The following is a 143,205-nucleotide window of genomic DNA, read 5'->3' on the forward strand; positions in this document are numbered from 1 at the left end:
TCTGATGGGAAGCACTTGCTTTTTACAGTCCAGAGCAAAACTGCTTTTCCTGCATTAGATCCTAGACCAGGGTTTCTCAACCTGGGTTCCGCGGCACTCTCGGGTTCCGCAAGAGGTTGCTAGGGGTTCCCTGGGAGATCATGATTTATTCAAAAAGTTATTTCAAATTCGGGTAGCTTCGCATGAAAGAGGCACGTTTCATTCTTCATTTTCAGTTTAAGAACACGGTTAATGCATATCTACAGGCCTACCCCTGAAACGAATAGAATAATGCCTTGCAGAAGAATTTTTGGCTGCTCCCAGGACCCTCCTGTTTCTCCGTCCCTGGACCCACGTCAAACCCTCTTGCTGGAGGTGTCGGAACAATTACTCGATAACGAGGTCTATTTTTAGAGCAAGGATACAGCCAGGATTCTGACAATGGGGGGAAGGGGGCTGGGCTTCCCCCCAGGGGCCACTCGGTAGCAGTAAGGGCCGAAAGGTTTCCTCAATGACTTGGAGCCATACAATGCAAGGAAGATCGCGCAGAGAGAGACACGGACCCTGCAAGCCAAAGATTATCTGCTCATTTACCCAAAGCCGTGACCCCTGGCCAGGGCAGGGAAGCAGGCGCTGCCGTCAGACGGTGGGCGAGGCTCCTGGTCAAGCTGGAAAACAAGGTGAAAGCAAGCCATGGGACTCAGCTTTTCCACTGGGCCTCTCCAAGGTGGTTGGCTTGGGCCAAGCTTTTTGCTGCTCTGTTGTGTCCCATTCTTCCAATGCTACCTTCGTCTACGCCAGGAAGGACACTGGAGTCATTGGCATGACCTTCCTTAAAACATGCCCTATTGACTCCCTAGCCTATCCTTCTCCAGCTAGGAGGGTCCTTCCAAAGCAAGGTGCTGGGTTCCACCAACCGACCAGAGCCCATTTTCAGCTGGTATTCCCAATCCCATGCGGTAGGTTTCAGTGGCGAACTCACCCGCAGATCTGAATTTCTGCAGCTTCTGCGCGGTCCTGCAGTCCGTGTCCTTTCTTTGCCGTGGCCGACAGCAGCTTTTGATGAACGGCTGAGATGTTGGTCTCATCCTTGCAGTGCCTCGTTGGGGATTTGGGGGTGCGAATTGGAGGAGCCTTGTTGAGCCTGCCTTTTGAGGAAGAAAAGTCTAGGCAGGATGGGCCCCAGGGACTGGCATCAACCAGTCCTTTGCCGAACCTCACAATCCAGTGAGGGACTCCCTCACTCCCAATGGCAAGAGGTGGTTGTCTGTCCCACAGACCGGTGGGAAGAATTGGAGAATTTTAGTTGGCCCATGTTTGACAAAGATTTGTGAGCAAAAGAACAACTGGGTCCGGTGTGGGAGTTGGAAGTCACCTTATAACAGAAGAGTTTGGAAAAAGCAGTCAAGAGATGTCACGGTGCAGGAACATGTGGGTGCTGGTCATGAATGTTGTTCCCAGTGAGTCATCTAGTGAGCCATGGGTAGGTTGTGTGGTGCCTGCTGGTGCTAACTAGCATGCACCTGAGACCCACTGACTTCCAAAGAACCCAACTTTACAAGTGTGCGCTCTTGCAATCCTTGGTTTGCTGGACCTTGACACGTTAGTGTTAACACTCTTCGGGGCTCAGTGCAGAAGGAACTTGTTCAGATGAGGTCTGTCTGATGCTTCTTGAGGTTTTTATGCCCTCCCATTTGGGGCCTCCTCCGTCCTCTGTTTTGGTAGTAACAAATGAGCAAACTATGACAGGTGCAGCCATCCTTTTTCTAGACAGGAAACACTTTTTTATGCCTGTGTTAACATTTGGGTCATGGAGCAAAGTTGCCAAATGCATGGTACCGTATCCTGCACAGGGACTGCAGTTTTCTGCTTTTCTGTTTTTTCTAGAATGGTGGTGGTGGGGGGGGGTTCTTGGTCTAAGCTGTTATAAGCCTACCGTAGGGCTTATACTACACTACACTACACTTCTTAAATATTAAATGGTTCTTACCTCGGTATTGCAGGAAAATACTGCAGATATTCAACACACTGGGTTGAGAACTGCTTGTAGCCCTGTGGGGATGTGTCAGCCCTTTGAAGTAGTCCAGACAAAAAGCATAAACTATGAGTATTAACACTACTTTTACTGCAAGGTTGCAGCATCAGAATCTTGCAAGTCTGAAAGCCCTTCTCCCTTCCTTTCCTTTTACTCTCTAGAAAACTAGGGAGGGCCCCTTCTGAGAAGCTTCCCACGTCCCCTTTCCTTCTGTGGGTTGAGATGTCTTGATGGTTGTTCAGTCTGTGGCTCTTCCTCCTGTCTCCCAAGGTCATCCCGCATACCATTACCTCACGTTCCTCCCACGTTCAAAGCAATGGGGCAGGTTGAATCCAGAGCAGAATGTAAAGAAATGGGCAGTTAAGGCAATGAAAAGATGGAAGAGCTATTCCAGGCCCAGAGGGGTCCTAGGGTGAGGTCAAAAAAGTCAAGACGGCAGCCATGATGTTGTGGTCGAAACTCTGTCTGTTTTTTAGGAGAGACACATACAAAAAAACAGATGGAGCTTTGATCACAACATTGCAGCTGCCTTCTTGACTTTTTTGACCACACCCTGTGGACACCCCTGCCAGGAAGGGCTCCCCCTTCAAGAAACTCTGAAGCCAGCAGTGAAATAAGAACACAACCTGGTCTAGGATGCTAAGAAATGGTCTATTCATGCTAACTGTTCGGGTTACAGGTAGTCCTCGAATTACGACCACAACTGGGACCAGAATTTCCATTGTAAGTCATTGCAGTCATAAGTCGAGTCACCATGTGACTGGACCCAATTTTACAACCATTTTTGTGGTGGTCATTAAGTGAATCCAGCTTCCCCAATGGGCATTTTTTATCAGAAAATGGCAAAAAAACATCCAAAAACATGATTACGTGACCATGGGATGCTGCAACCGATCATAAATGTGACTCGGTTGCCAAGTGCCTCAAATGTGATCATGTGGGGATGATGTGACATTTTGCGATGCTCAGAAGTGCTTTACAGGCTGTAAAGCACCCATTCTGAGGCCGTTGTAACTTCGGACTGTTGTTAAACAAATGGTCTAAAGTCGGGGACTGCCCGTGCTATGAAGAAAATCATGTCTGTCAAAAGCCCGCTTATCCTTCATCTTGAAGCAAGTCGATCCAGCTTGCTACATGCCCATTCAGTTGCATGAAAACATGAGAACAAACACTTTTTCAGACTCCTGAGTCAGAATATAACTCTTGTCCAGGAGCCTCGGCATATACTGTATATGATTACCATATCCCAGGCTGGAACATTATAAATGCTGGTTTTTCCACCAAATCCCAGAATTGCAGGTTACATTGGGGAGTCAAAAACATATGCCAGAAGAAAGCCGGGGCATCCTGCTTCTGTAGAGTTCCCTAGAAAACCACATTAATGGAATTGTCCATTCAACTCAATTCAAGGGAGCCTTTAGCTTATTCCAAATCACCCATATTCTTGATGGCTTCATACAGCTCCAACATCACCCCCATTCAGGTCCATGCAGCCGAAGAGTGATTTTCTCATACAAAAAAAGTATTTCAGACCTTTCTGGAGCAGAGGTACATGTCTAAATATGTGTAGAGCAGTGTTTCTCAACCACAGCAACTTTGAGATGTATGGACTTCAATTCCAACAATGGAATTCTGGGAGTTGAAATCCACACATCTTAAAGTTGCTGAGGTTGAGAAACGCTAGAGTAGAGGAATGTAGAGATAATCTTGGAAAAGTTATGCAGGAACAGCTAGGGCTAAATAGGAGAAAACATGGTTCTGGGACAGGGGAAGGCATAGGAAAGGGACTTGGAATACTGTGACTCCACCTTGAGTTTAAGAAGAAAACTCTAGCAGGCTTTCAAAGCAGTATTCCTGCGATCCTTGCGGCATCTTTCCTGACCTGACCTACCCTGAAGGGCTGACAGTATATCAGTGGCTAAGTTATGGGTGGGGGACAGCTGAAGATGGCAATGATCTTTCCAGAAGCAACTGGCCGATCACTGTGTTACAATATTTGCATCCCTCCTTAAGTCCAAGAACATCTCATTGTCTCAGGAAAGGGTACCCTCCAGAGGTCTTGGACAACTCATAACTCCAAGAGAGAGAATTATGACTGGGGAGTCAAGAGTCTGAAAGCATCAAGGTTAGAGAGGGTTCATAATATGGATAGGAAAGTTATGGGTTTGCCTACCATGTACAGTCCCTCCAGATGCATAACCTACACTTTCCCCACCCAACATGGCCATGCAGAGTATTACATGAAGTCCACACATCTGGAGGCTGGGGAAAAGCTAAAATAGAGATTGACTCCATACACATGACCGTGTAATCTTCTTGGCAACATTATGGTATGCTGCCATTCTTGTTCTGGGATGGTTTTTCAGCTGCCTAGTATAACAACAACGGTGGGATTTGGTGATCTCCCATCTTTCTGCTTACCTTGCAACATCGGCCAGTATGGCCCAGTGCTGCCACCTCGCTGTGATGGAGGTTAAAGTTGGCTATGCTAAACCAGTGTTTCTCAACCTTGGCGACTTTAAGATGTGTGGACTTCAACTCCCAGAATTCCCCCAGCCAGCATTCAATTCTGGGAGTTGAAGTCCACACACCTTAAAGTCGCCAGGGTTGAGAAACACTGTGCTAAACCATGTCTTTGCTTGGATTCAGCTTAGTTCAATGTATGAACAAGGTCACTCAATCATCCCAGTGTTCCTTCGTAGACTTTAAAAAGACAGGCACGTTTAAGGAAGCTTTTGTGACCCAGAGCCCACTTAGTCCTAGCCTTCCAAAATTTATTTATTTATTTATTATTCAAATTTCTATCCCTGCCCATCTCCCCCCCAAAAGGGGGACTTTGGGCGGCTTACAATAAAATTATCCTTTTAAAAGCATCAACGTATCAAATTACGAAGTAAACAACCAAAATAATAAAATAATAAATATAAATATAAATATAAAATCCAAGCGGGGAAGATTACATTCGGTAGGGAGGACTCTACGCCACCAGCCACCCCCAGGAAGGGCTGTTGCCCTTACCCATCCCAGGTGAGGCGGCAGAACCAGGTCCTCAAACCCTTCCGGAAGGTCGGGAGCGAAGGGGCCTGCCCCACCTCCGGGGGCAGCATGTTCCAGAGGGCAGGGGCCACTGCAGGGAAGGCCCCCGCCAAGTGAAACTCCCTTGCTGACGGGATCCATAGCATGCCCTCTCTGCATGACCGGTGTTTAGTGCTTAAATATTTAAGCAGTGTTTAAATGGCCATAGGCATCTTTTGTGTTTCTGTTGCGTACTCCGAAAGAGCTGGAATGTCATTCTAGTAAGGGATTCGTACACATTCCTGCTTTGAATTGGCACACGTGCTTTGTCCCTAGGAGAAAGGCTGAGTTAACAGTTTTTCCAAATAAGGAGAGGACTCTCTTACCATGAAAACTGGACAGTCGCTTCAAAACTCAAAATTCAAATATATGCAATAGAACTTGGAATGTTTGCTTAACCGGTCCTAGCATTATATACCGAGGCAGCTCAAAACTATCTGATTCTCAGGTTACAGGAGCGCATGCTTTTCCAACAGAAATGCAGTTGTTTTGATCGGGTTTAAAGTGCCTACGTTTCCATAAAAAAGCACTCTTATTCAATATGAGAATTTGGAATCTGACGCGGGTTGTAGCATTTCATCAGGGATGGCTGAGAATGCAGCATGGATAGGAAGCGTGGGTAGAGTTAAAATGCCCTCTAGTGGAAACAACTGATTGGGTGGCTCACTCGACTTGCAAATGCTATCCTATTTTGCATGATTTGTGACTCAATATATTTAAGGTATAAGAGCGGGTTATTTAAGGTATGATATATTTAAGGTATCAGAGAGAGCCAGTTTGGTGTCGTGGTTAAGGCACCTGGCTGGAAACCGGGAGACTGGGAGTTCTAGTCCCGCCTTAGGCACAAAGCCAGCTGGGTGACCTTGGGCCAGTCCCTCTCTCTCAGCCCAAGAGCCAATCAGGCGTGGTATGAGAGTTCTAGTCCCGCCTTAGGCACAAAGCCGGCTGGGTGACCTTGGGCCGGTCCCTCTCTCTCTGCCTAAGAGCCAATCAGGCGTGGTAGGAGAGTTCTAGTCCCGCCTTAGGCATGAAAGCCAGCTGGGTGACCTTGGGCCGGTCCCTCCCTCTCAGCCCTGGGAAGGAGGCAAGGGCCAACCACTTCTGAAAAACCTGGCCAAGAAAACTGCAGGGACTTGTCCAGGCAGTGTCAGAGAATTGGACACAACTGAATGGGTTAAAAAATATTAAGGCACTGCTGTGCAAGCTGTTTTGAGCTGACTTCCATATATAGTGCACACACGGACGTGCACACACACACACACACACACACATAAATATAAATATATTGGAGGCTGGATAGCATAGTGGTTAGAGTGCTGCCTTTGGAGTCAGAGACCAGGACTCAAATCCTGGTTGGTACCTACCTTACCAGTAGGTAAGGCAGAGACCCCCTAATGCTTCACCTGCCTACTTCAAAAAATACGAGAGCAACATGAATATAAATATACAGCATACTGCATTTCATTTCCATCCAGCCCACTCTTTTTAGTTTTTGGTTGTTCATACCTAATGCATCTATTGATCTATGCCTCTGAAAATAACCTTTTATGCATCCCATGAAGTAGATGCAAGCTTATGGCTTTCCCCAGTGCATCTTCCAGAATTTCCAACCAACATTGGGAAGTGTGTTTAATAATAAAATACTGCTGGATTTTGCAAGTATTAATGATGCAATGTAGGCTTCTGTGTAACGTTCCTTTGATATATATTCCTCTGTTTTGTATTTTATAATCCATTTTCTATTTTATTCCCACCACTCCATCTTTTGCATCCACATGCCTCTAAAGCTTCATGCATCTGGAATTTTAAAAAAATTGGTCTTATAGGACTTAACAGGGCATAAATGGATGTCCCTTGAATTGTGCTGTTACACTAAAATCCTATGCATCCTTATGCTGTCTCCATAGATGATATTTTGCCAGGCTTTTTAAACATGGTTTATTGAACAAGTTATAATGGCCTGGTTTATATGCAATGCAAAGCTACAATGTTGTGCTAATCACTCACACACCCCACTCAATTGTGCCTTAACATAGTGTTGTGTTTCTCAACCTTGGTAAGTTTGTGTGGACTACAACTCCCAGAATTCCACAGCCAGCATGCTGGCGGGGGAATTCAGGGAGGTGAAGTCCACACATCTTAAAAGTTGCCAAGGTTGAGAAACACTAGTGGAAAATCAGTGTTCAGAATTCATTATTGCTAAGTTCTGAGTACACAAAAAACTGCTTGGTCTCTTTCCAGCTTCCACAGCCTGGCTTGGAATTCTGGGATCTGTAGTCCCAGCACAACTCCTGGGGAATGCTGGGGAATGCCAATGGCATGATAACGCCATCAATGGCTGGTTGATTTGCTATAGCACCTTCTTAAGCCTTTCTATCATTGGTGCTGAGTGTTGATTAGGACCCTGAGCTGAAAGCTCCCCATTCACATTTCTCTTTGGCTTGCTGGGGAAATTAATTTCTCAGCTTTGATCTTGAAGCTTAGATCTGATAGTCTAACCTAAGGCAGATGGGTATATATTTACAGATGCATGTCCAATTTTTCTTCCCATCTCCCCAGTGCAGGAAGGCTGGGCCTGTGAATGTCATCTACCGATGGAAACAGATGGTGACTGAAACATTTTGCAGTTAATATGGCAATGCAAATAGTATACAAATGTTAATCTACAAATATAGGACAAGCAATCACCTGCTTGTTTCTTCTTCCCAACAATCATATTCTCACCCGCTCCCTTTTCTTCTTTTGAAAGGCAATCTTCGCCAAAAGATTTCAGGAAAAAGGCTGCACCCAAATTGGGAGATGCAAGTTGATCGAAGGAAGGCATTACGGTATTTCTGTATGGATTTGGGTTTTCTTCATAATAAGAATTAATAATAATGGATTAAACTTGGACGCTGCCCGACTCGCAACGACTCTGGGTGGCTCACGGCAATCAAACAAAGACATTGCAATAAAACATAAAAAATAAAGATAAAAGATGGCCAGCGCAATGAAGTGAAGGTCACCCTCTCCCTCGCCAAAGGCCTGGGCAAAGAGCCCGGTCTTCATGGCTCTTTCAGACAACAGCAGGGTGGGGGCCAGATGCATCTCAGGAAGGGGAACCTTGTTCCAGGTGCTGCAACAGAGAAAGTGCACTTCAGGGGTCCCGACAGAGGGCACTGAAGGAACCCAGAGTGCGCCAACCCTGCAGGATCGAATTGGCCAGGCAGATGTTATGGGAGGCAGGTGGTCCCTCAAGTAACCAGGCCCTATGCCACGGGGGGCTTTATAGGTGGTGACCAGCACCTTGAATCACACCTGGAAGCAAACCAGCAACCAGTGCAGCTTATGAAGCAGAGCTGTTACTGGGCATACTGAGGCATGCCCATCACTGCCTGCGTTGCCACAGTCTGGACCAGTTGAAGCTCCTGGGTGGTTTTCAAGGGCAGTCAAGTAGAAGAGTGCATTGCAGTAGCCAAGCCACAAAGTGACTAGGGCATGAGTGGCTGTCTGAAGGCCCCCCCCCCATTTTTTTTCATGGTCAACACAACCTCCTATAGTCATTGGGAACTGGCAAGGATATACATTTTAATAATAACAACAACATCAACAACAAAAACAATTGTGGTTGCAGGAAGGAAGCTGAGAGAGTTCACAAGGATTCTCCTTTCAAAATCCTGATGCCTTTCCTTTGTGTTGATCACAGCTCCCATCATCCCCAGCCAGTCTGTCCAGATGTCACGAGATCATGGCACTTGCAGGAGCTGGTTGCAGATTATATACATACATACAATATATACAATATATATATATAGACACACACACACACATATATATACACTACTACCGCAACTACAACAACAACAACTAATAATAATAATAATGGGAGTGTGGCCTGTCCGCTTCAATCTTTACTAATCCCCGGGGCCCCCAAAGGCAGCCTCCGCCCCTCAACAAACTCCATCTCCCAGAATTCAGAGCGGACGGCGGGAGGCATAGAGACCGAGGGCGAGCGCGACCGTGGGAGGAGGAGAGCGAGCGCTTCCGCTTCCGGCCAGCCTCGCTTTGGGCCCTGCGGTGGCGGCCGAGCCTTGTGCGGCCGCCATATTGTCTGTGTGAGGCCGGTGAGGCGGGTGGACGGTCGGGCGGCCGGGGGCTGCTCAGGTAACGGCGAGGAGCGGGCGGGCGGAGGGGGCAGCTGGGCAGGAGGGACCCCTTCTGCAACCCAAATGGACCCTCCTTGGCTGAGGGGCGGCGGTGAATTGGGTGGCGGGCGCTTCGCCCCCTCCCCCGCGACTGTAGCCTCCAGGAAGGGAGGAGCGGGGGGGGCAGAGGTATGGAGGGAAAAGGGGGCCCCTTCCTGGGGGCGCTGCTCCTGCCCCCATTGAGGCGAGGCTCCTTTAGGGTGGGCCTTTCCTCCCCTCCCCCCTCTGGGTGGTCCTTCCCCAACCTGGCGCCCTCCAGATGCGCTAAATTAACTCCTCCCAGCCCGAGAGGACGGGGGGGGCGGTGGGTCCCTTGCAGGCGCGCTGGGGAGGGGGGGAGGGAGGGTCCCCCGCGGCGGGCGCTGAGGGACACACCCCTATCGCGAAGGAAGTGTGGTGGGGGCATTCTGGGCAGGGGGGAGCAAGGACCCCCCTTATAACATAGATAAACACTGGCGGGGCGAGTCTTGATCCGAATTCTGGTCCTTCCCTCCCGAAGGTGGGGGCGGGGAGGCCCGCCTGCCTGCTCCTCCATTCATTCCTTCCTTCCTTCCTTCCTCGGGGCTGATTCAGGGCCTTGGCTCCTGCAGCCACGTTGGGATCCTGGCATCTTGCTCGGGAGGACGGGGGGAAGCCCCTGCAACCCGCTGGCAGTGTTATTTTGTCGTGGTGGAAGCGGGGAGGGTGAAGGGAGGCTGCTGGTGAGGTCTGCAGTACGTCCTCCAAGCAGTCTTTTTTGGGGTGGGGGGGTTATAATAGTGGCTTCTGTGCCAAATGGAGGGGCTGTTATCCCAGAGGGGGAAATTGGGGGTTGGGTCTTGGTGGATGATGGGGTGCAGGGCACACGGCATGTGTCTTTCTGCTTCTGCCCAGGATCTCTGCCCCTTGGGCTCCGCTTTGAGGCATCTTTTCCTGTGTCAGAGAGGATGGATGCATTTTCCCTTAGGTTTTCTGGTAATCCAGCTCCGTGTTTTCTAAAGGAGCAGTGGGGCTCCAGTGTCTGGCAGCTAGAAATAATTAGGGGTGGTTTTAATAATGGATATTAATCTACAAGTAAGAAGACCTTTTGCTTGGGAGTAGTTTTTCCTAAGGTTGTTTTCTACTGTAAGTTTTTCCGGGTAGTGCAGTCAAGAAATAAATAAATTACAGTTGCCTCCTGTAATGCTTGGTGAGGACGGATTGCTGGTTCTTGTTCCCCTGTCCATAGTAGGGATATGAAAAAATGATCTTCCTGCACCACACTAAAGTGTTTAGTCAAACATCCTCTTTCCAACAGTGGACAGCTAGAAGCTTCTGGGAACCCTGAATGCAGCCCGTCTCACCTTGGCTGAGAACTTGCGTGGCTGAGTTATCCCCATCATTCTTACAGCTTCTCAGTCATTTGGATGGCCTTCTACCTTGTCGTGGCAGTAAAAAGTTCTTGACCATCTTCTAGGGAGGAAAATACGCCCTTTGTGCCATCCATCCAGATACAGAAGGCTTGTGTGCTTGAGAAGCTTTTTTCCTTTACTCCTGGCTGAATGTATTCAGGGGTTCTTTACTCCATCATGCAGTCATCAGTCTGCAAGAGCCAGCTAGTCATTACAAAGCAATTCTGTGGGTTTGAAATGGCTAAGTATAATAGTTTGGAAAGTATTACTGTACCTAAAACTTGTTGAGGCTTTTCAAATGGATTGTACCTGTTATTTAAGTAAAAATGTTGTGCTGCTTCTCATAATGAAGCTGTCACTTCCCGTAACAGGACATAACATTTGCCTCTCGTTCTTAATTTACCTTCATGTATAGTTTCTGCATGTCCTGAGGTGCTGTATCCTCCTCCCCAATCACTGTGGAGAAACATTCCTGGTTGTGAGGGACCACAGTGAGACCTGTACAGCCACATCCCACTGTTTTTCTAACACTAGTCCTTTATAGGGGTGGGGCAGCCTGTCAAAAACCATTGGTGCCACCTGTTCAGAGATCGTGTAGTTTTTTTCCCCTACAGTTCTGTATGGATATGTAGAAGTGCCTGTATTTGTTCTCCTTAAACTATATAGTAGAGGAGTAACAGTGGCAGACAGGAAGAGTTGCCACATGGTATGTGGTGTTTATGGAGATTTCTGAGGTGGGAGAATATAACCTTTTATAGTACAGTTATAAAACTCAATGCTTTTTATCTGTTTGTTTCTAGGTATGGCTTCCTCTTCCCCATCACTACGGTGGAGAGAGTGGTCCCTTCTCATATTTAGTTTTTGGTTCTTATAAAAGTGTGATCTCGCTGTCTTGGGAGACCTCTCCTTCCTAAACTGACAGTGATGTATAAGTCTCACATCCAGCTGCCTGTGCAAATGTCTGGTTCAGTGGCGTAATTCTCTATCAGGATTCTCCTAGTTTTTATGATCATCTTTGCCTTTCCTGTTGTCTGTCTGATCACGGACTTTATACTATGGCAAATTTTAATTATGAATCAGCTAGAAACCTGTTTGCTTTATTATGGAAGACATTTTTAACTAGTGAGGGCAAGTTTGGTTTAAGAATTCAGAGTATATTTGTTAATGTAATTCAGCCTTTCTCAACCTTTTGACCCTGGAGGAACCCTTGAAATGTTTTTCAGGCCTCCAGGAACCCCTGCGCATTCAGGCTCAAAGATAGGCTGGAAGTTGCATTTGTTTCATGGGTAGGCCTGCATATATGCATTAACAGTGTTCTTAAACTGAAAATGAAGAATGAAACCTACCTCTTTAATGTGAAGTTGCCTTAATTTGAAATAATTTTTTAAATGAATCGTGATCTCCCAGGGAACCCCTAGGGACCTCTCACAGAACCTGAGCGTGCCACGGAACCCTGGTTGAGAAACCCTGATGTAATTCTTTGGGTTATTTGGGATTTGTTCATTGTTGTAGTAGGGAAAGCAAAATAATTGGCCTTCTCTTTATTATTTATCAACTAATGGAACAAGGGTCCTACCTTTTCTGCTGCTTTTCCTTCTCAGATCCTTGGGGAAGAAGAAGGGGCTTTTCTCCATCTTCCTGTGGATTAAGTAGGATGAGGAAAACTGTTCATTGGCCTGCTTTACACTTCATAGTGTGATTTTTCGTTTGTTCTGGTTTAGTCCTGCCCATTATCTAGCATTTATGTGAACTAGAGCATTATGATTTGCTCCACAAACAATTTTTTAAAATCTTGGTTAACATTATATATGAGCACAGTCATTGCTTTTCCCTGCATCTGTCTCTTCCTTGGCTATTTTAGAGTAGAATCATATCTAGCATTCCAGCCCATCCCTTCTGAAAGAGATGGCAATATTAAGTCTTTAACTTGCCAGCATCTGGCACCTGTTTTTAAAAGACAAGAAAGCAATGTTGAGTCACATCTCAGCTGTCCATATTCCAGTTCAGATTAGAATCTGGGCCCTGTTAATATCTTGATTGAACATTCATTAACTAGGAAAATATAGTGCTTCAATTATCTGCCGCAAATATTTAAGAATCGTGCGCATTAAAGACATTACACATTTACAGGTCAGTTCATGTCAGATACGACTGCACTGATGAATTTTGTAGAAGTGTTGTCGTATTCTAGAAACCTTCAAACCGTCACGCAAATAGCAACAGCCGTGATCTTCTGCAGGCCCATTTCAAAGTAAGCGTAATGTTAATCTGCGCAGCCAAGCAAAGGGAAGTGCGGCCCATGGAATAATAGGTATTCAGCCTCTAATGTTATTTGTACAGAAGGAGGATAGGTCCCAAGCAACGCTTTCTGTTTTGTTGCAGATGGGAATGCCTACTCCGTTTTCTGGGTTGAATCCATTGTCCCACAGCGGAGCCCCCAAACAGTCTCAGATTTACAAAGTCCTTCTTTGTGGACCAGTTCAGGCTTGAGCTGCACGTAAACCCAGTTTGTAAGAAACGAGGGACGTTTTCTAAAATCTCTTGAACTCTTTTTCTGCTTCCTCAGTTTTTCCAAGAAGACTTGCTACTGGAGCAGGATTGGCATGGTGGTGCCAGCTAAATTAAGGAGAGAAGTTACCACTTGGCGTACATTGCCATTGAGAATGGCTTCTTTTAATGAGATGGTGAATATTGCACAGCTTATTTCATGTAGTTTACTATGCTTTGGAGCCCATGTGTTTTCTTTAAAAAACGAAACAAAAAAGGAGTACTTCAGTTAAAAAAAAAATGTTTGTGGCAAAAAATTGGAGGTTGGGTACCCAATAAGATAATAAAAAGCACAGTAATGAAATAGTAGTAAACACTGAATGTCTGAGTGAAAATTGAAAGCCCGGCCTACAGGTTGCCTTCTGTGAATTAATCACACGTGAGGAATTGCTTTTCCCCGGTGAGTAGGTAATTGCAAGGCTGTGCTTGGGTCTGCTGCAAATCTAAATGTTTCCATTTTGGAGCTCCAGGATTTTTTATTATATTGTATGAATTAACTTTTCCTGAATTCCGGTTTTCTTCTAAAGACTTCAAATTTAGGAAAGAGATAATAGCAATATTGATCGGAATGGTTCACGGTGGCAATGGAAGTGGAGCAGAGGGGTTGGGGGAAGGTTTATGGGGGCTGTGACACTTGTTTACATTGAGGCTAGTCAGTCTGCAGTGGAATCATTAAGAGATCCCAAATTAAATTCTGCAAGAACAGAAACTAGGTTCGTGTGGGATACCTGGACTTGGCTTGAAGATTGGCGTTCGTTATGGTGTTTTTGTCCTGCTCCATTTGAGTTGTATTTGTTCTTGCATTTAAGTACAAATACGGCATGGTCTCACTAGGTGTGCCTCGATGATTTGTCACTGCTGATCATAAAGCGTGAAAAAATAGGGTGAGTGTGAAATTCCCTCGGAGATGGGTCAAGATAGTTGAGAGAGATGCTGTTCACACTAGGCAGAGAGGTGGAGAGATGACACAGCACCCTCTTTGCAACCACTCATTATAGTGCAAATTCAGAAAACTGCTTGTGGAGGTAGCACGATTGGAAGGAGAGTTTCTAGTTTATTTTTTTCAAATGGCTTTATATTTAGTTGGGTTTCTCGCTTCTTCCATTCCAAAGGTGGGAGGTGATGTATTAAAACATAAGTGTCAGATAAATTAGATACAAAAATATTTGTCTACTTCTGTTGAGACTTTGCATGGAAGGAGAGAAGGTAGTTAACAGCTTCTCCTTATTGCACCTCTACCTTTTTAGGAAAATCTAGGCCAGGCTTTCCTAGTCTTCACCTGACTGCTTCTAATGGGAGTTGTAGTTCCAACCATCTGAGGAATATAATTGGGTTATTGACCTTCAGTGGTGGTTAAGAACTGACAGATAGTTCACACCCTGATCTAAATTAAGGTTTATGGATGGCATTTGATCTATCTATCTATCTATCTATCTATCTATCTATCTATCTATCTATCTATCTATCTATCAAATTTAGGACTGCCCGTCTCCCCCCGAGGAGGGACTCCGGGTGGTTATCTGGGCATCACTGAGAACTGAATCAAAAGGGGAACCAAAACGTTCCAGAGCGTCAGTTATGATTGGAGTGCCATGAAAACCCAGTTTTTTTTAAAAAAAAAGCATGCCTAACTTTCTTCTGGTTGTGAAGGAGATGCAAGTTTATCTGATGCATTTTCTCAGCTCTCTACAGTAACCCCAAATGCCCTTGGATGACAGTTACAGTGTGGGTACCTTGTCCTCTTCCCTCACGTTACCTACACTTTTAAGAAATAGGTCGTGTATGGTGAAAAGTGTCGATCATGAATTGCAGTTCCAAAATGGTCACTGTGTGGATTTTAGGCCTCTCATTGAGCAAGAACAGCAGGCCTTAGGTATGATCAGTTCTGAGCTGAGTGGCATCTTTACATCAGTCATCCTGGAAATCAAAATGCATTGGCCTGAAATTAAGAAGTAATGCTAAGATTGGTCTCAACGCCATGCTAAAATTGAAAGCTTTTTTGACATTTGGAGTTCTGTCAAGAATGAACATCACACACTAGTATTAGCCAGCAGTGGCAAATATTTGTACATTGGAACAATGGAAACCAAACATTTTCCTAGCCATTACCACTTCTAAAGTAGTGGGAGAAATAAGCATGATCATACAAGAGGGGGAAAATTTTCCTGGCTAAATACTTTTGTAGGAAGCATCCGTTTATTGTCTTAAGGAATTTTCTAGGCATGAATATCACTTTGTAAACATAGACTCCTAGGAAACTGCTTTTGTTGAAAGTTGAACCCTAAATATTTTAGGATATATTGATTAATTGGTATTTAGTGCTTTAGCCAAGGCAGCGTCCTTAAGATGGGTAGCAGTGATCTTTGAAGAAATACGTTCTTCTCCCTTAAATATCCTCTTGGCTTGACCGCCTTCAGTTTTTGGCAGGATTTAATCATCTTATGTGTCCTCTTGCTGCATCTGAGAGGGAAGCCAAGTGTTGGTGAACCTAGAATTACAAGGAAAACTAAAGCAACATACTCCACTGGGGAGTATTCCTGGGGAGAACAAAGATGGCACCCTGTAGACTTTTCTTGCTGGTGGGTCCTTTGGGAGAGGTGAGGTGGCTTGGGGCCCACTGGACATCCAGATCCGGTGCTGAGAATTGAGACGGGGCAGTCCACTACCTTGACCCTCACCCCAGACTCAGTTTTTCTAAACAGGGAGGTTGTTTTTACTCCTCTCCACTACTGTGAGCTAAGATCTAGAAAGAAGAACAGAGTTTGCCTTAATCTCAATCTGCCTTTGATGGCAAGAAATTTTTGGTTGGCAAATAATGCCAACCAAAAGTTGTTAGGGTGTGGTCTTAAGCATGTATATGTGAAACCAGCCAATCCATGCCAGCTGAGATCTGAAGAATTTTCTGCTCTTGCATCAGTCTGCTAGGGTCTGGAATTATTCTTATAATTCATTCTTCGGGAATCCATTCTGTCTTCACCGGAGGAAAGCGATAAGCTGGCTGGAGGGCCTTCTCATTGGCAGCATCGTGATTTCAGAGTATTTGCTTTCAGGACTATTGATTTGACATCTGGTTTTAGTTTTTTAAGCATCTCCTCAACATCTTTCTATTCTCCAAGGATTTAATCTTGAGTAAGCTGACTACTGCTATTTTAGAATTTAGTTTGGTGCCCTTGCTGCCTTAGTGTTATTGCTGAGGCACGTTCTTTACATTTAAATAATGTATTATCATATTCTTTTTCTTAGTTTAGATTTTGCTTGTAAGATACCACGAAAATATATGAAATTAAAATAATCGGGATTCTTTTCTACAGAAATGAACTTTAGTGTAGCTTTGAGGTCCAAGAGTACCTGTAACCTACTGTTATATTTAGCCACCTATCCAAGGATGGCTAAAGCTTATATCCAGGTAACTAATTTGCTAACTCCAGCCACCTTGTAAATATGGTCTGGTTAGTAAAGGACAGTAAACGGTTGGAAATTACTGCTTAGTAAATGTGTCCAGTTTCATAAAATAACCTTCCCCAATCCTTGATTTGTTTTGAATTAGCAACTTTCGTTACTTCCATGAGTGGGTATTGCTTGCATTCTAATATCTCCAAAAGTACCTTGGCCAGAGAAAGATAGCCTAAGACTTTTCTTGGTTTTGACAGAAATGGTAAATCAGATTCAAATGCCAGCCAAGAAACAGGTTGAAGCATTTCCTAACCAGCGGCTTGCAGACCTAGTCCCTGTGTTTCTTTATGATGGGTTGCATCTTGATACTTGCTGGCTCTGAGCTTGACTGCTGTAATGTGCTCCACTCTGGGCTGCCTTTGCATCCAGCTTGGATAAGTCAATTAACATAGCATTTTGCAGCCTGGTTTGGTTTTAGGAAAGAGCCTCATGTGGCGCAGAGTGGTAGGCGGCAGAATTGCAACCAAAACTCTCCCCATGGCTCGAGTTCAATCCCAGCGGAAGCCAGATTCTCAGGCAGCTGGCTCAGGTTGACTCAGCCTTCCATCCTTCCGAGGTCGGTAAAATGACCCAGCTTGCTGGGGAAGGAGACGGCTGGGGAAGGAACGGCAAACCACCCCGCTCTATAGTCTGCCGAGAAAACGTCGCGAAAGCGGCATCCCCCCAAAGGGTCAGACATGACTCGGTGCTTGCACAGGGGACCTTTCACCTTTTTTCACCTTGGTTTTGGGAAGGAGTCCAAAAGGTCATATCACACCATGTAGAAGACTTACATTGGTTGTCAGTTTTTCCCAGGGCTGACTAGAAAGTGCTGGCTATTAATGTTACAGGAGGGATTGACTTCTATTATATGGTTTCTCCTGCTCAACTCATTGATGTCCTCTATTCTGAAATTGTAGATGACTCAAAATTGACCATTTGATGTAGATGCTGCAGATAATTGGGGGGAAAAAAGTTAAAGACACAGGTACAGAATGGTGGATACCGGGCTTAGTAATGGTTTTTGTGGAAAAGATCTTGGAATAATAGTTGATTGCAGCTCCAAATGAGTAGCGGCCAGCAGTGTGATGCGGCTGAGAAGAAGACAAATGCAATTTGAGGCTGCATCAGCAGAAGTATAATTGTTCTACTTTATTCCACTTTGGCCAGGCCCTGCCTTGAATGTGTTTTTTTAAGGATTCAGGGAAACCGGAATGGTTTCAGAGAAGGATGGGGAAAATGATGGAGAAGTTTAAGTTCTATGAAGAGAGATTGAAAGAATGTTTAGGCTTTAGAAGAAAAGTTGGAGAGTGGATATGACAGCCTTCTTCAGCACATCTCGTAGCTGGTCAAGAACTGTTTTCTCATATTCTGGAATGCAGGACGTGGAATCATGTAGTTAAGTTATGAGAAAGAACATTTTGGCTAAATGCTAGACATGCAGCCAAGGGGTGGGCCCCCTTTCATTGGGTGGGTTCAGGTAGAAAGTAGAGAGCCATCTATCTGAGATACCTGCAGTGAGCAAGGTCCTTCCAATCCACTGAGTCTGTGGACATGCTCCCTGTTAAATGGACGGGACTGTTGGTTCAGTAAGTGTGTCTTTTTTGAACAAGTTTCTGATGGTTTACATTTTTATTTTAATAGCTTTGGTTAATTCTGGTTTTGTGTGTGTATTGCCAGCTGCTGCAGAACTCAGAAGTTGTAATGGTGTGTGGGAAAGACCCTGAGAGACCTGGCGAAGAGATGCTGCCTGGGGAATGGTCAGATAAGGGCAGCATAGCCTGGAGCTGCACAGTGGGCAGGGCAAGAGGCTCAGAAGGGACCCTCCCCAGTTTCTCAGGCTGTAAAGGAGACGGCGGTGGGAGATTTGCACTTTCAGACTTGCAAGATTCTGTCAATGTAACCTTACAATAAAGTAGAATTGGCTTCTCTGGTCATGTTTCCTGTCTGGTCTACCTGGGAAGGCTGATAAAAGTTGTCAGTAGAAAAAAGGTAAAACCAGCAGGCCAGCAAATAAATACCAGCATTGTTCTGGTCATAGAATGGATTCCACTCTGTCATCCTCACTGAGCAGCAAGAAGATTGACTGACTGACTGACTGACTGACTGACTGACTGACTGCCAGTTTCTTGGAGTGGGTGTTGGGGTTGGGGGGAGAGGCCAGGGTGATAAGTAAAAATGCTCCCTCTTTCTGGATCCCATGCCAGGCACCCAACAATCTCTCTCATTTGGTTGGATGGCTGTGATTTTTTTAATTTTTGAAGCAATTATAGATTAACTGCTGCTCTTTCGTTGTACTTCCCATTTCCTGTTCTCTGGCTTGAAACAGAGAGTGTCCAGCGGTAGCAGATGCTTTTTATTTCCAGGAGCTGCATGTTCCATCATCCATTATTCAGCCTGTCTGTCAAAGCAAATTCTGTTCTTGCCATCGCCAGGGCCTTTGTAGGTTTATGATGGTTGAGACTGTGACCAGAGGGGGCTTTAGCTTTTCATGCCATTCCCAGCAGCCAGGTTGCAAATGCCTAGTTTTCCATTATGGGAAACGAGAGAGCTGCAAGGCTACTGCTGGGGGGATGGTGGTGGAAAATGTTTCTGCCCAAAAAAATATGCACGAATCCTATGGTTTATAATCCATTTTCATACTTGGTTCTCATATAATCAAGTATTTTATATCTTGGTTAAAGTTATTTTGGTTAAATAACATATTGGGAAAGGAGAAAATACATGAGTAAAATGTGAGCAGCCTCTTTTAAATTATGTTAATTTATTTTAAATTAATGTTAAAATTGATTTAGTTGAATTCGCATGCTGCATCACAATAAGATACCTTGCAGTGTTAATACAATATGCTAATAGGATGGACCTTATGGCTTCGTGTGATGTGAAAGCCCAGCTCATATTATTTCTGCCAGTATTGAAAAAGAGGTGGTGGTCTAAGGCTTAACAAGGGTGGTGTGCCTCTTTGAGACACTGCTTCATTTGGGGGGCTTCAATTTCTAAGCTAGAACGCTTCATGGGCTCTAAATCAGGGCTACTGCTTGCCAGAACTGTAGCTGCACACGGAACAAGATGTTCCTTAGCTTCAGAAAATGTTCTTCAGAATGGTAGGGTTAGGCTTCAAGGTAAGGAACCGCATGGGCAGTTTTCAGGCTGAGATGGGCAAGGTGGAAGTCACGCAACATCATGTCATGCGTGGTTCTGACAGGCCCGTTGTACCTCAGACGGAATGGCCGGTTTGATGTCAGCTGGTCGAAGTGAAGGTGAAGAAGTGGGCAGTCCAGTTTGGTTGAAAAAGGGAGTGAATGTTTGGTGTGAGTGTTTAGGAATTCCAAGTATCTTTAGCCTTTTTATAGTCTTCGCTGCTCCGATTATTGGCTTGCCAGGGTAACGTGACATAGATTAGGATCCAAAGAATCCTAGACAGATTAAAGCATTTCTCTCTGCCTGAGCCCTTTTGACAAAGGAGAGCCTGACTCTCTGGGCCATTGGTCGTGCTGCAGACCCAAGTTTTTTCTAATGTCAAACTCTGCCTTTCTGTATCTTAGGCCCCAGTTCTGGGTCCTGTGCCTGCCATGCTAACTGGATGGGCTGCAGCTTTCCTTGGTGTGCCGTCCGTTCAGGCGCTTGCAAAATACTGTTCTGTGTCCCTTCCCCCCGTCTTTTCTCAAGGTTAAACGCTCCCATCATCTCTCTACTCTTCAGTCCCCTAAGTATCCTCAAGTATGGCACCTAGCACTCGATGCGCTGGGTGAGCTGGGCTTTGATCAACAGAGAGCATGATGTAACTTTCCTGTAGTTTAGGAATTATACCATTCGTGATGCAGCCAAAAATGGAATTGCTGTAGTCTTCTTTGCTGCCATGTGGCATGGCTGACTTACGCAGCCTGTGGTCACTAAGTTTTCTGATCCTTGTTATGCAGGCTGTCATTAAGTCAGCTATTCCCCCGTCTCCTAACTGGGACAAAAGAACTATTGTGTCTGGCTGGGAAATGCTCAGTGAAGCTACAGAGGAAGCTGGCATACACATGCCGCAAGTAAATATTAGTGTTCATTTTGTTTTGTTCAGCCCCTTTTTGGAACACAATCAGATCATTGTGATTTTCATTTCGACCTGGAATAATAGCCTTGCAGCCCAGTTTTCTGTCCTCCACCCATCTGATAAGCATTTCTTCCATCTCTTTGCCCAAGTCATTAGTAAACATGTTGAAGAGCTAGCAATTTAAGACTGAGCCTTTGGACATCCCGTTCAATATCTCCTTCCAGCGTGACCGAGCACACTTGGAATACAGTTTTCAAGCCAGCTGTGGAGCCACCTCATCACTCTGCCCTCCAGCCCACACGTAAAAGGAAAGGCTTTTCTGGGAAGTAAGGATAGTTCAGCGTCAAGGTTGGGCTGCCAAAGGCTTTCACAGTATTTAGCAGACAAAACCTTGCTTTTTTTTCCCCCTCAGAGTCCAGTCATGCGCTTAATTTTCAGAGAACAACATTTCATTGTCGTATTCAGTTGGTATACCTGCTTGACTCCCCCCGTGTAAAATGGTAGAGGATGTGGTGGGATAAGGGAAGTCAAGATGATGAACCAACATCCATAAAAGGATAGCTGCTTCATGCCTCTTGTTTTTGATCAAGCCACCGACTAATGTTGCTTTCCCCCAAATCAGCTTTCCCCGGGTCTCTCGTTCTTTGGATGTATCAGACTTTGCCCCCCGCCCCATAATTCCCAGCCATGGTAGCTGGTATTTTCTGTATGGGCACTGTAATCCAACACAGAAGATGTCAAACTGGCAAAGGTGGGCAAAATGAGACTACAATTTGCCAAGATTTCATCTCACAGTGGCCTCCTATCTCTGGCACCATGCTGAGTTTCAGAGGCTCGGTAGCAGCACTTTTAAAGCCATTCTTATCTTTCTGCTCGCTGGAGCTCCCCACGGTGGCACAAAACTTTAGAGTGATAAAATACATATGAGACAAAAGCATCAGAACCATGAAGGCATTTCTAAAGGAGCCATCCCAATAACAGTGACAAGCCAGCCGAGATATAATTAAAGTAGCATAAAAGATTAATGGATTTCCTCTCTTCTCAAACCTCCCAAATCTTGGCAAAATAAAAGATCCATGGGAATGAGTTCCAGTGCCGAATTTCAGAAGCAAAGGGTACATGAAGGAGTCCTGCTCCTGTTCAGGGGACGGACAAGAGAACAAACCGCTCTTGATTCCCTGCGACGGACGAGGGATGCCTCCCTCCCCATATGATGCCCGTTATTACGAGCCTGTGAGGAATGAATAAAAGGTAGAATGCTATTTTGGGTAAGGAAGTGGGACCGTGGGTGTAAAAATTAACAAAGATGTTACTGCTTTGCTTTATTTATTTCTCAATTTCCTTGTGATTGTACCAGTCTGCCGGTTTTGCAGGCCACTTAGAGCTAGTTAGATTGAAGCCGCGCAGGAGACGTGGAAATAAATCAATAAATAAAGTCTCTTTGCTAAAGCTGCTTTTGCTCTCAGGAGGATATAATCCACACGAGAGTAGCTGCCTCTGAGACAGTTTTAACCCACATGAGTATTTCATTATGAAGCCGTGCATGGGATGTCTAGACCAGGGAGCTCCAACCAGCTGTAATAACAACAACAACAGCAACAACAATAATTTATTTTTTTATTTTCTATCCCGCCTTTATCATTTGTATAAATAACTCAAGGCAGTGAACATACCTAATACTCCTTCTCCCTCCTATTTTCCCCACAACAACAACCCTGTGAGTTGGGTTGGGCTGAGAGAGAGGGACTGGCCCAAGGTCGTCCAGCCGGCTTTCGTGCCTAAGGTGGGACTAGAACTCTCAGTCTCCTGGTTTCTAGCCCAGCTCCTTACCCACTAGACCAAACTGGCTCTAAATAATAGAATTGCAGTACCTGGAGACAGCAGGATAGAAGAGAAAGAACAGGAGAAAATCACAGAATACGAAGACCTGCAAAGAGAAGCAGAACGCCTGTGGCAAGAGAAAGCAAAGGTAGTCCCAACAGTAACAGGCGCCTTGGGTGCAATCCCAGAACAGCTGGAGCACCCCTGGAACACCATCGGCAATGACAAAACCACCGCTGGTCAACTGCAAAAGGTGGCTTTATTGCAACAGCTTCCATCCTGCTATGATATCTTTAATATTATTCAACAACAGTATCTGCCTATCTTGGATCCTTGGGAAGGACTGGATAGGTGGGGGGAAATGCCAAATCCACTCTAAACATCTGACTGTCTGAATTTTTTAAATGAATTGTGATCTCCCAGGGAACCCCGAGGAATCTCTCGCGGAACCCGAGGGTGCCACAGAACCCTGGTTGAGAAACTGCTCCAAGCAATAACTGGAGGTCCATATTTGTCTTAGAATATGCTCAGAGTAAAACATTTAAAAAGGGGAAAAGAGAGTTGATGGAGCCAGTGGATTCCACCTTTAAAGCCCCGGAGGTGGAGTTATTGAAGTCAAGAAACAACTTGGGTCCCATGGAAGCATCTGTTGGCTGATTCTTGTTCTGCAGACCAGGCCCTCCCAGCTGCTTCTTTCCCACAGAAGGTTGGTGGTGCGCAGGGAGCCTTTATTTATTTATATTTGGAATTTCGTCACCGCCCATCATACTCGAAGAGCGCCTCTGGATGCGCTACCAGATTACAAGTCTTTGTCACTTCTCCACTGCAGACTGTGTGCACTCCTCCCTGTCTGCTGCAAACAGGCAGCCGCTTAAGGTACAGAAAGTGAAGGTGTTGGAAGAGGCATAGGGCAGTGCAGGGAAAGGGAATTGTTCATTTGCTTTCACCCATAGACTCTGAGCATTGCTGAGAAAGGTCACATTCCCCCCCACCCCCCAAAAAACCCCCTGAAGGTGTGGTTCCCAGATTAATGCCTTCTGAAAGCTGGGAGTTACTATCAGCTTTTTGGACCAATCTAGGTATCCATGATGGGTTGAGGGAGCTCAAAATCTTTTATGCCCTTCATTGGAACAATTTTTAAATGTTAAAACTATACTGTAGTGGTGTGGAATATTCCTTATTTCACGGAGATTTGCAAGGACAAGAACAAAAAGCACATGATTACAAAACGAAACCAGAGAAATCAAACACATGCTCCATAGTTTCTGCAATTCTGGACTGTTGTCTACAGCAATGGCTGAAAACACAGACAATGTTGGTTTCCTACTACCTTTGTCATAAAAGGCCTCTGAGCAAATAGAGAGTTAGCTTTTAATTTCCGTACCATATTACAAGTCTATTTCCAGACCCAGAAATGGGAATGTGGGGTATATAATAATGGAAGTTTCACATCGTATGTGTAATTTATAGGGGAATGTTCAAATGCTTATGCGAATGTCAGCCTCCCATGAAGAATTGGTTTTCAGGGAATTACCTTCTCTAGGAGATTGACCAGGTTCTTGCCTCCTCCCCATCTCCTAATCTGTTTTGCAGTGGCAAACGTTAGGCCTGATCTGTCCTTGATTTTGGCATCATAACTTAATGGATCCAGCCTGATACTCTGGGTTCCTCTTACCTGACTTGGAAACCGATGACTGGGGTCCGGGATGAGGAACAAAACTCCCTGTTTCCATTTCTTCAGCAAAATCTGTGCAATGCCCATTTTGAATTTACAAGACCACCAACAGTGTTTTAGGAAACCACCCACGGTTTGAAAATGGCAGAGCCCTCAAGCACTGCTAGCTGTTTCCTTGATGCCAAGGATGAAAAGGTCATTATTTTAGGAAGGAATTTAAAGATGCTGTTTTAATGTGTCATTAATCCTAGTAACTCCGGAGTTTAAATTGCATGGAGAATCCCCAGTGAAAGAAGAGGATCTCTGCTGTAGAGAATTGCCCCCTGGCCCTGGAGAAGGTGTGAATGGGTATTGACCTAGTCTGTGTATCCCTACTTTATATGTAGAACTTAATGTGCTTTAGAAATGACTGAAAAGCGTCTTGAGTGTTGCTGATGCTGAAGAAGTAGAGTCAGATTTGTAGGTTCTAGCAGCTTTTTCCTTAAACATGTTTTACTACTAATGGATAATTTCCTTTGGAGCTTCATTGATTGAGCAAATGAAGAAATCCAAGAGCATCTGGGCCACTCAGTTGCTAGGTCCAAAGTGCAGGTGAGGGGTGGGGTGGAACTGAGAGTGGCATGATTTAGAAACCATTCTGAGGCCGTGGTAATTCAGCATGGCCCTGTATAAAGCATGGGTAAATTCTCAAGGGGTGCAGGACCACTCACTGGATAAGAAAAAGGGAAGTGCATTTTGCATTTTATGTGTGCGCATAAGGACTCTTACAAACCTAAAGCAGAAATAGATTCATCTTTCTATCTTCCTTTTGAAGTGCTTTTATAACATTCATAGGAAATCTGTTTTTTATTTTGATCATTTGCAGCTGGCAGGCAAGTTGGAGTAGGAAAAAAACAGTTTTTAAATCAAGCTTATTTTTTCTTCTTTGAGAATATTTACTTAAGACAGCTGTCAACATAAACAGTAAATGGTATACTAAAACTCCAGGTTATGTATTGATGCTGCTTTCCACATAGTAATCTTGAAATCATATAGAAATGGCAAAATTAAAATGAACTAAAATGCAGGTGACCCGAGTGACCGTACCTCCTAGATGATGTGGTGCAGGCAACAGTTTATCGGCTGGCAAGGGAGTCTCTAGATTATAGATCCTAGCTTGCATAGAAAAGTGTGAGAATGTTCGTAGTAAAACTGGGCTTTGATTGCACTTGTTTTTATTGCGATAGTTTTATACCACCCTAACTTCTCACCATTCAGGGCAGTTAACAACAACAGTAGAACTATCAATAGAAATAAAAATGATATAAGCAGCCCAGTTCTGCCATCTGTGCCAAACACCCACAGTTTTCACAACTTTGTAAAATGCCAGCTTCTCTCCCTTTGGGTATTCCATAAAGACGCAGAAGAGTCTGTCTACAGTGAGGTGGGGGGTGGGGGTGCAGATTCTGCTCAAATGAACTGGTGCTGCAAGTAGACGCGTGTCAAACCATGTACGTTTTTGAGGGTTAAAACTAGCACATTGAATTGGACTCAGGAGAAGAATTTGCAGCAGCAAATTCAGCGTAGGTGCTAAATCTCTGTACCTACCGTCTCCCATCAGCAGTCAGGCAGTTTCATTTTGGACTAGTTGTACCTTCTGGGTTGTCTTCAAGGGCAGCTCCATCTAAAGTGCACTGCGGTAGGTGAAGTACAAGAGCTGAGGGCATGATTCACTGTGGCCATTAGCAGGGAATCCTGCATCAGGCATGTCTGCAACTAAGGTTGATAGCCCCACCTGCACCTTTTCTATCTTCCTAAAAAAGCTTTATGTGAAAGTCTCCGTTGACCCAGACTAGAGGTGGTCCACATCCATGGGCCCATCAGATGACAGTGGCATAAAATAAAAAGTAGATTTAGCTATTTTTCCTTCTCTTTTTAAATCACACGCTTTCACTTCCTTTGGATCATTATTCCTTATTTTCTTTCTGCACTATATGTAACGTTGCTTACCCTGAAAAGAAACAGCTTGATGCTATGGATGTATATACGTACCAAAATGCAATAACAACATTTCGGTAAATTAAAACACTCTTAAAACAAGGAAGGGAAAAGGGAAATGACACCAGGTACATGTGTCCATTGTCTTCACACAAGGAGAATTTGGGTGGTTTTGAGTAGGTACCAAAAGACATGATGGTGAACAGCTAACAGATATCAGGGAGGGGAGATACCACTGCAGAGAGCAGGTTGCCTTCCAGGGAGAACCTGCATGAAGAAGGAAAGTAACAAAAATAGAACACGAACAATCTTAGCAGCAGATAAAGCAGCCTTAAAATACAGACCAATAAAATTTCCCAAATATAAACCAACATACAGAAATTTTTGAATGGTGGTTAAAAAACAGAGTCATACACATTTCCTGGGGGTGGGGGGCAGAAAGCTGTGGTTTTTTGTAGATTCATTTGCTTCCATTGTGATTTATTCATTGAAAGGAACACATTAATATATGTTCTGCTCATATAGTGCATGGATGGATGGAAGCTCCTTGCCTGACAATAAGAGGGACTGTCTGGAGTTTTTGGTCCTAGCTTCCATATCTCATTGTTTTGGCAGGATCAGCCATCCTGGGGCATGGGCTTTCCGAGGCATCTGCTACCTCGTTTTTGCTGTTGGATGCCCAGAAAAAGTTCCATTTCTCAGGATCACTCATAAGTGCAGTTGGTTCTATTTTCATTGCAGTTGTCTAAATTCTGTGAGATTTCTGTGGGATTTTGAAAGCTCCTGTTTCCTTGAGCAGGAAAGCAGCTTTTGTGGATAAAAAACAAGTATGTTAAAGATCATTTAACAATATTGGCTCTTGTTCTCTCAGCCATTACTGTATACTCCTAAGGGGGACTCTGTAGTAGAATTGGGGGGGGGGAAGCTGTGGGGGTCCTGGCTAGTGGATGTCAACAGAGTGAGCAGGATCATGTTGTTCAGCTTGTTTTCTCAATTGAGGGGCGTTAGATTTTTTTTTTTAAAAACCTGATATGTGAATATTAAGCAGGCATGTACAAACCATCTTGATCTCAGGATAGATCATGCCATAGTGAGAATGAACCTTGTACAGCAGAGGAAGTGGGTCATTTGTTCCCAGGATTCTTTCATCCCACCCTCAAAGCACCCAGATCAGTGTGATTTGGAAGAAAAACAGAACATTTTGCACATCCCCAGTTAAGCTTCTGTAGGGTTTATAATGTCCCAGAAACAGAGTACGATGTGCTGCCAAAATTAACTTACACTACCACATTTTGGCAGAGCTCTGGGTATTGCCGAATGGGACTGAGGAGTCACATGCTGGCTGTGGGTAAGGATGAGTGAAGTGCTCAGCTTGTGGGGTCAAACCTCAAAGCATTACCAGCTGTCCCTTGATGCTGTCTGAGCAGTACACGTGTTGTTGCAGTCCCTGCATAGGGCAGGGGGTGTCAAACTTGGATGGTCACCATTGCTGGGAGATTGGGAAAAAAAAATCTGCAAACATCTATCTGTGTACCGTTGGTCTGCTCTGAGATGCATGGCATGAAGAAGGTTCTGCAGCAGACCTCCTGCTTCAGTTGTTCACTTCCTGATACAGAATGAAATCCTCCCCTTTAGAGACAAGCTTTAGGCGTGTTCCTTGATATTTAAGACTTCCAAGTGTTAAAAGCCAATCAGGATATAGAACCTGTTTTGTTCCCTACCTTGATTCTTGATTCTTTTCTTCAGCATCCTTGCACTTTGTATTCACAGTAAGAAAATTCAGAGTCCAACCTGAGGCAGTCCTGCGATTGATCGTGAAGTTGGAAGAGGTGCAAAGGCCAGCTCGGTAGCCTAGCTCAACCTGCCAATCTGTCCGACATGTCGGGACCTGTGCCAAGCAGGGCCAGAGTTTACACAGATGTAAATACACACAGACCACGGGAATACTGGGATTATGAGTCACATGTTGTAGAATGGGGGTAAGTGTTCCTGTTAGTTTCCTGGCCTGCGTGTGGCCGGATTTGCTTTTTGGTTACAAAGCTTTCATAACATTGGTAGGTTCTACGGTTACCCCATGTCATTTCCCACAAATGTTGAAATGACCCACCACAGGGTTAAAAGCGTTCACCCCTCTATTTCCAGGCCTCCTGGCTAAGATCGAGTGTGCAGTGGAGAATCTGGGGTCCTTCAAAGCAGTAAATCAAGAATTAAAATTTGTCAGAGAGTGACTTGGTGGCCGCTGAAGAATGAAAAAAGGGATTGAGTTCACTGCCTGTCCTCTCTATTAAAAGGAGGTCCTCATTTACACATTATTTGTTATGTGGATCTTCTCTTTCGACCAAGGCAACCTATTTAGCACTCCCACCTCCATTTTTATCACCTCCCCACAGCAGCGTGAAGTAGGTTAGGCTGAGAGGTGGTGACTGGCTCAAAGCCAGCTACTCAGCTTCCATGCCTGAAGGTGGCCTTACCCCTGGTCTCTTGGGTCCTAGTCCTGTGCTTTTGAAAAAATATTTATATATTAAATTTGTATGCTGCCCGACACGCTTAATGACTCGGTGCATTTACCTCTGCCTCGTGGAAAAGCTCTGCCTGTTGTCTCAGCCAATATTGGTCTAGGTTGGCCAGTGCCCATTTTCTGTGTTGGCTGATTATTGTGGTGTTAGTGCTGTGCTGCGAATGCTCATGCTGCTGTACCATAAGCGTAAAAGCTGGAGCTTTTGTCTAAATTTTGACGGCGGGGAGAGAACGTGGGAAGTGCAAGGACAACAAGGAATTAGAGGTGGGCCAAACTTGAAAGATGCTGACCTTTAAAGTCCCATTCTGACCTCAGAACGGGTGTTCCAAAGACTTTGAAAGTGTTCCAGTGTTGAAGCGGGCTGGTTTTGGTCTTGTTAAAAATGATCCAGGCTCAAAACTGGCAGTCCCAACCTCTGTATTGCATGGCCTGCTTTGAAGTTGGATGATTCCCATTAAAGTCAGAACCACCTGCTCGGGTGTGGAGACACTTCAGTGGTGTGGAACGATCAAGGTATTTTAAGGAGGCAAAGTTTGAACTTCAGTATGTTCTGCACGGCTTTAAAATAAGTGAAGTGTTCAGTTCCTCCTGCATGATTATCTCCAGAAACAACCAGAAAAGTTGGTCTTTGCTTTCTTTTTTATCAAAGCGATTATCCATGTCCTTTCAGAAGAAGGGCCAGACATTTTCTCACCATGTACTAATGGGTCCACCTTTGTAAATAGTCTGAACGGCCACATGAAAGTTTCTGCCTTCGAATAAGATGCAGAAAAGGTGCTGCCTCCTCCTGACTTTTTGCTCTCGCAGACTAACACAGCTCTCCTCCTGTGACGTTTGAATGGCTCCCTTTAGCACGGGAGCGCTTTTGGGCGGCGAAGAATTTGGTTCTTTTCCCCTTGCATAATGCCGCCTGTTGGCTTTGTCTTTACAGGAATCAGGACGACTATCAGCTAGTCCGGAAACTGGGCCGGGGCAAATATAGTGAAGTCTTTGAAGCCATCAACATCACAAATAATGAAAAAGTAGTTGTTAAAATTCTGAAGGTGAGACTGCGGTGCAAAGGGAAAGGTTTTTCAAAATTCATCCAAGTCATTTCAGCCATAGTCGTATTTTTATTCCTCCTTATAATTTAGAGTCACACACGAGAACATGTGCAGGTTGATGTTCTGGCTCTGTGGCATCCTTGGATTAATGAGAAGGAAAAGGGTTTTACTGTTAATTGTGTACTATGTTCTGAGAATGGGACCGTTGATGATATAAGCTAAACGTTACGAAGGTTGACAGCAGTGGAGCAGAGATGTGCATGTCATCCCCTTAGAAAGTTAAGGTGGAGCTTAAGCAGATTTAATTGAATTTATGACTCAGAAAAAGGAATTCAAGGAATTATTTTAAGGAGGATATGAATGTGCACACATGTGCAAAGGGGTTGTGCCAGAGTCAGGACAGACCTGACTGTAGGCAAGCGGCTAAAACAACTGGATGTGGCAGCACAAATATCAGCAAAGCTATCCTGGTGTACCTTTCAAAAAAGGCATTTTCTTTTGCCCATGCTCAAGGAGATGATGGAACGGATGGCCTGGCCTACTTTTCCTCCCAGGCTTAATAGCTGCCTGGCAAGAAGCTTTTACTTTTGCTACTTGGTTAGCTGAAACTTCATATCCTTATGATGTGAATCCATGTGCAGGTTTTTTTTTTAAATGGTTACTGTGGCCTGTTCTACTGGGAAAGGGGTCTAGGGAACAGTTCATAAACCATATTTGTACAGAAGAAAATAAATTCTTTGAGCTGTTGAATTGAGAAAAGGACTCTTATTTTGTACATCTTTCACTTCATTAATGAGGAATTATGCGATAATTAACTCCTAAGGGCCCAGCTCCAAAGAGCTCACGGAGGGTGCCATGACCAGTGGGGGTTTTCCTTGTTTTTCTCTCAAACAGCAGACTTCCAGGATACCGCAAACTGTTTTTGAATTTCCGCTCATTTCACAACTCTATTGCCATGGGAGGTACTGTTTTTGAGTGAAGGAGACCCGGAGCTCCGCAAAGTAAAATTCCTGACTTGTTTTACTGATACTTCTCAGCTCTTAATCTCAGAATTAACTGAAGCACAGCATAGTCCTGTCTGTATGCATGATTGATGATCATATACCATCAGGTCAGGGTCACCTCTTACCAACCTCAGAAACAGATTTTCTCCAGGGTGATCTGTCCCCAAGCTGATTCTGGAGATCTTCTGATGATGTACCCATCTGTGCTGTATGTGATTTCATCCACCTTGGTGGGGTGGGTGGGGTGTCTTTCTCTTCTCTTTCCTTCCGTCCACCTTTCCCAGCATTATAGATTTCTCCAAAGAGCTGAGTCTTTGCATAATGTGTCCGAAGTATGATAATTTGAGTGTGGTCATTTGTGCCTCTGGATCGATTTGTTTTATAAGCCATTTGTTTGCTTTCTTGGCTGTCCACAGTATTCTCAGGAATCTTCTCCAAAACCAAGGTTCAAAAGCATCAATACTCTTTCTGTCCAGCTTCTTCAAAGTCCAGCTTTTGCCTTCATAGGGTGTCACAGGCAGCCTTTCTCAACTTTTTGAGAAAGTTTTTGGAGGAACCCTTGAAATATTTTTAAGGCCTCGGGCAACCCCTGCACGTTCAGGTTCAAATATAGGCCAGAAGTTACACCATTATTATATTTGTTTCATTGGTAGGCCTGTATATATGCATTAACAGTGTCCTTAAAGTAGAAACAAAGAGTGAAACTTACCTCTTCAATGTGCAGTTGCCCAAATTTGAAATAATTTTTTAAATCGTGATCTCCCAGGGAACCCCTAGTGACCTCTCACGGAACCCTAGGGTGCCACGGAACCCTGGTTGAGAAACCCTGGTCACAGGGAAAACCATTGCCTTCAGGATTCTAATCTTATACCTACAAAGACATGTCACTGCCAATCTGTAGTGTTTTCTTGACTGCTGGTTCCTTTGCTGTTGATAGTTGATCCTAAAAGGCAGGAACTATCCATTATTTCAATATTTCACAGCTTAACATGGTTGACACAGATCCCTTTTATTCATGTGCCAATGGAGTACATGTTGACTTTTTGGTATTCTTTGCTTTCTCAATTATCCAGCTTGCATCAGCAATAATGTCTCTTGTTCTCTGGCCTTTTCTAAAACTAACTTGAACATCTGGCATCTCGCTTTCCATGTAGGCTCTAATCTGGGTTAGATGATCCTAAGCATTATTTTGCTAGCATGTGAAATTAATTGGACAGGAGTCTGCACACACTGTTAAATCTTCTTTCTTTGGTATAGGTATGTAGATCAACCTCTTCCAACCTGTTGGCCTCTGTGGTGTTCTCCAGATTTGTTGGCAGAGTTGCTTAGAACCTTTACAGATTCTTCTGTTGCTTGCCAAATTTCTGTAGATATTCCATCAATTCCTATAGCCTTCTGACTTGGTAATGGCTAGAGTGCTGATGTGATTTCACCTTCTAATTCCTGTAAGTGCGGAATACTTTCTAAGGTATCTTGGATATTGACATCTTTAACGTAACAGATTTTCAATATAATCCTTCCACCTTTGCTTGATCATCTTGGATTCAGTTGCTATCTGTACACTGGTGTCCTTTAGCATACCAATTTCAGGTTGGAACCTCCTGAGTTGGGAGATCTTTGGAAGTCTTTCCTGTTTTTCTGGGTCTGTTTCCACCTTTGTTATTGTTGCAGATGTCATTGTAACAGGTCTCTGAAATTCTTTGTTCAATTCCTTCCTGATCTTTTTGGCTTCGTTTTTTTTCTTCTTGGCCATTTCCGCCACTTGTTTTGACATCCAGTTGGCTTTCTTCTGTTTCTTGGTCTTTGGCATTCTCTTTTCACGTTCGTCCTTAACAAACTTTTTGATTTCATTGCACAATGATTGATTCCCTGTCAGTGAGGTTCAGGATTTCGAAGTAATTCCTGATGTTCTCCTTAAAAATGGTGGGAATATGGTCAGGATTCTATGGTGGAAACTGGTTAGCTTTCTTTTTTCCATTTTAGCTTGACGTGGAACTCGCACATGAGCAGTTCAGTCCCTGGCCCCATCTTTGGTGTTATCAGTGAGCTTTTCCGCTTCCTTGTGCTGATAATATAGTCAGCTTGATTTCCTTGTACTCCCATCTGGTGATGCCAATGTCCGTGTTATTTTGGTGGTTCGAAAACTGCTAGCGATGAAAAAAATAATTGGACTGACCGACATCGATAAGTCATTTTTTGTTTCCTAAGCTATACAGCCCAGCTGCATTTTTCCCCTTACTATTTCCAGCTTTGGCATTCCAGTCTCCACCCACAAGCAGTATCTCTGGCTTGTGTGTTCTGTCTGTTTCAAATTGAACTTGACAACAACCCGTATCAAGCTCCTTCCTCTTCTGTATCAGTGGCTGAAGTGCATATTTGGATAAGAGTCGTAGTACAATTGTCTGTGAAGTCTAATTGATATTATTTGGTGATGGGTTGTATTGTACTCAAGTACTGTCCTTGCTATATGTATCATTCCTGACTATCAAAGCAACACGATCCAGTCTGTTTTCCATGTTCTGCGTAGCAAACAGTATAATCTTCTGACGGAAAGTGTCCAACTCCAGTGCATTTAATCTGCTGATGCTTAAGAAGTCCGTGTAGAGCTGATTCATCTCGTCTTTCACTCTGTTGAGCTTTATCATGTTCATGATCCTTACATTCCACATTCCCACTAAATTCTGCCTTTACGGCTTCTGATTTTCTGCCCTGCCCTGTCCTTGAGAGTTGAAAGGTAGGACCCGCAAACGTCCTTATCGAAGAAGACTGAGTCAGAATACAACTTTTTGTATCTGCTAGCACTTTCCTGTCTCCGTTGAGGAGGAGGTATTTTTTATACTGTAAGAAGTCCTTTTTCCTTACTTTGTTTCCCATTCTGAACTTTAGCTTTCCTAATACCATTTGTACAGTTCTCGGTTAACCTGTCTGCGTTCTTTCTCGGCAATCTGGTCTTGTACGTACAGTAGGATGCCCATTGGGATGTTTCCTTTTGGGCAAGGAAGAGAGAAAGAAGCAAGAAATTATAAGTCAAAGACATTACGGGAGAATGGGGGATTCTGGGAGATGAAGTCCGCACATCTTAAAGTCGCCACGGGTGAGAAATGCTGCTGTAGAGACTACCTTGCAGCATGCCTGAGACCCCTGTTCCATCAGTGGGAGGCATATCCCTCACACACAAGGCATTTCTCTTTTCCTCTCCTTTTTATTTTCATGCTTGTGTGGTAGCACTGGCTTTTTCTGTGGCGCTCCATTTTGCCCATCAGTGGAATTGTTGGCAATTATGCTTTTAGTATCCTTTGTTTAACAACTCCACCCAGCTTCAGCTGCTTTTCCCCTTAGTTTCTCCTGCTACGGACTCCTGTTTATCTCTTTTCTGAGTTTATATACACATTTTTCCCCCAAAAGACACAATAGTTGGTTCCACAGACTTCCACAATGGCAGTCAGCAATTTCTGGTGGCAAAATTAAAAACTCTCCAACCTTTTTTTTTTTTTTTTTGAACCCAAATATACTCAGTAAGCAGAGCCAGTAAGAAGCACTGGTTGCAGCTGTAGTATTTTTCCTCTGCTGGAGCATTGCACGTCACGGCTAACTGGTATTTCCCTTTTGTCAGCCGGTGAAAAAGAAGAAAATCAAGCGAGAAATCAAAATCCTGGAGAACCTGCGAGGTGGCCCCAACATTATTACCCTTGCAGATATAGTGAAGGATCCTGTGGTGAGTAATTCTGGTGGGTGGCGTGTGGATGGGCCAAGTCAAACAGCCCCATGAATACATGATCCAAAGTGGCCACGGTTGGTATTTTGATTGCTCAGTGGAACCAAGATGGAGAATTCCTTCTCCAAGGAATCTCCCACTGAAGTCCAGATCCTGGAGGGAAACAGGTGGTAGAGACACTCACTTTCCTAATTTGGCTTGTCATTGATGGGATCTGAATTGTAGTACAAGTAGTCCTCGCTTAATGACCACAGTTGGGACTGGAATTTCAGTTGCTAAGCGAAGCGGTCATTAAGCAAATCTGACCCAATTTTACAACCTTTTTTGTGGTGGTGGTGGTTAAGCAAATCACTGCGAGTGTTAAGCGAACCACATGGTCGTTAAGCGAATCACACTGCTCCCCTTTGATTTTGCTTGCCAGAAGCCATCCGGGAAGGTTGGAAATGGCAATCATGTGAGCACAGGGACACTGCGATGGTCATAAGTGTGAGGACCAATCACAGGTCATTTTTTTCAGCACCGTCATAAGTCCAAACTGTCACTAAATGAATGGTCATTGCGCGAGGACTACCTGTATTGGGTTTTGGCTTGATCAGTGATTATGTTTTGCGGGAGCTGTGAGGGTAGAGGAAATTACACCAGAACAGGCATTTGTTTTGAGATCCAGAACAGGGCAGGATTTTTAAGGGTACGTCCAACATGCCTGTATCATAGATGGACTTCCATGTGTGAATGATGGCTTGGAAACTCTGCATCCAGACGGCGTGGCTCGCCATTTCTGACCACAGCGTTTGGAGAAAACATGGAAGGGGATAGCACTCCCCAGCATTGGTGGCTGAGATGCCACGCTCAGGAAGGATGCTTTCTGAAGTGCCAGACTGCTGTGTTTATGGGGGTGTGGCCATCACAGTCTTTTCCCATGAAAACAGTCTTGTGGTATCTGAAGGACTAGCCTGTTTACTGTCACATCAGCTTTTGTTTAACCACAATTTTGTAAACCATTTAGTTTATCAGATGCACGGAATATAGCTTGCGAGTTGCAAACCGCTCGCCCGTGGCCTGGATAGGCGAGCTGCACGTTCCGAGCTGGGGGTGGGGAGGATGGGCAGAGTTGTTTACAAACACCTGCTGCTTTTGTCATTTCAAATAATAACCGAACTGGAGAACCTCCAGAACTTCGTATTCAGCAGATAGCCTAGCATTTCAGGCATTTTGGGTCACAGGGTACTAAAATGGTAGGGTGCCATTTTATCTCCTGTTTCGCTTCTGTTTTTTTCCACCAAGCCTGTTCTGAGCTGCTTAATCAGATCAGGCCTTGGAATTAAATGAGCTTCTCTAGGAAGTGCAAACCCCCCCCCCCATTTTTTTTTCCTGGTAGTTGGTCTCTGAGCGGCCTTTCATGTGGCCTATAAATAATGCATTTGAAGAACCCCGGGTGACTGACCTTCTTTTTTCTGCTTTCTAGTCGCGGACCCCCGCCTTGGTGTTTGAACACGTGAACAACACAGATTTCAAGGTGCGGTTTTTCACCCATCGGAGAGTGCAGAGTTTTTAATTGCTTGGAAGCCTGCTTAAATGGTTGGGGTGGGGAGAGAGGAAGCTTTGATGTGGGCGTGGTGGTGATGATGAAGCTGGTAATCCATCAGAGATCTACTGTGGCTTTTTGGAGGACTCCCATGTTCTGGTTTTAGTTGTTGTGAATAGGTTGAGTAAAAATGTATGTTTAATGACAAAGGCGTAGGCACTTAAAACATTTATGATGCGGTGGGTCCCGTCCTGCTCAGCTACTTCCACTAGATACATTCCTTTTTTTTCAAATTGGTGAGAAGACCAACTTGTTAAACACACAAAAGGCCGCTTGGCAGCTTCTGTTTTATTTCTGTCATTGTCTTCCACCTCTGGTCTGTGAGGATGCTGCAGGTAGATGACATCAAAACCATTTTTGACAAATGCCCCAAACCTCTTCCTGCTTTGCCATCCTTGAGATTTTGGGCCAGAACACTAAAATTTCACAAGGCAAGACAGTCTCCGGTGACTTTTTTTCCCTTTAAGCTGTAATTTGGGGTTCTGTGGCTGCCACCAATCCTTTTTGCCTTACAGGCCCTCTAGTCTCCCACTAGGTGGCAGCATCCTTAGAGAAAACATGGAGCGCCCCCGACTTACATTGCCCATCCTCTGGTGGGGTTACAGACATTGTCTTCCTCTCCCCTCCCTTTTACCACCCCACAATCCCACATTGCAAGCTGAGAGATGTTGGGGAGTCTCCCAAGCGAAGCAGCCAGCAAGCTGGGGAGAGTTAACAAGGTGTACTTTTATCAAGAACAAATGATGCTCCTCAGACACTTCTCCAGAAAGAGAAAAGATACTGGGATAGAAATAAGAGGAAAACACACACAGTACAGTAAGCGTAGAGCAGTGTTTCTCAACCGTGGCCACTTTAAGATGTGTGGACTTCAACTCCCAGAATTTCCCAACCAGCATGTGCCTGACTAACATCTGTGGTGGCGCCAAAGACCGACTGCTACAGATGCTCTTCCCTGTGTAATGAAGTTTTAACTGCCCAGCTTGGGTCCTTGTTCTCTCCCAGACCATCTTCTTCCATGTAAGCTCTGCCCACCCTCCATAAACTAGCCAGGGCAGGATGCTGTGCGTGCCCAGTGCTCGCTCTGTAAGAAATCGGGCTGGGAGCCAAAGGTATTTGCACTGCGGCCCCCTCACTCCGAAAACTGGTGAAGACCGTCCTCTTCTACAGGGATTTGGACAGGAAGGTTTAAAATTAGGACAGTAACCAATTCATTGAATGCTTCTAACTCTGAAATCTGAAGCCGCCTAGAGCTGCACAAGGAAGGGGGATGCATACATACATACAACGAGATTAGGGGAGCCAGTCTTACCAGCTCTCAGTAACCTCCTTGTTAGATTAGAAATTGAGGGGTTGCAGCTTTCTTAATGGTGACCGTGTTGTGTTACTTTCCCACAGCAATTATATCAAACGTTAACAGACTATGACATTCGGTTCTACATGTATGAAATCTTGAAGGTGAGTTGACTTCTGTTAAACATTTGAGGTGGTCCGGAAGGTGGCTGAGAAACAGCTGCCAGCGATTTTGGAACCCGAAGGATTTCCTCCCTGATAAAGTCTTTATTCTTTGGCTGAGGAATTAAGCAGCTTTCTTCAAGTGAACACAGACCAGGGTAGATGGATCAAATCTCTGTTACTTCCAAACTGCCTTTTTTCTTTTTGTATGAACTGTTTAATTTAATTTAATTTAATTTAATTTAATTTAATTTAATTTAATTTAATTTAATTTAATTTAATTTAATTTAATTTAATTTAATTTAATTTAATTTAATTTAATTAATAGTATTGTAACCAGTAGAATCTAGGAGCAGCAGGATTGCCTTCTCTTAAGAGTTGCCACTATTTTAACTCCTTAATCCCACCCTTCTGACCCGTGTTCCTCAACCGTGGCAACTTTAAGATAACGTGGACTTCAACTCCCAGAATTCCCCATGCTGGCTGAGGAATTCTGGGAGTTGAAGTCCACACTGTTAAGGTTGAGAAACACTGCTTTCAGATTTTGTTCTCCTGTTCTCCCAGGCCCCGGGTTAGAATGGGAGTTGATCCCCTTAGGTTGGTTACTAGCTTTTTTGGCTTTTGATTCTGATTAGCTGTCTTTGTTTACTACCGCTCTCGATGCATTTTGTTTTCTTTTAATTTTTATCGATAAGCCCCCCAGAGTTGCTTTGGAGTTGGATGGCCTTGAAATTGAAATAATAAATAATAAAAAAATAAAGATAAATTTGCCATGTCTCTTCTGCTTGAAGACTTTGAAACAAGGCATTAAAAAAAGCCCAAGGATTGTATCACACCTTGTGAGGTCCCCACAGGACCTGCTTAATCCCTCCTCCCCACCCAAAATACATTATAGCTCCTTCTCTGCTAAATTATTCAGCCCTTCTCATCATTCCTTTAATATCTATGCTGTTATAGGTAGTCCTCTTTTAGGAACGGCCTCGTTTAGCAACTGTTCACGACTCATTCAGCCTACCTTCTGATCTGGTCTGAGAAGAACTTCATCTTTGGTTATCTTGTTGACTAGCTAGTTAATTTGTTCTCCTCTAGAGACACTTTTATAGTGAGGCGGGGGTATATAAGTTTAATAAATAAATTTGTTTGACGTGGTATGACGTTCATGTATGAAATCCCCTTTCTGATGTGCTCTGGCGGGTGCGGCTGGGGTGTCCTTCTCTGCTCCAGGCCCTGGACTATTGCCACAGTATGGGGATCATGCACAGAGATGTCAAACCTCACAACGTCATGATTGACCACGAGCATCGAAAGGTAAGGACCCTTCCCACCCTTTCCGCAAAGGGTCCTTCAGCAGGCTGCCACATTGTGCCACTTACGCTGTGGGCCAGGTCTTGCTAAACACAGATTGGGGGGGGGAAGAGAATAAAAGGGAAATTTGGTATATTTAATCAGTGCAAAAATGGTTTGGCTTTTGGACTTGGCAGATTATGAGCATCTTCTAGGTCCAGGCACCCTGGACATTCTGGGATTCTGGGGCAGATTCTGGAGTTTACATAGGCCTGGTGGACCTTGAGTGAGTGATGATGAAATGAGGGTAAAACTCAGAATATGCCCCTAATGGTGTCCTATTGTGGGGAAGATAATCTTTCAGGAAAACTCATTCCCCTTAATTTAAGAAGTACAGGTAATCCTCGCTTAACGACCACAATTGAGACTGGAATTTCCATTGCTAAGTGAAGTGATCATTAAGCGAATCTGACCTGGTTTTACAACCTTTGTATGGCGGCCATTAAGCGAATCACTGCAGGTGTTAAGCGAGCCACGTGGTCATTAAGCAAATCACACGGTTCCCCGTTGATTTTGCTTGCCAGAAGCTGGCCGGGAAGGTCGAAAATGGCGATCGCGTGACCATGGGACACTGCGACAGTTATAAATGCGAACCGGTTGCCAAGTGCCCAAATCATGATCACGTGACCGTGGGGACGCTGCAGTGGTCGTAAGTGTGAGGACTGGTCCTAAATCGGTTTTTTCCAGCACCGTCATAAGTCTGAACCATCACAAAATGAATGGTTGTTAAGTGAGGACTACCTGTATGTTTGGCTTTTGAGCTTAGCTACCCAAACTTCCACTTATCACAAAGACAGAACTTAAAATAACTTCTTTTATTCAGTAAACACGTATACCATTGATTTCAGCAAATTGGTTCATGGCACATGACAGCAAAAACATTGAACAGCTTGAGGGTGGGGTCAAGATGTAGGAGGGTGGGGGTGGGTTGTATTTCTCCGTTGTACTTTATTTGATTCTTGCAGCAGCCTGCTTGGCTTCTGCTACTCATCTGGGAGCTTTGAGGCAAAGCTATTAATTGCTTTTGATTTTTTTTTTTTTTATCAAGCAACATTGCTCTTCATAGTTTTGAACCTAGTTCCTGGTGTGAAACAAAAAATTATGCTCTCTTTACTCTCTGCAGTAATTCAGTTGTGCCTTTTAAGCATGGCTGCTTCCTATCTGGGCTGTCTTCAATTATTACGTGTTTCCGCTCAGTTGAATCTTACAGCTTTTCTTCATTTCCCTTACTTCCGGCTTTGTTGTCTCTTCCGACGTAAGATCTGCAGACTCCCTGAAAGTTGCCCACTGAGAAAAAGCGTTTTCCCCCTCCCTCCCCCTTAACCTCTCCTTTTCTTCGTAGCTGAGGCTAATAGACTGGGGTTTGGCTGAATTCTATCATCCTGGCCAGGAATACAACGTCCGGGTGGCGTCCAGATACTTCAAAGGGCCCGAGCTCCTCGTAGATTATCAGGTGATTGCGATCTTGGTGCGGAACAACCACAATTCCAGGGAAAAGGGGTGGCCTGAACCAACCACAGGGCTGCCCCGGTAGAGCTGGGGAGCACAAAGGAAGCAAAATAAAATGAAAAAAGAATGGTATCCTCAGTGGCATGGGAACCCTGCTATTTGATGCCCCAGGGGGCTGTTGGATACCTTTAGTTAGCTTCTCCCTCCCTTCTCATGGCCAATATCCAGAAAACAGACTTGCTTGGTATTCCCAAGGTGGGGAGAGGCAGTTTTTGGGCTTGTTTTTCTTCAAATGGCAGAGTTTCCCCTGTGATGGCTTGTTTACGAAGCTAGCCCAGTGTTTACCAGAGGGAGCTTTGGGCAGAAGGACACCCCGTAGGCGGGTCTGATGATGCTCTTTCCAACCCAGCCGCCATCTTTCATTTACTTTTTTCCTTCAATTATCTAAAGAGAAGGAACAGTTGGGCCTCATTGCTGGGTAGCGATGCACAGCTTTTATCAGACAAGGCATGGGGCAGGCTACACTGGAAAAGCAGACAGGACTCCCCAGCCCCCCTCCCAAAAGGGATTCCTAAAATCTATCTTGGCAGGTGCAGGATAGGACATTCACTGGAATGTCCACAGGCCCCCCCCAAAAGTCAAGATGGGCAGGGCTTTAAACACACAATGGTGGCCTCCATCGTGACCTTTTGGATGCTCCCCCACCCCACAGGTGGCCCTTTTCAGTTCACTGAAACCCTGCCATAAATATTGGACGTGATTTCTGCGTCCTTGCATCGGATTATATTCCTGAGTAAGTACAAGAATTACGGAGGCTTCTCACTGCGTGGTGCAGGCTGCCCCCTTCTCCATGAGAACAGAGCCCATCCTGGTTGGGTCTGCAAGCGAGCCAGGCTGATGGGCTTCCTTTCCTTTCCTACAGATGTACGACTACAGCCTGGACATGTGGAGTTTAGGGTGCATGCTCGCCAGCATGATCTTCCGGAAGGAGCCCTTTTTCCACGGCCATGATAATTACGATCAGGTGAGAGTGTGCAAGCGAAAATTTGTGGCTTGAACATCCAGCATGATGTCAGTCTTTGCAAGGGATGGGCAGACAGACAGACACCTAGACAGACACATGGAATGGCCTCCCATTGGGCTGCTGAATGGGTGTCTACAGGTCAGATACCTGTGGGTGAAAATGCTCATTTCCATGCACTGCTTTTTGGGTTCCTTCAGCACAATTCAGCTGCCGGCCATAGAAGCGATGAGAAGTAGCATAGTGGCCTGGCTCATGCAGAGGGGTATGTTGCAGTTTGTTTAGCTGTGGCTTATTGAGTAAACCTCAGTTGGCTGGGGTTTGCATAACAACCTAGAGCCAGTTTGGTGTAGTGGCTAAGGTGCTGGGCTAGAAACAGGAAGACTGTGAGTTTGAGCTCTCCCTTCGGCATGGAAACTGGCTGGGTGACTTTGGGCCAGCTACTCCCTCTCAGTCCAGCCCACTTCACAGGGCTGCTGTTACGGGAAAATAGGAGGTAGGAGCGTGATAAAGTTGAGATGTAAATCTAAGAAATAAATAGACGTGTTTCACAACAAACCATGAGTCACAACCACAGTGGCTGGACTGCACACCATTCTAAACCAACCCTGGAAAATATAAGGTTACTCTTGAACGGAGCTGGGCTCCTGGTGACTACAGGGATATATGCAGATGATATATTTAAGGTCAGGTGGTTCAATATCCACGTTTACACTTGAGAAAATCTTGCCCAAGGAGTAAGAGGTGAGGTTTCTACTCAAGGCTTCTGATTGCTGAACCTCTTGGCCACTGCACGCTGCCCACCGTCTCCCGTTGTCTGTTCACAGTTGGTGAGAATAGCCAAGGTGTTGGGAACAGAAGACCTATACGACTATATTGACAAATATAACATTGAGCTTGACCCCCGTTTCAACGATATCTTGGGCAGGTAGGATGAATTGGCAGAGTAAAACGAGGCCAGCCCATGTTCCACAAATTGCATGTGTGTGGGAGGAAGGGAGGGGAGTGGAAGTGGCACGGATATGTTATCGTTTGGGACATCTGTCTCTGTGTGGTTTTTAGTACCTTTGAAAATGCCAGGCTTTGTGGATAATACTTGAAGTAGGGTTGTAGGGACGCGGTGGCGCTGTGGGTTAAACCGCTGAGCTGTCGATCGGAAGGTCGGCGGTTCGAAACCGCGCGGCGGGGTGAGCTCCCGTTGTTAATCCCAGCTCCTGCTCACCTAGCAGTTCGAAAACATGCAAATGTGAGTAGATCAATAGGTACCGCTTCGGCGGGAAGGTAACGGCGTTCCGTGTCGTCATGCTGGCCACATGACCCGGAAGTGTCCTATGGACAACGCTGGCTCCAAGGCTTAGAAACGGAGATGAGCACCGCCCCCTAGAGTCGGACTCGACTGGACTTTACGTCAAGGGAAACCTTTACCTTTACCTTAGGGTTGTTTAAGGGATCAAAACTATACAGGTAGTCCTTGCTTAACCACCATAATTGGGACCAGAATTTCAGTTGCTAAGCAAGGTGATCATTAAGTAAATCTGACCCAATTTTACGACCTTTTTGCCGTGGTCGTTAAGCGAATCATGCGGTTCCCTGTTGATTTTGCTTGCCGGAAGCTGGCTGGGAAGGTAAAAAACGGTGATCACGTGACCGCAGTACGCCGCTACAGTCGTATGTGTGAGGACCAGTCACAAGTCCGGTTTTTCCAGCACCGTCGTAAGTCTGAACTATTGCTAAACGAGTGGTCATTAAGCGAGGACTGCCTGTAATTGCAAATTTTGGCAAATACTTGTGTCTTCCTTTGTGTGTGTTATCTGTTGTGGTGTTGCTTACATTTATTTGCATCAGTAAAGCAACTCTGGAGAAATTACTCTTTCTTGCATGGTAGCTTAAGTGTTATAGAAAACAGTAAGCTGGATATCTTGTTCTCCTTGCCGTACGCAAGGGTAACAGCTGAGGTGAAGAAACATTGGTGTGCCTATCAGAGGTGAAACACCATATATTTGGTTGCATTTGTTTCCTCTCTCGCAGGCACTCACGAAAACGATGGGAACGTTTTGTCCACAGCGAGAATCAGCACTTGGTCAGCCCTGAAGCCTTAGATTTCTTAGACAAGTTGTTGCGATACGATCACCAGTCCCGACTCACCGCAAGAGAAGCCATGGAACACCCTTACTTTTGTGAGTCTGACCCTCCCGGAGCCCAGCGAAGGGTCCTCTCGAGGGACAGAGATCTGGCAGAATGGGGAGAGGCGGGGAATATTACTTGATGTGTTTTCAGAATAATCCGTGAGCTGAAATTCCCAGGTGCTGCACCAGTCGACTTAATCCTTCTTACAATGACTGGGTTGTGTCCTTTTTTTATAACAAGTCAATGTTGGCCAAATCCTTAAAATCTGAAATCAGACCTGGAGTTAATAGCAGAGATAGGAAGAACTAAGCACATGGTGTGAGAGTCAATATAGAGCAGTGTTTCTCAACCTTGGGAACTTTAAGATGTGTGGACTTCAATTCCCAGAATTCCCATTACTCAGCCACACGCAGACACACCCAATCTCAAGGCCAGAAGCACATCTTTTGCAGCAAATGGAAGCCGGGATGCTTGAGTGGCTAAGCTACACTCTGCAGCGGGGGTGTATTTTGTGTCCACAGAAGGCCTTGGCTCTGAGAAGGGGGCGCCTTTCTGTCTCTTGTCTTCCTAGATCCGATTGTGAAGGACCAGGCTCGGATGAGCACAGCCAGCCTGCCAGGGAGCAGCACGCCCGTTAGCAGCACTGGCATGCTGTCAGGTGGGTCTCGCTCGGCTGACATCGGAAACGGGCTCGTTCTGCCGTGTGGTGTGGGCTCTCCAGCGCAGCAGGCGATGCTCAGCCCGGTGGAAAACCGGCCTCTCTGGATCACTGATTTTCCTCCTCTCTCCCCAGCAGGGATCTCTTCAGTGGCAACGTCTTCCCCCCTCGGACCTCTAGCAGGCTCCCCAGTGATTGCCGCTGCCAACCCGCTGGGGATGCCGGTGCCAGCTGCCGCAGGGGCTCAGCAGTAGAGGACGCCCCGTCTCCCAGATGCTGGACTGGAGCCACCGTGGGGCCGAGGGCCCTCCTCCACCCCCGCAGCCACTTGTAGCCAACTGGGGGGAGAAGGGAGGAGCTGCGTCTGAACTGTTGCTTGTGGGTTAATAGTCCTTCAGTCGTGTCGTCCATATGTATATCTCTCTCTCTCTCTGCGGACATATAGATGTGGACGAACCTTCTCATGCTGAATCCCCCCCCTGCCTTTTTTACTTGAACTTTTTGTAACTCAGAGGAATCCCTGATGAAATCCACCGACGGAGCATTTCGCGGACTGCTCCTGCCTGCCCTGCTCGCCTCTGCCCGTGTCGTCCTCTGCGATTGAAAGCGAGGGCGCCGGTCCTTCCTTATCTCTGCTTCTTGTCCCTTCGGCTAATTGATGCCCCGTGGAGGGGAACGTCAGCGTCGTGTTTCCATCGCCTGCCTGCCCGCCCACCCACCCACCCCTTTGGGACGCCGGCCCTGAAGTTCACGTCACCGTGTTCTGCAGCGGAGCTGAAGTTCCAGTTGCAGAAAAGAGGTGGAAATCCTAGCTCTCCTGTAGGAATCTGTTCTTGCGCTTCTCCTCCTAGTCAGGAGCCTCCAGGGTTCATCATCTGAAGACACCCAGTCCTTATCTCCACCAACGGTATCCGGCCCACCGCAAATTCCTCTGCAGCTCCTCACCCAGCTTGGGAATTCTGGAAAATAGGTTTTTTCACCAGGTCTTTCTTAAAAACATCTCAAACTTCTGATAGGTTGGATCTTGGGAAAAAAAAAGAAACAGATGCAGGGCATTCGCCTGTCCTGCCCGCTTACCCTTTTTTCTCCATGTGCCATGTGGTGAGAGATGCTGACATGTGTGTGTGTGTGTGTGTGTGTGTGTGTGTGTGTTACTTTACCTTAGAGGACGGTGGCGGAAAGTGCAAGAGGACTGCGACTGTTTCAAAGGGTGTGAAAAGAAACTTGTAAGAGCGTCATTGTGGACAGCGTCCTGTGTGTGCGTGTGTGCATTGTGTGCCTGTATACACACACCCCACAGACATGCACACACCAATATGTGTAAATCAGTCTCGCTCTTCCTCTGCTGAAATACCCCATGTCGGAATTCCTTGCTGTAAATAAACTTTTTTTTTTTTAAATTGATCAAGGGTTAGGTTTAAAGTTGCCTGCGCAGAGGCGCTCCCTGGGTTGGGGTCACACGTTTTATACCCCTTGCAGCCCTCTAACCCCAGAACTAGGGCTTGGGTCCCGGGGGGCGGAGGGGGCGCCCACAGCTGCTACTCTTTCCCTTTCAGCCCCTCACCCGGATTCGGTTGCGGTTGCGACCTGTGCTCAGAAGCCTTACAAGAAGCGTCTCAGAAGCCAAAGTGTCGCTGGAAGGGATCCTTGGCGTGCATTTTCCTTTCGCAGCACTGGGATTTCAGGATGTGGGGGCAGCGAAGCGCGGGACGGGAGGCCCTCCGAGCTGCCCAGGGCTGCAGTTTGCTGCCGGAGCCAGGCCTCGGGCAGAGCCCGGGTGCCCGTCGGCTCCTCCGGGATACCTCTGAGCACCACCGCAAGAGGCGTGTTCCTGCCTTGGGGAAGCCTGCCCCACTCATCTTGGGAGCCTTGATCACTTGAGTTCAATAATATATGCAGCTTTTGACGTTGGGATTCCTGCGGGCACGCTCCTTCCCACGTTCCGACAGCCTTCGCCCAGCGGGATTGGAGCTGGAAGTGACAGCGTGGGACCCGGGCAGTTTCCCCTCCCCCCCCGCCCTTGGAAAGGCTTGTTGCCGATGAGGAAGGACTTCCGGACCCCGCAGGCAGGAACGGAGTTGTGCCCTCGAGCCAGCGCAAAGCCGGGAAGGGCCGCGTGTGGAACAGGCATGTCTGGATTTGCACTAGGACAGCCCCTCTGTTGGGCTCTGGAGCAGGTGATCGACCCGTCCTTCGGCCTCATTCTGCAACCCTTGAATTTGGCGAGCAGGTGGGTGCCCTCAGCTGCTTCCCAGGATCGGAGGGTGCCGGGTGCAAGTTGGCGAGGATTGGAGGGTTGGGTGGGGGGCAGTATCCATCAAACCTTGTGCGAGAAGGCGAGATGGACACGTTTGGTTCAGGGAGCGATCTAAACCAGTGTTTCTCAACTTCAACTTAAAGATACATGGACTTCAACTCCCAGAATCCCCCAGCCAGCCATGCTGGCTGGGGGATTCTGGGAGTTGAAGTCCACGCATCTTTAAGTTGCTGAAGTCAAGAAACAGCGATCTAAACTTTCTTCCCGGTGCTTATCCTGGTCTTGCTGCCCAAAACAGGGAGGCACCAAGGAAAATCCTGCAGATTGTAACAACGTCTGTGTTGTAAATTACCTCATCTGTATACGTTGTATCAGAACACTTTTTTTAAATTTCTCAGCACTTCCTGGGGATTTTCTTTTCTTGGGGGGTTTTGCATTGTGTTAGATGGCAGGAAGAGGAAAAAATAAATATATGCCAGTATAAATAGTCCTATTTGCAAATTTAATTTTTTTTTTTAATCGTTTGAAGTGATCTTTTTTATTTTGTTTTGTTGAAATTTAGATTTGGGTTCCCCCCACCCCCTGGATTTACCTGGATGAAGTTGTAGTGTCACTGTTAAAACAAACCCTTAATTGTGCTGAGAAGTTGTGCCATGGAGGTCTTTAATTTTTTTAAAAATAAAATCATTGAAACAAAACTGCATCTCACCCTCTAGTCGGTTCGTACTCTTAAAAACCAGCCGGGCAGTAGATTTTGACTTCTAGGGCTGAAAACCTGTTTTTAGATGTCTTTCCTTGCTGGTTGCCGAGTGTGGTACTTTCCCTTTTTACAAATTTGGGAATAGATTAAAAAGGGAACGTCTGTGTTCCTATAGGACTTCAGGTCCAGGCTGGGGAGCAGGGGGCCCTACATTTTGGAAGAGGGACAGCATTATGAAAGTCTTAAAATCAACTTTCCCCAGCAGCTCTTCCATCCTGCTTACCGAATTGCTGATTTTTATTTTGTTTGCGTGATGGCTTTATCCCTATCTCATTCTGGAGGGGCTGGGAGAATAAAGAGAATTAAAGAGAATAAAGCAACAGTCATAACGTGCAGTAACAATCCTAATAGTTACTTTGGGTGAACGCTCAGAAGAGGTTTCGCAGTTACCTTAACATGGAGCCAAGCTCAGATGCTGGGTGGGGAGGGAAGGGTTTGAAAGCCCGCATCTTCAAGTGTCCTCTTGTGACAGGCCCAGAGGCCAACCTTCTGGCAATTATTTGGAAAAGGTTGAGAGAAAGAAAACTGCCTTTGCTGAAGGTGGGAGGTTTGTAATGCAATTCCTGTTTTTTCCGGGCCGCTGACCAGCTGCGTTGGTGCATCCCCCAACTTGGTGCCTTCCAGAAGTGTGGATTTCCATACCCAGAATTGTTGGCAGTGGCTGCTGCGCAGTGGTGAGAGCTGGGAGTCCACATGGCTGGAGGATGCCCTGGTGAAGGAAGGCTGGACGAGTCCCCAAGCCAAATGTCCGGCAGCTTAAGTTGAACGTTGTGCTGCAGATGCGCAAGGGCAAACACGGCTTCTGTGCACCCCAGCGTCTTGATGCTGTCCTCTGCCTTGAACCCGGGTTGTGGAAGGATAGAGAGACTTCCTTTAGTGAACCTGGAACTTGGGCTGGGATGACAGCCTGGGTGGGCTGCCCTGTTGAACGCACACTGCAAAGCTGTATACGCGCTGGAAGGACACAAGCATAGAGGCTGTCTGGTCCTTGTATGAAACCTTGTATGAAAATGGCCACTTGATATCCTGTAGATCAGTGTTTCTCTGCCTTGGCAGCTTTAAGATGTGTGGACTTCAACTCCCAGAGTTCCCCAGGCAGCCATGGGAACTCTGGGAGTTGAAGTCCACACATCTTAAAGCGGATGACTTTAAGCACTGCCCTACAGCAAGCTGAAAACTGGTGGTGCAAAGCAAAAAGAAAGGCACCGTATGTATAAGCTAGCAGTTTTTAGGGTTTCCTCCATTTCAGCCCGTGACTAGATTAAGGATTGTCGTGTGAGCTCTCCTGTACCTCAAAAGGGGTCGGGTTTTAGCTCCTGGGTTTCAGCTGTGATGCTGGCAAGCTTTCACAGTTGCGAAGAGGGAAGTTCTGACAACCAGCCACCTTGAAGATACCAAGTTTGCTAGGGTTTAAATTCAAGCTTTCGCTTTTTCGTTTCTACAGGGAACTTGTGTTAGGAGCGAAAACCTGCCCAATGTTTGCCAAGCTGGTGCCACCGAGATGTGTTGGGTCACACCTCGCTAAGCACAGGAGTGGAATGTGCTGGGAGATGCAGCCCAACGTATCGGGAGTGGGTTGGATTGGCCAAACCGCCCTTAGATCGATCGCAGGCAGCTTGGTATGCAGCTGATGTTTTGAATTAGTTTCCACAATTGGCTGTCACAACCCGTTCTACAGGCAGTCCTCGCTTGACAACCATTCGTTTAGTGACAGTTTGGACGGACGACAGTGCTGGAAAAACCGACTTGTGACAAGTCCTCACACTTAACAACCACTGCAGTGTCAGCACGGTCACGTGATCACAATTTTGGGCGCTGGGCAACCAGTTCGCATTTATGACCTTCGCAGCGTCCCGTGGTCACGTGATTGTCATTTTGGACCTTCCCAGCCAGCTTCTGGTAAACAAAATCAATGGGGGACCGCATGATTCACTTAATGACCAGGTGGTTCACTTAACGCCCACGGTGATTTGCTTAACAACTGCTGCAAAAAAGGTCGTAAAATCAGATTGGATTTGCTTAATGACCGCTTTGCTTAGCAACTGAAATGCCCAATTATAGTCATTGAGGGCTACCTGTACTTGGCTCAGATCTCTCGGTCAATGTTCATATAACGTGTGAAATCAGGTCAAGGAAAGGTTTAGCAACTGCATTCACCCCAAACGTACTAAGCATGCTCACTTTTTTCCTGCCTTTCCACGCTGAGTGAGTCCAGCTCTTTTTGTTAACTGCTTTGGCGTCTGCCTTGTCTCCTGGTGACCGCATGGACAAATACAGGCCATCTTGACCCATCTCTGATAATAACTGGAGCTCTTCCAAGAACACACCAGTAGCCTCTTCCGTTTGATCCCACCCCTCCACATCGTCCATTATCTTTCCTGCCTCCTTCCCAAGCTTCGTTTTTCCTAGTTCAACATCTTGTATCACGTGCCCGCAGCGTACGAGTTTTTGCTTGCTGAACTTGGCCTTCTGGCAGCAAAAAGGCAAGCCGTTCAACCAGCTGACATCTGTCAGAAGACTGCCCTTGTATTTCCAAAACATGCCAGGCTTCCTTAAAATCCTGGCACTTGAAATCCTTCCTCTATTTTCTGCCTTGCCAGCCGTCTTCCTCCAGTATTTGCTCATTCCTGATGGGAGCAGCCAACATCCTCTGATCCAGGGATGGTTACTTTTTTCTGATTCAGCGGACTCTGCAAGCCCAGAAACTGGGCATGAACCAAAGCAGCAATTTACAAAAACCACCAGCCCACCCATGTGTTGAATGTGCTGCAGAGGGGGGCCAGTGGCTACTCGGAATGGGACAGATTTACGGAAGGCTGGTCTCCATGCCCACATGTTCCTAACGTTGGCTGAAGGTCCAAGGTGCCTTGTGTTGAAGCAAAACGTGAAGGTGTCTGCTTGGCCATTTTTGAAACGGGAGTCAAAGCCAGAATTTCAGTCACTTGCAATCTAATAGCATGCTCAGAAATCTTTGGAATTTATGTGCGCTCATTAGGGTTTTCCCCCAACAGAGTGGAAACTACGTACAGGTAAACCTGTGGGAAGTCTGTAAGCCTTCCCAGATTTTGATTCAGGTCATGATGGCCCTAGAAATAACCTGATCTCAGAGAATTTCATAGTACAGGTAGTCCTCAATTAATGACCATTTGGTCAGTGACAGTTCGGAGTTACAGTGGTACTGGAAAAACTGACTTAACCTATCCTCGCACTTACAACCATCACAGCACACCCACAGTCAATTTGGGTACTTGGCAATGGGTTCGCATTTACAACTGCCACAGTATCCCATGGTAACATGACCACCGTTGTCAACCCTCCCACCTGGCTTCCAGCAAGCAAAATCAATGGGGAACTATGTGGTTCACTTAACAGCTGCTGCAAAAATGGTTGTAAAATCAGGTCAGATTCACTTAATGACTGCATCACACACTGACTGAAATTCTGGTTCCACTTGTGGTCATTGATGAGGACTACCTGTACGCATGTAACAGTTCACGAGAGCAGGCCATTTATAATGAATACAGAGAGTCCTCATTGAGTAACCATTTGCAGTTACGACCAATCCTTGCATTTATGACCTTTGCAGGTCTGTAAAGCAAAAGAAAACTGAAGTAAGACCCTAAACAGTTGCTGGTCCCAACTGTGGCTGCTAAACAAGGACTACCTGTAATACGTTTTGAAGCCCACAGTGTTGCCTGAAATTGCTGAACGGTGCCTGCTGCTGGGAAGGGTTCCACATCCCCACTTCCCACCCTGGAAGTAACATAACGGGAATGAGAAAAAGCAAAGAATGGCATGTTGACACATGCTTAACCAGGCCAGATAAAGACCCAGCAGATGCAATCCCACAGTACGTGAAGCTTGGCTAACATTTAGATTTTGTTGGCTTACCACGTTGTTGGGTCAGTTTATTAAATGGGTATATTTGCTAACTAGGCTTCGCATGCAATGTGAAGAACCCCACAGTTAGGCAACCTGTTCTACAATTAAAAGCCATATATGCCAAAATACGTATATGCATATTTCGCAGTAAATGTTTCACGTATAAATTCATGACATTCTCTCTATTTTAAATGTGCTTTTCTATCCATTTTGAGTGACGAAATGCATCAGAACATTTGATGTTTGGCCATGAGGCTGGAAACACTGTTTGAGAGCTTTTCCTTTCATAGATGGAAAATCGAATTACAGGTAGTCCTTCTTTAACAACCACAGTTGGGACCAGAATTTCAGTTGCTAAGTGAAGCAGTCATTAAGTGAATCTGACCCAATTTTATGACCTGTTTTGTGGTGGTTCTTAAGTGAACCATGTGGTCATTAAGTGAATCACGTGGTTCCCCATTGATTGTGCTTGCCAGAAGCTGGCCAGGAAGGTCAAAAATGGTGATCACGGGATGCTGCGACAGTCGTGTGAGAGCCGATCGTAAGTTGTTTTTTCAGCACCATCGTAAGTCCAAACCGTCACTAATCGAATGGTTGTTAAGCGAGGACTACCCGTATGATTTGATAACAGGAGAAAGTTTATGAGCCTCAGTTGCTCATGAAGGACAATGAGGGTTTTGACTCCCCTTGGAGTGTTTTGTCCTTTGCGATGACTGCTCCATCTTACAGGAGATAAAGCAAAACAGCCAACCTGACATTGCTTGAACTTACAAACTGGCAGAGAAACAATGAATTCTTTGCCCCCTGGATTGTGTGCCCAAAGGGCGGCTCTGTAAATCAACTAAATGATAATTCTTAATTAAATGATAGAATGAAAGTGAATATAGTTCAATAAAATAACAGTAAGTTTGTTCAATTTGTAGGCCACCTAACTGGGTGGTTCACAACTGCAACTTTGTTAAAAAGAAAAAAACACAGTAAGATAAGAGACAAAAAAATGAAAGAATAAAAGATGGCAAAAGATGGATAGGAACAAAAGAAAAATCCACTTCATCCAAAGGGGTCCTCACTCGCTAAAATACAAGTCCATAAAAGTAAAATATAAACCAGTAAAATTAAAACGTATCTCAACAAACATAAATCAATTAACATACAAGTCAATTAAATGAAAGAAGGAAAATAATAATACCGGCCTGATAAACGGTAAGACCCAAAAGTATCTACCGTGCACACAAATGGGAGTAAATAAGCTGCATCCGATAATGCAAATCCAGAAGAGAGAACCGCAGCAGGTGCAAAAACGAACCTTGTTGTGTTTTAAAATAAAAACCCCTTCCAGGCCGAGCCTTCGCCCACTTTCTGCCAGGCCCGCAGGTGCGGCTGCAGCTCCTGTTCTTTCCAGCAGGGGGCAGAGGCTGCACGAGGCAAGGGAGGTGAGAAGGGACCTTGGAGGTCATCTAGTCCAGCCCCCGCACAAATGGCGGTCCCGCTTCCCTGTTTGGCTCTCTCACCCCCAGCCGGCTTTCGTGCCTAAGGCGGGACTAGGACTCTCCTGCCACGCCTGATTGGCTCTTGGGCTGAGAGAGAGGGACTGGCCCAAAGCCACCCAGCCGGCTTTCGTGCCTAAGGCGGGACTAGGACTCTCCTGCCACGCCTGATTGGCTCTTGGGCTGAGAGAGAGGGACTGGCCCAAAGCCACCCAGCCGGCTTTCGTGCCTAAGGCGGGACTAGGACTCTCCTGCCACGCCTGATTGGCTCTTGGGCTGAGAGAGAGGGACTGGCCCAAAGCCACCCAGCCGGCTTTTGTGCCTAAGGCGGGACTAGAACTCTCCTACCACGCCTGATTGGCTCTTGGGCCGAGAGAGAGGGACTGGCCCAAAGCCACCCAGCCGGCTTTCGTGCCTAAGGCGGGACTAGGACTCTCCTGCCACGCCTGATTGGCTCTTGGGTTGAGAGAGAGGGACTGGCCCAAGGGCACCCAGCCGGCTTTCGTGCCTCAGGCGGGACTAGGACTCACAGCCTCCTGGTTCCTAGCCCAGCACCCCAGCCACTAGGCCAAACTGGCTCTCGATTCAAGGTTATGACGCGCACCAACATAGCACCCACCACAGATTTGGAAACTGAATGAGAAAATGGCGGCTCCTGGCTATATATACGGTCCCGCAAGGCCCGCCCCTAGAGCGGTAGCCTAGCAACGCGCTACGAACTCCGAATCGCGGATTGGCCCTCTGTCTGCATGGGCGGGGAAAAGACCACTGTTGTTGTTTATTCGTTCAGTCGTTCTGAATCTTCCGGTTGAGAAAACGGAGGAGTTGCACGTCCATCCTATATCGACTCCCACTAATGCTGAGGTAACGAGCCAGCCCAACAGAGCGTAGCTGCATTCAGGGAAGAGGATAGGGAAGAGATAAGAATCTGGCTCTTACTACCCCCTCATTCATTGTGCTTCTTTTCGGCCCTTCGTTGGGCAGTCGGAAATGGAAGACTGGTCATCCTGCCTCTGAGGAGTGAACTGCACCGCCATTAAGAAAGATGGCGTCGAAGGGGTTTCCGGCTACTCCCCTTTGGCCGGCCGAATGAGAAGGCAAGACGCTTTCCGGTTGAGGAGGAAATGACGTTTCAAACGTCACGGCCGTTTCCGGCTCTTCGGAGAGCGGGGAGAGCGTGGCGGGCAGAGCAGCATGGCGGTCGCGGGAGGGGACGAGCCTGGCGGAGGCCCGAAGGCGGAGGAGTTGAAGACGTTTTGGCGACGGGAAGGGGCAGCGGAAGCCCCGGTAGGCGCGGGGCTGGGCGGGGCCGCCGATTGGGTTGGGGTCGCCCCTGGGGCCCGCGCGCGGGCGTGGACTTCATCTCCCACAATTCCTTGCCGTTGGCTCTGCCGGAGGGCGATGATGGGGGATGAAGTCTGCCGGCCGGATGCCCCCCGTTCGGCCTCGGCGACGGGGCCGGCCGCCTCCGCCCTTGCCAAGGCGGGTTCGCCCAGCGCTGAGGGTCGCCGGCAGCCCGCTGGCGAAAAGGGACTCGGTGGAGGGGGGCCAAATGCCTCCCACAGGAACACCCCCCCCCCCCGCCATGCTCTGTAAGTGCTCCAGCAGGTTAGACTCGTAGCGTGGGAAGGGACCTCAGAGGCCATCAAGTCCAGCCCCCTGCCGGACTGGGGTGCCACGGAGCCCTGGTTGAGAAACCCTGGTCTGGGAAGATGTCCGCGGTAGGGTTCTGCCGCTGTCAGTACAGAGTTGGAAGCATTCCTGATTTCCTTGCAGTTGATCTTTAAATGCCTGTCTTCTAGCGTTCTACCCTGAGGCCAGAGCAGGTCCCTAAGCAGGAGGCTGCAGAGCCGCTTGGGACGGAGGCGGAAGCTGAGAAGAACACGACGCCGCCGTCCGACAGAGAGAGGTAAAGCAAATGTAACAAGGGAGCTTTCTCGCTTCAGAATCCCTTTCCACCCTGCTCTCTCAGCAGCGAGTGGATTTGTCTGGGGAAGGTCTCTGCAGTTGTGTCAAATTCATTGGCCACCTTTTCATGGTGGGCATTGGTCCAAACAGCTGCCAAAGTGATATCTGTAGTTCATGGGCCTCGGAATTCTTTGTGGGTTCTGGGGATAGTTTTTCTGCAGACATTTGTATCCGCCCTTCTGTTCCTCTGCGTGTGCGCCATTGCACAGACAGGGAGGAAAGTCTCCAGCGGGATCCTGTTGGATTAGACGGAATGAGCCCACTGTGGGCCCGGCTTGCTACTTACTTACGGGCAATTCACAGAAATAACTATGAAATAAATGGTGATTAAAAACAAAGATGGCGGAAACCGGACAACAGAGAGCCAGTTTGGTCTAGTGGTTAAGGCAGTGGGCTAGAAACCCGGAGACTGCAAGTTCTAGTCCCGCCTTAGGCCTGAAAGCCGGCTGGGTGACCTTGGGCCAGTCCCTCTCTCTCAGCCGAAGAGCCAATCAGGCGTGGCAGGAGAGTCCTAGTCCCGCCTTAGGCACGAAAGCCGGCTGGGTGCCCTTGGGCCAGTCCCTCTCTCTCAGCCCAAGAGCCAATCAGGCGTGGCAGGAGAGTTCTAGTCCCGCCTTAGGCACGAAAGCCGGCTGGGTGCCCTTGGGCCAGTCCCTCTCTCTCAGCCCAAGAGCCAATCAGGTGTGGCAGGAGAGTTCTAGTCCCGCCTTAGGCACGAAAGCCGGCTGGGTGCCCTTGGGCCAGTCGCTCTCTCTCAGCCCAAGAGCCAATCAGGTGTAGTAGGAGAGTTGTAGTCCCACCTTAGGCCTGCAAGCTGGCTGGGTGACCTTGGGCCAGTCCCTCTCTCTCAGCCCAACTCACCTCACAGGGTTGTTGTTGAGGGGGAAATAGGAGGGGGAAGGAGTATTAGGTATATTCCCTACCTTGAGTTTTTTATAAATTAATAAAGACGGGGGAAAAAATCTAAAAAAAAAAAGGCAGCCAAAGCAAACCCACATCACCCAGAAGGGGGCTTCCATCACTCACCAAAGATCTGGGCAAAGAGCCAGGTCTTCAAGGCTCTTTTAAACACCAGCAGGGCGAAGGCCATCCGGATCTCTGGGGGAGCCTTGTTCCAGGGAGCGGGTACTATGGCAGAGAGGGCGCACTTTGGAGTGTGCCAATCCTGCAAAATTGGCTGGGCAGGTACTATAGGAGATAGGCAACCAGCTCTGTTCTGTTTGTCTAGCCAGTTTTTCTTTTCCTGTATCCTCTATCTTGGATACTGTCTTGACAATAGTTTCTCATCTGCCATAAGTCCCTAGTGTTAGAAAAGTAAAAATCAGCATACTTGGAGCCTCTGTAGCTCAACATAATACTAACCAAATATCTGTGCAATGTAGTGTGAATAAAATTCTCCATCATGCCACTTTAGCTGCTTATTTTTCAATAGTTAAGCTTGTATCTGCATTTCTTGCCAAAACTGCTGTACAGTGGCTCCATTTGCATAACACACATGATGTAGTTACGGAATGACCATTTTCTGCATTGCATGGTACACTGTCACCATATACTGACTGAATGGACTGGGTTTGCACATCACTCTACCCCCAGTTTCTAGCCTTTACCTGCCTGACTCATAAAAGTTAAAAGTCTTTTTGAAAGACAAAGGAGAGCCCTTAGAGGGTCGGTAAGGCTCAAGCACATAGGAATTAGTATTCCTCAGATCAAACTGTGTTGCTACCTTTATTTAGAATCAAATATGAGTTGCACACTGTTGCCGTCGTAGGCTTTGTTGTTTATTCATTTAGTCGCTTCCGACTCTTCGTGACTTCATGGACCAGCCCACCCCAGAGCTTCCTGTCGGTCGTCAACATCCCCAGCTCCCCCAGGGACGAGTCCGTCACCTCTAGAATATCATCCATCCATCTTGCCCTTGGTCGGCCCCTCTTCCTTTTGCCCTCCACTCTCCCCAGCACCAGCATCTTCTCCAGGGTGTCCTGTCTTCTCATTATGTGGCCAAAGTATTTCAGTTTTGCCTTTAAGATCATTCCCTCAAGTGAGCAGTCTGGCTTGATTTCCTGGAGGATCGACTGGTTTGATCTTGCAGTCCAAGGCACTCTCAGGATTTTCCTCCAACACCACAGTTCAAAAGCATCGATCTTCCTTCTCTCAGCCTTCCTTATGGTCCAGCTCTTGCAGCCATATGTTACTACAGGGAACACCATTGCTTTAACTATGCAGACCTTTGTTGTCAGTGTGATGTCTCTGCTCTTAACTATTTTATCGAGATTGGTCATTGCTCTTCTCCCAAGGATTCAGCGTCTTCTGATTTCCTGACTGCAGTCAGCATCTGCAGTCATCTTCGCACCTAGAAATACAAAGTCTTTCACTGCCTCTAAATTTTCTCCCTCTATTTGCCAGTTATCAATCAAGCTGGTTGCCATAATCTTGGTTTTTTTGAGGTTTAGCTACAAGCCAGCTTTTGCACTTTCTTCTTTCACCTTCATCATAAGGCTCCTCAGTTCCTCTTCGCTTTCAGCCATCAAAGTGGTATCATCTGCATCTCTGAGATTGTTAATGTTTCTTCCAGTGATTTTAACTCCAGCCTTGGATTCCTCAAGCCCAGCACGTTGCATTATGTGTTCTGCATACAAGTTGAATAGGTAGGGTGAGAGTATACAGCCCTGCCGTACTCCTTTCCCAATCTTAAACCAGTCCGTTGTTCCGTGGTCTGTTCTTACTGTTGCTACTTGGTCATTATACAGATTCTTCAGGAGGCAGACAAGATGACTTGGTATCCCCATACCACTAAGAACTTGCCACAATTTGTTATGGTCCACACAGTCAAAGGCTTTAGAATAGTCAATAAAACAGAAATAGATGTTTTTCTGAAACTCCCTGGCTTTTTCCATTATCCAGCGGATATTGGCAATTTGGTCCCTAGTTCCTCTGCCTTTTCTAAACCCAGCTTGTACATCTGGCAGTTCTCGCTCCATGAACTGCTGAAGTCTACCTTGCAGGATCTGGAGCATTACCTTACTGGCATGTGAAATGAGTGCCGCTGTTCAATAGTTTGAACATTCTTTAGTGTTTCCCTTTTTTGGTATGGGGATATAAGTTGATTTTTTCCAATCGGATGGCCATTCTTGTGTTTTCCAAATTTGCTGGCATATAGCATGCATTACCTTGACAGCATCATCTTGCAAGATTTTGAACAGTTCAGCTGGGATGCCGTCGTCTCCTGCTGCCTTGTTATTAGCGATGCTTCTTAAGGCCCATTCAACCTCACTCTTCAGGATGTCTGGCTCTAGCTCCCTGACCACACCATCAAAGCTATCCCCGATACTGTTATCCTTCATATACAGGTCTTCTGTATATTTTTCCCACCTTTTCTTGATCTCTTCTTCTTCTGTTAGGTCCTTGCCATCTTTGTTTTTGATCGTACCCATTTTGGCCTGGAATTTACCTCCAATGTTTCTAATTTTCTGGAAGAGATCTCTTGTCCTTCCTATTCTATTGCCTTCTTCCACTTCCACGCATTGTTTATTTAAAAATAATTCCTTATCTGTTCTGGCTAACCTCTGGAATTTTGCATTTAATTGGGCATATCTCCCCCTATCACAGTTGCCTTTTGCTTTCCTTCTTTCTTGGGCTACTTCTAGTGTCTCAGCAGACAGCCATTTTGCCTTCTTGGTTTTCTCTTTCTTTGGGATGTATTTTGTTGCCGCCTCCTGAACAATGTTGTGACGTTCTGTCCATAGTTCTTCCGGGACCCTGTCTACTAAGTCCAGTCCCTTAAATCTATTCTACGCCTCCACTGCATATTCCTTAGGGATATTAGTGAGCTCATATCTAGCTGATCTGTGGGTCTTCCCTAATCTCTTTAGTCTGATCCTAAATTGTGCAAGAAGAAGTTCGTGATCGGAACTACAGTCAGCTCCAGGTCTTGTTTTTACCGACTGTACAGAAGTCCGCCACCTTTGGCTGCAAAGGATGTAGTCAATCTGATTTCGGTGTTGTCCATCTGGGGAAGTCCATGTATAAAGCCGTCTCTTAGGTTGTTGGAAGAGGGTGTTTGTTATGCAGAGTGAGTTGTCTTGGCAAAATTCTATCAGCCTATGTCCTGCTTCGTTTTGTTCTCCCAGGCCATGCTTACCTGTAATTCCAGGTGTCAACTGACTGCCCACCTTAGCATTCCAGTCTCCCGTGATGAAAATAACATCTCTTTTAGGCGTGTTGTCCAGTAGGTGCTGCAGATCCTCATAGAACTGCTCTACTTCAGCTTCTTCAGCATCTGTGGTTGGGGCGTATATTTGGATCACTGTGATGTTAGATGGCTTGCCCTGAATTCGAATTGAGATTGTTCTATTGTTTTTTTGGATTGTATCCATGCACTGCTTTAGCCACTTTACTATTAATTATGAAGGCTACTCCATTTCTTCTGTGGTCCTCTTGTCCGCAGTAGTAGATCTGGTGGTCATTTGATGTGAAGTGGCCCATTCCAGTCCATTTCAGTTCACTGACGCCCAGAATGTCTATCTTTAATCTTGACATCTCACCAATAACCACATCCAATTTGCCCTGGCTCATAGATCTTACATTCCAGGTTCCAATGGTGTGTTGATCCTTAGAACATCGGATTCGCCATTCACCACCAGCACCGTCGGCCGCTAGCCGTCCTTTCGGCTTTGAGCTAGCTGCGTCATCACGTCTGGGGCTAGTTGAGCTCATCCTCTGTTCCTCCCCAGTAGCATTTTGACCATCTTCCGACCTGGGGGTCTCATCTTCCGATGGTATACCAACATATCTCTGGTTGTACTGATCCATTGAGTTTTCACGGCAAGAATACTGGGGTGGGTTGCCATGACCTTCCCCAGGGATCGCATTTAGTCTAACCTCTCTGTGATGACCTTCCCGTCTTGGGTGGCCCTCCACGGTTTAGCTCATGGCATCATTGAGGTGCTCAAGCTCCAGCACCACGACAAGGTAACGATCCTTTCGTAGGCTACTGGCAATCTAAAACAGAGAGGCTGGGGAAGGGTTGATGACGTTAAAAATCAGACATGGATCAGGATTCGATGAATGAACTTTAGGGAATACAGTTGGTATTGATGCAGTAGAAGTCCTTGTTCTGATGCAAAATGGCCTGGCAGAAAAGGGTGTGAGATTTCTCAAGGCAGACCAGGCAGCTTGGTGGCATCCGAGCATGAGGTTGTGGTACCTTCAAGACCAGTGGTAACAAACACAAGGTAAGCAGTTAATGTGAAGAGTACAGTCATGATGAAGATTTACAGATAAATGCTGGTTTATGGAACTGAACTGACAAAAAATGGAATGAGCATCAATTAAGGAAAGAATACTTTTTTACATTTTCCCACCATCTTTTTCTCTAAAGGAAGCTGAATTTCCTCCTATTGCAGAAGACTTCAGATTAAGATGGCTGATGTCATGCACATCACTTGATGGCTAGGTGGCACCAGCTGCCTTTTTAAAATCTCTGTACAGGTGAGTAGCAAGGAAGTAAGGAAACCCTTGGTCTTGAACAATTGCCTGTAAGATTATGGGGTTTGGGGTCAATTTTGATGTCTGTCACAATGAATTAGAAAGCGTTGAAGTATCTCCTCTGCCATCTTTCAGGGATTATCCCTGAATGCTACTTCCAGTGCATGAAACAAGGAAGGCTAATGTGTTGACAGAAAATCAGAACTAGGTGACCATAAGTTCTAGTCCTGCCTTGGGCACAAAACCAGCTGGGTGGGTAGCATTAGGCCAGTCCCTCTCGGCCCCAGGGCCAAGGCCAGGGCAAACCGCTTCTGAAACTCTTGCCTAGAAAACTACAGGGACTTTTCCAAGCAGTCGTCAGCAGTCAAGACTGACTTGAAGGCATGCATGCAGGCACAAGTGTTAATGAGCCCATTTAAGGGTGTGTTATATTTCAGAACATGCCCTCCTGAGGGTAAGTTCTACTCTCTGAGGCTCCAGTTGCTAGGCCAAAATTGTCACCTCTGCAGCTGCTTTCCTTTGTCTTAGAAGTGCAGCCATGTCAAATTCGGTCCCTGCCTGCTCCATGGTGGGGGCCGGCCCTGCGGCTGCCACATCAGACTTGTAGTCCATGGGCCCGTGGTCCATGTTGTTGGACCTGGGGATAAAAATATGCTACAGACACGTGTAATGTCTGGATCAGTGAGGTTGGCATTTCTCTGCCCATTCTGTAGCTTCAGTGGTTTCTCCAAATCAGCTGAGAGGTTGTGTTTGGCCATTTTCATTTATTTTTAACCCATTTTGCTTTGAACAGGCACCACGGTTATGTATCTAGGACAGCCTTTCTCAACCTTTTGACCTTGGAGGAACCCTTGAAATATTTTCCAGGCCTCAGGGAACCCCTGCACATTCAGGCTCAAATAGAGGCCACAAGTTACAAAATTATTGAATTTATTTCACGTGTAGGCCTTTATCTATGCATCAATAGTGTTTGTAAAATAAAAATAAAGAATGAAACTTGCCTCTTTCATGTGAAGTTGCCCGAATCTGAAATAATTTTTTAAATAAATCGTGATCTCCCAGGGAGCCCCTAATGACCTCTCACAGAACCCGAGGGTGCCACGGAGCCCTGGTTGAGAAACCCTGATCTAGGAAAATGTCCGTAGTAGGGTTTTGCCATTGTCAATATAGAGTTGGAAGCATTCCTAATTTCCTTACAATTATTGCCCATGGTGTGTTTTCCTGGTACTTACTTTGAGTAGACATGCACAGGACTGGGTTAGAAACAAGGCTCACCCACCATGCCTCGCAAGTGAGCTTGTTTGGTGTTCTTCGCCCTTCGTGATCCTCTGCATGCAGAGTTTTGCCAAAGCCCCGTATTGTCATTAAACTAATACCATCTTTCCACCAAGCTCTGAGGAAATCAAGATCAGCAAGAATGTAAGAACCCTGTTATTTTTTTTTTAATTTGCATCCACCCAGTTTTTTTTTTTTTTAGCACAAATGCCCAAATCTTGCCTGCACAAAGGTGCCTTCACTTCCTGATGGAAGTCCAGTAGAGTTGGAACTAGCCTCACTCCCTTGACAAGGAAGTCCCGTTGAGAGGGCCTGAGCACCAAACGTACCTCAGAGGGTGGAGTAGCAGGGCCTTTCCTGAGCATCTAAAATCTTGGACAGGAGAGAATGAAGCCTCTTGGATAACAAAGTCTCATGTCAGAGGTCGAACCTAGAGAACAGTCTGAGTTGCGACTGTACACTAATCCAGAAAAAAATCAAGGTTAAAGCTCACCCGGCTTCACATGAGTGAATACAGATATAACCTTGGAAGATGATGTGGTCTGGTCACCTGTAGATGTCTGCTTCCTGTGACCCAGTCAGGGTGTTGTGTGAACGGGGTCGCTGAGTGTGTTCACCCTATGGAGGAAGATCCCTTCAGTGGCAAAGGGGATCAGGCCAGCCAGTTGTCCCTGGCCTGCACAGCCCTGGGATCAAGATGTTGTTTCATCTGGAGCGGGTCCCATTCCCCACTAGCAGAACTGCTCCAGTTCGGATGCAAAGAGATGAGCTGTTGGAAAATCTGGGGTTGTGCCTTCTGGGGCAGAAGGGAGGATTCTGGCACATCTAGTCCCTCTCATCACCGAATGGCTTTGTTCGTTGCCCAGATGCTCGTGTCACAGAGGTATAACATGGGCAAACCTGGGAACACCCAGCGCTGTGTTTTGGACCAGTCGTCGCTTCTGAGTGGTCTTCAAGGGCAGGCCCATATAAAGTGCACTGCAGTAATCCAAACCGGAGGTGACTGAGGCGTGAGTGACTGTGCACAAGGCGCCTCAGTCCAGGAAAGGGCGCAGTTGGTGCGCAAGACAAATCTGTGCAAAGGCCTCCCAGCTACAGCTGCCGCCTGCTCATCAAGCAGGAGCCGTGAGTCCAGAGGACCCCCAAATTGCACACTGGCTCGGTCTGGCGGAGCACAACCCCGCCCAGGTCAAAGATGACAGATTACCAGACCCTGGGGCCAAAACCCCAAAGCCCCTCCATCTTGCTGGGGTTGAGTCAAAGTCAGTTCCTCCCCATCCAGACCCTCACAGCCTTCAGGCGCTCAGTCAGCAGTGCAGCAGCAGCATCTGCCCAGCCAGGGGTGGAGATGTGTAGCTGGGTATCATTGGTGCATTGATGATTCTGCACCCCGTACTGTTGAATGCGCTCACCCAGTGGTTTCATGTAGATGTTAGAGGGGAGAGATCCGAGTCCAGAGGAGCCCCACACTGCAGGGACCTGGGGCTCGACCGCTGCCCACCCCCCTGACCAGCACTGACTGGAACTGGCTACGGAGAAAGGATGAGAACCACCGCAAAAAAATGAATTGAATTAATTAAATTAATTAAATAAAACAGTGCCTCCCAATCTCCAAAGCTGGTCCAGAAGGATACCATGGTCGATGGTATCGAAGGCCACTGAGAGGTCCAGGAGAACCAGAACACTCTTGGTAGATCATGTAACTTAATTTTTTTTTTAATTTTATGCATTAGAAGGAACTAAGATTGATAGTAATTCAGCTCTTTCTTTTTTCTTTTTTTTTAAGTATTTAAAGATTGATTCATTTTACTTTGGAGTCCTGGGTATGACAAAAAGATGGGGAGTTGATTTTTCTCAGTGTTGGTTTTATTCATTTATAAATGACGGTTTTTGCAGAAAGAAGCCTTCTACAGTTTTTAAAAATAACTTTATTATTGATTCCCCAGCCAGGTCCTTTCTCATCCTGAAAGTGGTCAGGAATAGGAGTTCTTAAGTCGAACTTTCAGCCTGTCTCACTTCCTGGGAAGATCCGGAAAAATGTCTGGCAATGCTGCATCCACGCTCCTTTATTTGGAAAAGGCCGAGGAGGAAAGCAGCCATTGCTACTTTGTTCAGGAAAAGCCCCATCCAGAGGCCAAGGGTGGACTGTCGCTGTGAGCCTGTGAAGAAAAGAGAGTGGATGGTTTTGATTTATTTGTAATGAAGCTTAAAGATTCTGTTAGTATTGTAGCTTCCTGTCCTGATGGAAAAATGCTGCCTTTTTAAATACATTTACTTGTTCTAGGCTTTCACCATTTATGTATACAGGTAGTCCTCGACTTATGACCACAATAGGGACCAGAACTTCTGTTGCTAAGCAAGGCGGTCTTTAAGTGAGTCATGCCCAATGTTACGACCTTTTGCCATGGTTGGTAAGTGAATCATGTGGTTGTTAAGTGAATCCAGCTTCCCCCATTGACTTTGCCTGTCAGAAGCCAGCTGGGAAAGTCGCAAATTATGATCATGTGACTCCGGGATGCTGCGACTGTCCTAAATACATGCCAGTTGCCAAGTGCCTGAAGTTTGATCATGTGATGGGGGAAAATGCTGTGATGGTTGTAAGTGTGAGGACCGGTCATAAGCCAATTTCTCAGCACTGTCATAACAGTCACTAAATGAATGGTCGTAAGCTGAGGACTACCTGACCTTGCAATGGTTTACTTCATTTTCCCTGTCATACCCAGCTGTCTTGATCTTAGATTAATTAACAGATCCATGATCTCCATTGCATCATACAATGCCTTTAACCTTTGCTCCAAATTGGGATTCTCTGGGAACAAAGCAGCATCATTTTCACACGCGTGGCCTTCTGAGGAGCAAAAATCTGGTTTGCCCACCCTTTTGCCCACCATAAAGCTGCTCTGCAAAGCTCTTCTCCAATTATGTCACCTCTTAGTCCTTTTTGGTCAGAATTCTTCCAAAGAATTCTGCTGCCCATCTTGTACCCAAGAGTGGTTGGGTACAAGATGGGCGGCAGAGAAATCTGATAAATAAATAAAAACAAAAACCTAGAGCCTTACCGTTTTTCAGCATCCATGACTGACCTTATCTTATTTTTTTTCTTGACCACTGTTACCAGTAAAGCTTAGTTCTGAGGCTGGCCCTTTCCATGATTGCTTCCTCTTTCTTTATTTTCAGATGTCAGAATCTAATTTCTGAAGGCCTGAAGCTTGGGACATAGTGTCCACTGGTGCATTTGTGTTTCAGGAATCCCTGCGGGGATCCAAGGTGTACTTTTTTTCTTTCTTTTTTAAACTCAAGGAAATTTAGTGAATAAAATAATGGGAAAACAAAACTCCAGCATTGCTGATCTGAATAAACTGATAGCAGAAGGGATTTTAAATCACTGACTGCAACCAACACCACAGAAGGACTGTTTCTAGAGATTTTTTGAAGAAGTGGTGCCGCTGAAACTCCATGCCTCTGTTATCCAAAAGGTTGTCTACCGCTGAAAAAATGACAATTCATTTATAGAATAAGCAGTGCAGTCAAAAGTCCTCTGTTTTCCTCAGTGAAATCCATGCACCTTTAAAGTGCTTAATGCTATCATGCCCACAGTTGGAGCCACCATTTAATGTTGGAGCCAAGAGTTTTAATACAGGAGAATGGTTACATTGTCCCTCGACTATTAGAAACTGATCCATGCAGGGATCTTCATGGTCTTCAACACCACAAATGGTCTTCAAGAAATGTCACACCTCTCTCATTTTTATGGTTCTGACACAAGTCCAGAATGGCTTTAAAGACCTGGACAGTTGGCAGACCAGCATCTGCAGTACAGCACATCAGCAGGACTTTGGATGAAGAATGAAGAGTAAAATACAATAGAAAATCCAAAATGTGTGAAACATTTGACTCTGGGAAGGGGCTGTATATCCAGCAAGATGTTCTTTATTAAGAACCTGTACCATAAAACATTAGGTTAAGTCTGTCAAGTTTAGTAAGGAAATTTAAACAATCATATATTGAGGGCGACTACCTTGTTTATATAGCTTCTCCTTAACACTAAAGAAAATACTGTCTCAAGATCAAGTCGCCTTTAAGTGTGCAGACCCTCGTGACTCAAGTGGGAACTGTTCATCAGAGCAGGGTTTCTCAACCTTGGCAAGTTTAAGATGGGTGGACTTCAGCTCCCAGAATTCCCCAGTCAGGGTTGAGAAACACTGCGTTAGAGCAATGTGACTTATGTCCATTACTTGCTGTGCACAGAAGTCAACAACAATTAGGAAGGATCAAGATGGGGAGGAAGGAGGATTCTGAAGGCCCACACTTACTTTTTCCAAGTTGTGTCCTAATGAACATTGTTGCTGTTGCCTTGATTGCTGGTCGCGAATTATGTTTGACCAGGCACGTGAACAGTGATGAGTTCCTATCTTTGGTGGCCACCACCATCATGTAACTCTTGAGGGAGGACGTCCCATCTGAATTCAAGGTTGCAGAGTCAGTCTTTCCTTTTCCGCTGGGATTCTTGGTAAACAGGTCCACTTTGGCGTCTTCTGGATAAAATTTTTCTGCACTGCAAATGACATTCACGGTGGCGTTCAGCTGGATGGGGGAAGGTGGGCTGATGACAAGGCTCACTTTGGGGGGAACTGAGAAAACAGAGATCAGTCAAAAGAGCTTCAAACTCATGGCTCTTGCATGCAGAAGGGGCTGGAAGACCAGCTGGGCCTGGTTTTGGATTGCAGCATCAACTCATCTTTCTCATCTTTATAGCATGGGTCAAAGCCCATGGCCACAAATGTCCTCAAGAACATATGACAAGCCCACAGCAGTATGTTTTCCATTTATTCCTCCACCTGCCTTCATCATGATCTTCATAACCTCCATATTTCTAGGCAGAATAATTAAAGCTTCCCCAATCAGACCTCCTCCAGATCTACCTATTTGAAGGGTCCCCAAGTTGTCTGGGGAAGCTGAATGTGGCCACTTTGACTTTCCAAGTTTGAAAGTGAGGCCACATCATTCTGCTTGGATAAAGGATACTGCCCTGGTAGAATTTTTGCCTGCTCCAGAAAACTCTGGTTCTGGAGGAGCACTGGCAAAAAAATTTTAGCACCTGCCTTCTGGGTGCTAAACCATTTTTCACCCCTCTCTTCCTTCAGGCATCAAGCATTAACATCCTAAAGCCATGTTAGGGGTTGTACCCATTCTCTTTCTCTTTTTCTCCCTCTCCCAAACCAAGATGAAAGGGACAGATAGCTCCCATCAAACTGATTTCTACTCATTAAAATGAGTCCAAGGGTTGGAGGTGGCCTCAGAGGAGACACTGGTGACCTGTCTCCCTAGCTAAGCTGCTCTGGAGGGGATGGTCCCCTGTCTGTGGCTTCCGAGGACTAAGCCAGTGGGCCAAGTAGCTCTTATCTCTAAGGTACAAAGCACTGCACTTTCAGTTGAAGTTGAGGTCATCTATGGAGTTCCACCAACTTAAGAGCTTCTCAAACCCAGGCAGCTAAAGAAATTGTACAAAGGGAGGGGAGCATGAATCTGCCCCCACTTCTTACTGTTTCCTTGCCCCTCCCCCTTGCCCCAGCTTCCTTATGCCTTTGGTGAGATGCACAGGGAGTCCAGGCCAGCTTCATCTGGACAGTTGCAGAACATCAGCTGATAAATATGCAAGACTTCCAACTGCATGGAGCAGAAGGCTTTAGCTGCAGCCCTTCCAGCTGGAGCCCTGTCTCTTTCCATCCGGACATAGGGTTATTTTTCCCCCAAAGCCATAAAAATATCCATTAGAAGTATCCAACCTGGTGGAAAGACCATTGTTGTTGTTCAGTCGTTAAGTCATGTCCATCTCTTCGTGACCCCATGGGCCACAGCATGCCAGGCCTTCCTGTCCTCTGCTGTCTCCCGGAGTTTACTCAGATTCATGTTAATTGCAGTGGTGATGCTATCTAACCATCTCATCCTCTGCCGTCCCCTTCTCCTTTTGCCTCCAGTCTTTCCCAGCATCCAGGCCCTTTCCAGTGAGTCTTCCCTTCACATTAGGTGGCCAGAGTATTTGAGCTTCGGCTTCAGTGTCTGTCCTTCCAATGAAGAGTCAACAGGGTTGATTTCCTGTAGGATTGACTGGTTTGACCTCCTTGCAGTCCAAGGGACTCTCAAGAGTCTTCTCCGGCACCACAGTTCGGAAGCATCAATTCTTCCACGCTCAGCCTTCCTTACGGTCCAACCCTCACAGCCATACATCACCACTGGGAAAACCATAGCTTTGATTATACGGACCTTTGTCGGCAAGGTGACATCTCTGCTTTTTAATACGCTGTCTAGATTTGCCGTAGCTTTCCTCCCAAGGAGCAGGCGCCTTTTAATTTCATGGCTGCAGTCACTGTCTGCAGTGATCTTGGAGCCCAAGAAAATACAATCTGTCGCTGCTTCCATTTCTTCCCCTTCTATTTGCCAGGAAGTGATGGGGCCAGGTGCCATGATCTTAATTTTTTTAATGTTGAGTTTCAAGCCAGCGTTTGCACTCTCCTCTTTCACCCTCATCAAGAGGCTCTTTAGTTCCTCTTTCTGCCAGTCGGGTGGTTTCATCCGCAGATCAGAGGTTGTTGATATTTCTCCCAGCAATCTTAATTCCGGCTTGTGATTCATCCAGCCCGGCATTTCTCATGATGTACTCTGCATATAAGTTCAATAATCAGGGTGACAAAATACAGCCTTGTCCTACTCCTTTCCCAATTTTGAACCAGTCGGTTGTTCCATGTCTGGTTCTAACTGTTGCTTCCTGACCCGCATACAGGTTTCTCAGCTGAGGTGGTCTGGTACTCCCATCTCTTTAAGAATTTGCCACAGTTTGTTGTGATCCACACAGTCAAAGGCTTTAGAATAGTCAATGAAGCAGAAGTAGATGTTTTTCTGAAACTCCCTGGCTTTTTCCATGATCCAGCGGATATTGGCAATTCGATCTCTCGTTCCTCTGCCTCTTCGAAACCCAGCTTGTGCTTCTGGTAGTTCTCAGTTCGCATACCGCTGAAGCCTGGCTTGTAGGATTTTGAGCACAGCCTTGGTAGCATGTGAAATGAGCGCAATTGTGTGGTAGTTTGAGCATTCTTTGGCATTGCCCTTCTTTGGAATTGGGACGTAAACTGCCCTTTTCCAATCCTGTGGCCACTGTTGAGTTTTCCAAATTTGTTGGCCTATTGAGTGCAGCACTTTAACAGCTTAATCTTTTAGGATTTTAAATAGCTCAGCTGGAATACTGTCATCTCCGCTGGCTTTGTTGTTAGCAATGCTTCCTAAGGCCCACTTGACTTCACTCTCTAGGATGTCCAGCTCAAGGTCAGTGACCACACCATCGTGGTTATCAGGGGCATTAAGATCTTTCTTGTACAGTTCTTCTGTGTCTTCTTGCCACCTCTTCTTAATCTCTTCTGTTTCTGTTAGGTCCCTGCCTTTTTTGTCCTTTATCATGCCCATCATTGCATAAAATGTTCCCTTGATATCTCCAATTTTCTTCAAGAGATCTCTAGTCTTCCCCATTCTATTGTTTTCCTTGATTTCTTTGCATTGTTCATCTAAGAAGGCCTTCTTATCTCTCCTTGCTGTTCTCTAGAAAGCTGCATTCAGTTGGTTATACCTTTCCCTTTCTCCCTTGCTTTTCACTTTCCTTCTTTCCTCAGCTATTTGTAAAGCCTCATCAGACAGCCACTTTGCTTTCTTGCATTTCTTTTTCTTTGGGATGGTTTTAGTTGCTGCCTCCCGTACAGTGTTATGAACCTCTGTCCATAGTTCTTCAGGCACTCTGTCTACAGATCTAATCTCTTAAATCTATTCATCACCTCCACTGTATATTCAGAAGGGATATGATTTAGGTCATACCTGAATGATCAAGTGGTTTTCCCTGCGTTCTTCAATTTAAGCCTAAATTTTGCAATAAGAAGCTCATGATCTGAGCCACAGTCAGCTCCTGGTCTTGTTTTTACTGAGCTTCTCCATCTTTGGCTGCAAAGTACATAATCTGATTTCGGTATTGATCATCTGGTGATGTCCATGTGTAGAGTCGCCTCTTGTGTTGTTGGAAATGAGTGTTTGCTATGACCAGTGTGTTCTCCTGACAAAATTCTATTTGCATTTGCCCTACTTCATTTGGTACTCCAAGGCCAAACTTGCCTGTTATTCCAGTTATTTCTTGACCATTATTTCCCCTCAAATCTGGGATGACCAACCAGTTGCCTCAGTCCTTTGTTTCTGCAGCTCTGGGAATCCTTTTTGACCGGCTACATTCTCACAACACCCTTACCCTTTCGGGGTTCAGACAACACCTGCACCGGAAACTGATGAAAAGGGGCCGGGTTCACATATCCCATCAAAAGCAAAGAAGCCGACAGAAGTGATTGAGGTTAACAGTTACCGAGGTCAGCTTGTTGAGTGAATGCAACTGTTGGATCGTCAGCTGACCAGATAAGTGTGTTCTGTGAACGCACCCATTGTGTTTGTGAAACCCAGGGCTTGGTTTTCCACTTTTTTGTGGCAGAAAACACAGGATTTGAACTTAATGCAATTAAAAAGACAAAGGAATTAGGAACCCCATCCAAACTTCAGCAGACGTCAGCTCTGCCCTGTTTTGTTCATTTATTCATTTTCAGGGTGGTTCTGTTGGGTTTCTATCCTGACATTCATTCAAAGCAGCATGCAAAGCATGCCCCCACCATTGTTTCCCACAGCCACAGCCCTGTGAGGTAGCTGGGGCTGAGAAAGAGTGGCTGGTCTAAATGGACTTCCATGGCTGGGGTGGGGGATAGAACCTGGGTCTGCCTGGTGCCATTTCCTCTGCCATCAGGGGCCCTTGGCCACGTCCAGACTCCGTGGCCTCATCCTTCTCTGCCACCCAGAGCTCACCTACCTCTCAGGATGGCACCAAGCGGAAAGTCCTGCTGGAGAGGCGCCTCCAAGGAGCTGTGCTTGATCCGGCAGGTCAGCTGTGACTTCACGTCTCCGCGCCCGAGCAGCACCTCCACGGTGCTCTCCACTCGGTAGGAGATGCTCTGCCTTCCACCAGAATCCAGAATCTTGGTCTGGGCATCCCCTACTTCTCTCCCATCCTTTAACCAGAGGACTGTGATCTCTCGGGGGGAGAATCCCTCTGCAGAGCAGTTGAAAGAGGCCCGAGACCCTGCCGTGATTCTTCCCGGGGGGCCACGAAGCGAAGGCTGGGATGGACTGGCTGAGAAAGCAGGAGACATCAAGTGACATTCACTCCTACCAAGATTCAGGAACTCCAAATCCCATGGAGAATTATTCTTATACAACAAATCTCCCAGAGACAGGGGGAACTGGTTATTTTTTCCCCAATTCCTTAATTTTGAGAGCTAAACTTTAAACACATAGGGCGAGGTTCAGCCTCTTCCAGCTGTGGTGGACTACAAGTCACATCCCCTTGAGAAGGGCCGGTGATGAATGTTGTAGATCAAAATAGCAAAAGGGAGTCATATCAAAGACGGCTGATCTTGCCTTTTAAGGTACTCAGTGCCACGACTGAACCCTGAAGGAGCAAAGAGATTTTGAGTGGGAACCCATTGGAAGATCACAGCTAATCCCCTTTTTCTTCTCTGCTACTCGCAATGTCAGCCTTGGCAACTTTAAGACGTGTAGACTTCAACTCCCAGAATTCCCCAGCCAGCCTGGCTGGCTGGGGAATTCTGGGAGTTGGAGTCCACACGTCTTAAAGTTGCCAAGGTTGAGAAAAGTGTGAGTTCGTGGCATTGATTTTGGTTACTTTTGGTTAGTGACATTGAGCTTCCTCAACTGGAGTTGCGTGGAACGTGGGACTCATTCCCAAATGTCTCAGTTGACTGGGGTGGATCTCCCTTCCATCCCAAGTGGCACCTACCAATCACAGAGACCGTAATCACTTTCTTTATAGGTGTTCCTCCCTTTTGGTACAGTTCCCTGGTGCTTGAGCAGTAGTAGGTCCCGCCATCTTCAGGGCGGACGTTGCTGATGCGGATGCTGAAGTCAGTTGTTGATCCTGGAATGACCCTCACCCCACGAGAAGAAGATTCCTTATCTTTTTTGTAAATTAGTTTCCCCTCGTCTTTGGACCATTCAGCTGCTCCTGGTAGATCCATCTGAGTCAGGGTACAGCTGAGAGTGAGGGTGCTGCCTGCTAAGACCTGCACGTGGCTTGACACAGACTCCTGAGCCTGCACGTCCAGTTTCCGGCCTCCAGCACCTGAAAGGAAAATACTTCCGCTTATTCTGGACAGCCAAAATCGTTGTAGTTTGAGTGAGGAAATGCACGGCAGGATTATTTCAATCACCCTTTTTTGTGCTGCTCCATCTTACTTTAACACTAGCCCTTCTCTAAGGCACACCCAGGCCAACGGATGACATCCCAGCGTAGCCATTATTCCAGATACAGACCTGCTCAGGCTGTGTTCATATTCTTTCAGAATTGCTCTTGGTAATTTGGCCTTTTAAAAAAAAATCTAGCTTAATCTTATATTTCTATTTTCTTGACTTTCGGGATTCTACTTTTTGAAGCGAATATTTGTAGCTCAGGGTTGAACTGTGGAGTCCTTGGTGCTCTCTGAGCCTTGTTGTTTTCTTCTTGCAGACGTTTCGTTGCCAGACTAGGCAACCTCTTCAGTGCGAGGAGGGAGTGGGCCTTGCTCTCGGTTTATATGCCGTGGCGTGCCCTGCTTGTCCTGGTGGGGGTGTTGTTCTCTCCTTGGGAGTTCCTTGATTGGGCTGTGGTTTGCTGCTTGGTTCATTGCCTGAGTTAGTAGTTCCTTGATTAGGGTGTCTTGTGCTGTTTGATGGTTCATCTGGTGTTAATCCTAGTGTTGATTTTTGCCTATCTGGGTGTTGGTTGCTGGCAAGGGAGTGTCCTGGTCTTTTGGCTTTTCTGTTGTCTCTTTTGAATGGTATGTAGATGTTGTTTCCCTCTAAGTGTCTGTTGATGGCTGCTTTGTCTGAGTGCCAGGAACTCTCTGGCGTTTTTGGACTTGGCTTGGTTTAGGATGCTCACCATTTCCCAGTTGAAACTATGGTTGAGTCTGTCCATGTGTTGTGAGATTAAGACACGATGAGAACTCCTTCATCTCACAACACATGGACAGACTCAACCATAGTTTCAACTGGGAAATGGTGAGCATCCTAAACCAAGCCAAATCCAAAAATGCCAGAGAATTCCTGGAAGCTGGGCACTCAGACAAAGCAGCCACCAACAGACATATAGAGGTAAACAACATTTACATACCATTCAGAAGAGACAAGAGAAAAGCCAGAAGACCAGGACACTCCCTTGCCAGCAATCAACACCCAGATATGCAATAATCAACACTAGGATTAACACCAGACGAACCATCAAACAGCACAATACACCCTAATCAAGGAACTACTAACTCAGTCAGTCAACCAAGCAGCAAACAACAGCCCAACCAAAGAACTCCCAAGGAGAGAACAACACCTCCACCAACACAAACAGGGCAAGCCACAGTATATAAAGTGAGAGCAAGGCCCACTCCCTCTTTGCACTGAAGATGTTGCCTAGCCTGGCAACGAAACGTCTGCAAGAAGAAAAGAAGGCTCAGAGAACACCAAGGACTTCACAATTCTACTTTTTCTTGGGAAGGTCAGGAAGCCATACAAAAGAGCCCAGTATCTTCACAGCTTCCCGAGGACACAGGGCGCATCTTCAGGAAAAGCCACTGAGTCCTCCAAGCCATCTTTCCAGAAGCTGAGCTCCAGCAGCAGCAGCAGCAGCAGCACCTCGGTGTAAGTACACCTGTGTCTGTGTATGTTCTTGTGCCTGGGTATCCTCACGTCTGCTGCCTTGTGTCGGTGCGTCTTGGTGTCTGTGTCCTAGTTTGGAATGGAAGATGAAAGGGGACACGAGGGAGGTGTAGAAGATCATGGAAGACATGCAAATTGAGAAGAGAGAGAAGCTGTTTTTCTCTTCCACGCAATGATTGTGCAAGTTTAACACTCATCTAGCATTTCCACTCGTCACTTGTGGTAGGATGACTTACCAAGCTGGAGCAAAGCCACTGGGTCTGTGCCAAGGCCACAGATTGTTTTGTTAGAGAAGGCAGATGACTCAGCACAAGATCAAAATCATGTACTGTAGGCAGAAAACAGGAAAAAATGCTAGAATTCGCTGCATAGTGGCCTGTGCGTGACTTAGATACAGAAGATAGAAAGAGAGAGGAAAAGTGTGTAGGGGGGTTATATTTCAGATGCTGCAGGACATGCTTCTGGAGAGGACATCAACTGGTTGGAGTGGGTGAAGACACCCAGCCTGCCATATCTGGAGATTTCAGACCTTTCGTTTGTAGGATGAAGCAAACGCTGAACAATGGGAGTTTGTGCCAGCCCTTTAAGGTAGGCCAGACTAGGAAACCAAAATCATGTAGGCCAAGACTACTTCTATTTATAAGGTTATGGCAACAGAATCTGGCAAGTCTGAATGTGCTTCCCCCCTCCTTCCATTCTAGTCATGTAACACCATTGTTACGGGTACCTTGCTGGTGCCCATTTGATGCCCGGTGCAATTTAAGGGGCTGATTATTACCGATAAGGCCATGTAGGGTTGGGACCTGGGTAATATCAGGAAGATCTCTTCAGGAAAATACTGATACTCAGTGTATGAAAGAACAGGGTGCCTGCTGGGCGCCCCTCCTTCTCCCACCACTGTCAGGAAAACTAATGTGTGGGTACTCAGACAGGCATTCTTGGGGGGGGGGCTCTCCTAGGCAACAATCTCCCCCAAGAAACACAAAAGCCCCCTTCCCATGGTGGTTATTCAGACGGCCTTTGGAGACCACTGAATGAATGCTAATATATGATTATTATATTGTATTATTTTGATTATGTTATATTAGGACGATCACCATGTTGTTTTAGACTTTGGATTTTTATGCTGCGTGATTTTGAATGGAAAACCACTTAGAGTTGTCTCTGATTGCACAGAAACAAGCTGTAGAGACCACTGGCTAAATGTGAGCTCAGCCCCAGAGAACACAACAGCGTGAGAAAGAAACTCAAGATGCTCTGCTTTGATTCTCTTTGGTACAAGAGGAAGGGATGGGGAAACACTCTCAGGCTTTCAAGATTCTGTTATTGCAGCCTGGACTAGACTTTTTCAATCTTTTGACACTGGAGGAACCCTTGAAATATTTTTCAGGCCTCCGGGAACCCCTGTCCATTCAGGCTCAAATATCAGCCAGAAGTTACAACATTATTATATTTGTTTCATGGGTGGGCCTGTCTATATGCATTAACCGTGCTCTTAAACTAAAAATCAAGAATGAAACTTACCTCTTTCATGTGAAGTTGCCCAAATTTGAAATAATTTTTTAAATAAATTGTGATCTCCCAGGGAACCTCTAGTGACTTCTCATGGAAACCTGGTTGAGAAACCCTGGCTTAGATCAATCAAACAGAGTTCTGGTGTTTTGGCGGTGTCTGTTGCCCAATCTGCCCAACCGCAAGATTGGACTGAGGTGATGTAGAGCGACAGAGCTAACCACTTCCTGCCCTCGTTATTGCAGCAAAGATGGCTTGTCCATCAGAGAGTAGCAGATTCATGCAGCCTTGAGGAAGAACCTCAAAGTGAGGAGTGAGAATCCTTCTGATGGCTTTTCCCGCAGTTCAGTTGAAGCACTTCCCACTCATTCAGAACTGGCAGAAAACTGTATGGGCGTGAAATTTTTTATCCACCTTGCCAGCCTCTGACCTACCTCATTTGCCTCTGTTCCCTGTCCTTGAATCCTGTAACATCCCACCAAGGGAATAGGACGAACAACAACCAGCAGATTTTACCCACCTTGATGTTGCCCTTAGATGGAATAAGAGAGGAAATGCTATGTGAACACTGAGACAGCCAAGGGAGGTTGAAGCCTGCCTCGTTCCTGGGTTGGGGATGAGGTGAAGGCAACCTCAAAGGGAGATGGTGAAGAAGAAGATCAAGCCAGAGTGAGGTCCAAGGCAGCCCTTCAACAAAGCGTCACCAGAAGCACTGAAGCTGCTATCCAAAGTGCAAGGAGCAAGTGTCCACAGGTTCTTTTCCCTGATGCACCCCAAGGCCCACACCAAGCCAGGGACCCTGTTGGCCCCCCCAAACCTCAGCGCTCTGATGCTCTTCCTGGCTGTTCCTGCTTGCTCAACTGGCCACTCAAGGAGGGGCCAAGGGAAGAAGCCTTTGCCCCACGGGACCCAAAATCCGGGGCTGGCCCTTGCTGGGGTATCTGCAGCACGTCTTTCCATAATACAATACAATGCTTTATTGGCCAAGTATGATCAAACATACAAGGAATTTGACTTCGGTGCAAGAGCTCTCAACATCAAACACAACGTCAAAAATAAACAATAATAAAGCAACCATGTTATTTACTAAAACCACGCCATCAAGAAAGAAAGAAAAATGGAAGGAAATAACACTACAGCTATCAACCAACGCACGCTCATATTTAAAAGGAGAATTAAGGGACAGCATCCTGCATCTGTTGTCCAACATATGTTCACATCCAACAGAGCATTACCGGTCACATCCCAGCAGTCATGTCTTACCATACTTACCATACCATACATACATTAATACCCATCTTCCAGCAAGAAATCTGAGCAATAACACTAGCCTGATTTCAGATGTGGACACTCACTCAGGTCCTGCAGAAGCAGGAGCAGCAGCAGCTGAAGGGGACCAGGGATCCCCAAGCAGGACCTCAGGGCAGCCATGCCGACTGCAGCGGGAGAGACATCTGGGCTACTTCATCTCTTGCCCCTCCCAAGGCATTTCCTTTTGAGAAGGAGCAAAAGAGGAACTCATGTTTCCTGCTTCTCAACCTGAATCAATTACCAAGTTTTGGACTGTTGCTATATAGGAGAGTGACTAAGGAAGAATATACAGAGTGTGTCTGGAATTCTAAATTTACAGTAATGTCCAAAAGTCGAAGATACAGATGGAGATCGTTCAAGAAGGAGCTGGAATCAACCAAGAAGGAGACCTCAGCAGTGATTTCTGTGTTTGCTTCACCTCTGTCCACTCAATCTTTCCTCCTGCAGAAGGAGTGAAAGAGGAATTCTCACTTCATCTTCCAAGGTGGGGCCAAGAGTCTTCCTTGCAGTTCTACATCTCTGTGACTTGTGAAATGCCTTCCCAGGTATCCCAACAGAGCGCCCTTTCCTTCTCTAATCCCATATTGACTTTTTAAAGGGTGCGAAGTTTATTGCAGATTATCAGCCCAAGCTTTCCCTTCCTTGTGGTTCTCATAAGGAGGACTATTCTTTTCATTAGAAACTTCCACATCTGAAATTCACTTCCTTTAGGCAGGGAAATGGGGAGATGATAACTTCCAGGATGTTCCTGAAAGCTGATAGGTCTCCTTTATTGATAGCTCCTGGTAGCTATCTTTTATTATTACTAGATTTATATCCTGCTTTTACTTTTGGTCTGCTCAAGATGGGGTACATAGTTAATGCTCCCACCTCCTCTTTTTCCCACAACAACCCCCCTGTGAGGTGGGTTGGGCTGAGAGAGGGGGACTGGCCCAAAGTCACCCAACCAGCTTTCATGGCAAAAGGAGGCACAGAACTCAATCTCCTGGTTTTTAGTCCAACACCGTAACCATTACACCAAACAGGCTCTCTTTAGAATCAATTAATTCCCTTGCTAGTTTTTCCTTATTCTATGGGGTTCAAATCCTCTACCAGGAATCCAATTCGCAGATCCTTGCACTTCAGATGACTATATTTAGTGCATCAACTGTAGGTGCTATCTAGGACCTGGTGTTCAATGGTTGAAGGAAGAGATCTATAGATTCTATAGAATGGACAGATTGGTGGCAGGGTGGGGGGGTGGCAGATGTCATGTAATACACTGTACGTGGAGGTTTGTTGTTTATTTGTTCAGTCGCTTCCGACTCTTCGTGACTTCATGGACCAGCCCATGCCAGAGCTTCCTGTCGGTCGTCAACACCCCCAGCTCCCCCAGGGACGAATCCATCACCTCTAGAATATCATCTATCCATCTTGCCCTTGGTCGGCCCCTCTTCCTTTTGCCCTCCACTCTCCCCAGCACCAGCACCTTCTCCAGGCTGTCCTGTCTTCTCATTGTGTGGCCAAAGTATTTCAGTTTTGCCTTTAATATCATTCCCTCAAGCGAGCAGTCTGGCTTTATTTCCTGGAGGATGGACTGGTTTGATCTTCTGGCAGTCCAAGGCACTCTCAGGATTTTCCTCCAACACCACAGTTCAAAAGCATCGATCTTCCTTCGCTCGGCCTTCCTTATGGTCCAGCTCTCGCAGCCATATGTTACTACGGGGAACACCATGGCTTTAACTATGCGGACCTTTGTTGTTAGTGTGATGTCTCTGCTCTTCACTATTTTATCGAGATTTGTCATTGCTGTACATGGACGTACAACATCAGTACCTGAGAGCTTAAGGGAAGGTGGACCTTTTACACCACTCTGATAGACTGTGAATTTGTTGTAGCTTCTAATTCTGCATGCTTTTCATTTTGGTAAAAAGAGAGAGAGGAATCATCTCTAAAGCAGAAGTTTACAGTCTTTGGTTGGTCTTCAAAAATTGAGGACCCCAGTCCACCTGCAAGGTTTTCCTGAGAGGAGAAGGGGGTCTCTATGTGTGAGTGCATGAAGATGTGTTTTGGGAGCAAACATCTCGGAAAAGGCCAGATGGAATTTAGGAAAAATTCTGGCCCGTCAAAACACACTGAATTACACCAAACAGCCGTCCAGACCAGCATATGCACTATTGACTTGGAAGATCGTGTGGTCCAGCCATCTGTAGGTGCCCAGCTCTTGTGATCCACTGAAGGGAGCATGTCAGCAGGCCTGCCTGGTTCATCAAACAGACCATAATCCCCACCCCACCTCACCTGTTAACCTTCTCTGAGATTTCCCAAGAGAGAAGTGAAGGTCATGAGTGTCTGCAGATGCAGTCTTGGGTGCTGCCACTACCCAAACGTGCCTTTGAGAAGCCAGGTCCTGAGAGGTAAACCCTAGAAAACAGTCTGGGTTCTCACAACACGTTAAGCCAGAAAAAAATTAATCAAGGCCAGGCATCACCCAGTTTCACTTGTTGAGGGAGTAGAGCTATAACCTTGGAAGATCGTGTGGTTCGGCCACCTGTCGATGCCCACCTCCTGTGACCCGGCCAGTTTGTTGTGCGAACGGGGCCGCCAAATGTGTTCACCCTATAGGTGGGCCAGGATCTCCCCTTATCTGCACAGCCCTCAGATTCAAAAGGTCTCCTGATCCAGAGTGGATCCCGTTCCCCACCAGCAGAATTGCTCCAGTTTAGATTCAGAAGAGATGCAAAGCTGTAGGAAAATCTCTCTCCCCACTGAATGGCTTTGTTCGTTGTGCAAATGCCGCTTTAAAACCAAAAGATGGTGAAAGGGGCTCTGGGCTCAGTTCTTTTAGCGATTTGTGTTCATTTTGTCCAGACACAGAAAGCAGCACAACGTAGACGGTTAATACAATTAATTAAGTACAGCGAAGTACCTGAAAACTACACCATATCTTTCTTTATACCCATTACATAAATTATAAAGTGACATAATTCCTGGTAAACCACCTGTCTATACAAAGACAGGTGGTCCTCACTTAGCAACCACAATTGGGACCAGAATTTTGGTTGCTAAGCGAAGCAGTCATTAAGCAAATCCAACCAGATTTTATTACCTTTTTTGCGGTGGCCATTAAGTGAACCACATGGTTGTTAAGTGAATCATGCGGTTCCTCATTGATTTTGCTTGCCTGAAACTGGCCAGGAAAGTCGAAGCCGGTGATCATGTGACCACGGGACGCTGTGATGGTCATAAATGCGAACTGGTCGCCAAGCACCCAAATTGTGATCATGTGACCACGGGGACACTGCAAGTGTGAGGACCGATCATTAGGTGGTTTCTTCAGCATTGTCGTTAGTCCGAACCATCACTAAATGAATGGTTGTTAAGCGAGGACTACCTGTAGTATAGACACAAGTATTGAACGTGGACATTTAACATTTCATATCGCTTCTTAATATTTCAAAAGCATAATTATATGATTTTTGTATTTGCTCACTGACAACTTCTGTAAGCAAATGCTTTTTATTTTTATTTTTTCCTAATCATTTAAGGACACATCAAAAGAACAATTACTTCAGTTTTCTTTGTTGGTTTTTTTTTAAATAAAGTATCAGTATTTACATTTTAATGTAGATTCATCTGAGTTACAGATATGGCGACACAAGGTGAGGTTGATTTTATATCTCAGTGTTGGTTTTATATGGTTATAATATTATATGGTCAGGAGAATGAAGCATTATACGAGCATTTTAATAACATTATCATTAATTCCCTGGCCAGATCCTTTTCCCTCCTGAAAATTGTCAGGAATAGGAGTTCCTAAATTCAACTTTCAGCCTGTCTCACTTCCTGGGAAGATCTGGAAAAATGTCTGGCAATGCTGCATCCACGGTCCTTTATTTGGAAAAGGCAAAAGAGGAAAACAGCCATTGCTACTTTGTTCAGGAAAAGCCCCATCCAGAGGCCGAAGATGGATTGTTGCTGTGAGCCTGTGGAGAAGAGAGAGTGGATTTTTTTGATTTAGACATAATAAAGCCCGCTCCATCATCACCCTTCAGGGTTGGCATCAAGGGACAAAGCGGGGTACAGTCAAAAAAGTCAAGATGGCAGACACTCTTTACTTCCCACTTGTTAGATCAACTCCCCTGCATAACATCAGCCATCTGCATTCAACCTGTTGCCTCATTCTTTCTCTTTCTTTCACAGATGAGCAACAGACTGGTTTTCTTCTCTCTTTTTTAAAAAAATTGTTCATTGATCCATACTCTTTAAATTTTACTCCATTCCAAGGCTCAACTGGGCATCTTGCAGGCCTTGCCTGCATCCCACCCCAAACCTATTTTTGCCTGTGTCCCACCAACTCAGAGGTACATGAAATAGCCGAGGAGAGAATTGCCTAGTGCTCATGATCTCTACTTGGTCTGGAGGAGTTTGGGAATCAGTTGTCTCTTGGGGAGTTTTGAGATCCTATTGTGGGCACTTCCACAAAATGGCAGCCACAGGGGGCGGGGCCCAGAATGACTAGGGAGGGTCCCTCCTGAGCTTCTTGCCCCGCCCACTATCCAGCTGTGGGCTATGCCATCTCTTATCTGACCGCTCCCTTGACAGAGTCTCTTGGCCCCGTCTCCCAAGGTCTTTCCCACATGCTATCACAATTTAGAAGAGGGAAATAATGATGCCTAATTTCAACCTGCAGGGTGTGTGCCAGCAAATCCTCAGAAGAAATGTTCTGAAGGTCCACACTTACTTGCTGGATCACCTTCCAAACCTTTGTTGTCTTCAAGTTGCATCGTAACGAACAGAGTCGTCATTTTATTGACCACAGGCTGGGAATTATGCTCAGCCAGGCAAATGAACATTGATGAGTTCCTGTCTTCGGTGGCCATCACCTCCAGGGAGCTCCTGAGGGAAAATGTCCCGTTGGAATTCAGGATCCTCGGCCCAGTCTTTGCTCTTCTGCTTGGGGCATCCTTGGTAAACAACTCCAAGTTTGCATCACCTGGGTAAAAGTCTTCCATGCTGCAAGTGACATTCACGGTGGCGTTCAGCCAGACGGGGGAAGGTGGGCTGATGACAAGGCTCACTTTGGGGGGAACTGAGCAAAGAGAGACAAAGAGATCAGCCCAAAGAGCTTCCGGCTCATGGCTCCTGCGTGCAGAAGGGGCTGGAAGACCAGCTGGGCCTGGTCTGGGATTGTGGCGCTGGGGAAACAAGCGAGTTCTCTGAACACAACGCTTTGCTGGTGAATTTCAGGGCTTGGTTTTCCACTGTTTGGTGGCAGGAAACCCAAGGTCTGACCTTAACACTATTAAAAAGGAAAGGAATAAGGAACCCCATCCAATTTTCAGCAAATCTCAGCTCGTTTGTTTATTTAAGGTGTGTTTCTTAGATTTCTATCCTGCTATTCGTTTGGATGTCAACTGCTCCCCCCTTTTTTTCTGTTACATATATTTGGCCACCCAACTCAAATAATATGACTCTGGGCAGCATGCAAAATCACTGAGCAAAAATACAAAGGAAAAATAACGTATACCACTAAGCAAACTAAAACAATTCAGTGAAAATCAGGAGTAAAATAGATCTCACTAATTGAGTGTTGGAATTATCAGGGGTCAACTCAGCATCGTCTTATAAACATAAGTGTCATGTTCACCGTTTCAATGTGCCTGGTACATTGTAACGCCTCGCATGCCATTTCCGTGGAGGGGGTTACTCTCAAGCGGGTGGCTAATTCCACTTTACTGAGGTGTTATCTCTTGGCTGCTGTATTGGAATGTGTTTGGGTTAGATCATGGATTCAAGGTTGCTTTCCCAGGCTGAGGCTAACGGTTTCTAGCACCTGGGAAGGGGCGGTTGCTATGGCCGGGCGAGGGAGGGGTTGCTCCTCAAACAAGGGGATTTAGTTTGTATTTTCGCGCACTTTTGCTCATTCTCAGCTTTCTCTGTATTTGCCATAATTCCCTCAATAAATCAGATTTCATTTAAGCCACTTCTTGTGAGTCTGAGTGTTTGGGGTGGGCAACCATTACAATAAGGGGGTCTCTCTAGTAAACACATCTCTATTGTGCTTGTGGGATGTTACATGGGTCATCTGATTTCCACTTCCTCCTCCTCCTTGGGCTTGGGGATTAACAATCTCCATTACTCTTCTGGCAGACATGCAAGCAGGAGGTGCTGCAGAATGCAGCTCTCGTCCTTTTCACCTCACTTGCATGCAGACTATTTCCATAGAAAGTGTCTACAAAGAACCAGTGATGATTAAGTGCTTTCTACTATGAACCTGCCTGTATCCAGATCTACTGAATAAAAGTAAGCTATCTCTATTTTTCTTCATCTAACTACAGTGTGAAGACTGAATTTATTTCTGAATGTAATTAAGCTTAATGTGCAAGTTTTGGTTCACGCTTCTACTCTGCAAGATTACTGTTAGCTGCTTGGAGTTCTTTTATTAACCTTTAAAAACTCCATCATTGGGAACTCTACTCCTCTTGACCGAAATGTCTAGGGAATGAGCCAGATCTTGACTGCCTTTCTACAGGCCTGCTCTCCACAACAACAGCCCTGTGAGGTAGCTGGGGCTGAGAAAGAGTGGCTGGTCTAAATGGACTTCCATGGCTAGTAGAGACTAGATTAGAACCTGGGTCTGCCTGGTGCCATTTCCTCTGCCATCAGGGGCCCTTGGCCACGTCCAGACTCCGTGGCCTCATCCTTCTCTGCCACCCAGAGCTCACCTACCTCTCAGGATGGCACCAAGCGGAAAGTCCTGCTGGAGAGGCGCCTCCAAGGAGCTGTGCTTGATCCGGCAGGTCAGCTGTGACTTCACATCTCCGCGCCCGAGCAGCACCTCCACGGTGCTCTCTACTCAGTAGGAGATGCTCTGCCTTCCACCAGAATCCAGAATCTTGGTCTGGGCATCCCCTACTTCTTTCCCATCCTTTAACCAGAGGACTGTGATCTCTCGGGGGGAGAATCCCTCTGCGGAGCAGTTGAAAGAGGCTCGAGACCCTGCCATGATTCTTCCCGGGGGGCCACGAAGTGAAGGCTGGGATGGACTGGCTGAGAAAGAAAGCAGGAGGCATCAACTGACGTTGTCATGAGTGCCGTTGAGCTAAAGTCATCAGCGCAATGGCACACATGACAATGACAAGGAAATAGGTGAAGGGGTACAAGATAAGTAGCCATCAACCCACAACGACTAACGGCTAACAAACAATAGCTAAACGGATCACGGAGCCACCCAAGCCATCAGCGGCAATACAACGGGGATCGCCCAGCTGAAAGCAATCAGCAGAGGAATGGGAAACCTGATGATGGGCGATCCCGGAAACCCTCACCCACCGGCAGGGCAACGTATTGGACAAAGGGGAGTGACGTGACCGTGAGCGAGGGGGCGCTGACCGGCGCGGGGTATTTAAACCCCGCACCGGCGCGCTCCTGTCACTCTCAGCTTTTTTCTACCGACGCTATACCTGCCCTGCAAATAAACCAGAGCCTGATCCGCAAACCAGTGTCTGAGTGTTATTCAGAGGTAGGCAGCGCATGACAGACGTTCCCTCATAGACAAAACAGGAGCCCCCAAGACAGCTTTTGGTCAGAGGGACTCAGCTTCATGCAGGGGATTTGCCCAAAACACGCAATTTACTCCCATGTGTTTCGGTTGACTGGGGTGGATCTCCCTCAGTCCCTGGAAATCAAATGGGGGGTGCCACTTACCGGTCACAGAGACCACAGTGCCTTTTCCCTTAGCCAGTTCTTTCTCTGGTTTCCCTGCCCTGAGCTTCACGCAGTAATAGGTCCCGGCATCTTCAGGGAGGATGTTTCGGATGTTGATGCTGAAGTCTGTCATTGATGCTGGGACGACCCTCTCCCCCCGGGAGGAAGATCCTTCTCGATCACTGTAAACGGGTTGGCTTCTGTCCAGGTCTTTGTACCACCGCACTCCTCCTGGCAGATTCGCCCCAGTTAGAACGAGGGTACAGGTTAGAGTGAGGGTCTCTCCAGCTCTCACCGACACGGATTCTGGGTGTTGCATTATCTCCGTGTTCTGTCCTCCAACAGCTAAAACAAAAAGAGACACTTCTATATTAGGTTTTCTCTAGAAAGTGGCCACCACCCTTCTTGAGACAGAGAACAACTGGTGGTGCCCCTTCGGAGGGCAGAACCACTTGCAGTTCGTGAATGCAAAACTTCTGGACTCTAGGATCAATTCTCTAGGTTTCCTGGCCATTTTTGATGACCAGGAATGGTCACCTTGTAGCTGCCTAGTTTACGTTTTGTGTTAGTTTTGCATTTTATTTGCTTTTATTCACCTTGTATCTCTTTAGTGCTTTACTGCAAACCATCCTGAGAGCTTCAGCTCCTGAGCAGTTTAAAGATACTAATAAAGAAACAAAAGAAATAATAGAAACCCTTTACTTATGTCTGAGCTGCCCAACCCTGCCCTTGGCAACTCCATGTAGCTATGACTTTTGATGTGTGGAACCGGAGACGGTGTTGGCATTTTCTCAGAACTGAGCTCTGTAACTGGACTTTGGCATACATGCATATTAATCTTAGATTTCCAGATTTTCCTTTTTTTGGTTTAAGGGCACTAAGCCATAAGTAACAGCTGATTATCTTGGACCCTGCCCCGCTGGTAGTCCTGGGGATCCACGGCTCTCAGCCTTGTGGGCGGTGGGAGTGTCATCTGCTGGGAGACCAGTGGCGGGCCACTGGGAGAACCGGCTGCTGCACCCGGCTAGATGGGCTGGCGGGGGGGGGGGGTGTGCTCTGATCCAGCAAGGCACGGGTTATGCTCTTATCTCCCTTCCCTGCACCACTTCCCAAGACTACATGGACCATCTTTAGGAGATAAAACCAAACCCTCCAAACCATCTTTCCTATAGTGAGGACCAAGCAGGAATATGCTACATACCTCTCTCAGTTTCCAAGATAGATAGATACAGATACAGATATATAGAGATGAGACAGAGGTAGAGATATATATTACAGTTGAGAAAGGTGAAAAAAATCCTCCCCAAAACCAGAAATACAAATTTTAAAGCTGGGGGGGGGGGGTAGAATATTTCTAACATGTCCAAAGCCACAACTTGGACGGAGGCCAAGGGAAGACACGTTGGCGTTAGGGAACATCCTACATGTTCTAGGGAAGTTCTTCCTCCTCCCCCGCAAAGCCAGAAGTTGGGGCCACTCATTAAATCTACACCTGAGAAGTTCAGATACAAGTGAAAAGAAGGACGTTTGTTACCACGCTGCAGAGTTCGAGGGGGAGCATTGCCCCCTTCAGCCCCTAAGCCGTTAACCGAGGGAGGATGATCCAGGTCTGCTGATAATCCTGCCTTCCTGCCCACTCTCCCCTGCCTGGCTCCTGCCCATAATTCTCCTCTAACAAAGTTGCGGGGTCCGGGCTGGGGGGTGGCCCTGAAGGAAATGGATTTTTAAATCTCTTATTTCACCTTCAGCACTTGCCAGCCAAGCAATGGAAGGGCTGAGGGGCCCCCCTGGTGGGCTGTGTGTAGGGCATCAGCTGGCCTTAGTCTGGCCTTGGCAGGGTCTAGCGTTGGATCTGGGCTGTCCACAAGGTTTTAGTGCTCTTTGGAATAAATTAATCTGAATTTAACAACCAGAGTGCTCTCTCTTTCTCAAGACAGGGGGTAACTCTGCTCAGCTGAACCCTGAAACCAAGCCCTCTTCTGCCCGCTGGGTGTTGCTGGATTGGCCACCCATTGGTCACCATCTCAAGTTTCTGCCAACAAAGGATTTCATGAGGTTCATTTTTCACTCCTTTTGTTCCCTGTTTTACTGGGGCGGGGGAAGCACAGTTGCTGACTCCAAAACGATTTTGGGTCCTCCTTGGGTGACTTCTGGGTGTGACAACCATGGCCGCTCAGTGCCAGGGCTGCCCGTGTGAAAGGTTGTGGGGTCTGGGGAAGGAATGGAGGGGAGAGGAGAGATCAACAACCAAGGGGTAGAAGGTGAGTCAACTGACAGCTTATCTCATAAAGAGCAACTTTTAGTTCACTATAAGAAATTAAATCAAGGAATAAACTCAACCCAAGGGAACGAAGCTGGGAAGAGGACTCTCAAATCCTTCAAAGAGATTCTGCCTTAGGGAACTCACTTTTTAGGAGGCTGGGAATTGCCTCTTCCAGTTCCTAAGATGTTTGTATTTACCCCAGAGTAAAATCTGGGTAATTATTGCTTCCTTGATCTTCTCCAACTATGTGGGACTTCAGATCTCTACTTGAGGTTGGAGCTTTATCAATCTCTCTCTCCCCCCACCACGTTAGATCCCATGAGTGGAGATTTATTAATTCAATTATTTATTTATTCAATTGAGAGTGCCCCCAGTTCCCCCAGCAGCTTCTCCACCCCTGCGGCTGGTAACGCCTGCAGCATGAAAGGGGGCCAACCATCTGCCCCAGACCTTCCCCTCCCATTGATCAGTCCTGCATCCCCCCACGTGAAGAGGGGTGAAAGCTGTTTTGCTTGGTGTTTCCCTAGGGAGCAGATGAAGCTCATTTGAGGGAGAGCATCAGCCATTCGTGTTCCTTAACTTGTGCCACCTTCGGACTGTTAGGACCCCACCACGCTCCACCCTTGAGGCAGAATTGGGCTCATTGATTCAGACCAGGCGAAGTAGGTTGGGCTGCTTTTCTGCTGACTCAAGGCCTGGAGGAATGCCCCTTAGCACCGTGTCAGCCTGCCAGGCAGACCAGACAGGAAACACGGCCAGATGAGCTAATTCTACTTTATTGTAAGGCCACATTAAGAGAATCTTGCAAGGCTGAAAGGACAAATCTCCCGCTCTCCCTATTTACCGCCTGACCAGTTCGGGCAGATCCTTCCTAAGTTTCTTTCTCTTCCTGTTATGCAGCTGCGGGCTCCTTTCCCTTTTATCCAGTTGTTCCCTCAGCAGCATCTCTTAGCCCCATTTCTCAGGGTCTTTCGCATATTGCACACAGCCAGGAGGAAGAGTCCTCCCTCAAGAGAACCAGCTGAGGAATCACTCTGTCCTCTCCACCTGTCCTTCAGCAGGCAGGCAACTGGATGATTGCGCAATGTTCTGACCCTCTTGAGCTGCCCTTGGATGGGGGAAAAGGCTGCTTGATCAGCAGGAGAGCTTTGGAAGACTTCAGCTTCTCTCACTCCTGGGCTGGAGATGGGATGAAGGTGATGTTGTGGGAGCATGGCAGACAAGAGCTTGCTTGAGCCACGGTGATCTGGAAGTGGAGCTATCACCTAAAGCAAAATGTTATCTGAGGTACAGGTAGTCCTTGATTTGTGACCACAATTGGGACTGGAACTTCTGTCGCTAAGTGAAGGGGTTGTAAAGTAAGTCACGTCTGATTTTACGACCTTTTTGACATGATCGTTAAGCAAATAAATGTGGTTATTAAGTAAATCTGGCTTCCCCCATTGACTTCGCTTGTCAGAAGCTGGCTGGGAAGGTCACAAACGGCGATCCTTTGTCCCTGGGATGCTGCAACCTTGCTAAATACATGCCAGTTGCGAAGCGCCTGAATTTTTATCACATGACTGCAGGGATGCTACTACAGTCCTAAGTGCAAGGACCGGCCGCAAGTCAGTTTTTTCTGTGCCGTCATAACTTCGAACGGTCGCTAAATGAATGAGATACAGGACTACCTCTATTGAATGTGTGGTCCTGATATTCCAAAGTCCCTGTTAGGGTTTTTCTTAATATGGTACAGAACACAGACACAAAGACTGTATTTGCTTTTCCCGCACAAAACTGTTTTATTGTACAAAATTAAACTCTACCGTATTTTACTATCTTCCTATTATTGTACGCTTACAACTATTTCTATTCTTATTTAATCTATTAATTTCTATCTCTATGCTCTGTTTCTACGCTCCTATTCCAGTGTTAGCACTATGTTTTGTTATCTTAACGATTTCTTCTTTAAATCTTTCCTTTTCCGGCGCAAATGGCTAAGCTGACAGCATTGATAAGAGAAAATACCGCAGCTGAATTTATTTCTACTTGGAAACCGCTTTTGGGCTATTGGCTTGTATCTGAAAAAAATGAAGTTCTGATCTTAGGTTCTGACGATTAATTGGTTTGATTTTATAGAAATAACGTTACTAAAAGTTTCAGTAACGGTAAGGGGTTAATATGCATTTATATCTGTGTTGGAGAGGGTCGGAAGTCACCTTTTCTTTATGTTTTCTATTTCTGCACTCTTACAGTTTTTCTTTAGTTCTGTACTCTATCTGTCCTGTATTCTGTATTTTGTATTTTAACTATGTATATTTTGAAAAATTAATAAAGTTCTACATAAATTTTTTAAAATCTTTCCTTTCCCCCCAGGTCTTCAGCTTTTGTAGCCAATCTCAGCCCATTTGCGTGTGAAAACCCTTTTCACTCTTCTATAGCCTTGCAAATGGGCTCTTGTCTGACCCCCCCCCCCCACCACCACTCACAGTCCTCTTTCTGGAGCTGGTTTGCAGAGCTCCGCACACAGGTTGCTGCACACAATGCGCCTGGTTCGGTTTGCAGGCTTGCATGGGCTTGCAGCTGGACAGTGCGTTGTTCCGAGGACTGAAGTTTCCTCTTACTGTCTGAAGACAGCTGCTGAGCTGCTGGCCTTTTGGATTGGAGTGTCTCTTTCCCACATCTCTGCTGCCCTCTGGGGTTGACTGTTTTCCACCACACTCCCATGCACATGCATGTTTTCAGCTCCCTTTTTAATAAAACCAATTCTCCAATTAAGGAGAGGGTGGGTTGTTTTAATCCTTCTTCCCAGGTAGCACCAAAACTCTGGACCCCAGGAAGAAAAAAGGTCTGGTCACTCCAGAGGGCCCATTCCAAGGACCACATCAAACCAGGTTGCCCCAGTTGATCTCCAGAACCTCAGAGCTCTGATGCTCTTCCTCACTTGTTCGCCTCCTAGCCACCTGGGGTGGGAGGCAAGGGAAGAAATCTCCTCCTCTCCAAATCCAATATCTGGGACTGGCCTTTGCTGGGAAATCCACCCATAGAATCATGGAATCATAGGCTTGGAAGGGACCCTGGAGGTCTTCTAGTCCAACCCCCTGCCCTAGCCCAAGGCAGGAATCCTCATACTGAGGTGGAATTAGGGTCAAGGAAACAACAAAGAACTAAGCTCTTTCATCAGGCAACTATCTGTTGCAAGTAGGGCTTGTGGGCAGGAGCTGGACAGGCAGATAAGAAACAGGAATGTACGTGTATTCTGTAGCAGCTAAATGAGCAAAGATAAGGGACAGGCAGGAAGCCCACCAGCTCCCTCCAGATTTGTTTCACCCGGCTTGCTTTTAAAGTTATATCATATATCTCGAAGTTGACACTTAGTCTAGGCTGTACAATCATTAAGGAGGGGGTATAAAAGTAGTAGGACCCCGAACCTTCGGGGTTCAGAATTTGAAGCTTGAGCTTGTCTGAACCTATGCGCATATTAAACTCTTTTCCTGAATGAAGACCCGAGCATCCTAGTCTTCATTTCTACAACAATACCATCTTGGACACATGGTTGTCTAGTCTTTTTCTGAGAACCTCCAGCAATGGAGCACCCACAACTCCGGGAGGGAAGCTGTTCCACTGCCTAATAGTTCTCACTGTCAGGAAATTCCTCCTGGTTTCCAGGCTGGATCCCCCTCTGGCCTGTTTCCACCCACGGCTTCTTGTAAAATCTCATCTCACTGTTCAGAGCAGCACAGCAGGTTTTAAGCAGCCTTAATATTCACCTTGCGCTGGGCTTTATTCCTGTTGTAAATCTGAGAATGGAGCCTGCCTGATTGCAAATGTCAACACTCACCCGGATCTTGCAGAAGAAGGAACAGCAGCAGCTGAAGGGGACCAGGGATCCCCAAGAAGGTCCTCGAGGCAGCCATGGCGATAGCAGCAGGAGAGACATCTGGGATTACTTCCCTTTCCCTTCTACCAAAACTTCCCTTCTGTGGAAGGAGCAAAAGAGGAACTCTCATTTCCTTCTTCTGAAGTGGGACCAATTTCCCAGTTCTGAGCTACGGTACAAGTGACAGGATCCAGTGAAGGAGCTTGCAGCCGTTCTGCTGCTCATTTAAGAGTAATAGAAATCATCTCTAAATCAGCAATATTCCCTGGCTGGGCTTCCTCTCTCATCCCAAAACATCTGAAGCTCCAGGCCAGTTCATTTCTCACCTCCTCCCGGCATTTCCTAAGGTGTGAGGTGTGCGTGTGCGAGAGAGGACAGAGAGAATGTACTTTGGGGTGATGCTAAGTAAAGGTGACTTTGGGGAGCAAGCTGCTGAAGGAAAAGCTAGAGGGAGGCCAGATTCTCACAATACATTATACCACATGAAAACTAATCAGGTTGAAAACTAAACTAGCTTCACATGCTGGGTGAACACAGCTTATAGGCATCAAAGGTCATGTAGTCCAGCCACCTGCTCCTGCTGGCCTCATCTGACCTGGTGTGTTGTAAGAACAGGGTCACCCTACCTACAAAGCTCCCTCAGACCTTTGATACATTCAGACATACCAGGACCCCCTTACCCCACACGGCAGGTCACCTGATCCAGGAGTAGACTCATTCCAAACTCTAGTTGCCCCAGTATGGATTCAGAAGACACCTGAGGACACCAGCAGAAGAAGGAGAACGTCTGCCACACACCAGTCCCATTCAGTGGTTTATTCCAGCAACTTGATGGTCCAACCAAACGATGGCCAAAAGGTTGGACCTGGGCTTGGGATAATCATCAAGGTGTTTCACAGGGAAAAAAATGCATATAGGGCTGAGCCCAAAGAGCTGGCTGGAGGTGTCAATTCTCCCTGAGACCACGTACCCCTGTTCCACCTCCTCCTCTTGTGGAGTGGCTGGGTGGTTTTCATCACCACCTCCTGCCTTCCAGGGGGATTCCTCCATCTGTCATCTTCCCCCAAACTCTGGTGCGTGGGAACAAAAGGGCCACCAGGTCCTCTGCACCTTCCGAGAAAGGTAAACATAGAATAATGAGAGGGAACTAAATTCTTTGGTGAACTACTATTGACATACATGGTTAGGGAAATCTGTCCTTCATCTGCTTCCTTCCGGTAAGGAGGGATTGATAAATTTCCTAGGAGAAAAATAGAACCAAACTTTATTTTGAAAAGGGAAAGGAAGAATATTTTTTTAAAAAAAATCTTTCAGTAGATGTATGCAAAACAATCGATCTGAACACTGTAAGATGGGGTTGGTCTGTAATCAGAGATACCCAATCACTGAACTTGCACAGAGAAAATAAACTTCAAAGACAATACAGTAGACTTAAAAATGCAGAAAAAGAAGTGCAACAGGGCAGTTTTTAGCTGATTTTTTCCTTTTTCCAATGGCTTTTGGAACAGATGTTTATTCCATGCCAATTTGTTACCTGGAAGATCCTTCCTCCCACAAATTCCAAGTTAAATCAGATCATGGAGGAGCATCTTAGCTCTCTCCCTGCACACAAACACGCACACACACATACACACACACACCTTGAAACAGTTTTGGGGGCTTTTTCTCCTTTGGTTCTGCTGTTCTTTGTTCAAAAGGATCCCCACTCCCAATCTCTAGTCCAGAGACAAGGGGGTCAAGGAGTGGATTCCTCTTGCTAACTTACTAAAGTTCATATCTGGAAGAAAATGCCCGTCTGAATGTCTGAACTAGCAGCTGCCCGTCTGGCCCTCTGGCTCCGAGGGGGAATGTGGGGATGGGTCTTGCCTGCCCATGTGTGAGAATAGATGGGCTTTTTTGGCCTGTTCTGGCCATCCAGATGCGCTCCCACAGAATGCAATGTGGTCCAAATATATCCCATGTCCTAAAAATTCCTGGGATTCCTACACCAGACCTGCTGTCCCCCTCCCATTCCCCAAATTTATTTGGTTGATGTAGGGGAAAAGCTGCAGCTGGAGGCATGGATTTTCTAGAAATTTCTAGGCCTCATTCTTGGTACCTGAATGGCTGGAATGGCCCCTGCATTAGCCAGTTGAATCAGCTGGGCCTTGACCTTGACCCTAACCCTTGCGCCCTACATTCATCTGAACATATACTATTTTTTTTTTAAAAAAATTTATCCTGCCTTTATTATTTTTACAAATAACTCAAGGTGGGGAACAGACCCAATACTCCTTCCTCCTCCTATTTTCCCCACAACATATTTGGCAAGGCTGTCCCAGGCAATGATAAATGAAGCAGAGAGTGGACTGATTGGGGGCGTGGGGGGCAAGAGACTTGATAGACTTAAAGATGATGGCACAGATCCCATTAGAGGAAGAACGAGCCAAGCGGCCCCTAATCCTGTGTGTGTGCTTGTCGGAGGCCGTGATGGTGATGTTGGCGCAGATGTAGGGGCAATGGGGACATCTGGAATTGTTGCCAGGGTCTGGCATCATCATGTGGGCATCATTGTCCTGTTGTTTTGATGGAATGGTGATTTTGGGGTTCATCTGAAGAACCCATTTGCTTTGAACGTTTCAAAGGCTAATAGGTAAGACTGGATCCATTATCAGCCAGGGGCAAGCAGAGAAAGGCAGTAAGTCTCCCCCGAACCGGACGAGGAAGGGAGAAGGAGCAACGGGAACAGATAGATAACAGCTAGCTCATCTTTCACCCCAGCCACCGTGAAAGTGCCCACCATCTGGCAGTGTTTTGCCCACCCCAGGGTTGCCAACAACTATGTACCTCTTTGTTCTAAACACATTTAAAAGTTGTGCTGATTTGCAAGCTCGGCGCCCTTATGGAACTAAAGTTGGGTGCCCTTTCTTCTGCAGAATAAAGCTATAAAAGAGATTTCTGCCTTGCATGTTAATTGGCAAAGCAGGCCAGTTTCTTCTCGTACATGAGAATTTGCTCCAGGTTGGGTGGAGATCTCTCTGCCGCTATGGGCCTGCCACCAGCATCTGAGAACGTCCAGGGTCCTTGTCCAGGGCGGGCTGCAGCTTATGAATAATTGGAACTGTAGGTGAAAGTTTATTTTTTAAAATTTATTTATCATATTTTTATCACCGCCGATCTCCCCCCACAAAGAGGGACACTGGATGGTTTGCAGCAAAAGTTCATTTCCCTTCCTTAAAGGTTTTCCAGAATAGGCATTCCTAAATTGAACTTTCAGCCTGTCTTACTTCCTGGGAAGATCTGGAAAAATGTCTGGCAATGCTGCATCCACACTCCTTTATTTGGAAAAGGCCGAGGAGGAAAGCAGCCATTGCTACTTTGTTCAGGAAAAGCCCCATCCAGAGGCCAAGGGTGGACAGTTGCTGTGAGCCTGTGAAGAAAAGAGAGTGGATGGTTTTGATTTATTTGTAATAAAGCCAGAGGATTCCACACAAGGGTTTTAGCTCCCTCCAACCCAGTGTTTCTCAACCTTAGGAACTTGAAGATGTGTGGACTTCAACTCCCAGAATTCCCCAGCCAGCATGCTGGCTGGGGAATTCTGGGAGTTGAAGTCCACACATCTTCAAGTTGCCACAGTTGAGAAATGCTGCTCTACCCCATTTTTCCCTCTCCAAGTTTCCATGAACAGGTTGTGTCCCTGGGGAGATATGACCATCCATTGGATGTATTTGCAGAAGACTGGAAAGTGGTTGGACCACAGGGCTGTTATGCAGAATCCCCCCACCTCCAGACGGACCCTGTTGCCTCGCCCAGCCTTCTCTTTCCAAGTGTCCATGAACATGTAATGCCCCTGCAGAGCTACAACCATCCACTGGACGCACCTGCAGAAGAGCGGAAGATGGTTGGACCACAGGGCAGTGTCCCTGGAGGCCCCACGTGAGTTGGAGTATGGGGGGCCCACAGTGGGCAGACGTCTGCCTGCAGTCCCCAAACCTGGAGCCAGGCACGGCTGCACAACTAACCCACGGGTCCTCAGACCCAGAAGCCAAAGAAACAAACTTCTCCCACAGCTTTTCACACTGACCTCTTACAGTTACCACAGTCCCACGTCCTTTGAGCCAGTCCTCACTCTGCCCCGTGCTTTTCTTCTCCTTCACACAGTAATATGTCCCTGCATCTTCCAGAGTAACATTGTGGATGATAATAGTGAAATCTGTGTGGGAACTTGGAAAAAATCTTCTTTATTCTTTTATCGTTTTCAGGAGTCTGCTTGTCTGAGTAGATGAGCTTCCTCTGGGGACCTTCTCCCAAGTACCACTTCACACCACCTGCTGGGAGTTTGTCAGACACCCAGCACTCCAGGTAGACATCTTCTCCTATTAGCACCGAAAGATACTCCTGGGGTTGCCGCAACCATGTGTCCTGGGCCTTAACACCTGAGAAAGAGGAACCCAGGCTGCCGTTACAGGTAATCCTCACTTAACAACCACAATTGGGACTGAATTTTGGTTGCTAAGCGAAGTGGTCATTAAGCGAATCCAACCCAATTTTACAACCTTTTTTTGCGGTGGTTGTTAAGTGAATCACCATGGGCGTTAAGCTAACCACATGGTCATTAAGCGAATCACTCAGTTCCCCACTGATTTTGCTTGCCAGAAGCTGGCCAGCAAGGTCGAAAATGGTGGTCACGTGACCACACAACTCTGCAACCATCATAAATGCAAACCGGTTGCCAAGCACCCAAATCGCGATCACATGACCGTGGGGATGCTGCAACGGTTATACCTGTGGCAACAGGTTGTAAGTTGTTTTTTTCAACACCGTTTGTACGTCTGAACCATTGCTAAACGAATGGTTGTTAAGTGAGGACTACCTGTACAGCTGCTTCAAGCCATCCCTGCCCCTCTTCAAATAATGTGTCCTGTGTTGAACGTGGATGCCTTGCCAAGGAATGTGAGCCCATCCAACCCCATCAAGGACACCTCAAAGCTAACTGTTCCAGGGCAGTGACCAAGGCAGGATTGTTTGACAGACCTGGATTCTTATGGAATCTGCCCCACGTGTAGCTAGACCCACTTCACTCACTGTAAGGAAACCAGAACTCTAACCTTGCTCTCCAGCTTCTAGGGATCCCTGGATTTCCCTCAGCCTGTGACCTGGGTGTGGCTGGAAGAGGAAGGAAGCCCACTTCTGGCACAGAGCTGGAGAATTATAGAAGGAGGGATGCACTCACATTTTCAGCGGGCACAGAGGCCCTACAGCTGAACAAAAGGTTCTTTAAATAAAGATACACTGAACAGGAGTGAAACCAGAGGAACAGTAAAGCCTTATTGGTTTACGTTCACACCTGTACTTTCCTACCTGGACCCCACACAATCAGGCTTGGAAAGGCACTGAAAGGGATGAGGGGAGGGTGGATGGATGGATGGATGGATGGATGGATGGATCAGTCAGTCAGTCCTGGCACTTACCTCCACTCACTCTGCCCAGACCCAGCACACATCAAGGGAATAGTGGTGGTTGTTCTCCTGGAAAAACACTGGTTTTTTTCCTTTAACTTGTCCTGCATCAAAACTGTACCCAAAATCCGGGGCTGGCCCTTGCTGGGGAATCTGCTGATCTCACCGCTCAGAGCAGCAGAGCACGTCTTCCCTTAATACCCATCTTCCAGCAAGAAATCTGAGCAATAACACTAACCTGATTTCAGATGTGGACACTCCCTCAGGTCTTGCAGAAGCAGGAGCAGCAGCAGCTGAAGGGGACCAAGGATCCCCAAGCAGGACCTCAGGGCAGCCATGCCGACTGCAGCGGGAGAGACATCTGGGCTACTTCATCTCTTGTCTCACCAGATCTTTCCTTCTGCAGAAGGAACAAAAGAGGAACTCTCCGTTCCTCTTTCTAAATTTGAACCAATTGCCCAATTTTGGATTGAGACACATATACAAAAGGCAAAAGTTCAAACCAAGGGGAAGAGAAAAGAAATGGCATACCAGCTGCTTCGGAAAAGGTCAACATGCAAACTGGTGGCAAATAAATGACAGATGGACATAACTCTTATTCTGGCTTTATTAAAAAAAAAAGGGGGAGGAGGGATTCTCTCCATGCTGAGAGAAGTGGGCTGGGAACACCTTTGATGCCCTTTATTGACAGCAGAGGACCCATGGGGGAAAGAGGAAGTGGGTCTACCACTGGCCCTTCTCGTATCCCATGGAGCGATTTCTCTGTGGGTTGGAGGATGGGAAGCAAAGGGGTTGTTCTTCTTTTCCCTGCCCCATCTTTCCCTCCCACCCATGGATGGTGGAGAGACAGGGATGGGGTACAGGCCGAGAGCTGTAAGAGGACACATGCGTTCACACTGTCAACAGGCACAGAGATTCTCAAGATGGCTTAAAAGTTCTTTAGATAAAGATATGTAGGAGCTGCTTCAGCAAAGGATCGTTACCTTGTTGTGGTGCTGGAGCTTGAGCACCTCAGTGATCCCATGAGCTAAACCGTGAAGGGCCACCCGAGACGGGAAGGTCATGACAGAGAGGTCAGACTAAATGTGATCCCTGGGGAAGGTCATGGCAACCCACCCCAGTATTCTTGCCGTGAAAACTAAATGGATCAATACAACCAGAGATATGTCGGTATACCATCGGAAGATGAGACCCCCAGGTCGGAAGATGGTCAAAATGCTACTGGGGAGGAACAGAGGATGAGCTCAACTAGCCCCAGACGTGATGACGCAGCTAGCTCAAAGCCGAAAGGACGGCTAGCGGCCGACGGTGCTGGTGGTGAACGGCGAATCCGATGTTCTAAGGATCAACACACCATTGGAACCTGGAATGTAAGATCTATGAGCCAGGGCAAATTGGATGTGGTTATTGGTGAGATGTCAAGATTAAAGATAGACATTCTGGGCGTCAGTGAACTGAAATGGACTGGAATGGGCCACTTCACATCAAATGACCACCAGATCTACTACTGCGGACAAGAGGACCACAGAAGAAATGGAGTAGCCTTCATAATTAATAGTCAAGTGGCTAAAGCAGTGCTTGGATACAATCCAAAAAACAATAGAATGATCTCAATTCGAATTCAGGGCAAGCCATCTAACATCACAGTGATCCAAATATACGTCCCAACCACAGATGCTGAAGAAGCTGAAGTAGAGCAGTTCTATGAGGATCTGCAGCACCTACTGGACAACACGCCTAAAAGAGATGTTATTTTCATCACGGGAGACTGGAATGCTAAGGTGGGCAGTCAGATGACACCTGGAATTACAGGTAAGCATGGCCTGGGAGAACAAAACGAAGCAGGACATAGGCTGATAGAATTTTGCCAAGACAACTCACTCTGCATAACAAACACTCTCTTCCAACAACCTAAGAGACGGCTTTATACATGGACTTCCCCAGATGGACAACACTGAAATCAGATTGACTACATCCTTTGCAGCCAAAGGTGGCGGACATCTATACAGTCGGTAAAAACAAGACCTGGAGCTGACTGTAGTTCCGATCACAAACTTCTTCTTGCACGATTTAGGATCAGACTAAAGAGATTAGGGAAGACCCACAGATCAGCTAGATATGAGCTCACTAATATTCCTAAGGAATATGCAGTGGAGGTGAAGAATAGATTTAAGGGACTGGACTTAGTAGATAGGGTCCCGGAAGAACTATGGACAGAAGTCCGCAACATTGTTCAGGAGGCGGCAACAAAATACATCCCAAAGAAAGAGAAAACCAAGAAGGCAAAGTGGCTGTCTGTTGAGATACTGGAAGTAACCCAAGAAAGAAGGAAAGCAAAAGGCAACAGTGATAGGGGGAGATATGCCCAATTAAATGCAAAATTCCAGAGGTTAGCCAGAAGAGATAAGGAATTATTTTTAAACAAGCAATGCGTGGAAGTGGAAGAAGACAATAGAATAGGAAGGACAAGAGATCTCTTCCAGAAAATTAGAAACACTGGAGGTAAATTCCAGGCCAAAATGGGTATGATCAAAAACAAAGATGGCAAGGACCTAACAGAAGAAGAAGAGATCAAGAAAAGGTGGCAAAAATATACAGAAGACCTGTATAGGAAGGATAACAATATCGGAGATAGCTTTGACGGTGTGGTCAGTGAGCTAGAGCCAGACATCCTGAAGAGTGAGGTTGAGTGGGCCTTAAGAAGCATTGCTAATAACAAGGCAGCAGGAGATGACGGCATCCCAGCTGAACTGTTCAAAATCTTGCGAGATGATGCTGTCAAGGTGATGCATGCCATATGCCAGCAAATTTGGAAAACAGAAGAATGGCCATCCGATTGGAAAAAATCAACTTATATCCCCATACCAAAAAAGGGAAACACTAAAGAATGTTCAAACTATCGAACAGTGGCACTCATTTCACATGCCAGTAAGGTAATGCTCAAGATCCTACAAGGTAGACTTCAGCAATTCATGGAGCAAGAATTGCCAGATGTACAAGCTGGGTTTAGAAAAGGCAGAGGAACTAGGGACCAAATTGCCAATATCCGCTGGATAATGGAAAAGGCCAGGGAGTTTCAGAAAAACATCTATTTCTGTTTTATTGACTATTCTAAAGCCTTTGACTGTGTGGACCATAACAAATTGTGGCAAGTTCTTAGCGGTATGGGGATACCAACTCATCTTGTATGCCTCCTGAGGAATCTGTATAACGACCAAGTAGCAACGGTAATAACAGACCACGGAACAACGGACTGGTTTAAGATTGGGAAAGGATTACGGCAGGGCTGTATACTCTCACCCTACCTATTCAACTTGTACGCAGAACACATCATGCGACATGCTGGGCTTGAGGAATCCAAGGCTGGAGTTAAAATAGCTGGAAGAAACATTAACAATCTCAGATATGCAGATGATACCACTTTGATGGCTGAAAGCGAAGAGGAACTGAGGAGCCTTAACATCAAGGTGAAAGAAGAAAGTGCAAAAGCTGGCTTGCAGCTAAACCTCAAAAAACCAAGATTATGGCAACCAGCTTGATTGATAACTGGCAAATAGAGGGAGAAAACGTAGAAGCAGTGAAAGACTTTGTATTTCTAGGTGCGAATATTACTGCAGATGCTGACTGCAGTCAGGAAATCAGAAGACGCTTAATCCTTGGGAGAAGAGCAATGACAAATCTCGATAAAATAGTTAAGAGCAGAGACATCACACGGACAACAAAGGTCCGCATAGTCAAAGCAATGGTGTTCCCCGTAGTAACATATGGCTGCGAGAGCTGGACCATAAGGAAGGCTGAGAGAAGGAAGATAGATGCTTTTGAACTGTGGTGTTGGAGGAAAATCCTGAGAGTGCCTTGGACTTCAGGAAGATCAAACCAGTCCATCCTCCAGGAAATAAAGCCAGACTGCTCACTTGAGGGAATGATATTAAAGGCAAAACTGAAATACTTTGGCCACACAATGAGAAGACAGGACACCCTGGAGAAGATGCCGATGCTGGGGAGAGTGGAGGGCAAAAGGAGAGGGGCCGACCAAGGGCAAGGTGGATGGATGATATTCTAGAGGTGACGGACTCGTCCCTGGGGGAGCTGGGGGTGTTGACGACCAACAGGAAGCTCTGGCGTGGGCTGGTCCATGAAGTCACGAAGAGTCAGAAGCGACTAAACGAATAAGCAACAACAACAATGCAGGAGCTGAGTGAAACCAGAGCCGCAACAAAGCTTTACTGGTTTTCTCAAGCAAAGCTACAGTAGCTCCGCATGCATTCCCACCTGCGCTTTCTTACCACACAGCTGATTCCCACACAATCAGGCTTGGCCAAGGCACTGGCAAAGGGCGAGGGGAGAATCTGGTCCAGCACGGAGGCAACTCCATTCCTTTCTTTGCTTCACTTCTTTTGTGCCAAGACTTGTTGCTGGGCACCTTCAGACATGTATCTATTTTCGATACTAGAAATTTAGTCCTTTCTTCCTGCACTCTGCTGCAGTTAACAGAATCTTTCAGTATAACTTGCTTGCCTCCCCTTGTGGTTTCTTGCTTCCTCTTTGCCTCTCTGGCCTTGTTTTCAACTTATATAACATATAACTCCTAAGGTCACAATGTTGGCTCTGCTTTTGCATGGGGTACAACATACCCCATAGCTTCAGGTCTGTGAAGCTGAAGCCATGGGGATGTTTTTCATGCATGTGTCCAGTGGTCTCCCAGAAGACCATTAGACTTGCATCACCTTGACAGGTGTCGCCAGTCTTCCCAAAGACTGCTGGGCCCACGTCAAGAACATTCCAATGACGTTGAAGGGCCACAATCACGGCTTAGGACTGGAGTCCCTTAAACCTGGTATAGGTCCCAATAAGCACACCAAGCAAGAAATAGGATAACCCTTTTATTTGAGCGGTCAAGTAACAAGGGGGTCTCTCCTCTGAAAAGGAGAGACCTTTGTGTTAGTAGACAGCATCTTTTATACCATTGTCTATAAGATACAGTTACAAGCATAAAATGATTATTGGGCAATTTCTGCCACAGGGTGCATAGGCATGCATACATCTGTGTTCTCTAGGTTAACTATACACTACATCTACACCCATCACCATTTAGGGATTTCTCTCCTCCTTTGGGTGTAAAATTCCACCTTGGGCCCTCCCTTGGGAGTGGAATGATCTAATAATGGGAGGAGAATTTAACATTACTTTCGGACAAGATATCCCTCGTGTGAGCATGCCTGCATTCTTGTATTACCTTCTACTGGCTTTTGCTGGTTCTGGTTCCCTTATCTTCCATTTGTGCCATCTCCCAACTTATTTTTAGGCATCCGTATCCCCCAGGAGAGCCTTGGAGCTCTTGGGACAAGGTGTCATGTTCACTGGTTCAATGTGCGCTGTACATCATAACGTTTCACATGCCATGGTGTTTCTGTTTGGGAGGGAGCTGCTGTGAAACCTTGTGCCAAGCTCTGTATGTGAAATCAGGACAATGGAATGTGTTTGGGTTATTTTCTCTGTTCAAGGACTTTTCCCGCAGACCATCAGAAGCCATTAGGAGCACCTGGGATTGTGAATTTGAGAAGATTCTACGGGGGGAGGGATCTCATTTGCACCGAGGGTTTTTAGTTTGAATTTGGCGCACTTTCATCATTCCCAGCTTTCTTTGTGATCCTGCACACTATTCTTTAATAAATCAGATATCTTTGAATTCCTGCTCGTGAGTCTGATGGTGCTTTAGAATAGGCACTCATTACATAAAGCTGAGAATCACCGAAGTTGTACCGTTAGCTCCTACCAAGATTAGTTTCTTGTGAGGGAAAATAGTTAACGATGGCTGAGTCCAAGCTCACGACCAGGGGACTTGAGGATACGGCTAGCTTGATGCCCGAGTTGACGGTCAAGAGCGGAGAACTGAGCCTCACCCAAGAATCTTCAGACTCCCAGGAGGAGTCGAGCTCCAGCCCTGAGTGGAGGAATCTGATGATGGGGGAGAACCAGAGCAACCGGCACCCAGCGAATCGCCCACAGAGTTGATCACCTGGGATGAAATGGGAGAATCCCAGCCAGGGACGTCCCAGGCATCCTGGAAGTATCGGTTCCCGCTGACCCCAGACGTAGAATCTACCACGGTATCAACAGAGAGACAGCCTAACACGCGAGGGAGGGAGGAATTTCAAACTCCTGAAAGGCTAAGAGTGGTGGAGGCCAAAATAGAATCGATGGAGTACATGTTAAGAAACCTGTCTCTGTCATTGGGGGGGGGCAGGGGAGGCACGACGGAGGTCCCAGCTTCACGCAACCATCCCTCATCCTCCCACCCAGACTGCCGGCGGAGCGGAGCTGGAGACAGCTCCGGGATGAATCTCCACCCCGCAGAGCAACAACTACCATAACCTGGGGCCCAAACACTCAAGCAGCCGCCGGTTCCGCTCCAACAGGAGTGGGGGTGAAAGACTTTTCTGTCAAGTTTGATGGGGATCCAACCAAGTTATCTTTCTTTCTAACTAATGCTAAAAGTTACATGAGGCAGTTTGGAGCATAGTTCCCTTCCGAAGAGGCTAAGAGAACTGCCATTGCCACCAAGTTGAAGGGTCGAGCAGCTGACTGGTATGTTCAATTAAGTGAGTCTGACTCCCCTGAACTTGAATATTTCGAGGACTTCATGTGGGCATTAAAGCTGCATTTTGAGGATCCTCTGGCCAAGGCAAGAGCTAAGAAGGCGCTGAAGGATCTTACCCAGGGCCAACTGTCTGTAGCTGATTATGCCCTGGAGTTTAAGGCTTTAGCTGGGAAAATCCCCGACTGGTCTCAGTCAACCTTAATAGAACGGTTTAAAGAGGGACTCAACCGGGATGTCCAACAGTGGGCGTTGTGTAGAGACGACCCAGAGACATTGTATGAATGGATCTGTCTGGGCGGCAAGACTGATTCATGCAAACCAAACAACCTGAAAAACCACCCGCCACCATGAGAGGACCCTGAAGTGCTGTGACTGCTGCCAGGCCAGGCTATAGAGCCTGGGGAGAGGAGAGAGATTGGCGCTATGCAAGGGGTCAGTGCCTCCAATGCAGAAAGGAAGGGCATCGAGCAGCTGATTGCCCAAAAGCCAAGGCTGGAGATCGAGCAGGCAAGCCGCCGACCAAATCGCCCCCCCCCCTCGTGACGGATGACAGCAGCCAAGGGCGCAGCCGATGCTGAGGAAGTATTCTACTTCTCGGGAGAGGCTGAAGATGACTCTAAGGAGCCGGCGGGAAACGCCAGCCACCTGCCATGAAGAGCGCCTGCGGGCAGCTGGAGGAGGATGGGCGCGAAGATGCTGTGGTGAGTGCTGACTGTCCCACTTTAGCAGTAAAAGTGAAATTGGGCTCCTGCATGACAACTGCAGAGGTATGGGCTTTAGTTGACTCTGGGTGTTCCAGGTGTTTAATTCACCCTGATCTGGTTGCTGCTTTGGACCTGCCTAGTTTCCACCTCCAGCAGCCTTTGATTTTCACACAGTTGGATGGTTCAACAGCGGGGGGTGGGGGGGTGGGGGATAACCCATTTCACTGGAACTGTCACAATGCAAATGGGCAGCCACCGTGAGACTTTGAAATTCGTTGTAGCACCTGTTGGCAATCCCTTGGTAATTCTGGGGATCCCCTGGTTGACCTATCGAAGCCCATATATAAACTGGGAACACAGAACTGTGACTTTTAAAGATGGGTTTTACCAAGCCCCTACAGCGGAGAGAGCTGCACGTGCAGGGGTTGGAAGGGCTGCGACCACCATGCTGCGCCCTATCTTGGCACATTTAGAAGGCTTGCCCGATCGATACCAAGACTTTGCAGACGTTTTTGGGGAAATGGAAGCAGATCAGCTGCCCCCTCACCAGAAAACTGACTGTGCAATAGAGTTGGTTCCCAATGCTCAATTGCCCAAGCCAAAAATTTATCCAATAACTCAGAAGGAGCTTGAGGCATTACGGGACTTTATTGACAAAAATCTGTCAAGGGGGTTTATTGAACCTGCAAATTCCCCAGTTGGGGACCCTGTGCTATTCCGGGAAAAGAAAGATGGCACGCTTTGACTCTGTACGGACTATCAAGGGTTAAATTCCATCTCAATTTGCAACAAGTACCCTCTTCCACTCATGAAGGACATGTTAGCTCATTTGTCTAAGGGCAAGATTTTCTCCAAGCTCGATCTTTGTGAAGCCTATTTCTGCATCTGCATACGAGCTGGAGATGAGTGGAAAACTGCTTTTAATTGCCCATTGAGTTCATTTCAGTACAAAGTCCTTCCTTTTGGGTTGGCAGGGGCACCCAGAGTCTTCATGCAATTGATTAATTAAGTATTACATGATCATTTGTTCAAAGGGGTCCTGGTTTATTTAGATGATGTTCTCATTTACACTGAAACTGAGGAGGAACACGAACGCCTCCTCAAACAGGTGTTATGCAAGCTTAGAAATGCCAAACTCTATGCCAAACTTTCCAAATGTGAGTTTCACAAAATCCAACTTGACTATCTGGGCTATAGGGTGTCTGACAAGGGTGTTGAAATGGACCCTGCAAAAATTCAGGTGATTCTAAGTTGGGAACATCCCCACACCCGGAGGCAATTGCAAAGTTTCCTAGGGTTCAGTAATTACTACCGCCAATTTATCCAGGGGTTCGCTGAGTTTGCTTTGCCCCTCACTGATTTACTCCATACCAAGGGCTTGGGGGAGACACGCAAAGTAAAAAACCCTGGGGCAGTGCTGAATTGGACGCCTGAATGCCAGGCAGCATTTGAGAAGTTAAAAACCCTCTTCACTGCTGAGCCTATTCTACAGCACCCCGATCCTGAGCGCCCCTTTGTGGTCCAAGCTGATGCTTCTGACTTCTCAGTTGGGGCTATATTGTTACAGAGAGATTCTGAAAATCACTTAAAACCCTGTGCTTATCTGTCCAGAAAATTTTCTGAAACCGAACGCCTGTGGCAAGTTTGGGAAAAGGAGGCGTTTGCTGTAAAAGCCACTTTGGAAGCCTGGTGTCACCTCCTGGAAGGCGCTAAATGCCCTTTCGAGGTTTGGACCAATCACAGAAATTTGGAAGCCCTCCGCACCCCCCCCCCCCCCCCGGCGTCTCAGTCCTAAACAAATTCGCTGGGCTCAATTTTTCAGTCGCTTTAACTTCCAGTTGAAATTTATTCCAGGAAAGAAAAACTTTCTGGCCGATGCTTTGTCATGTTTACCTCACTGAACCACAACTGGGCTTGGTTGCTGTCACCTGGAGTCAGACCCGTGCGCAGGCAACCCTGCCCCCAGCCCCGTCTGGGAAGCAGAAAGTGCAAGTTCCTTGTCAATTACAGAAGGACTTCCTCCAGGCACTGAAATCTGACACTTGGTTGCTAGCTAATAGAGACAATGTTTCTTTTGAAGACTGTCTTGCTTGGGTGCAACACCGCCTTTATGTACCCGAAACTTTAAGAGCTGACATTTTACAGCGTTCCCATGATGATAAACTTGCTGGGCATTTGGGTTTTGTTAAAACATTACATTTGGTTCATCGTCAATTCTGGTGGCCTACCTTGAGACACGATGTAAAAGACTATGTGGCTTCCTGTCCTGTTTGTGCAATGTCCAAACATAAAGGGGGGAAACCACAGGGGCTTCTACAGCCAGTGGCCAGCCCATCCCATCCCTGGGACGAGATTTCTATGGATTTTATTGTGGATCTTCCTCCCAGTCAGAAGAAAACTGTCATTTGGGTTGTAAAAGATTTTTTTTCCAAACAGGCACATTTCATTCCATGTGCATCCATCCCGTCCGCCCCGCAATTGGCCCGCCTATTTCTCATCCACATCTACCATCTCCATGGTAGCCCCTCCCGTTTGGTCAGTGACCGTGGGACACAGTTCACTTCCCAGTTTTGGAAATCATTTTTAAAATTGATTGGCACCAAACAAGCGCTGTCCACATCTTCCCATCCTGACAGATCTACTGAGATTTTGAACTCCACTCTTGAACAGTTTCTTAGAGCATACATTAACTACCATCAGGACGATTGGGTGGAGTTACTACCTTTTGCTGAAGTGGCTTACAACAATGCTGTCCATCAGAGTACTGAGCAAACCCCTTTTCGTGTGGTTTCTGGTCACGACTATGTTCCCATCCCTGAACTGCCACAGCCCCCTTCCCAAACATGTTCTGCCTCTGACTGGACTGTTAAGCTGTCTGATTCCTGGCCGGTGATTCAATAGGCTTTGGCTGATGCCCAGGCTGCTTACAAGGTCCAAGCCGATAAGTATCGTTTCTTACAACACGACTTCAAGATTGGGGATCAGGTGCATCTATCTACTAAATTTATCAAATCACCACAGCCCTCTAAAAAACTTGCTCCCACGTTCATTGGTCCTTTCCCTATTGTTGGTCTTGTCAATCCAGTTACTGTTAAATTGGACCTCCCTCACAATTTGAAATGCTTGCAACCTGTTTTTCACTGTAGCTTGCTCAAGCCTGTCCACCACTCCTCCCGCTGGCATCCCCAACCTCCTCCTCCTGCTCCGATCATGATTGACGGCCAACAGCACTTGGAGGTCAAGGAGGTCGTTGGTTCTCGCAAGCTTCGCGGCACCCTCCAGTATCTGGTCTGATGGAAACACTTTCCTCATCCCGAATGGGTGTCTGCTCGCCATGTTAATGCTCCTGATTTAATTCGCCATTTCCACTTGGCTTACCCTTTGAAGCCTGCTGCTTAGTGTTTTTCTTTTGGGGGGGCAGTATGTCATGTTCACTGTTTCAATGTGCACTGTACATCGTAACGTTTCATATGCCATGGCGCTGACGTGTGTTTCTGTTTGGGAGGGAGCTGCTGTGAAACCTTGTACCAAGCTCTGTATCTGTGTTCATTACAGTGGAATGCGTTTGGGTTATGTGTTCTGCTCAAGGGCTTATCCCGCAGACCATCAGAAGCCGTTAGGAGCACCTGGGATTGTGAACTTGGGAAGATTCTACAGGGGGAGGGATCTCATTTGCACCGAGGGTTTTTAGTTTGCATGTGGCGCGCTTTTATCATTCTCAGCTTTCTCTGTGATCCTGCATACTATTCTTTAATAAATCAGATATCTTTGAATTCCTGCTCAAATTCCTTGATATTTACAGCTTACAGAGTTAGCTGAACATGTACATTCCATATAAGGAGGATGCAGGTAAAATTCTGTCTCCACAGACTGCTGGGCCCACGTCAAGAACATTCCAATGACTTCATCAGAGCTGCTTCAAAACTGCAGCTAAGGTCAGACAGCTGTACCATAAGGTCCTTCCCTGCATGCTACAGCTGCCCCCACTCCATGGTCTGGGCAGTATAGCATCAGAGGTGGCATTCTTGACGTCTGTATAAAAGGTCTCTGCCATGGCTTAGGCACTGTAGGACCAGCTGTGCCACAGGGGCAGGAAGCTTTGGAGGCATCACCCCTCTGGTAAACCTGGGTCTCCCCTGGGGGGAGTGGATCTTCTAGATGACAGATTAACCCATGGGTTTGCAGGAAAGTAGAATAGGCGGCTTTTTAGCATCATGGGAGACCCATGAGCTATGACAAGGAAATGGCCCTGAAAACCAGTGGTTAAGGATCAGAAGGGATTATGCCTCCAATAGCCTCAGCTGGACAGCAGGAGAAGGCCCCACAACTGATTGTACCTCTGGACAATTTGCCACAGACATAACAGTGCGGATTGTCCCATCAGAAGTTGAAAAACTCTGAAGTAGAGTAAGGAGAGATGGGTAGAGATTGCCTTCATGGGGGCCAGAAATTATTTGAAGAGGAATATACCGGTATAGGCTCTCACAGCCAATATCTGTTGGGCAGTGTTGGGTTTCAGGGTTTGGTGACCATGGTTGAGAGCAGTGTTTCTCAACCTTGGCCAGTTTAAGATGTGTGGACCTCAACTCCCAGAATTCCCCAGCCAGCCATGCTGGCTGGGGAATTCTGGGAGTTGAAGTCCACACATCTTAAACTGGCCAAGGTTGAGAAACACTGCTCCAGAGAACAGATTTCCTGAAGTTTTGCAGCCAACTGTGGCTGGCATCTTCAGAGGCAAAGTGGTCTGCTCCACAGTCCACAGGCAACTTGAGCAGGGACAGTGCTTAGTGATACCTTCTTGAGTCATGTTTTGTGGACCATGGGAAGCTGACAAAGGTACACTCTTCTGCTCTCTATTTTCAACACAGTAGCAAGAAACCTTGGATCAAAACCATCAGGAATCTTCCTCAAACTGGGAGTTGCCCTATTTCAGGAAACAACGGTAAAATGTCCTCATTCCAAGCGGTTCCAGATGGAGGCCACCAATTTCTTTTCTATATCTCTTGCTATTGGGGGTTGAATCAAGGGAGGGCAATCTTTTCAGACCTTTGGTGACCCAAGTTATCTGAATCAATACAAAATTAGGTGATCTCGCAAGAGTTTGGCTCTTAGCGCTTAGACGTTATTTTAACTGCACTGTAATGGGCGGAGAGGTCTGCAGGTGCCATGGGATGCCCTGCCTACAATAGATGTCACATTTCAATCCTTACTTTGTAGGATCAATCTGATGTTTCAGTCTAGGTTCTGGCGTCTTCTTTCCGTCAAAAACCCAAGGGCTGTAGAGGAGAAGAAGGCAAGTTCTAGGCCAGCAATGGTGAACCTTTTGGGCTTGGCGTGCCAAAAATTTGGAAAATGCCTAACTTGACTCGGCTGGGGTGTCACACACACACCCCAGAACAAAAGAGAAACAATTCTTTACATATTCATTTATTTTTTAAACAATAGAGTCCAATTTTGGGCGGCCAAGAAGGCAGAGATGGGGGGCAGATGGGGGGAGGAGTTGCAATGCCTTTTATTCATTCAGTTTCTTTGGTAGCTCAGACAAGGAGAATAGTTGTTGTTGAGCGTTGGTGAACGCCGGAGTGTCACCCAAAACGTTGCGGCGTGTCACCCTTGACACGCGCGTCATAGGTTCGCCATCATTGTTCTAGGCTGTTGTGCGTTTCGGACCTGCCCTGCGGTTTTCCTTTCTTAGAAAAAGACATAGAAGAATAAAAACAACTGCAACTTTCGCCATGACAATTCCAATCCAGAGTCCAGAGCTGGATAAGCGCCACATAGCTGCAGACAAAAGGAACACAGGAGACCAATCAATACTGGAGCGGTTTCATCAAGGCCAAAACCAAGCCAATCTGTCCACCGACTTAAACCCTGTCCAAAGAACAGGGCTCAGCCCACAGAGTTTTAGGAATGACTTCTCCCTTTCAGCATGGAAGAAGGTCCTGCAGGAACCTTCCTTCATAGGACCCTGTGGATTAGCTGTGGCCGGAGATGATGGGAGATGTGGTTCTGTGCTCTCCCTCTGCAAACAGTTACAATCTGCACTGCCCCAGCCACTAAAGGCCTTGTATGCCAGGGCTTCATCCTTCCTCCCCTTAACCAAGGGGGGGAAGTAAGAAAAGAGAAGAGAAGGAAGAGAAAAAGGCTTACAAATGGAGGTGAACGGCATTGTGTCAGCCCTTCAAGGTAGACCAAAGTTATGAAGGAGAATACTATTTTTATTATAAGGTTACAGTAACAGAATCTGGCAGTGTGAATGTGCTTCCCCTGTCCCTCCCTTTATCTTTGTGAGAACTAGGGAGGGTCAAGTCTGAGACGCTTTCTCAAATTACATCTCTGCTTTGGACTCCAATGTCTTTTATCTGATTGTTGTCTTGTTGCTGTTCTTCCTGTTCCTCAAGGTCACTCTTACAGCCCATTACACATTGCGGGGATCACTCCCTACCCCAAATTCTATCAATGCACCATAAATACTTGATCTGCAAGGACGGTTGTGTCCTTGTTCCCTTTTAATGCCTGCAGACTCTTCATAGAGTTGGGACGGGGTCCCACCATCACCACCAACATCCCCCCCTTGATTTTTTCCCTTTATTTATTTTGTTTCTCCTAAAATTAAAACATTTCTACCCCACTTTTCTCAGCAAGGAATTGTCAGGGAAAATAATGCCATCTTCAAAGATCTCATTTTTAATGAATTCAATTTAGTGTGAAGTGAATCATTTGTGGGGTCAGGAGCTTCCTGGGAAGAAGACACTTTCTCCAGAGAAGATCCATCCACTGGATCCATCAGATCGGTCCTTCACTCAGTTAGGAATGTGTATGTTAGCAGCTCACTTTACAATGCAGATTTCCACTCTAGCCGATTCAGGGGAGGATTTTTAATAAATATATGGACATACGTTTGCTGGACTATTTCAGGATGAAAGAGGATTTGTTTAGTTCTAAACATGTACAAAGTGGCCAGAGATTTTGGTTTTTCAATTCCTTTATTTTCATAGTCTCATAGTCTATGAGAGCCAGTTTGGTATAGCGGTTAAAGCACCAGGCTAGAAACCGGGAGACCGGGAGTTCTAGTCCCGCCTTGGGCATGAAGCCAGCTGGGGCACCTTGGGCCAGTCACACTTTCTCAGCCCTGGGGAAGAGGCAATGGCAAACCACCTCTGAAAAACCTTGCCAAGGAAACTGCAGGGACTTGTCCAGGCAGTCTCCGAGAATCGGACACGATTGAACGGATTAAAAAAAATCATAGTCTAAACACCCTACAGGCTCTAATAAGCAGAGCTGGCTTATTTCAAAGACTGCTTCTCAAGTGCAGTCTTTGCAGGACTGACCATATGACTACGTAACAGGGACTCCTTTCACACCACACACTGAACCAGGTTGTGGTTCCTAATATAGGCACTTTCGCCTGTCTTTAGCCATGCTACTTCCTAAATATTAGAAGGAATCTGCTAGCACCTTTTCTGACGTACAAGTTTTATTAAATGGCAGAAGCTTTTTAATAAAGATAGCTTTGGATGAACTGAGCTGCAGCTCATGAAAGCTTATGCTTTTTCATGAAATGTGTAAGTCAAAAAAGGCACTCCCAGACTCCAGATCTTTTTGCCACCGTAGATTAAGACAGTTCTCCTTCTCCTTCTTAAGGAACTGAATGTTTTTTGCTCAGCTGGGGAGGACCTGCTACAAAACGTTTAATTTCAAAGGAACTGATGACCTTCTGCCTCAGCCTGGAGACAGTCAGATTTTTTCCCCCTTGGTGATTACTTTAAACCCAGGCATACCCAAGATCACACTCCCCTTTGCTTCTTTGAAGTAGGTTCTGCACAGATATTCCACAGCCTGAGCAGGACTGATCTTCTGCTTCTTACTAAAACTCAAAAGAATTACGTAAAGCCATAAATTTCTGTCTCTGCTTGAAACTTAGCAGATGATTCCAAGTTGTTACAGCCTGGTCTATAGAAGTGATGCTGGGGAAAACTCCTGATAGCCAAGAAAATAAACCAATGGATCATCAAAAACAAATCAACTCAGAGTTCTTACCAGTGGCACAAACGACCAGGCTCAAATTATCCAACTTCAGACACATTATGCAAAGACCCAGCAGGCTGGAGAAGCTCTGAGGCTGGGAAAGGTGGAAGGAAAGAGAAGAAGAGGAGGACCAGCAGCCAGGGGGAGGGACTCAGTTCCAGTGGCGATGGGGGAAGACTTGAAGGGCCAGGTGGGGACAGATTCTCCTGGAGAAAATCTAGCCCTGTAGTCGCTAAGAGTCAACATCAACTTGATGGCACATAATCAATCATAGAGAGGAAAAGACAGGGAAGGGACGAGGGGATAGGAAAAGATGAGGAGGGAAGGAACGCAGAGAAAAGGAAAAGTCTGCTGAGGTTTTCATGACTCAGTGAAGCTGAGATTAAGTATTTCTCACCATCCAGGTTTGATTATTCAGAGATGGGTTCGATGAAGCAGGAGGAGGCTGGTAACAAGAAACCAGAGACACAGGGAGGAGCAGTGGCTGAATCTTCTTTCTCCCCTTCACGATGTCTTCTCTTTCTCTGGAAGCTCAAACTTCTCTGAGTGTGATGTTCTCTCTCCTTCTGCTAATTGGTCCTCTCACCCCAATTCTCCATATATGGCAAATAACCTTCCATGTTTACATGAACCCGTGACAGGTGGACCTATTTTTTTTCTGCCACAGACCATGTGTTGGTGTTCTTGTAACTTCTTATTTCCTCCTGATTCTGTGGCTAACTGAGAACATTTGGACTCTGAGCTCAGGTCTGTCTGAAAGATCTGCTAAGGGACGGAAGGAAGGGAGGGCAGCTCTTGAAGGCATCTAAGTGAAATGGAGAAGTTTATGCTCTGGAAAAACCACAGTCTTCTTGGCCAATCGCAGCGATCAAATTAACGCATTGTCTCAGTTCATAGACTACATCGCCCCGCACGCTCATCACACAGGCTGGGTTCACATGCTCAGCTAAGCTGCAAAACCATCTAATCAAGGTGAACCGGGTTGAAAGCTGGGTGAATGCATCTGCCAGGTTTTATGTGGACTGTTCAGCACAGGGCTCCTCAACCAGGGTTCCGTGGTACCCTCAGTTCCACGAGAGGCCACTAGGGGTTCCCTGGGAGATCACGATTTATTTAAAAAATCACTAATTTTTTAATAAAATTAATTAATTAATTAAAACTCTGGCAACTGCACATGAAGGAGGCATGTTTCATTCTTTATTTTTAGTTGAAGAACACTGTTAATGCATAGATACAGGCCTACCCATGAAACGAATATAATTTTGTAACTTCTGGCCTATTCTTGAGCCTGAACATGCAGGGGTTCCCTGAAGCCTGAAAAATATTTCAAGGGCTCCTCCAGGGTCAAAAGGTTGAGAAAGGCTGGTTTAGTGTGTTGTGAGAACACAACCATGGAGGTCATTTATTAAGGTCATTTCTCTCTATTGGGAGCAGACAGACCTGGCTGCATTTATTCATCTGGTGGAAAATGCTGCCACCTACTGGTGATTAAGATACATGACATACATATTGTTCCAATAATTCTGGATCCTAGCACTTTTCTTCTTCCTAGCGTTTTTATTTGTTTGTTTGTTTGTTTTCTATCCCGCCTTTATTCTATAAATAACTCAAGGCAGAGAACATACCTAATGCTCCTTCCTCCTCCTGTTTTCCCCGCAGCAGCAACCCTGTGAGGTGGGCTGGGCTGAGAGAGAGTGACTGGACCAAGGTCATCCAGCTGCTTTCATGCCTCAGGCGGGACTAGAACTCTCAGACTCCTGGTTTCTAGCCCAGCGCCTTAACCACTAGATTTCCCGCGCTATGGCAGCGTCCGCTTGACGGCATATCCGTCTCCATTTGGCTCAGTCCAAGGCATCTTCAGGGGTGGCGTTCACGCATTCCAGGTCCTCCCTAATGCGGTCCATCCACCGTTTCTTGGGTCTACCACGGGGCCGCCGGCCACCAGGGTCCAGGCGCATGGCTGTTTTCACCACCGAGTCTTCTTTGCCGCGTATGACATGTCCATACCGTCTAAGCCTTCCTTCCCGCAGTTTTGCCACGATTGGCGCGACTCCCAGTCGTCGTCGGACGTCGTCGTTCATGGCGTGGTCGGATTGCGTTAGTCCAAGGCACCATCGGAGCATTCGCATTTCCATCACGCACAGGGCCTGCTTGTGCTTTGCTGTTTTTCTGTGCCTGCTTTAAAATGGTGTGTTACCAGCGGACCAGAGGTCAAACAACTCTCTTCAGAAGGAAGCGGGCATCAAAATACATTTTTCACTGTAATATAAAGAGTTTCTTTCTCATATTCCCAGGGATTATTCTTACTCTGACTCTCCGTTGCTCTATCTTCATCCCTATCGCACAGAATCAAAGAATGGTGGAAGACAGCCCAAGGATCATCTAGTCCAACCCTTTGCAGTGTGCAGGAAAGCCAATTCACACATTCTTGAGAGGTGCCTGTCCAGGCTCTCCTTTAAAATCTCCAGAGCTGGAGAATTTACAGCTTCTATAGTGAAACTGTTACCCTAATAAACAGATTTTTACCATCAGAAAAATTTTCCTTACATTTAAATGAAATCTAAGTAGCTGCAACCTGTTATTTCACTCCTAATTTGGTTCTTGAAGGCAATAGCTGCTGTGGGGGGTTCAGCTTTCCTGGCGGGGGTGGCTGAGACTTACCCACAATGGTTTTCTGGGTAAACTCATCCCCTCCCTGAGCCTGGTTGTTTTCTTGCAGAAGTTTCGTTGCCCGACTAGGCAACACCTTCAGTGCGAAAAGGGAGTGGGCCTTGCTCTCTGTTTACAAACCGTGGCTTGCTCTGACAGTACCAATCAAAGCTTGCCCTGACAGTGCTGGTGGAAGTGCAACACCAACACTGTCAGGGCAAGCTACTGTATATAAACCGGGAACAAACCCCACTCCAGACTCAGAGCAAACCACTGTCAGCCCTTCAAGGTAGTCCAGACCAGGAAACCAAAGTTATGAATGCGAATACTACTTTTATTGTAAGGTTAGAGTAATAGAATCATGCAAGCTTAAATGTGCCTTTTCCTTCCCTGCCTTTACATTCAAAAGAATTTAGGGAGGGTCAAGGCTGAGACGCTTTCTCAAATTACACTCCTGCTTTGGACTCAGCTTTCTCTTATCTGACCGCTGTCTTGGTCGCCATCTTCGTCCTGTTCCTTAAGGTTATTCTCACAGCCCATTACATCCATTCAAGGGTATCTGCAGGGTTTGGTCCAAAAGGTCAGGTTGGTGTTTGCAGGGCTGCAACTAAGCGGGGGCAACCAGGGCATGTGCCCCGGGTGCTGTGCTGGTGGGGTGCCAAAGTAAGCACTGGGGGGGTGCCAAAATGGGCACGGAATCCATGTTTACCCCAGGTGACACAGACCCTAGTTGCAGCCCTGGGTGTTTGCAATGGTGCAATCAAAGCTCTGCCTGGTTTTTATATGCATCACTCATAAAAATCAAGAGGAACTTCAATCACCCCATTGTAGCTGCCATCTTGAATTTATTGACCACACCCTGCAGATACACCAATATTTCTTAAGGTTCTACATAGTTTGGGATTTGTGTTTATATGGCTCGATCACCCTGGTTATGGAACTAACATGTCTTCTCAGTGTGCACAATACACTGAGCCACAGAAAGCTAGCCACGGTTGATCTTAACCCAATTTACGATGCTGGACAAATGCATCTGCTAGGGATTTCACTGAGCTGCTAAACACGTTGTGTGAATACCACCAACTCAAAGTTGTTTGGAAGATCTCTCCTGCCTCCCCACACAGGCCTGTCCCAGACACAGAGGCTTTCTCCAGCATATTTACAGGCCAGCGAGATGCCAATGGATCATTGTACTCTTTCACCCATATCTTTGTCCAACATATAACTAAACCAGGATGGACCGTTTCCAATCCCTTTCTGCACCTACCGATCACAGAGACCTCAGTGCCATTTCCCTTAGCCAGTTTTCTCCTTGGGTTCCCTGCCCTGAATTTCACGCAGTAATAGGTCCCGGCATCTTCTGGGAAGATGTTTTTGATGCTGATGCTGAAGTCTGTGCTTGATCCTGGGACGACCCTCTCCCCCCGGGAGGAAGATCCTTCTCTATCATTGTAAATGGGTTGGCTTCTGTCCAGGCCTTTGTACCACCGCACTCCTCCTGGCAGATTTGCCCCAGTTAGAACGAGGGTACAGTTCAGAGTGAGGGTCTCTCCAGCTCTCACTGACACAGATTCTGGAATCTGCACCACCTTCAGGTCCTGGCCTCTGACCGCTGAAACAAAAATAGCTCCTGTTTACTCTGGAAAGCAGCAGCGGCTGTAGTTTGGACAGAGGTGAAGGCAGCTGCAGGATTGGTTTCCCTCCTGATGTCTCTACTGCAGAGTAAGATTAATTAAACCCCATGCTGGTGTGTTGTTCCTTCTCATTCTACTTGTTCTTTTTACATTTGGGTAGGAAATCACCTCCAACTCAGAAGTTCACCATGTCTCGATGGTCTTCCTGAGCCACCCCCAAAGTCATGGGCAGCTGCCCAGCTCAACGGCCAACTGTCAAGCAGCTTTTGTCAAGAGGTGAGGTCTATATGAGTGTGTGTGTGTGTGCATACGCACATATGTATGGATGCACTCTTGAGCGCTGCTGCATGAAATAATGGTGGAAAGCAAAATCCTGGGTGAAAAGCAGACCCTAGGAGGGAGGTATTCATGGGGTATCGCTTTCCAAATTTTGAACGGTCACTGAACGAATGGTCATTAAGTGAAGACTACCTGTAATCCAAGAACCTAGAATGTGCATCGTGCCCACACAGCTGCTGGATGCATCCCCATACCATGTTAGACCTGGGTTTAAAAAAAACTACAGTTCCTGTGTTTACATAATGTTATTCACACACATGCACACACAGGGTCAAATATATTCTGTCTTAGCTTGATGTCCTCGTTCACCGACCATGGTGAAGAAGGGACACAGCATGCTGATCCGCAAACTAGCTGGCCCCGTTTTAGCTCAGCATGGAGAAAGTGTGAACCAGCCACAAGATGGGGGGGGGGGATTACAACTGAATGGGCTGAAGGGAGATGGAAGAAGACACCCCCCCCTTGGGGAGGAGGCTCCAGAAAGATGTTTCAACCCAAGAATGAGCACCACATTGTCACCTGTTAATGCCACCACTCAGAACAGCTGTTCTGGTGTTCATATGCACCTTGCCACAACTGGAAATCAATGCCATGTCTATTTTCTCATCTCAACACTCACCCAGAATTTGCACAAGAAGGAGCAAAGGACCAGGGATCCCCAAGGAGGACCTCAAGGCGGCCATGCCGATTGCAGCGGGAGAGATGTCTGGCGTTACTTCCTCGTTTGCCTCTCCCCTGGCATTTCCTTCTTCAGAAGCAGCAAAAGAGGAACTCCCATTTCCTCCTTCTACATTTAGACCAATGGTCCAGCTTTAGGATTCCCACAAATGCCACCATCTCTAGAACCTCACATATCTTCCAAAACAGGTTCATGGAAGGTCTGCCGCCCAAATCATTGCAAGCTCATTTCTGTTTTTCATGGAGTGCCCAAGCAAGACCATAATCTTTTAGTTACTGAGATGCACTTAACAGGATTGCATTGGTTTCCCTGACCAGGGGTGTCTGCAGGGTATGGGCAGAAAAGTCAAGATGGCAGCCATGATGATGATGAATTAGGGCACTTGGCAAGTGGCGCACATTTACAACTGGTATCGTGATTTGTGACCTTTTTTGCCAGTTTCCGGCAAAAACCCAGCAAAAATACATCCACTGGGGAAGCTGGATTCGCTTAACAACCATGGTGATTTGCTTAACGACATGTGATTCGCTTAATGACTGCCATAAAATGGTTGTAAAACCGGTTCCAGTCATGTGATGACTTGACTTATGACCACAACAACTTATGATAGAAATTCCGGTCCCAGTTGTGGTCATAAGTTGAGGACTACCTGTAGCTCTTTCTTGAAGTGTTTTCTTGCTATTCCTGTGTGCTTCTACTCACCTTTAACAACAGGGTTGGGCAAACTCTCACTTCAGAGAGCCAGGAACATTTCAGTCCCATCTCCAAATGAATCAACTTCCTAACAGGATTGCCAGTCTGGAGCAAAGCACTGCATTGGATCAGTTGCCTCCAAGAGATTCGATGATTTGGTGGCCATTTGACATGCAGGCAAAGGCCTTTTTTTCATGAACCAAACTGGCTTTCATCCAGTTAGACAATTTGCTATGGCAGTGTGAATCGATGCAAAGATCCAAATCAATGATTTGAATAGATCATTTGATGATTGGGATCACACTGAATCTAGTCCGTGTGCACATACTTTCCCCGTCTTTGGCATGTGGTCACAGGTCTCCATGGAGACCTCCTATTGAGTTCTTCATTCACTGGCCTGGCCAAATTCCAAATAGTTTCTTGTTATTGTTTGGTTTGCTCACCCAACCAGGTCTGGTAAAGACCTAGGAAGTACATTTGCACTACACTTTAAGGCTGGTTAGTTAACTCTGGTTAAGTGGCGTTTGACATTTGCCCACGTTATAGTTTATTATTTATTTATTATTCGTTAACTCAGTTTATTCAACTTGTACGCAGAACACATCATGCCGACAAGCTGGCCTTGAGGAATCCAAGGCTGGAGTTAAAATCTCTGGAAGAAACATTAACAATCTCAGATATGCAGATGATACCACTTTGATGGCTGAAAGTGAAGAGGAACTGAGGAGCCTTATGATGAAGGTGAAAAAAGAAAGTGCAAAAGCTGGCTTGCAGCTAAACCTCAAAAAAACCAAGATTATGGCAACCAGCTTGATCGATAACTGGCAAATAGAGGGAGAAAATGTAGAAGCAGTGAAAACTTTGTATTTCTAGGTGTGAAGATTACTGCAGATGCTGACTGCAGTCAGGAAATCAGAAGACGCTTAATCCTTGGGAGAAGAGCAATGACAAATCTCGATAAAATAGTTAAGAGCAGAGACATCACACTGACAACAAAGGCCCGCATAGTTAAAGCAATGGTGTTCCCTGTAGTAACATATGGCTGCGAGAGCTGGACCATAAGGAAGGCTGAGCGAAGGAAGATCGATGCTTTTGAACTCTGGTGTTGGAGGAAAACCCTGAGAGTGCCTTGGACTGCAAGAAGATCAAACCAGTCCATCCTCCAGGAAATAAAGCCAGACTGCTCACTTGAGGGAATGATCTTAAAGGCAAAACTGAAATACTTTGGCCACATAATGAGAAGACAGGACACCCTGGAGAAGGTGCTGATGCTAGGGAGAGTGGAAGGCAAAAGGAAGAGGGGCCGACCAAGGGCAAAGTGGATGGATGATATTCTAGAGGTGACGGACTCGTCCCTGGGGGAGCTGGGGGTGTTGACGACCGACAGGAAGCTCTGGCGTGGGCTGGTCCATGAAGTCACGAAGAGTCGGAAGCGACTAAACGAATAAACAACAACAAAACTCAGTTTATAAGGCTGCCCAATTCAAACAATGTGACTGGGCGGCACACACTGTGAATCCCAAATCATATAGTATTAATACATGTACAATAAATAAATAGAAAATCCAAAATGTAAGATGGCGACCAAACACCAAAACAATAACAACCAAAAGAAGACTCCGCTACCTGTCCCCTGATGCCTGGGGAAAAAACTGGGACTTAATAGTGCAGTATCTTCTGCAAATTGAGGCAATGGGTCTAGTTACAGGTAGTCCTTGCTTAATATCCAAAATTGGGACCAGAATTTTGGTTGCTAAGCGAAGCGGTCATTAAGCAAATATGACCCAATTATATGGCTTTGCTTGCGGCAATCATTAAGTGAATCACCACGGGTGTTAAGCAAACCACGTCATCATTAAGTGAATCACACAGTTCCCCATTGATTTTGCTTGCCAGAAGCCAGCTGGGAAGGTTGAAAATGATCACATGACCATGGGACACTGCAACAATCATAAATGTGAAGCACCCAAATTGTGATCACATGACCGGAAGGAATGCCATGATGGTCATAAATGTGAGGACCAGTCGCAAGTGGGTTTTTTCAGCACTGTCGTAAATCTGAACCATCACTAAATGAATGGTTGTTAAGCGAGAACTACCTCTATGATGGCAAGGTTTTTCTTCTATGTGTCATGTAAACCCGGACAAGGGGTAATTTTTCTAACCAAGACTGAGCAATTTTGCTTGCCAGAAGCTGGCCAAGAAGGTTGAAAATGGCGATCACGTGACCACAGGACGCTGCAACAGTCATAAATGTGAACCAGCTGCCAAGTGCCCAAATTGTGATCACATGACTGCAGGGACGCTGCAACAGTCATAAGTGTGAGCACCGGTTGTAAGTCGGGTTTTTTAGCACCGTCATAAGTCTGAACCATCACTAAATGAATGGTTGTTAAGCGAGGACTACCTGCAACCACTAGGATAAGTATGTTGTGTGAGCAAGGCCTATATGAGTTGGGATGCACATTCCATCATTTCTGCTTCTCCATCTTCCCCAGTAGAGACATAGATGGATGGTCAGCAGGTGGCAAAGATAAGCCACTACAATCTCTTTTCAGTTTTTTTACGGGAGACGCTTATCGCTTTTGTCAGTTGCAAGACCCAAAGTAGCTGATAAGTAACAAGGACAATTATTGATCGGTTGGCTTGCTTGGAAAACATTCTGTTATTGCACACTTGGCAAAAGGAATGGCTTTATGTCGAGTAGAATTGCAACCACATTAAAGTCACCGTCATGCTAATCGGTCTGCATTTTAACCCATATTCCCAAGGCTTTAATCACTGTATGAGCTGATTTTCTGAAAGGTCTCCCAACAGAGATAATGGTTTGACTCTTAAAGAATTATTAAATAAATAAAGTTCCTGCTCAGCCCATCTCCAAAGGTGGAGCTATTTCGTTTGTGTTTTGTTCCATCTCTCTTGAGTACATGGGACTCGGAGTTTGCAGTGACGCCATTATGCCTTCCTAGCAGACAAAGATTTCATTTTTATTTATTTCATTATTAATCAAATTTATATGGCTGCCTATCTAACCAGGGGAATTCTGGGCAACAATAATCTCCAGGATCCTCAGCAAACCATGATGCAGCCAAAAGAGTGACGCGTGCAGTAGCATCATGGTCTAATATCATCAGAAGTTTATTTAGTTAATTAGTTAGCAAATTTATATAGCCACCCATCTCACTAAACATGACTTTCAGACTTGCAGGATTCTGTTACTGTAACTTTACAGTAAAGGTAGTATTACTACTCATACAGGTAGTCCTCACTGAACGACCACAACTGGGACTGGAATTTCAGTTGCTAAGCAAAGCGGTCATTAAGCAAATCCAACCCAATTTTACGACCTTTTTGCGGTGGTCGTTAAGCGAATCGCTGTGGGCGTTACGCAAGCCACATGGTTGTTAAGCAAATCACGTGGTTCCCCATTGATTTTGCTTGCCAGAAGCAAGCTGGGAAGGTTAAAAATGGCGATCACATGACCACGGGACACTGTGACGCTCATAACTGCAAACTGATTGCCAAGCGCCCAAATCGTGATCATGTGACTGCAGAGACACTGTGATGGTCGTAAATGTGAGGACCAGTCGTAAGTCCAGTTTTTCAGCACCATTGTAAGTCTAAACCGTCACTAATTGAATGGTTGTTAAGCAAGGACTATCTGTAGTTGGTGCTCCTTGTCTGGACTACCTGACATCAATCTTGCAAGTCCGAAAGTACATCTCTGCCCCCGTGGCCTTTACAATCCAAGAAACTAGGGAGGGTCCCTTCTGGGATGCTTGCAACCTCCCCATTCCTTCCAATAAGCTGCCTCTTGTCTGACTGCTGCCTAGACTGCGCCTCTTCCTCCTCCTCCCTCTCAAGGTCATTCTCACAGACACCTGCAGTTTTCGTCTTTGTAGCTGTGGACACACAACAGCATCGGAATACCTTTCCAAGTCCCCTAGAGATCACCAGTTAAATGACGATAGCATGCTGGTAACATTCAGCTTAGAGAGCCAGGTTGGTGTAGTGGGTAAGGCATCAGGCTGGAAACCGGGAGGCCGTGAGTTCTAGTCCTGCCTTGGGCACAAAGCTGGCTGGGGGACCTTGGGCCAGTCACCTTCCCTCAGCCCTGGGAAGGAGGCAATGGCAAACCTCCTCTGAAAAACCTGCCAAGAAAACTGCAGGGGCTTGTCCAGGCCGTCTTCGAGAATCGGACACGGTTGAATGGATTAAAAGAACAACATTCAACTTAAGTTCTCCTGAACATCGGAGGATACTTGCTACACAGCTCCCTCGTGCTTAGCCCAGAATGGTTCTGCACCCTTGTGATCCCACATGATGCCCTCACCGAACAGCTGAGCTGATGTACGGCTGGCTCTGCAGGGGCACAAAATGAATCACCCTGAAGCCAGCTGATCACCAGCAATGCCAGAGCCCCGCAGTGCTTAGAGTTTAGAGCAGGGCTTCTCAACCTCGGCAAGTTTAAGGTGTGTGGACTTCAACACCCAGCTGTCATGGTTGAGAAACCCTGGTTTAGACCAACTTCCCTTTGCTTCTCACCCCCACTTGCACCCAGCCATGATACACTCACATCCCTGGCAACATTTATTTCCTCCTTTGTCTCACCGATGTTGTGTCAGGTCATCCCCACCCCAGAAGCGAGTCAGGTTTGAGTCATTTTCAGTTGTACAGGGGTTAAAATAGCATTCCCCCCGCCCTTGAGTGCATCTAAGGCTGTGTTTCTCAACCTCGGCAAGTTTAAGACGTGTGGACTTCAACTCCCAGAGTTCTTATCCCCAACAATGCAATACACCCCCCATAAACAATAAAGAACCAACTGAGTTTCTCTGTTGGGATCTGAATCACAGTGACAATGCAGTAGTTTATGGCACAACCCTAAGGAACAGGAGAAAGAATAGGAGGTGTGTCACTGGCAGGTCTGATCTGCTGGCCTCAGGGTCTAGCAGTGAAATGTTGTGGAATGCTGGCTGGGGAATTCTGGGAGTTGAAGTCCACACATCTTAAAGCTGCATGGACTTCAGCTGGGTTAGAAGGTCAGAGGCAGTGGAAGATGGTTCCACAACATTTCACTGCTAGTTTGTGAGTGTGCACATTGTGTTGCTGTATTATTTTCATTAGGTTTGTTGCTTATTTGGGGGGGTAAGCCCCCCAGAGTCACCTCGATTGAGTTGTGGGGGGGGGCTTAGAAATGTTTTAACTAACTAAATAAACTCCACCTCTCCAAGGATTCTCCAGGTCAAATGCTTTCTGGAAAGGGTCCATTAGACCTTCCCACTCCCATCTGCTCCGAAGAGACCCTTGCAAAAGTTACTTTGCTCAGTGAAACCTGGGCCAGAAGGTTCTCAAACTTTTTTACGCCATGGAACCTGTCCATTAAGAAAGAACATTCCCAGAACTCTTGACCAGGAGGCAAAGCTGCAGTGATTAAAAAATTCAAGCGATTTCTCTCTCTCTCTCAGTCTCCCCGGAAACTCCTTGGAAAAAAAACCCTCATCTATGTTAATCAGCGTGTGCCTTTTATGGAGGATTTTTTTTCCCCCACAGTATTCTTCTCTAAAATGTAAGGCAACACAGAACACATCTGACTTAGTTAGATCAGTTTCCTGTTGTCACTTCCCATTTGTGGAGTTGGCAAATCTGCAGCAACGCACGACATGGAACCATCTGATTGTGTGGGTGATGATCCATACCGGTTCATGCCATGATCAAGTAGACACAAGGCTCGTCGCTGTTTTAGCTAAACCAGCTTCGCAGATGGCTTCTGGGGTCTTCCTTGTCAGTATCTTTTTCAGTGCGCTTCCGAGCCTGCCTTGGGTAAGAAACGGAGGTGAGTGATCAGGACAAATGGCTTTAGACAGAAGATACTGAGACATTAAATTAAACCAGTTGGACTCATCACAAAATGCGCCGAGTTTCAGCTAATTAGTCATGCCCTCTCCCAGGATTCTCTGCTGGGTTTGCTCCTCTTTGGTTTTCTATCTCCTCCCTTTAAAAATAACAACATGGATGGCTCCTGCTTTAGGCTCTCTGGAGAGAGGTTGGGGTTAAAGAGTTGATTTGCTGCAAAAAAATCCTTGGTTCTCCCAAGCTCATTCTTCCTCTTGTTTCTTTCTTTCTTTCTTTCTTTCTTTCTTTCTTTCTTTCTTTCTTTCTTTCTTTCTTTCTTTCTTTCTTTCTTTCTTTCTTTCTTTCTTTTTTGTGGGTGGGGGGGCTTCATGGGAATCACTCATAATTCATAGGAATCCTTCATGCCCATAATCAGCGTAACGGTCTCCATTTTTAAGAAATGAAAGCTGTCTTGAAGGAGGAAAAGGAAGGTCTGCTCAAGGGGGGCGTAGATATATTCTATTGCTCAGTGGTGCTTCAGTGCAAAAATTCGAGCTGTGGAAGTAAGCTATGGCCCTTCCCATCCCTGACCTTCTGGCTATGGTCTCCCACAGTCCCTTCTGACGGGTGCTTCTAGAGGTTGGAGGAGTGAAGGAGCCCACCTCACTCCCCCTCAGATGGTGAGATGGAGCGCCTTGTTTTCTTAAGTTGTGGGCCTCCTGTGAATCAGATTACTCTGCCAATCAGACTCAAGATTGCTCCAAGAAGCAAGGCTGCTTCCCACCAACCTTGTCACTCTAACATTAAGCCACTAGATGGCAGGACATTAAACCCAATCATAGCCATTAATTCTGGATTTCTTGTTGATTACTCAGGAATCAGCACCTGCTTTGTGGGTGCGTTTATTTTGAAAGGAACGTCTGTGCTTGTCTAGGTATGCCCCAAGCAACCCCCAATTATAGGGTAATTTAACGAAGGAGACAAGGTTGTGGCACGGAATGGAATCAGCCTCCATATGCTCCACCAGGCTTGTTTCAACCCAGTCCAGGCCACTCGCCCCTTCAACTGCCCCACTGATTTTGGGTTCTCCAAGTTGGTGCCTCACAATGACTCACTCACGGCCCCGGAACAGTGCTTTGAGGTGTCCTTGATGGGGTTGGATGGCTCACATTCCTTGGCAAGGCATCCACATTCAACACAGGACACATATTGAAGAAGGGCAGGGTTGGCTTGAAGCAGCTGTACAGGTAGTCCTCACTTAACAACCATTCGTTTAGCAATGGTTCAGACGTACAACGGTGTTGAAAAAAATGACTTACGACCTGTTGCCACAGGTATAACCGTTGCAGCATCCCCACGGTCATGTGATCGTGATTTGGGTGCTTGGCAACCGGTTTGCATTTATGATGGTTGCAGAGTCGTGTGGTCACGTGACCGCCATTTTCGACCTCGCTGGCCAGCTTCTGGCAAGCAAAATCAGTGGGGAACTGAGCGATTCGCTTAATGACCACGTGGTTAGCTTAACGCCCATGGTGATTCACTTAACAACCACTGCAAAAAAGGTTGTAAAATTGGGTTGGATTCGCTTAATGACCACTTCGCTTAGCAACCAAAATTCAGTCCCAATTGTGGTTGTTAAGTGAGGATTACCTGTAATGGCAACCTGGGTTCCTCTTTCTCAGGTGTTAAGGCCCAGGACACATGGCTGGGGCAACCCCAGGCGTATCTTTCGGTGCTAATAGGAGAAAACCTCCGCCTGGAGTGCAGGGTGCCTGACAAACTCCCAGCAGGTGGTGTGAAGTGGTACTTGGGAGAAGGTCCCCAGAGGAAGCTCATCTACTCAGACAAGCAGACTCCTGAAAACGATAAAAGAATAAAGAGGAATTCCCAAAGTTCCGACACAGATTTCACTATTGTCATCCACAATGTTACTCTGGAAGATGCAGGGACATATTACTGTGTGAAGGAGAAGAAAAACACGGGGCAGAGTGAGGACTGGCTCAAAGGACGTGGGACTGTGGTAACTGTAAGAGGTCAGTGTGAAAAGCCGTGGGAGAAGTTTGTTTCTTTGGCTTCTGGGTCTGAGGACCCGTGGGTTAGTTGTGCAGCCGCGCCTGGCTCCAGGTTTGGGGACTGCAGGCAGACGTCTGCCCACTCTGGGCCCCCCATACCCCAACTCACGTGGGGCCTCCAGGGACACTGCCCTGTGGTCCAACCATCTTCCGCTCTTCTGCAGGTACGCCCAGTGGATGGTTGTAGCTCTGCAGGGGCATTACGTGTTCATGGACACTTAGAAAGAGAAGGCTGGGCGAGGCAACGGGGTCCGTCTGGAGGTGGGGGGATTCTGCGTAACAGCCTACTGCTATGCGTGCAAGCATTAGACGTGGTTGCCATGCCAGGAAGATCAAACCACCAAGTGGATTTGACTCTCCTCATTTTGTGTATCTCTATGTCTCTCACTCCCGAAAGGCCCAGAAGGGTTCTCGCCATTTCAAGGAGGATAGACTTTGGAAAAGATGCACACACAGTGGATAAAAGATGTTTCATCCAGGAAGGTGAAAGAACTATAGAAACATAGATGGGGAAGTCTGGGACTGAATTTAGAGATTAGCTAGCCCCGCCCACTGCCCAGGGCAGGAATCCATGCCCACGGTGTCCTTGACAGATGACCACCCAGCGTTAGTTTAAATACCGCCAAGGAGGAGAGTCCACCACTTCCCAGGGCTGTCTCTTCCACTGTTGAACAGCTCTTAGTATTTCAAAATCTTTTCTGATGACCCGCCGAGGTCTGTCTCCTTGTAATGTGACTCCCTTGTTTTTTGTCCTGTTTCCTGGGACAACTTAGAACAATTCTACCCTTTCTTCTTCATGACCACCCTTCAGATATGTGAGGTCAGCTATCAGGTCCCTCTGCAGACTTCTCCAGGCTAAACATGCCCCATGCCACTAGGAGTTCCTTGTAATTTTTTTCTTCCAACACTTCATCTTCATTGTTCTTCTCTGGACATACAGGTAGTCCTCCACTTACGACCACAACTGGGACCAGAATTTCTATCGTAAGTTGTTGTAGTCATAAGTTGACTCACCATGTGACCGGACCAGATTTTATGACCATTTTTATGATGGCCGTTAAACGAATCATGGGTCATTAAGCAAATCTCCATGGTCGTTAAATGAATCCAGCTTCCCCAGTGGATGTTTTCACTGGCAAAAAAGGTCACGAATTGCAATCACGTGACCACAGGATGCTGTAACAAGTCATAAATGCGAGCCAGTTGCCAAGTGCCCAAATTGCAATCACATGACCACCAGGGTGGTTCGACGGTCATTAAGTGCGAATACAGGCCGTAAAGCACTTTTTCCAAGGCTGTTGTTGAAGCCAATTCAGTGGCCTGCCAGAACCACTGAAATGGAGCAGAGCTTATAACGCAGCTCAGAAGCTGGCACAGAAAAAGAAAATTATCTTAGATAGCTTCAGTGAGCATGCCAGAGAAACACAGGCTATTGCTCTCACACATTCAGCCCTCCCAAGCCTAAAGAATCACACGCTTAGACAGATTAGGTTAAGAGAAGTAAAATAACTCTTACTGACTTTATTCTTTGTTGTTCTGTTACATCCATCTTGGTGGAAAAGATGAGGTTCCTTTGTTCTTCTTTTCTTTCTAATTACTTAGTTTGCCCTATACTCTCAGCCCTACAGCTGCCAAGAGCTGCGTGGAAGAAAGGGGCAGAATCCCTCATTGAGGCCCAAGCACACGGCCCTGACGAGGAGAGCAGCATCCATGCTGCCTCTCCCTGGGTGGAGAAGGGGGAAACAGAGAGTGGGAGTGGCAACAAACAGCTTCCTCAGAGTTACATTGTGGGACAACTCAATTTACATGTTAATGAGGCATGCTGGATTTGCCAAAACTTCCAACAGTTGTAACTTTGATCCATCATTAAACAAATGGTCATAAGTAGAGGACTACCTGTACTGGTACTCCAATTTGTCAGTATCCTTCCTAAAATATGGTGCCCTGAACTGGACTCCATAGGCTTGGTGTGGATCAGATTAATGTAGAGTAGAGGGGAACAATGACTCCTCTTGATTTTGACACAATGAAGCATCGTAGGCAAAGATCTTTCTCCCTACACCACCCCTGCAACTCTCAAGTGCTTTATTTTCCCCCAAAGGATCCAGGATGGGTCCCCCCACCCCAAATTTTCCCTAAGCAAAATATCTTCTCCAGCACAGACAGCCCTACCCGCCCCCCAACCCTGCCCCACTGCTTCCCCCCCAAGTCATTCTCAGAACTTTAAGAATGGAGGTGGGGGAAAGCAAATGTTTCTGATCCGTATTTTCTTACCAACCAGTCTGTTCTGTATTTCCCGGAAGAATACACAAACCAATTATTTTCTGGCATTTTCACTCCTTAGAATTTTCCAGTGCCATTTGGACATAAACATAAACTGACATCAGGTCAGATTGCACACTGGTGGGGTTTTTGCTCAATGTGTCATGTAAACGGAGACAATGAGTTTATTTCTGATTGGAAATCCATCATACCCACGTTCATGCATACCAAAAGGAACAAATCCATCCCTTGGCCGAAAATCTCTTTTTAAAAAATTATAGTCATTGAATTTTTTCGTATAACAACAACAAAGCAGAAGGAAAAAGAAAAAAACAGAAACCGCCCCCCCCCAAGTTAAGAAACCTATAGATGACTTCCGACCTTCTTTTCAACAGCTAATTACGTACATTCATATCGTCTCTCCTCCCTCTTAAATGTTTTACAAGTCCCTTCACCCCTTCATTCAGTCCTCATCTTTCTTAGTCTTCAGATCCACAAATCATCCATTCTTTTTTTTTCCTCTTTCAGCAAAAAGTCCATACAAGGTTTCCAGTCTTTCAAAAAAGTTTTTGTTTGTTCTCTGACCAGACAGGTCAGTTTCACCATTTCTGCAAATTCTGACATTTTCACAATCCATTCCTCCATGGTGGGGATTTTATTGTTCATCCATTGTTGCGCATATAATAATCTTCTTGCAGTTACCATGTAGAGTATCAATTTACCATGAATCTTTTCTAATTCATTATCCATAAGTCCCAATAAAAAAGAGTTCTGGTTTCTTAGCAACATTAATCCTTAATATCCTTTGCATCATTACATGAATTTGTCCCCAGAAGGCCCTAGCTTTCTCACAAGTCCACCATGCAGGGATAAAAGTTTGCCTAACTTCGCAAGGCTGAGAGTGGCTGTGTTCACCCAAATTGCTCAGTCTTGGTTAAAGAAATTACCCCTTGTCTGGGTTTACATGACACACAGAAGGAAAACCTTGCCATCATAGAGGTAGTCCTCACTTAACAACCATTCGTTTAGTGATGGTTCGGATTTGCGACGGTGCTGAAAAAACCCACTTGCGACTGGTCCTCACACTTATGACCATCATGGCATCCCTTCCAGTCACGTGATCACAATTTGGGCGGTTTGCATTTGTGACTGTCGCAGTGTCCCGTGGTCACATGATCACAATTTTCAACCTTCCCAGCTGGCTTCTGGCAAGCAAAATCAACGGGGAACTGCGTGAGTCACTTAATGACCACGTGGTTTGCTTAATGCACGGGTTGATTCATTTAACGACTGCTGCAAAAAGGTCATAAACTTGGGTTGGATTCGCTTAATGACTGCTTTGATTGGTAACCAAAATTCTGGTCCCAACTGTGGTCATTAAGCGAGGACTACCTGTAGTAAGTCCCAAACGCCACAACACAGCTAACCAGGGCTAAGACTAACCAAACTTAACATGTTCTGCAGATATGGTCAGTAGACTTATACCTGGAACAAAGCCGTGATTGGATTTTTTGCTTGCAGCCTGACAATGCAGTGTTTCTCTTTAGCTTCTCGAAGTACGTCGGTCACCCCAGTTGCTGTTGGGGTGTCTCTCCTCATCCTTGTCGGTTTGTTCTGCTCAGCGCTTTGCTTCTACCTAAAGAAGAAAAGAGGTGGGTGATGTTGGGCCTGTCTTTGCTGCAAGTCAGGGGGATGAACAATTAGGGGGTTAGTTTAGGACAGTGTTTTTCAGACTTGGCAACCTTAAGACCGGCGGACCTCAACTCCCAGAATTCCCCAGCCAGCATGGGAAAGTCTGGCAGTTGAGGTCCGCCGGTCTTAAGGTCGCCAAGTTTGAACAACTGGTTTGGGCAACTGATGTAGCAAGCCACAGAGATGACTTTGGAGGAACTGTGCAGAGAGAGTTACAGAAATGAAAGCAGGTGTTAGGAAACAGGAAGCATGAGAAAGAAACTGCCCCCTAATTTTATGGGGTATAAAAGGGAGGGGAGGGAAAGCACAGGCTTTCAAAACTGGTTTCAGCCCTTCGAGGTAGGCCAGGTCAGGAAACCCCGCTCCACAGGTTTGTCTGGAACGGTCCTTTATCACTATCAGAAACCTGACCTTCAAATAGAGATTGAGGGAATGCGGGAGAAGAAATACGTCACAATCCATTTTTCAAGCCGCTGTGCTAATTCTCTCTGGTTTTCTCTTGCGTCCAGGTCTACAGAGCAGCAATTCAAGGTCTGTAGATGTTGGAGGTTATTTATTTGTTTGTTTGTTTATACTTCAAATTTAGTCACTGCCCGTCTCACTCAAAGAGCGACTCTGGGCGGTTTACAATAAAACAAGAGTAAATGCAAATTAAAATGCCATAAAATGATGTTCCTAAATGCGTAGTATATTCCAAGGCACAGAGGGTAAATAAGGTCTTGCTCTACGGGAGCGTCGTCGGGGGGCCAACCACCGCCAGGGTTGCTTAGCCCCCCCGACCGCCCCACGCGGGATGGCAGAGCCAGGTCTTCGCCCCTTTCCGGAAGGCCGGGAGAGAGGGGGCCCGCCTCACCTCCGGGGGGGGAGTGTTACACGGGTGGGGGCCACGGCAGAGAAGGCCCTCCTCCTGGGCCCCGCCAATCAACAGTCTCTCATGGATGGGGTCCGCAACATGGCCTCTCTGCCTGGCCGGGTGGGACGGGTCGATGTCACACAGGTGAGGCGGTCCCTCAGGTAGCCTGGGCCCATGACACGTAGGGCTTTAAAGGTGATGACCAACACCTTGAATTGGACCCAGAAGCAGACTGGCACCCAATGCAGCCCCCGCAGCAGAGGTGTTACGTGGGGCCCCCTTGGGCCCCCCAAAGATCACTCCATTAGCTTGATGCAATGGGGGCAAGTGGGGGGGCTTCTGCAATCTGGGCTGAAGGAATCACATCTACCAGTGCCTAGGCCCGCACGCGCACGCACGCACACGCATGCATGCATGCAAACACGCCCATGGAGTTCCCCTGGATTTCTGTTTCTCTGCCAGTGCAAAATGTGCCAAGCCATTTGCGATGGAGAAATCCGGCCACTGGGTCACTTCTCTCTTTGGACACCCCAGCTGAGGTTCGATAGAAAAATCAAAGTTCTGGGCACAGCCAGGAGCCAGCTTTCTGCCCTCGCTCTGCCAGCTCACCTCACTGGCAAACCCTTTGCTCGCTGCAGGACGTTCCCTGACAGCCAAACTGGATTTCTGATTCAAAAGGCCCAGATCTCTTTTGCTGGCTGTTTTTATTTGTGTTTCCAAAGCATGCGGGGTGTGTCTGTGTGTGTGTCGGAATTTGATTGCAACCGTGGAGCTTGGAGGAGGATGGCGTGGCGTGGCGCTGGCTCCTTCTACATGGTCCCTTTCTCCATCTCTGTGCCCCCCGCCCCAGTGCTGCCCTTTTCCTTCCCTCTGGGGTTAATGGCAACATCAGGGGGCACTTCCATCAAGAAGATGGCATGCGGGTTGGTGGAGGGGGTTAAGCTTCAGCTCCTGCAGCGCTGCTCTGCTCTGCCTGTCAGATTCAAAGAGCACCCCCTGACTTTGGCCTTAAAGTAAAAGACAGATGGATTCCAGATCTGTAATCTGGCTTTAATGGGGGTGGGGGGGGGGAGGACAGGGATAAAAAGCTGTGAAAGAGCTGGAAATAGTGCTAATCTAATCCCCTCCCCATTCAACCATCCATCCATCCATCCACCTTCCCTTCCCCTTCCCCTCCTTCTCTTTCCTTCCTCCCCTTCCCCTTCCCCTTTCCCTTCCCCCCTTTCCTTCCTTCTTCCCCTTCCCTTCCCTTCCCCTCCTTCCCTCCCTTTTTCTTTCCTTGCCTCTAGTGATTTCATCAAGCATTACCTGCCCACTTTCAAACTTTCTCTAACACCCCTAAGGTAGCCACTGAGACCCAGAAATTTGTGCCATTTGTGTAAATTTAGCTGCAGAGCCCTAAAGTAACAAGGGACGATATTCCACGTTTTTCTCTAGGCAGAAATGAAATAGGCACATTAAACGTATCATAGACTTAAATGGATGATGGGGTAATGCACCACCTATTTTATTATATATTTTTAAAATTCAAACCTTCTCCAAAGAGGTGGGGAGAAGACACTACAATTGGAATCCCAATCTCTCCAGGGATGTGTTTTGCCCTTTATAGCCCTCAATCACTAAAAACAAAACAAAACAGGAAAATGGACCCCCTATGGTCAAAAGGTTGCCCCCCCTGTTGTTAAGGTCTAGACATTTGCTAATTTAGATAATTGCAAGGTTCCAGGAAATGTTAAGTCTATTTTATGCCGTATTCCTGCATCGGTTTATCTGGAGAATAGCCCACTAAACACAGAAGGGGTTTGCTCTTAGTAGACAGACATAGGTTGAATTCACACAACTTGCTTAACCAGATCAGTACAAAAATCAGCAGATGCTCACCTGCCAAGCTCAACTATTTTTGTATCTTAACCAAGTGGAGCTGATCTTGGCTTGAGGTAATGTGTAAACCCACCTACCTGGTTAGCTTATTGTGCAAACCCAGAACATGCGTTAATTCTATAACCAGGTTACATGTGTTTTTTAACAGCAGGACGGGGCCTGCAGGGTGTGATCAAAGAAGATGCACATAAAAAATGGTCAGAATTTCGATGAAACCATTGGGGCCACCAACGTCACTTTTTTGACCACACTTTGCCAACATTGCTGGACCCTGCTTTGGATTGTTCCCACTTAGCTTGTGCAAAATCGCAACTGCAGATTTTGTTATGCAGTTCCATATCTGGCTACAGATGCAGAACCGGAATCCTAGCCAATCTGAGTTTGGAAAGCGTGTTTCCAGCCGTCATGAAGGTGAAGATGCCTGGCGCATTGGCAAGTGTCCTCAAAAGAGTCCAGAATTCAGGAAGGCACAATTTAGCTTTTAGAATACAATTTAGAATACTTATTTTCTCTTCTATTGGAGACACAATTTAGCTTATCGTCTCTTATAACATTAAGGCCATACGAGACCCAGAATAAGAAAATAAGAAATCTTTTTCTTATTCTTTCCTATGCTGCCATAATTTTGTGAAAACATCGATTTCTAGTTCATCAACAAGGTCATAAAGCAGTAACTGAAATATTCAACATGGTTTTGTTTGATGTTAACATTATTGATCTTTTGAGCCAATAAATAGAATTTGATACAAGGGAGTTGGGGGAGATGGCTCAGCTACCAAGCAAGTCCTGATAATTGAGAAAACGTGGCAGGAGCATAAACATGGGCAATGGGGGGCTCCTAACCTGTCTCCTCTTTGCATTTTCTGTCCAGGCCTGAGACCTCTTTTCCACAAAAGCCACAATCTTCTAAGCTGGTAAGAGTAACCTTAATATTCATTCTGCTCTGAAACAGGAAATCATGAAGAGCGGTCTTTTATGCTGAGCCCGTTTCAGACGAGAAAATAGTTTTGCACCCATTTGCTGTGCATTCACAACACCCTTAACTAGGTTAGGTGAACCCCTAGGAGATGCATTCACATGTGCTAAGCTTAGTTAGTGTTTACTTGGGTTAATAGTTGATTTTTATCTTGCTTAATGTGTTTTGGGGAGTGGAGGTGGCCTTGTTATAGTTCGGTGTGTTGTGAGTCCCCAAAGATGGGTTAACTTTGTACCCATTAATGCAATCACTGGTTTAAAACCCAGAGCAAGCAGCTCATTGTTGCTTTTATTCCAGACTTCTGGGGATAAAGAGATTGTGTATGCTGACCTGAAGGGCCCGAGCGGATCACAGCTTCCTGGGAAAATCAATCTGGAAGAGCGCTCAGTATATGCTACCATCAAAGGAACGCCAGCTGGGGCCACAGAGAAAGGACCTTTCTCAGCTTGAGTCTGTGAAATTAGAGAAGAAGTTGAAATGGGGAAGAAATCTTGGCTACTTTGCATATAGGAGCAAAATCGCTTCATTTTCCATTTCTGAGCACAAACTGAAATGTACTCATCCTTTGAAATTTCACACAATCCCAAATATTGGCGCTTGCCAGTTGAAAAACAGGCACATCAGAAAAATGTCTGCATAAAATCTGTATTGCCATACAATAACGGACAAAATTGCACTGTTATAATCTACGTACGGGGGGGGGGGGAAATACAACCCCAAACGCAGATGTTTGCAGAAACGGGCACCAAGGCACACCCCGATCTTCATAGGGATATATATTTCCTGTTCCAAAAAGCTACATGGATGTGTCACTGGAGTCACCAAGGAGACTTTATCCATACTTTGAAAAGAGGCTCAAAATTTAATGAGCAGAAGTTGACTGAGGTGCCAGATGGTGAAACAAAGAGAGACAGGAAGTGGTGTTCATTTCTAGAAGGGAACAGTCCTGCTCGTTATTAACGGCAGGGAACTGCAGAAAAATTCCTTGCATTACTTCTTTGCTTCGCTGCAAAATGGCGGCCTTCCATTTTCCATCAAATTTGGAAACTTGAAAGGAAGAAGGAAGGGAAGGATGGGCATGGAGGCATCAGGGAATGTCTGAATGCTGTTTTCTGTTTCCTCTTTTGCCCTGCGGCCAACCTCTGCCGTTAAGCTGTTATATGCCTTTTACCCACTTACAGAAGAGACAAGCCACTAAGATTATGTTTTGAAAGCGAAAGAGAGCATCTGCATCAAACTAAACACACAGGCTAGGCAAAACGCTCCTGAGCTAATTAATCTGATTCCTAGTCAAGCAAAGCCAAAAAGGAGATGCTGGCTTAGAACAGTGTTTCTCAACCGTGGCAACTTTAAGGTATGTGGACTCCAACTCCCAGAATTCTGGGAGTCGAAGTCTGCATATCTTAAAGTTGCCAAGGTTGAGAAACACTGACAGAAGGATGGCTATGCTGAAACCCGAAGCTGCAAACTGAAGTAACATCTTTTTTGCAGAAGGGGCAACGCTGAGTTAACTCCTTTTCTGTGGGTGCCCAGGATATTAAATCATAAAATAACCAAGAAAAGCAGGGTTCACAGAACACACTAAATCAGTGTTTCTCAAAGTGTGGTCTGAGGACCCCTGGGGGTCCCTCAAGATCCTCTCAGAGGTCTGTGAAATCAGAATTATTTGCCAGCCTATGCTGAAAAATAATGCAATATTAAAATCCTGTCAAACGCTCAGGAGAAGCCGTCACAGCAACAAAGGCATCAACATTGATTTTTAATATTGATCAACACAACCCATGCAAACAAAAGCTTCAGGGGGGTCCTCCATGATTTTTAAAAGTGGGAAGGGGTGCTGAGAGAAAAAAGTTCAGAAACCAGGCACTAGACCACACATACCCCCAAAAGTAACCAAGACTAGCCAGGATTCGGTGTAATAACCCCTTACGTTCTTGAGAATAAATCCAGCTAATCACACTCACCCTGAATCTTACTTTCTAGGTTTTTAGGATTTGACATTCATCTCCAGAACTGAATATAATGACCCTAATTGGGACTAGAATTTCGGTTGCTAAGTGAAGCTGTCATTAAGCAAATCCGACCCAATTTTACAATCCCCTTTTTTGCTGCTGTTAAGCGAATTGCCATGGGTGTTAAGCAAACCACATGGTCGTTAAGTGAAATTGTGGTTCCCCATTGATGTAGCTTACCAGAAGCTGACTGGGAAGGTCAAAAATGGTGATCAAGTGACCATGTGATACTGCGACAGTCATAAGTATGAAGCAGTTGCCAAGCACTCAAATCGTGATCACGGGACTGTGGGGATCCTGCAACAGTCATAAGTGTGAGGACAAGTTATAAGTTGGTTTTCCCAGCACTGTCGTAAACTGAACCATCACTAAATGAATGGTTGTTAAGCGAGGACTACCTGTAAGCCCACACTCTAATATTCACAGATTAGTTTACTCATGAAGGCAGAGTCCCTGAGAGCTATTTCAAGCTCTTTTTCCCAGAACGTAAGACCAAGGGGCTAACTGTCCTTTCTCCAGATCAGACTGACCTTGAAATATTCACCTGATTGTTGTTATTAATAGCATTTTGTGATACTCTTTTTTCTTTCTCAGCCTCAGAGATGTCTCTAACCCCAGCGAGACAGGCAAAATCATTTTATTTATTTATTTGAAATTATTAGCTGCCCAACTCCAATGGACTCTGAGCAGTGTACAAAACTAGAAAAAAACATAAAGACAGATGAAAACATCAGATCAGGTGGACAGCACCTTAGATTCTGGGTAAAGGGCCCCTGGAATTGGAATTCAACATCTCTTTCGGAATGGGAAAGAGAAGCTTCTGACCTCCAACCCCCTTTTCTTGGACTAGATAAATTGGCATCTATATCTGTAGCTATAGCTATACCTACATTCATATTCATATTCATATATATATATATATTCAATATATATATACATATATATACACACACACATATATATACACACACACATATATATACATATACATATATATTCAGTCAAACCTCGATAAAATAGTCAAGAGCAGAGACATCACACTGACAACAAAGGCCCGCATAGTTAAAGCCATGGTGTTCCCCGTAGTAACATATGGCTGCGAGAGCTGGACCATAAGGAAGGCTGAGCGAAGGAAGGTAGATGCTTTTGAACTGTGGTGTTGGAGGAAAATCCTGAGAGTGCCTTGGACTGCAAGAAGATCAAACCAGTCCATCCTCCAGGAAATAAAGCCAGACTGCTCACTTGAGGGAATGACATTAAAGGCAAAACTGAAATACTTTGGCCACATAATGAGAAGACAGGACACCCTGGAGAAGATGCTGGTGCTGGGGAGAGTGGAGGGCAAAAGGAAGAGGGGCCGACCAAGGGCAAGATGGATGGATGATATTCTAGAGGTGACGGACTCGTCCCTGGGGGAGCTGGGGGTGTTGACGACCGACAGGAAGCTCTGGCGTGGGCTGGTCCATGAAGTCACGAAGAGTCGGAAGCGACTGAATGAATAAACAACAAAAAAATATATTCAGTACAGTGAAAGTATGCAAAATAACAACAACAAAAGATAGAAAGTAAGAAAGAGGAATGAAAAGAGAAGAAAATATATAGTTATGCCTTCTACCCTTCTTTCTATCAAGTAATTATTATGTTATTCTTTTCCCCTTCCTCTTTGGACCTTTTAATCCCCAAATCCAGAAATCATCAATTCAGTCTTTTCTTCCTTCGTCGAAAACTCCATACAGTATAACGTTTCCAGTCTTTCAGAAAAAGTCTTCGTCATTTTTTTTTCTGACCAGACTGGCCAGTTTTGCCATTTTTGCAAGTTCAGTTAATTTTACAGTATAATCCAATCTTCCATTGTAGGTATTTCATTATTTTTCCATCTTTTTACATACAGTGAACTTGCCACAGTTACCATACACAGCATTAGTTTCTCAAACAGGTAGTCCCCACTTAACAACCATTTGGTTAGTGACGGTTCGGACTTATGGTGATGCTGAAAAACCTGACTTGCAACCGGTCCTTACGACCATTGCAGCATCCCCATGGTCACGTGATCATGATTTGAGTGCTTGGCCATAGGTTCACATTTATGACCGTTGCAGTGTCCCGTGGTCACCGGATCACCATTTTCGACCTTCCTGGCTGGCTTCTGGCAAGCAAAATCAATGGGAAACCACATGATTTGCTTAACGACCACATGGCTCACTTAATGCCTGTGGTGACTCGCTTAATGACTGCTGCAAAAAAGGTCGTAAACTTGGGTTGGATTTGCTTAATAACTGCTTTGCTTAGCAACCAAAATTCCAGTCCCAATTGTGGTCGTTAAGCGAGGACTACCTGTATGGTATGTATGCATGTAAGAAATATTTCTTTTCTAAGTCCACATCCATACATTGGCTCATTTGATGCCTCACTTCCTTTCTCATCTCCCAGTGGCACCCAGTTTTTTGGGGGGGGGAAGGGCAGGAACTGAAACTGGAAACTCTCAATACGTCTGGCGCAGATATATTGATTAGATGAGTTGATGTCCTAACAGCCAGGAACCACGCTGAGACAAGGAACTGGTCTCTAATGTTTATTGCTTGTACATAACAGGAATCCTAACAAACTGAAGAAGCGTGGGAAAACCCAGACATATAAACCCCAAAGGTTAAGGCGGTCCCGATCTGTGTCTCTTTGAATGGCTGCCCAATTCCTCAGTGCTACGCATGCGCTTGACAGGCTGGATGGGAGCCCCCTGCTGGCCATCCTTACTCATGACAGTTGCTAAGCTTGCTGGTTGCTTGTAAAGCAAGCACTTCATATTTTTGGGTAGGGAAGAAAGTGGCAGAGGTGATGTTCTCGTTATTTGCATTTGCCTAGCACGCAGCAAGGATGCAAGACCACCGTGGCTTCGTCACACACATGCCGGAGGCTCAGATGATTCTCCTTTTTCTCCAGTATTGTTGAAGTGGGTTGCTTTCCATGTAAACCCATGTACAGGTAGTCCTCGCTTAATGACCACAATTGGGACTGGAATTTTGGTTGCTAAGCAAAGTGGTCATTAAGCGAATCTGACCCGATTTCACGACCTTTTTTGTGGTAGCCATTAAGCGAATCACCACAGGCGTTAAGCAAACCACGTGGTCGTTAAGCGAATCACGAAGTTCCCCATTGATTTTGCTTGCCAGAAGCTGGTCAGGAAGGTCGAAAATGGCGATCAGGTGACCCCAGGATGCTGCGATGGTCATAAATGTGAACTGGTTGCCAAGCATCCAGATCGTGATCATGTGACTGCAGGGATGCTGTGACAGTCACAAGTGTGAGGAAAGTCGGTTTTTGCAGCACCATTGTAAGTCCAGACCGTCACTAAATGAACGTTTTTTAAACGACGACTACCTGTAAAGCTTATTTTGGGGGGGCTTAGTTCTTATGGGTCATCCGTTTCTCATTTCAGAATGGGGGGAAACTGGCCTGCCTGTTTCAGGCAATGCCACCCCTGGACTTTGCATAATGCTTCCTTTCGTTTTGCATTTCATTAGTTTTATCACTGCATAAGCCTTGTGTAAGAGGGCTTTATGATCTTGTGGGAGATCATAAATGGAGATGCTAGAAATAAGGTATAGCGTAATAAAAAAACACATTGTAAAAAGAAGCATTCGATATACACTCTCTCCCTTCGTCTTTTTCCTCAGCCACTGCCCACTACTTAGATATTTATCTTCAGCTTTAAATTTTTGCAATTACTGTTGTCATTTTTCACTTGTATTTTAATCTCCTTCTCTGCTTTCCTCACAAGCCATGTTCTAAATAGCTTAGCTTACCTTGCTGTGTTGCAGGTTGTATCTAAGGGAGCCATTCCTGCTTGAATTTGGTTAGACTTCTGCTATGAATATGTTGTTGTTGTTTATTCATTCAGTCGCTTCCGACTCTTCGTGACTTCATGGACCAGCCCACGCCAGAGCTTCCTGTCAGTCGTCAACACCCCCAGCTCCCCCAGGGACGAGTCCGTCACCTCTAGAATATCATCCATCCACCTTGCCCTTGGTCGGCCCCTCTTCCTTTTGCCCTCCACTCTCCCCAGCATCACCATCTTCTCCAGGGTGTCCTGTCTTCTCATTGTGTGGCCAAAGTATTTCAGTTTTGCCTTTAATACCATTCCCTCAAGCGAGCAGTCTGGCTTTATTTCCTGGAGGATGGACTGGTTTGATCTTCTGGCAGTCCAAGGCACTCTCAGAATTTTCCTCCAACACCAGAGTTCAAAAGCATCGATCTTCCTTCTCTCAGCCTTCCTTATGGTCCAGCTCTCGCAGCCATATGTTACTACGGGGAACGCCATTGCTTTAACTATGCCGACCTGTGTTGTCAGTGTGATGTCTCTGCTCTTAACTATTTATCAAGATTTGTCATTGCTCTTCTCCCAAGGATTAAGCGTCTTCTGATTTCCTGACTGCAGTCAGCATCTGCAGTAATCTTCGCACCTAGAAATACAAAGTCTTTCACTGCTTCTACATTTTCTCCCTCTATTTGCCAGTTATCAATCAAGCTGGTTGCCATAATCTTGGTTTTTTTGAGGTTTAGCTGCAAGCCAGCTTTTGCACTTTCTTCTTTCACCTTCATCATAAGGCTCCTCAGTTCCTCTTCACTTTCAGCCATCAAAGTGGTATCATCTGCATATCTGAGATTGTTAATGTTTCTTCCAGCAATTTTAACTCCAGCCTTGGATTCCTCAAGCCCAGCTTGTCGCATGATGTGTTCTGCATACAAGTTGAATAGGTAGGGTGAGAGGATACAGCCCTGCCGTACTCCTTTCCCAATCTTAAACCAGTCCGTTGTTCCATGGTCTGTTCTTACTGTTGCTACCTGGTCGTTATACAGATTCTTCAGGAGGCAGACAAGATGACTTGGTATCCCCATACCACTAAGAACTTGCCACAATTTGTTATGGTCCACACAGTCAAAGGCTTTAGAATAGTCAATAAAACAGAAATAGATGTTTTTCTGAAACTCCCTGGCCTTTTCCATTATCCATCGGGTATTGGCAATTTGGTCTCTAGTTCCTCCGCCTTTTCTAAACCCAGCTTGTACATCTGGCAATTCTCGCTCCATGAACTGCTGAAGTCTACCTTGCAGGATCTTGAGCATTACCTTACTGGCGTGTGAAATGAGTGCCACTGTTCGATAGTTTGAACATTCTTTAGTGTTCCCCTTTTTTGGTATGGGGATATAAGTTTATTTTTTCCAATCGGATGGCCATTCCTGTGTTTTCCAAATTTGCTGGCATATAGCATGCATTACCTTGACAGCATCATCTTGCAAGATTTTGAACAGTTCAGCTGGGATGCCGTCGTCTCCTGCTGCCTTGTTATTAGCAATGCTTCTTAAGGCCCACTCAACCTCACTCTTCAGGATGTCTGGCTCTAGCTCCCTGACCACACTGTCAAAGCTATCCCCGATATTGTTATCCTTCCTATACAGGTCTTCCGTATATTCTTGCCACCTTTTCTTGATCTCTTCTTCTTCTGTTAGGTCCTTGCCATCTTTGTTTTTGATCATACCCATTTTTGCCTGGAATTTACCTCCCATGTTTCTAATTTTCTGGAAGAGGTCTCTTGTCCTTCCTATTCTATTGTCTTCTTCCACTTCCACGCATTGCTTGTTTAAAAATAATTCCTTATCTCTTCTGGCTAACCTCTGGAATTTTGCATTTAATTGGGCATATCTCCCCCTATCACTGTTGCCTTTTGCTTTCCTTCTTTCTTGGGCTACTTCCAGTGTCTCAGCAGACAGCCACTTTGCCTTCTTGGTTTTCTCTTTCTTTGGGATGTATTTTGTTGCCGCCTCCTGAACAATGTTGCGAACTTCTGTCCATAGTTCTTCCGGGACCCTATCTACTAAGTCCAGTCCCTTAAATCTATTCTTCACCTCCACGGCATATTCCTTAGGAATATTAGTGAGCTCATATCTAGCTGATCTGTGGGTCTTCCCTAATCTCTTTAGTCTGATCCTAAATTGTGCAAGAAGAAGTTCGTGATCTGAACTACAGTCAGCTCCAGGTCTTGTTTTTACCAACTGTACAGATGTCCGCCACCTTTGGCTGCAAAGGATGTAGTCAATCTTATTTCGGTGTTGTCCATCTGGGGAAGTCCATGTATAAAGCCGTCTCTTAGGTTGTTGGAAGAGGGTGTTTGTTATGCAGAGTGAGTTGTCTTGGCAAAATTCTATCAGCCTATCTCCTGCTTCGTTTTGTTCTCCCAGGCCATGCTTACCTGTAATTCCAGGTGTCAACTGACTGCCCACCTTAGCATTCCAGTCTCCCGTGATGAAAATAACATCTCTTTTAGGCGTGTTGTCCAGTAGGTGCTGCAGATCCTCATAGAACTGCTCTACTTCAGCTTCTTCAGCATCTGTGGTTGGGGCGTATATTTGGATCACTGTGATGTTAGATGGCTTGCCCTGAATTCGAATTGAGATCATTCTGTCGTTTTTTGGATTGTATCCAAGCACTGCTTTAGCCACTTTACGATTAATTATGAAGGCTACTCCATTTCTTCTGTGGTCCTCTTGTCCACAGTAGTAGATCTGGTGGTCATTTGATGTGAAGTGGCCCATTCCAGTCCATTTCAGTTCACTGACGCCCAAAATGTCTATCTTTAATCTTGACATCTCACCAATAACCACATCCAATTTGCCCTGGCTCATAGATCTTACATTCCAGGTTCCAATGGTGTGTTGATCCTTAGAACATCGGATTCGCCGTTCACCACCAGCACCGTCGGCCGCTAGCCGTCCTTTCGGCTTTGAGCTAGCTGCGTCATCACATCTGGGGCTAGTTGAGCTCATCCTCTGTTCCTCCCCAGTAGCATTTCGACCATCTTCTGACCTGGGAGTCTCATCTGCCGATGGTATACCGACATATCTCTGGTTGTACTGATCCATTGAGTTGTCACGGCAAGAATACTGGGGTGGGTTGCCATGACCTTCCCCAGGGATCGCCTTTAGTCTGACCTCTCTGTCATGACCTTCCCGTCTCGGGTGGCCCTTCACAGTTTAGCTCATGGCATCATTGAGGTGCTCAAGCTCCAGCACCATGACAAGGTAACGATCCTTTGCTGAAGGCTATGAATATACATATAGTCAATTTCCCCATCAGCACATAGTCTCCAATTTCGGCCTCCCAATCCTGTATCACCGGAACATGTCTCTTTTCCAAATTGGGCCAAATGGATTCTTGCCGCTGTCCCCATATATCTCAATAAATTGTGATAGGTTTCATTGATACTCTCTGGAAACATGCAGAGGGCTTCCCACCATTTCTGCAGATGAAAGCCCAGCCTTTCAAGGCCTCAGGGGTTGTACAGATCTTAGAAAACTCACTGCCAACAGAAAAGACAAAGGTGGTCTCCAAGGTCATGTGAACCAATCAATGAAATTTAAAATACTTTCTCCAATCTATCCTCAGTTTGAATGCCCAGAAAGATGACCTGGTGAAGCCCACCTTTGATGGGCAGGGAAGAACTTGATGAATCTCAGCTTATGGCAGAAACAGGCAGTTGGGGATGTCTGCAGGGAGGTCGGTCAAAAAAGTCAAGATGGCAGCCACAGCCATGCATTCAGAGCCTGCCCCTTTTTTAGATGCATTGCATCAGATTGCACAGTTGTGGCTGTATCCTGACTTTTTGACCCACCTCCCTGCATCTAGCCCTAAAGAAGGTAAATCTTAATTTTTGGACACCCCGCATGTAGTCCATCCTTGAGATTTGCTCCCTTCATGCATCTAACACTATGCCAAACTCCATTGTCTACATTTGGGAAAGACTTTCCTTCCTTAGAAATAAGGATTTTTTTTTTCAAGCCTCTTCCACCAGGGTGGAATCTGCTGGACACAGTCAGTGTTTTCTGAAATTTATTTATTTATATTTATTTATTTATTTATGATCCCACCTTTATTATTTTTTTTTCTAAATAACTCAAGGCAGCGAACATACCTAATACTCCTTCCTCCTCCTGTTTTCCCCACAACAACAACCCTGTGAGGTGGGCTAGGCTGAGAGAAGGGACTGGCCCAAGGTCACCAAGCCAGCTTTCACGTCTAAGGCAGGACTAGAACTCACAGCCTCCTGGTTTCTAGCCCATTGCTTTAACCACTAGGCCAAACTGGCAATGGATGAAACACAATCTAGAGGAGATGGAGGTCAGAATGGCCACCCATGAGTACAACAATGGTAAACTTGGTGGAGAAAGGCAAGATTTTCAGGCTCAAGCTTTAGATTACTAATTTCTCTAACCCAGTTGTGCCTAACTGACATAACATTGTTTGATTGCTCAGATTGCTAAAAGACAAACTAATTGGCAACTCCCTGCCAATTGCAAGTCGGTGACCACTTTTTAAGAACTGCTTACTCTTCTATCAAAATAGGGGTTAAAAATTGACCCAGGATAGGAGAATGAACTTGGGTGACACCAAGCCACAGACTAACATTCGTATTTTGGAATGCTCCCTTATCAACCACATTCCAAGCTAGCAGAAAAGCAGTCCAAGGAGAGAATACAATTTTGGACCCGTAGGATCTACATTCTTACTACTTGTAGTCCTGAGCGATTGCCTCGGTCAGCGACCATTTGCAGTTATGACAGTGATGATAAAGTAACTTTGCAACCAATGCCCGCATTAATGACCCTCTCTCTCTCAGTCACCCATTCACCATTACAGTCAGTCAGTGTGTGTTGTTCTTTGCCTGACCTGTTTGTTTCCCTCCTCGCAGAGCGGTGAGATTGCTTAAGCAAGTAATCTCTTCCTGAGCTGCTTTTTTTCCAGGTGCAGGGTGTCCCTAAAAACTGCTAACCCCAAGTTAACAAGCTCAGCTCAGTGACCTTAATTAGTTGAGCTCACAGCTGCTGCCTGAAACTGACAAGACCCTAATCAGTTTCACACTAAAGACTTTTGTTTGCCTCCTAAGTAGCTGGTGGCTGGCAGGAGCCTGCTAGGCAAACAGCTGGCACTAGGGCATCTGTATCAATGTGGATATCCTATTGTGTGTCTGCTTACTCTCTCGTAATCCCTTCCTCTCCAATGAATGTAAATACAAACATCAATTCTCTTCCTGCTAAGTATCCCAGCGCTGGGGTAAACATTCCAGAGGGTAGGGGATTGGGGAAAAAGGGCTACATGCTTTGCCCCAGCTTCCTTGTGAGTTTCCCCACCTGGCTGGTTGGGATTGTATCCTTCTGGTGCTGTAAACCAAAGGAAAGCTGAAGCAAAATCGTAAGCCCAGTTGCGGTCACATGATTTTTCACTTAGCATCTGCA

General features: G+C 46.2%; 2 protein-coding genes, 1 long non-coding RNA gene and 2 other non-coding genes across 6 annotated transcripts; 4 read left to right on the forward strand and 1 right to left on the reverse strand.

The window, feature by feature from the left end:
• Positions 1-9,108: 9,108 nt before the first annotated feature.
• On the forward strand, positions 9,109-46,436 carry CSNK2A1 (casein kinase 2 alpha 1). 2 transcript variants are annotated; one of them, XM_063296867.1, is made up of 13 exons: positions 9,109-9,232; positions 27,905-28,113; positions 29,584-29,695; positions 34,313-34,414; positions 35,880-35,930; positions 37,395-37,454; positions 38,676-38,759; positions 40,138-40,248; positions 41,167-41,268; positions 42,093-42,193; positions 43,294-43,442; positions 43,964-44,050; positions 44,186-46,436. In XM_063296867.1, the coding sequence occupies exons 2-13, from the start codon at positions 28,013-28,015 to the stop codon at positions 44,302-44,304; spliced, it is 1,179 nt and encodes a 392-aa protein (XP_063152937.1). In that variant the 5' UTR covers positions 9,109-9,232; positions 27,905-28,012; the 3' UTR covers positions 44,305-46,436. The 2 variants fall into 2 exon arrangements, with proteins under 2 accessions (XP_063152937.1, XP_063152938.1); XM_063296868.1 differs by having other exon boundaries at positions 44,189-46,436.
• An 8,002-nt stretch (positions 46,437-54,438) lies between these two features.
• Positions 54,439-54,571, forward strand: LOC134495055 (small nucleolar RNA SNORA5). The gene has a single exon (XR_010067751.1). It is a non-coding gene; the product is annotated as a small nucleolar RNA SNORA5 (small nucleolar RNA).
• A 5,848-nt stretch (positions 54,572-60,419) lies between these two features.
• LOC134495054 (small nucleolar RNA SNORA5) lies at positions 60,420-60,554 on the forward strand. Its single transcript, XR_010067750.1, has one exon. It is a non-coding gene; the product is annotated as a small nucleolar RNA SNORA5 (small nucleolar RNA).
• Positions 60,555-65,385: 4,831 nt separating this feature from the next.
• On the reverse strand, positions 65,386-83,790 carry LOC134492797 (signal-regulatory protein beta-1-like). The gene is made up of 3 exons (XM_063296892.1): positions 83,454-83,790; positions 70,048-70,368; positions 65,386-65,794 (listed from the first exon to the last, which is right to left on the reverse strand). The coding sequence occupies exons 1-3, from the start codon at positions 83,770-83,772 to the stop codon at positions 65,415-65,417; spliced, it is 1,020 nt and encodes a 339-aa protein (XP_063152962.1). The 5' UTR covers positions 83,773-83,790; the 3' UTR covers positions 65,386-65,414.
• Positions 83,791-131,056: 47,266 nt separating this feature from the next.
• On the forward strand, positions 131,057-132,606 carry LOC134492808 (uncharacterized). The gene is made up of 2 exons (XR_010067519.1): positions 131,057-131,846; positions 132,206-132,606. It is a non-coding gene; the product is annotated as an uncharacterized LOC134492808 (long non-coding RNA).
• The last annotated feature ends 10,599 nt before the right edge of the window (positions 132,607-143,205 follow it).

Source organism: Candoia aspera, chromosome 3, assembly GCF_035149785.1.
Source record: "Candoia aspera isolate rCanAsp1 chromosome 3, rCanAsp1.hap2, whole genome shotgun sequence".
Classification (NCBI taxonomy): domain Eukaryota; kingdom Metazoa; phylum Chordata; class Lepidosauria; order Squamata; family Boidae; genus Candoia; species Candoia aspera.

Bases quoted from the DNA above. Each gene is read 5' to 3' on its own strand.
- CSNK2A1 (XM_063296867.1), top strand. From the start codon at position 28,013: ATGTCGGGACCTGTGCCAAGCAGGGCCAGAGTTTACACAGATGTAAAT. The intron at 28,114-29,583 runs GTAAGTGTTCCT...TTGTCTTTACAG, and splicing joins TCACATGTTGTAGAATGGGG to GAATCAGGACGACTATCAGC. The intron at 37,455-38,675 runs GTGAGTTGACTT...TCTCTGCTCCAG, and splicing joins ACATGTATGAAATCTTGAAG to GCCCTGGACTATTGCCACAG.
- LOC134492797 (XM_063296892.1), bottom strand. From the start codon at position 83,772: ATGCAACACCCAGAATCCGTGTCGGTGAGAGCTGGAGAGACCCTCACT. The intron at 70,369-83,453 runs GTAAGTGGCACC...CTGCTTTCTCAG, and splicing joins CACTGTGGTCTCTGTGACCG to CCAGTCCATCCCAGCCTTCG. The intron at 65,795-70,047 runs GTAGGTGAGCTC...CTGTTTTCTCAG, and splicing joins GCTTGGTGCCATCCTGAGAG to TTCCCCCCAAAGTGAGCCTT.